This window comes from Anopheles moucheti, chromosome 3, assembly GCF_943734755.1.
Source record: "Anopheles moucheti chromosome 3, idAnoMoucSN_F20_07, whole genome shotgun sequence".
NCBI lineage: Eukaryota > Metazoa > Arthropoda > Insecta > Diptera > Culicidae > Anopheles > Anopheles moucheti.
Window position 1 is genome coordinate 44,043,757 of NC_069141.1, and position 144,179 is coordinate 44,187,935.

General features: G+C 42.7%; 1 protein-coding gene across 1 annotated transcript; it reads right to left on the reverse strand.

The window, feature by feature from the left end:
• Positions 1–16,478: 16,478 nt before the first annotated feature.
• On the reverse strand, positions 16,479–86,459 carry LOC128301463 (hemicentin-2-like). Its single transcript, XM_053037963.1, has 9 exons — positions 86,237–86,459; positions 36,735–36,924; positions 36,399–36,659; positions 36,097–36,293; positions 20,607–22,751; positions 20,154–20,522; positions 19,648–20,019; positions 18,935–19,518; positions 16,479–18,842 (listed from the first exon to the last, which is right to left on the reverse strand). Exons 1-8 carry the CDS (start codon positions 86,298–86,300, stop codon positions 19,328–19,330), a joined length of 3,789 nt encoding a protein of 1,262 aa, XP_052893923.1. The 5' UTR covers positions 86,301–86,459; the 3' UTR covers positions 16,479–18,842; positions 18,935–19,327.
• Positions 86,460–144,179: the final 57,720 nt, after the last annotated feature.

Here is a 144,179-nt window from a genome sequence, read left to right on the forward strand (position 1 = left end):
ATCTACAGCAATCACTTTCCTGGACGTAGAAAAAGCGTTTGATAATGTTTGGCATCACGGCCTTCTTTACAAACTTAAAAAACAGCTTTTTCCTATGTATATTATAAAAATGATTCAAAGTTATCTAAGCAGCAGAACTTCTGCGGTATACCTAGGTTCGACACACTCTGAACCTTATGAAAATAAAGCAGGTGTACCACAGGGCAGCGTCTTAGGACCGCTGTTGTATAATTGTTACACAACGGACGTCCCCGCACTAAATGACAATACTCAGTTATCTCTTTATGCCGATGATACAGCCATCTTACATCAACAGAAATATCTGGCATGTCTACATGGTGGACTGCAAAGAGCATTAACAAAATATGTAAAATACCTCCACGACTGGAAAATTGTGGTTAACTGTGCCAAAACGCAAGGTATTGTATTACCTTGTAGAACAAATTTGTGGCTTTCCACCATCAGGCGTAGAGTAAAGTGTATTAAACTAGAAGGCCATGCGATCACATGGGACTCCCATGTCCGCTATCTTGGCGTAGTTATAGATCGCAAATTATCTTTTAAACAGCACATCAACCATATAAAAACAAAAGTCCTTGGGACGCTGATGTGCCTTTATCCTCTAATCAAAAGGAATGGAGGACTAACAACGGAGAACAAGATCATTCTCTACAAACAAGTAATATTGCCTGCAATACTGTATGGATCAAATGCATGGGGAACATGCTCCCCTGCCAATATGCTTATTCTACAACGAATACAAAATAAGATCTTAAAAATGATCCTGAACTTACCTCTTAGATACAGCACCCACGACCTCCACAAATTAACAGAAATACCACTAATAGACGAGAGGATACGTACTGATTTGGATCGCCTTAAAAATACCAGCTCACGATCCAACTCCGAGCTCATAAGAGATCTTTTCTTGTAAATATTTTTATTATTTTCTTCGGTAACAGGGTAGGTTAATTAGGTTAATGATATATTATTAAGTAGATGTAAGCTAGCTCTAGTACTAATGTTTAAGGTTTAGTTTCATGACATAGGTCCAATATGAAAGTTGATCCTTTTCACTTTCCACTCTATAATTGTCCTTCCAATTCCGGAATCGTTAGTATATTCTAACCTATATTTTCCAATCTCCACAGAATGAATTTCTTTCCATAGCGTAAATATTTAGTAATAGAAAACCTATTCAGTACAAAGCACCTGCGACAGTACACCCCTTTTATGTAAATATGGTTTATCATGAATAAATTCAACAATAATTGTTCTTTAAAAAAAAAAAAAAAAAACAGAACGTTTATATGTTCTAATTTCTGGATAATTCTAAATAAACTAATTTTTTTTGATACGGTTTTTATAATTTTAAAGGACAGTCATTTTATAACTTGGAATTATTCAATTCAGGATTCAGAGTAGGCAGGATTCGGAAACTCAGTATATCGAAAGTGAATTGATCCTATACATGAATTGTTCAGTAATGAAGCCTGTTTATCGGTAGCATTGAGAAACGGAATTTTAAATGTTTTTTTTTAATGATTATTAAACAACTATTATACAAAATGCCATTCCGTCTCTATTCCAACCTTCCGCATGCCTGTTTTCTTAATACCTCTTTAATAATCCTCATTTATCACTACACTTCAACTACCTTTCGATCTTCAATTCTTAAACGCGTTTCATCAACCAGAGCGCTTGTTTGCGATGGATGGCCTGCTCAGCTGCAACAGCAATCCCTCTTTTCACTGAGCGTCGTTTTCCGTTATAGTAGTAAGCAGCCATCCATGGCCAGTTCGCCATGTCACACCCAACGAAAAAGAAATATCGTTTTTAAAGTCACTCCACACTGCGTATCGCTTGGGCAATGTTTGAACCTGTTCCCGTTATCAATCAAAGCCAATATTGAATGAAAAACACCTCCTCAGTGACACGTGCATGGCACACGTTCGTATCTGCGGCTGGTGATAGTGTCATTGGGCAATCTGTGTGCCATTACCCGGTGCCGGAAAGATCCCTCGGGCGAACGAACGACGCACCATCGAAGCTGGTTGGGATTGTGTTGTGCGACCGAAAAAGGAACCGGTATGTTTGTCTGTTTGTTTTCGGTGGCCACCCCTACGTCAAACGCGTTCGGTCAGCGATAAATCAGTGAGCGATCTGTTGCCTTCTTGGATAGCCAGAAAGAAGCCAGCTTGGTTTTCGCCTGCAGCACCACACTGCCACCGCACAGGCTTTTCGGCTACAAACAGCGGATCAACAAAGTCACACTTCTCCAAGTCAGTGGACGCAGTCACGTCGACGCTTGATGACATTAGGCATTGGCTTTTAGGCTGCGTTTGCTCAATTTCGCGGATTAGCATGCTGTCCCGGACCCGGTCCCGGCCGTGGTGTGCGACACATCCGCACCACACGCTGGGCAGGGATTTATCGAATAAATTACCATTATTGACGGCGTTCGCAAACAGAGGCGGAACTAAAGTGCGCCCGGTGGCCGTACAAACAGTGCACAAGCGCACAATAAAAATATTGATACCAAACATTACTCACCTTAATTAGCTTGCTTTTCATGCGAAGGGAACCCGGTGTCGAATTCGACTGTGGAAGGGAGAAAAAACTGCTTTAACTAAGTCGTGGACACGTGCACGGAGATAATGCATTCGCATTATGGTTTGCCAACTAATATCAACATAAGAATCGTCCGCACTACTGTTTTCTTAACCTCGATTCCAAGGCATTAGGGATAACGAAACATGGCCAACCCTCCTGTGCTTTACGGCCTTGTTGTTACACTTGATCAAAACCGAAGCTTTAAACAAAATGATTTTCTATGAAACAATCCTAACCCGGGGCGATGAGCAGCCAAACATTGGGCCGAAACCTCTTTTCTTATTTTTGGGATCACGAGGGCGTACCACTTGCCTGTAGCCGGACAATCGTATAATTTTATTTATGCTGCCAAACTGCGTCAACAATCCGTTCAATTCGCGATTATGAACGGATGAAAAAATATTTGCACAACGCTCCAGTGCAATGCAGGCACTCGTTTGGGAACATGAACATGTTGGTTTTTTTTGTTTTTCGTTTTATATTCTCGACCTATTCCTTTCATCGGGGCATCATCGGAACGACCGTAAAAAGGGTTGCATCCGATTGGCTCGAGGGCTGGTTACATACGTCCCTTGCATATTGACTCAGCTTTTAGCAGTAACAAAAATCATTCGTTATGAACATTACTTTACTAGTCTCGTATGCACAACCTTCGAACCGATCTGTACTTCGAATGGAATACTTGTGTAAAAATGTGCCTCGATTATCGACCTGTATCGAAGAATAAATAAGAAAAGAATATTGTAACATATTAGAAAACAAACACATACGACGATTGAACTATTTGTTACCAAATCATGATCTATTTTTTCGAATAAATACGAAATATTCGAATAAAATAAATAGGTAAAATAAATTAAGGTAAATATATTTCAACGAATAATCTTTTTCGACCGCTGAAATGACACCTTATTCCGTGTGTACACGATTAATACATCAACGGTTAATAATATGACAAGATAATTATATTCGACCTTAGAAATAGATTGCAATGTATTTAAATTAATAAGTGTATGATTGAATGTACTTATGAGCAGTTATATCATTTTCGAACAATGTCTTATTTTTATCTATTTATTTATTCCATGATGACGGCTTTCGCCGTATTATCGACACCGTAGTGTCGAGTGGTGTACAATTTCACAAGGCATTTCCTCCTTGCAGTTTGCAATAAGTGCATAAACAATTACAAAACAAATAGTGATGCGCTAGTGGAAGTACTTATTTTTCATCACTAATCTCAGCCTCGATCTTATCTCGCCACGTCTAGACCCTTGACATTTCCTAGAGAAACGATCTCTTATTCTCTCATTCATTGAGTTTGAATCGTGCAAAGGCATTTTCAGCTACAATTTCAGTGCAAATCATTTACAATACAGTTCAGTTCCTCGTTGTACTACACAGACAAGCTTTATCAAGGGATCTTGGGGATATCATGATTCTAAAGAGGTCCCTCCAGAACTCTCGAAGAGAGAGGTTTATATTTCTATCTCTTGAAATCAAAATAAAGACGCAAAGGAAGCAAGCTCACAGACTCAGAACTGATCTAAGGTAGAAGAAACAAGTAATCATGGAAAAGAAGGAAGAATTTCACGTGATTATAGTATTGCTTTTTGAAGGGGAAAAATACAGTCGAAGCCAAATATTTGCTTGATGAAGAATTTTTGGACACTATTCCACCAAAATCAACCATAAAATATTGGTATGCTAAATTTAAACGTGGTAAAATGAGCACTGAGGACGGTGAACACAGTGGACGCCCAAAAGAGGTGGTTACAGAAGAAAACATAAAAAAAAAATCACAAAATTATTAAGAGCACCCATAATGTGAAGTTGATCGAGATAGCTGACACCCTAAAGATGCCTAAGGAACATGTTGGACATATCGTTCACGAGTATATGGATATGAGATCGCTCTGTGCAAAATGGCTGCCGCGCGAGTTCATATTTAACCAAAAACAACAACGAATTGATGATTCGGAGCAGTGTTTGGGGCTGTTTAAGCGAAATAAAACCAAGTTTTTGCGTCAATATGATACTATGGATGAGTCTTGGCCTCTCCACTTCACTCCAAAGTCCAATAGACAGTCATCCGAGTGAACTGGACGCAATGAACCTGCTCCAAAGCGGGGAAAACGCAACAATCAGTTGGCAAGGTTATGGCGTCAGTTTTTTGGGATTCGCAAGGAATAATCTTCATCGACTATCGACTATCTTGAGAAAAGAAAGACCATTAATTGCGACTGCTATATCAAGATATTGGAGCGTTTAAAGGACGAAATCGCCAAAAAGCGGCAACATTTGAAGAAAAAAAAGTTTTGTTTCGTCAAGACAACGCACCGTGCCACAAATCAGTAAAAACAATGGCAAAAATTCATGAATTAGACTACGAATTGTTTCCCCACCGATAGTATTCCCCAGATATGGCTCCCAGTGACTATCTCCATTCCTCAAATTGCAAAGGATGCTCGCTGGGAAAAAAGTGAATACACCCACTGATACACCCTTGAAGGGATGTATGTTGCATAAAAAATAATAATTTGGCCATAAAAAAGTGTTTTACTGTCATAGGCCAAACAATTATCAGCCCACCTGTTATCTTGCTCTGACGTATTTTCGTTGCTTATCGGTTTATGGATTGGATTTTTGCCATATATTTCAGCAACCTCACGCTTCGAGGAAATGCTACGAATTTTCATTCTTGAATGAGAAAACGTATTTTTTCTATTCTACTGTATATCTCTTCTTACATCAATATCCAAACTACAATAATTATACTTGGTAGATGATAAATACAAAACAGAAAATCTATCGGTAGGATATTAAAAATGAACGCCTCTTTATACTTCTCATCTCACCTGATTCTTCATCCTTTTCGATTTGCTTAATGGAAAATAGATTTTTGTGATTGGTGAAACGAAAGTCAATCAGCCTTAATGGGAAATATTAGCTAGTAAAAAAAAGACATATTGTTATATATAATATTTCCTACCATTCCATACAATGGGAAAATCGTGTAGGTTTTCCATTTTCCTGTAGCTCACAGTGCTCTCTTATAATGGTTTAGTTTAGCTGATCTCCATTGTTTTCATAACGATTAAGAGTATCTCTAACCAAAATAACCTGCAAATTTTGGAGCACAAATTATTACCGCTCATGTCAGATGCAAAGAATCAGCACATTTGTACAATTTCATTCATCCAGTCACTGCTTCTCCGCAAGACGAACACACCAAAAAAGACAGTCGTACGTAACATTTTAAATTCCTCTCAATTGCCGACTCACTTGTAACAAAGCACTCATCCACGACACGACTCTACTTCTAATTGAGTAATGAATAATGCATAGTATGAACTACATCCTGCCCTGGCCGCTTTAATGAATTGCTGCTCCACTCCACACGTACACAGTTGCCAACACAGAATTTACTTTTTCCTTCCTTCCGTTTAAATCCTTTTCCAACCCCATTTTCCTCCCCGCGCCCATCGGACGGTTACCTACGGGTAATCCCAATGATCACGAAAAGATTTTCCCGGATAATACTATCCACCTTGCATTATCCGTTTCATCGTTTGGCAAACGTGATCCGTGGCTAGTAAACCACCAACCCGTTGAAATAATGAAACACCGCCGGCACTCGAAAGCTCGACCGGCTTCGGAGGCTTACGGGTCAACCGTTTGAAATGGTTCTGCAACCGGCCGGCGGCTCGTCCGGAGGCAAGGATAATCATTAGAACCATCCACCCCTAGCTGCAGGAGCACCAGTCGGCGAACAGTGAAAGGAGTAAAATCAACTCGAAACCAATGGCAAATGCTACAATTTTTATTTCAACTCGGAAAATAGACGCCAACCCTGGGCTTTATCTCCGATTTGCCCTTTTTCCGCACTGCATTGTCCTAGCATCTTTCGTTGGAGCTTGTTTTTTTTTTAAATTGCGTACCCTCGGCGTTCTCACTCTTGCCCGGACAAGAGGTACAAGCTAAGAGTAATCAAATTGAATTTGTACCAAGGAAGAATATGCTCCATGTTCCTCCTCCTGGTCATTCGTGTTCCTTGCGCGCACTGTCCCACCACCACACCATTCGCCTTAAACCTTAAACACAACCGTTCCATTTGACCAATCTTTTCTGCAACGGTACGAACTTGTTGAAGATATTTAATTAGTTTCCATCCAGCAAGCAAAAAGGAAACAATGGAAAATGTGCTGACCAAAAGCCAAAAGCGGGCGCCGAACAGCAGTGCCAGGGAAGAGCACAAAAAAAAAATCATTAATTATTGGTTTGCAGCAAATCTCGCTGTTTCTCTAGCATCCCATTTCTCATCTACGTCTGAACTAATTTGCCTTCTTTTATTCAATCTGTGACCAACCGAGCGATGGTTTAACAGAGCGAAGAAAAAAAAAACGTGTCCATAAGCGTTCTGCGAATATACACGCCTATTATACATTCGGTCGGTAGATGGTCAAGTGAGCAGTTTTTATGCCTTCATGCACACCAAACCAACCCAGTGCTCAAGCATTTCTCTTATTAAAATCAATAAATGTAAAACGACCAATTGTTACTCTTGTTTGGAAAATAGTTTCTATTAAATAAAATGTCACTGGCTCTCGTTTTGCATATATTTGAACGATTATAAATGTGCATTGCCGCTGTGGAACGTACACACAAAATATACCAAGCTTATTTCAAAAGAGAATTGTTCAACTATTACCTTTTGTCATACGCGATGACATGTAGCAATTATAGTCCAGCTAGGTTTAATTAAAATACCGCCAACAATCTTCTATTCCGAGCATGTTAGGTCAACACAAACAAGATACACCATTTACATCGAGAGTTCACTTCAGGGCTGTTCCGACACTCTAAACAAAAGGATATTTTTATTTGCGATCACATTTAATTACGACATCCAGAAGTGGTAGGTTTTACTTCTCTTTTGAAATGACATTTTTTGAATATACCTTACCGGTAGTTAAATTTACACTGCATTAGATAGTATGTTGCACAATATCCCTTTATATACAGTTTAGATTACCATAGCGACACAAACCTTCCATTAGCTATTCATTAGAATGCAGCACTGCACCACCATTGCAATGGAAATGACAGGTTCTCTCTCTCTCTGTGGGTCTATGTCCAAGTACATCCCCCGATTGTGAATGTGGGAGTGTTTTCCGATGACAATCAATTTTACTGCCTCCACACGTCAGCGCCTTAACTCGATTGACGCTAATGATAAGCTCGCTATCACCGACGTCACTCGTTTCCATTTTAACCCCTATTGCCACTCAATCAAACGTACCAACCCCTTGCCCGAATTGACCGGCGGACCATTAGCTCCGGAAAGATGTAATGGGATACAGTTTCCTGTTTCATTTCTTTTTTCTTTTCTATTTTTTGGCCTAGACCACGTCGAACGGACGATGGACATCAACGCAACGAAAATCTGTAGCTAACTTTTTTTTTGCTTGCTTGCTCCTGCCTAACCTGCCTGTGACCTTAGTAACGACAATGAAGAGCTTGTGCACGAGAGTTGTGCCTTTTACTGTCCCACTGCAATCTTTACCCTGCGCTATGGTTCATGCTAAGTGTTCAACGAGCGACATACCTAACTGCCCTGGTTGGCCGATAGATTAATAGCGCACGATAAGGATGAGTCCCTTACGAGCGACAGCCCGATTTCGGTAGGATTAAGTAATTTTCCCCCGGAACACCCAGAGCAACACACGGCCCATCGATACGGACAGGACAATGTGCCCAATGGGTCATTGTTCAGCTCAGCCACAAGTTAACTTCCATCGTTCGGTGTGTCTTTCACGCAAGGGTGTGTTGGTAAGAAAAATCTGTCCCATTTCACCCCGGGATCGTAGCGAAACGTCAATCCATTTTTGGTACGATTATCCGATAACATTATCGAGAGCAACGTGAGGAATTATTGACGCATTAATTTCCCTGCTGGAAATGATACGTACCGCTTGATGCATTAGGCGGTGAAGTTTTTATCACGAGGCAAGAAGCTGATAATGTTTTTTTTTTGTTTTGTTGCGTCTTTTAAATACATTTTATGAAGGTTTCGGATTACCGCTTGTCAGTAATATTCAGTCTGTGGACTGTTTAGTCTGTGGACTGTTTAGTTTAGTGCACAAATTAACTGATGCCTTGTGACGGACACTATTATTCGATCTTTTGAATCTGATCATTTGTTGTTGGGTTATCTGGTGGTAATCTAATGATGCTGAAGAGTTACACAAAATCGAGGTCAATATATCTGTTGCAAAGTTTCGGATTTCGTCAGTAAATTTTTAACAACCTCGTTTATATGAGAGACGTTCAAAATTTATTACCGGTCATTTACTCGTTTGCAACAGGAAAAGGGCTCGATCCTCGAAATGCAACACTTTTTATTTGCATTGATGGTGGCGCCCTCTCCCGTCATTCGTTCTAAGCTCCGATTTTCTAGATGGGCAGGTTGTGTCAAAACTTTGAGAATAAATATCACTGTAGCGGATAGCACTCTTATTGAGTCCATAAAATGAGACAATTATCCATTTTCATCCACTGACAGCTCGACAGTTTTTCTATAGATACTGTAAAACCAGTTCTTTTCATTATCTTAGGACTATTGGAGTACTGTCAGGCCGGTTCAACTACTTACTGGTGAATTTATTTACTTGTCAGGAGCTACACTGGTTTCGCGATCATCACCTGTTACAGGAACTTTTCAAATCGTAATTGATTGATTGTAGTTTGGATTGACTCCTGACATGAACGTCTTTGCCTTCGTCCGGTATGACCAATTCTGAGAAATTAGATAAAAAAAAATATTTTGCACTATAAATAGTTCTTCATATAAATCATAGTTCCGGGGCGGCTCGGTGGCATGATGGTAGCGGAGCCGGTCTTCACACGAACGGACCGGACCAAAATCCCATCCGGACCAATCCCCCGTAGCAAGGACTGACTATCCTGCTACGTGGTAAAATAAGTCGATACGGCCAGGCCGTTCTAACGAAACAAAAAAAAATCATAGTTCTCTTCTTTGTTACAATTCCTCCTATTAATTACAATTTTTTTCATGATTGTCCTTTCGTACGCAGCAAAGAAAAGTTAAAACGAAATATATAAGTTTAGTTATCTTATTTTCGAGTTATCTTATCATCTTATTGCGATATGTGCTTGCAATGGGCCATTTTCCTAAGTTGTAAAACGACCAATAGGCACCCTAGCGTCATGTTATTGTAGGCTCTGACTTTTGAAAAAAGTATAATCATGTTCTCGAAGACTTCTGAGATACCAGTCTCTAATATATATTCCGCTCCTCAGGTAAGAATTTTAAAGTATTTTCAAGGTCATCAAAGGTGTCAGACTTGTTTTGATTCTTGATTCGTTCATTTACAGAAGATAAATTAATGCAATGTCTGACACGAGTATCAGGCCAGGTACCAACAACAAAGATATTGGAATCATTGAAAGCCTTAGTGCCGTTAGCATGTCATACCACCAAAAACGACAATCCATAACAGATCCGTAGAACATGAACGTCAAATGTATCTCCCGCGGCATAAGCAAACGGTTTATGTTCCTACCGCATCCAACTGGTACATCCGTTGGAAGTCATCGATCAAGGCGAAGAACTTAATGGCGAACATTCTAAATAATTCCATTTCCCGTAGAGTCGAAGTGTCGCAACTCTAACGATGAACTCAAAACTTCAAACATTTAGTCCAACATAAGTAATGTTCCTGAACACCGCAAATATGCAATCAGCACTACAGTGTCGCACTTACTCCACCTAACACCGGGAAAGGTTTGATACAGTTCCACCATGTTGTTTGTCTTCATTGGCAATGGTTTTAGGCTCGTACGCATTGAAACGTAGTTAGAATAGCCTCATCGTCAGTAATCCGTATACTTCACTGTTAGTGACATTCCTCAATGACTCAATTTTATTGCAACGAACTATTCCACTTCCATCGATCGCCCGTTCCCCTTCGGAAAGTTGGATGCCATTCGAGTGTGCGAGCCATTTATTATAGTCCTGCTTTCTAGCCGACGCGTAACAGGGCATCTAGTTACACCTTAAAAATGTGGCTCCCTGTCGTGAATGGTCAACGGTAGCAAACTTCCCAGGACTCAACTCAAGATGCGTTCCGGCGAATGGCGAATGGCTGACCCTTCGCAGACCAGTGCAGAGGAAATTGCTTTAATGGCAATTTTATTGACGCACAAGAGCATCCCTCCTCTAAATGGTACCGTCCGCGGCATGATTTGTTACCACCGACCGTAAGAGCGGTTGGCTGTTTGGCCGCCATGAATTCTCGGTGTTGTTTTCAGCCAAATTTCACCATATCCATGAATCATTTGTTTAGTCAACCACTTTAGGCCGGGTGCACTTATTTCGGCAAAGCTGGGCAAGAAGGTTGCTTCGGTCGGTGCGCCACCGCGTTCTGCTGCGCCCTCGCGTCCTGGACGTGAATGTTGTAAATGTGCATGAATTGAGATTAATAGCAGCATAACGTGTCCCTTCAGGCGCCGAAATTCCACACGCATACGAAATGAAGATGAGATCTGTTAACGCTCACCCGCTCGGCCCGGCAAACAAACGGATCACGATGCCATTATTTCCGTCAAGATGCTCCTGCTCACCCTCATGCATTAGCAAACTGCCTAAAGTTACTTATCAATTAAATTACATCCCCCTTCTCGCGGGGATGCCGAATACCACGGTGCCCTCATCCCAGCACCTACCCCGTAGATGGTCGAAACCGAGCGAAATCTTTCCAATACCATGGGAAACTTCTAGTGCGGTTTGTTGTATGTTTGCTATGCTTTTCAGCAGTCCGTACCTTACGTGCGGACAACACTCTTAGCCACTCTACACATCATCAACAACGGTGAAACTCCAGCTAGTCGCTGTGCGCGATCTGCATTAATGCAGTGGGAGATGCCTGGAAAGCCCTCAGTTAGCGTTAATTAAACCAAAACCATCCATCAGGCCCTGTTCCGGCCTTTTACATGTGAGGTAAATTCGTCGTTGGTATCCTGCGTGCCACCGGAGCGCCCGAAATGCAATTAAACTTTCCCAATCCGCAACTCCGATGTTGAATACCAAAAAGCAAACGAGTTGTTTGCTCTACAACCTGAAGAATCGATCGTTGTGTTTTGGAATCTTTTCCATCCTTTCTAATGGAACATTTTATATTCTACATTACTTAAGCGTATATTCAACATGGTTGAAACAACTAGCAGTTATCAAATGCTTTTTCAATTCAATCCAAATGTGAATTCGCTTGATTATGATTCGAACTTGAAGATTTTTGATAACAAATTATGAAAGTAATGTTTACGTATAGAAAAGCACAACCCCTTTCAAAAGATTCCCAATATTCGTAGTCCAACATTCAACATCGATCCTATCATGCTGCAGTACACTGTACTGCAAAACTTTTGAACTTTGTTGTTTTTTTTTCTTTTTACCTGGAAACAAAATTTTCCAGGTCGGTAAATGCTTCCCCACATCCTTACATCCACCTCACAGTCAGTACAACTCACTGCCTTCAATCACCACTCCCAAATTGGATAGATAGTACACGGCGAAAGGCCAAATTCTTTCGTTGGTTATGTTTTCAATTCAATGCAGAATATTCACTCAAGACCCGATCCCCGAGGCAATCCGGCAAATGTATCAAGCAAAGGAAGGCAACATATTTATCTGTCTGTCGTTTGGTCCTGTGCAGACACACGCCCGCCCGCCGAACGATGCACGATGCCAAACTCATACGGCTCAAGCTGAAAAGGAATATATAAAATATGTTCCCCCTGCGGCGATGCAACGAGTCAGTTTTCCATACTGTCGAGAAAAATGCGACCACTTCTCCTTCATCATCACCGGGGTCTGATGGTAGCGTGGATGAAGATTTACTGCAAGCTATCCGAACGGGAAAGCTACCGGCTGACGTGTCCTCGCGGAACGGTTCCCCCCTCGGGCTATTAAGGAAAAGGAGCAGAAAACCGTTGACTGATTCGTTGCCTTTAACATTATAATAACAGAATTAGATTTCCCTTAGCATACGCGACCAAAACCTTTTCCGTGGTGCTGCAACATTCATCCGACTATGAAAAATGAACCACAACACATGGCCACCGGGGCTGGCATGCGCACGGTATGGTACCACCTTCAACAGGGAACGGAAAACTGTGGGGTCTTCTTGTGCACAGAGATAGTGTGTTGATGGCTATTTATCAATTTCATGCCAGTTTACGGTTCAAGTTGAAGTTGTTGTCTTACTTCGTTGCTTGCGAGGTTAAGAGCATAAGATACTGATACTTTATTACGTCTTAAAGATTTCCAGTAAAAAATGCCAAAACATTTCCAAAACGACTAAAGGCTTCTTGATTCCCATTCGTTCAATGTGATTAATCTTCTGATTGCCAATTTTTATGATTCATTCATTTTGATTTTTTTCATTATGTTACATCAGTGTATGGTGGTAATGGTTAACAATTGTTGGATGGTTAAATATACGTTAAATGGATGGACGCATTGAATAAGGGCAAAATACAAAAACACTAACTAACTAAACTCAAAAGAATACAACAATAATTAGAGGAAGGATTATATGAAAAACGATCTAGTGTTAACTAGTATTAATTACATGATTTTTTATGATTTGGTTATCACTATTAGTACATTTGGCACGATATATAGATAGAGTCGTAACTCCCATCAATTGTTGCTGTTCTGTACATAATGTTCGGGCTGTATAAAGGCGGAAGTTTTGAACTTCTTTTAAACAGTTTCTTCTGAATAATATTTTATCCTTTCCGGTGTGTATTTTTACACTATTAGTTCATTTTGGAGAGGAATAAGTAAAGAGAAGTCCGATTAGTGATTTGTACATTAACAGTTTGTTGTTTTAACTTCAAGTTGCCATTAATAGATGGGTGGAGGACTCAAATGGCACTTGTGTGCATATTTTCATGCTTGGAATTGGGCAAAGTGCTTACAGGGAAAGTTTTTATTCTTATTCTCAGCATATTGACTGCTGTATTCAAGCGAAGACATTTTAGAAAATTGAAGAAAGTTTAGCTAAGTTTAGCTAAGTTTAGCTAGTTTAGCTGCCAGGGTACTTCATTAATCCTCTCTGAATCTTGTACAGTTTTGATCTTAGAACCCATTAGATATACGACCATGCCGATCTATCGATCATTAAAAAAAAGCACTCAACTCATATATTCGGTGAGCAGTACAACAACATACACAAACGCATATTCCAATTTAGGATATTAGATGAGTGCACAGTGGTAAATTCCTACATACGCACTGCCAAACATGTTTGATCCATAGTGAAAGCAGTTGCCATTTCTAATCTTCCATGGAGGAACCAAAGTACAGATTGTAGATCTGCCGTCTGAATGCAACTGCCACCATGCCTTACACATAGATGCTGGAATAATATTCTGTTGAAGCCCGTATATCACCAGATAAGTGCCACTCACAGGTGACATTCGATGGTCACCTTTGTTGACGTGTGGAAGGTTCCCATGAGTGACGCACTCCATCCTCGACCGTAAGCTAGGGCAGTATTGTCTTTGTAAACGCTCATTATTCGCATAGTACATAGTAGTAACAATAACCATGTTACAAATTCGCTCACATATCACGTCGAGCCCAACATTGCATTGCATTTTAAAATATGTGTCAATTGAATGAAGCCATGAAGCCACAAAACAAAATTTTCACGAGCACTTTTAACCGCTAATTCAAGTCGACAGTCTGCTGTTCGTATGGGTTTTTTTGTAAAAATGTCCATCTTATCCAGGTATTTGTGCACTATTTTGACAATTGCTCAAACCACCAGGAGGAACGGTAACTTTACCCTCGATATTGTTGTTCAAGTTTTGATACAAGTTATATTCACCTTTACTGTGAGAGTCTCTAAACTAGTCATAACCTAGCTGTTCTCGTGCAGGATGTAACTGATATGATTAATTATTTTTTCTCTAAAACACATGATGCTATTATCAATTCACGGCTAGTAAGGAGTCCTAAGGACAAATCGTTAAAAACAGTCCATTTATTTGTATTGAAAGCGATCTAACTCTTCGGCTATCAATAAATCAATTCACTGATAAATACCTAATTTAGACATAACAGGTCAAAACATTCCAATGTAGATGAGAAGAATATAAACTTCACTATATCAAATTCAAACCTTGCCATATCTATAAAATTTTTCCAACATATTAGATCCGGAAAAAAATCTCTATCAAACGGCAATCCATTAAACCTTCAAAAGTGGCACGTTTCAAATTCTCCTGCAATTAACAAATTTCAGCAAAATGGTATGTTCTATTACGAGCCTATCTGATTATGCTATTTTCGTTCCTTTAAACCCGTAATCATCCACAGTTGTAACATGACCGCAGGCTATACAAGTACCTCGCCAACAGGCAAAAATCGACTAACCATGACCACCGGAATCGACAACAGTCCTTGGGGCAGGAGAGTCGTCTGTTCATTTTTTCTTTCACACTGCAGTCTGGATAGGCAAAATCGGAGATCTCACTCAACGATTTCATCTTTTTGCCCTTACCGAGAATAAATTATCAAAATTTATTTTTACATTTCGCCAACGGCTAAAACATATACCGTATTACAGCAACACTAGCCGGGCCAGCTAACCCCGACGGCTATCGGGATGATTCCTTACCCCGGATGTTTGTTGCGCACCGGAAAAAGGAAAATTCCCTTCCGGAAAGTGACGCACCGAAAGTTGAAGATCGTTGGAATGCAAATATTTTCCAATCGTGTTTCTCCTCCACCGTTTGCAAAACGTACGGTAACCGGACTCAAACTGGTACGGGCGCTGGTGTGCAACCATACGGAAACGACACTCGTGGCTCACTTGTGCCATAGTATCGCACCCCAAAACCATTTCCTGCACCTCTCAATTCCACATGGCTACGAAACTGCTTTCCGTTCGTGAAGGCGATACAAAAATGGTTCACCACTGCTGTCTGTGTTTGATCGGCACACAGTGTTGGATGATAGGCAATTTGCCCAAAATGGAGGCACGTTGCTCTCGCAGCGTGGGTCTAATTTGAATTATTAATTAAATTTATAGAAGTAGATAAACGCTCTGCGGCAGCCGGCAAGGCACAACCATCGCCCCGCCTCGTTAAAATCGATTGCGATTTGCGTTCAAAGTCGGTTGAACCGGCCTCTTTTTTCAGGACACTTGACTTAGCGTCCACCCATTCGATGCTAATGGATTGAAAAACCGTTTTAATACCATGGGTTTGCCCTTGGCGGTGCAACGGGGAAACCGGCGAGACAGCCGAAAGACACAGGAATTAGGCATCGAAATTACTTCCGAAACAGATTTTCATTTTATTTGAAATCTCTTCCATTCGGCCATAAATTTCAATAAGCGAAGCAATTTGATTTCCACGACTAACAAACGTTACCGACACACAACAGGCAAGGTAAGCAATAAAGGACGATCTGCTTGTTTCTGTGTGTGTGTTTTTGTTGCGAATAGTGACACGATCCGTACCCAATCGTTTAGAGTTCGTGCCTACATTAGGCATGATTAAACGACTGCTTGGAACAGATGAATAACATAATCGATTGTCGACGATGCCGCTTACATCTTGGAAAATTTATTAAACGACCTAGAGCCGACTAATTCCCTGCCATAAACGCACAAAAAACACATGAACGATTGTTCTCACCTAGCTCGCCATCTACTTTAAGTATTCACCAAACTATCCATTTAATGTGATATTCATCAATTGGTTTCGACATTTGCTACGCTTCAAATGGTTTAAAATATAAAATAAAATATTTATTTTTCCTCGTGAAAGAACCTTATACGATAGCTAACCTGCAACAAAACTACTAAGAATTGCTTAAACATAGAAAAGTCCTTCAATCGTGTAAATACGTCTACAATTTCTCAGTCAATATTTACAACAATTTGAAACTCTCGGTGGACGGAACAAGTATGCAAAATACGCTAGCGACTGCTACTTGCCATGGTGAATCTGCCAAAAGGATGAAGGAAGGGCCCGGATCAAAATATACCGGACACTTGCAATGGACGAAACAGAACATTTCTCCTTCACACTTTTGCTCTATTTCTTATCTTCATTACTAGCTGCCACCAACAGCACTATCAGGGGCAGATGCCGGTTGAGAGCCACGCTCAGCTTACGATATCTCCTCGCCCTATCCTGTGCGCATTGTTCGTAACTGCTGTTGCAACACGAAAACAAATTTCCTCGTCACTTAACACTAATGTCGCAGCGCTTCAACACGGCAGTCAAACTTGTAAACACCAAACTGTTGCCGCGGACAGAAAAAAAGTGTGGAAAAGCGGAAAAGCATATTTATCGTCAATCACTGCTTCGAATGCGATTTTTTATCCTAATCGCAAGACGCTGGTCGACGGTACTACTCGTTGTGTGTTGTCCTACTCGTTCGTACCGTGCAATAAGCTGTACACTAGCAGGCACGTACTTTGTCACTTTCGGGAAGCAGTTTGATTTTTTTTCTTTTCTCGTTTCTGCAATGTGCTATAATGTTTCTGTTTCTGGGAGCTTATGCTTTTGCCGATAAATTCAGTCTCTTTTTCTTCATCCGTTATCATCTGCCTCATACAAATGCGACCACCTCACTATGTCAAGCAAAAGGATACTCTCTCCCTCTTCTGCAATATGAGCCAGCGATCGGTGAAAGCTCCGTTGGGGCGTTTTATTCAAAGAACAGCAAGCGTAAATTAAGAAACTTCATCCATTTTGAGTCAGCTTTCCCTATGTTGTCTAACTACTTTTTGTTTGCGTTTAAGTTGTCGGTGTGATTTATCCTCCCGTTTTACTCACTCTTCTGCCGAGGACTATACCAGGGGTAAATAAAAACGATCTGGTGCTTATTAAATCCGTTCGCCTGCAGGTTGTTCCTTTTCTTTACAATAATAAGCACAATCTCAAACGACTTACTCTCGCATACACTTTTTAATCCTTAATGTTCGCTTACGTACGATTACTACATTTTCTTTTGCTTAAACAACCGAAACAGGACTTTTAAATTCTTTGCATTTAAACAATGTCCGCTTCTCGCTTCTACTCACGCTTACTATGTACACTGATGAGGAGCAGGGTCGGTACGATTAGTATCGTACTGTTCCGTTGTTTCAATGCTCACTGTCCATTTGTATTTCATGTTGATCAATGTAATCCTCAACTTTTGTGCCGAAACAAACCGAACAACAAATCGATTAACCGAGTCCTTCGTCCAATCAGACTCCCTAAAAAGTATAACGGACGATCGACGCTCGGTACAAGTCGGTTTTTGTGAATAATTACACTTTAAACCCTATTCCCAAAACTTCACCGCTCTACCATCAACGAACGTTGAAAACCTCGTCTATACGGCGTGGTCTTTCCTCGATTCGTAGGTCTATGAGTGCAGCTTTATTATTGGCATTAGTACGTTTAAAACACCTCATGGAATGCATTATTTTCTTCCTGCTTCTGCTACTCTAGAAGGAAGACTTGGCACGAAACGATCTAACAATGGCACCGCCAGACGGACACACTAAGAGATATATAGTTCCGTGATGAGATGATGAAGTCACTCGAACTCCCTTGAAGGATCCTACTTCCATGTTTCGAGCCAGACCAAAACCTTATGAAACTAAAGCACAACGCACGAGGAGTTATTGTTGCCGCCCATCCTATCAAATTGTGGCGACCCTATTCAAGGGGGATGGGTGCATTGCTGACACAGCGTCACGTCGAATCGGACTTGTTGGAAAAGAACTATTGGCAGGGATACCTACTACAAGCTAATGGCACATTCGGTTCTTAACCTCCGATTCAGTGACGCGGTTGCATAGGTGCCATTCATTACGGAATGGGCATGTTTCATGTTTCGCTTAACCCAAACACTTACTATTATAACCGTTGCTTAATTGCTATTGCCACTGTGCTTATACAGATCGGCAATGTTTGATAAGAACATGACGTTGCCTGCTATAAGTTCAGTTTCGATGATGGATCTCGAAATGCAAAACTCGTTTGTTCGATATACACAATACCAATATGCTTGTCGACAATTACGCGCATTAGACATAAAACTATTTCGCTCAACGTAGTACAGTTATCTATATATACAATCACAGTTTTAAGTTGCATCATCATCATCCAACGGAAACGATTCTCGTCTGCAAATAAGAAAAGAGGAAAATAATGTCAAAGCGATGTTATTTTATAATGTTTTTGTGAATTATGAACTCATCCACGTGAATTTACTTACCAATACATCAAGGAGCTATATTCTGAGATCACCATATTTCTCCCCTTGCAGATATGACACAGCGTTACATTTCGTTCATAGACCCGCTGTCGTCGATGGTGTTTTGCAACAATTTAAATGTTTCGATTAAAACAAATAATTTAGAAGAAAAGGTAAATTAATTTGAACTACGGTTTGACCAGCGCATCTAGCAGTGCAACATTCGTTAGATTCTCTGCGATTGTCGTCTGTTTTATGTATGCTCCTGCGGAGATGGCTGTGTGCCCGTGGTTTTGATTCGTTCGATTCCGTCTGTTTTGAGCTTTTTTTTCCATCATGTTGATTCGTTGTCGTTGTTCTAAACTCGTTGTTTCATTGCACCAAAGGCAAAAAAGGCTAGCGTGCCTTAGCTGCCTACACCACAATCTCGTGAATGACACGACGATTGCGGGAGTTTGGTGTCGAGTAACCGCTTTCCATGGCTAGCGCATCATCGTAGCTCATCGAGAGATGCTGATTCTGCACGGGGGACTTTGCATCCTCCTGCTCCATGTACGGGTCCGGAAGCCCGCTCACATCGTGGTACGGTGATTCGGCGACAAAGTCTACGCGACACGGGTTGTTTGAAGAGAGAAAATCGGATTAAAATCGGAACTAGCATCACCAACCAAACTAGCCTTGCGGATAGAATGTGACGGTGACGGAGCCACTGCCATTCGGTTACAGCTACTCACCCATATGCTGATCCATGCGTTTCTTGGGCTTGTGAACGGACGCGTACGGATCACTGCAATAGTCCTGGCGCGATGGATTCTGGCTGTTGCGCATGTTGTGGTGATAGTCATCGCCACCGTGCTGGCTAGCAGTAGTCATCAGATGCGGGTAGGGAGCGTAATCGTCAACGGCACCGTATCCCCCGTGGGTCATTGGGTCATAGCCGTAGTTTTGTTGCATCTGCTGCTCCATGTAGTTGTGCTGCGGGATCATGTTGGCCGAGTTCGAAGCCGCGGCTGACATTTTCAGCTGCCAGATAGAGTCCTGTGAGTTGACGCTTCCTCCATTGTTCGAGTTCGAGTACGAATTCTCTACGTAACCCATGTTTGACCCTAATTCGTGGGAAGGTAATAAAATGATACATACCAAACATTTTCGTTTAGAAACCAAATTCAAAACGTTAGCTAAGTAAATGCAAACCCATCATACAATTACGTACAACGGAAGCATACTTTCAGATACTTACAATCATTTTGCGGTACTTGTGGAATCATTGCATTCTGCTGGTGGTAATCGTATGTTGGCTGCTGGCTTGCATACAGAGCCGTATTGTGATCCATTGCCAAATCCATCGAATGCTCGAGCGCCTTGTTTTCTAAGCTACTGGCAGAATAGTATGGTGGAGGAGCCTGATTTTGTTGAGCCACAATTGAAGGGTGAATCGAATCGATATCATACTCCTTTGACTTCACCGACTCTTTCATTTGATTTCGCTTACAGCGACAGAACATTATCACCAGCACGGCGAACAGACCAGCAACGACACACGACACCACAATCGCTATCAGTGTCGGTAACTCAACAAAGGAGGCCTCCTGTATAAGAGATTGTCCAACTGAAAAGTGAAACAGTAAAACAATTAAATCACATACAATAATTTCAAACAGTTTTCATAAAAACGTTCAACTACGATACTTACTGTCAGCCTCAAGATATTCTCCGCAATACTCGTGATTGATTTTTAGACATAACTTTACGCGCACTCGTGGATTCAATTCGTCCTCGATCGGGATGGGAATGTCGTCCAGTGTGTTGCCCAGCGAGCGACCATTGTGGCGACGATTCGCTACAAAGTGCTTAATTTCATGCTCGCGGTACGTGGGATCGTGACCGTTCACCTGCAAATCTACCTTTTCGATAATGTGCCAGGCTGCCATCGGAGTATCACCGTACATGACCGATTCGACGATCGCCACCATCGATAAACAGGTTGCACCGATGTTTAAGCCCAATATTTTGGTTTCCGGGTCAAAATTAGCTAGCAGCGGAATTGGAATCTTCTCCACCTTAGTCGTTGCCGTGATTTCATTCGAATGTTCCGAAACGCCCTTCGTGTTTAGTGCCTTTACCTTAAACACGTAACTCTGATGATGGTCCAGTGGGCTAATGGTGCAAGGAACTTCACGCTGGCAGTCAAACTCCATCCACTCAGCACCGCTAGCAGCGACAGCAGCACACTCTTCCGTCATTAGACTCTCGTTCGGGATCACTATTTTACGGTACGATACGAAATACTTCGTGTTGGCAAGACCTCCATCAAATCCGGGATTCCACGAAAGAATCACATAGTTCGAACCAAGCTCAACCGCCTTCAGTTTGTTCGGTTTCTCTGGCGGACCCTTCGGTTGCAATCGAATCGGCACCTGAATGTGATTCAACGAATTCGATACTCGGCAATGATATTCACCGTAATCCTGGTGACGCACGTTGCTGATCTTCAGGATGCTTGTGTATACGTCATTGCCATCCGAGTTAGTGATGATTTCGTAATGCCCACCCGTATTCAACAGCGTCGTTCCAAAGTGCCACAGGAACTCTGGCTTCGGGTAAGACTGTACTTTGCACAACACCTCCGCTGTTTCCTTTATATCGTTTGCCACCTTGTTGTACTGGTGCAGTACGATCGGCTCGTGTTCGATCTTCAGATGCATCGTTGAATTTGCCTTGTTTACCTCATTTTCGTACAAACATGTGTACTGGCCGCGATCGGTGGAGATCAGATCATTTCCGTTCGGTCGCGCTTTTCCCGTGAACTTGAGCATACTCTGCACCGTCACCATACCGTTAGGTCCTTTGTCCACGTTCGTCTTCACCTCATACCGATGCAGTTCCGGAGTAATTTCCACATCGTCCTTCAACCAGGTGATCGATGGTTCCGGTTTGCCTTTCGCGCTACAGGTTACAAAAAAGTCTACCTCGCCCGCGCGCTTGATCATGTTCGACTGCAGTTTGGCCAAAAATTGTGGGGGCTGATGGATTTCTAGCGTGGCGCTTGCCATACCGCCATTGCCGAGTTCGTTGCTTGCATGGCAGTGATATTTTCCCTCACTCGAAAGCCCCGCCTTCGGTATCAGATATTGTGCACCTTGGGCAATCACCGTGGTCGAGATCTCGCCGCCTACATCCCGGTACCAACGGTACTGTGGATCCGGATAGCCCGGAGGATCGGCTTTGCACATCAAGCTGACACTATTACCAACGTGTACGACCGGTTTTTCCGGCGTAATTACAGCCTGCCCAGGGCGGTGTCGCACCAACAACGCTACCGAGGCGTTACCTTCACGCTCCAGCGTCTTACCACCGTACGGCTTCATCATATTAATGCCCCGGCAAATGTACGTACCGGCATCTTCTGCACGCACGTCCCGCAACACTAGCGTGTCGCCATTACGCCGGAAATCAATATCACCTTCCTTCAACCACTCGATGGTAACTGGCGGTGGGTTGGCTGTAACGTTGCACTTAATATGCACCATTTCCTTCTCTTCTGCCGTCTTGGCCTTGCTTTCGATTTGCACAATCGGTGGGTAGAGGACGTTCAGTGTGATTTCCTGCTCGCCAATCTTTCCCAACCCGTTATCAGCCGAGCAGGTGTAACGGCCGGCATCCTGCAGTGACACACGATGGATTGTGTGCGTTGGGTGCGACGAAATGAACCGTCCATTGCGGGTCCACTTCACCTGTTCGGGTTTCGGTTTGGCATCGATGTTGCACTCCAGCTTTGCTGTCTGATCTCGCTCCACACTCAGTGGGTTTTCTGGTCCAATTTCCACCCGGGGATAATCTGTAATAAAGGAAAGACAATTTTTTTGTTAAAATTTATAACACACTTTATGATGAAAAATCTACAGCTTATATCATACCAACAGTTGGTAGATGGAGCACACTAGAGAAATTTAAATATTCGTACAATCGAAATTAGATACATTCCATTGCATCATATGGCATGCGGCGATTCTTCTTGGATGGCCATAAAAATCTTAAAATGATCCAAATCTGAAACTGTTTTCCCATGTTTTCCATGTTCATAGTTCAACTCAACCGTTTGGTTTTGTGTTTCCCAATTGTATAAAAACACAATCGAGAACACACAGTTTGAAACGTTCCATCCAACCCAGATGGTTATTAAAGATTGTTACTTAATTCTAGACCTTATCTGGTAGCAAAAAAAAAGGATCAGATGAAACTTTATAGCAGCTCATTTGCCAACCAGTTTCCATCCTCGACCGGTTGCTAATATTTTTTTTCCCCGTACCAAACACGCAAAAGCTTAAACACGATACTTTCCCGAAACTTGATCAGGAAATCTAATCTAAGCTACCATTTTTTTTATCGTTCCACTACCGTTCCAAGCCTTTATCCAAAGCTGCAACAATCATACGGCAACACCGCCATCGATAATGGTGGTGTTGAATATTATCATTTACTTCATCTTTTACCATCATTATAAACTGCGCAGATGATGCCATGGAGTGTTTATTTTCTTTCCAACTGTCATAAGCATCCAATCGCTCCTGACACGTCGCCAAAGATGTTACAACACGGGCAGACGCAGATACTTTTTAAAAGGACAAATCTGTCTTTTACATGGCCCTTTTCGCATCGCAGAAAAAGGATTGTACATCAGATTGAAGCGAACGTGCAGCAGCAGCAGCGCAATCGCTCCACCACGGTACCTCTACCACCGCTAGAGTAGGTGCAAGAATGAAAGAAAATACCACCGTCCGCACTCACCATACCGACTGACACGATGGAACCGTCCGCACCTTGGGCCACACAAACTACAACCTAAAAAGGGGGAATACGAACGAGTCTGACACACCTGTAGCCTTGGTTCGCTGATGGCAGCAAGCTGCAGGCTTTTTGTCCGCGTGTTACTTTTCGTAACGTGTTTTTTTTTGTCTGTTTGTGTATCTGTCTGAGATCGTTTGCTTTCGTCCCTATTCGTCGCCTCGAACGAATAAGTTGTGACCGGGTCCGGTGGTCGGGGAGATGACTACGTTTCAAAATGATAATGAACATCTGCCGCGAGAGAGTGTGCACCGTCGTCGGGCGATCCCGGGACAGGTTTTTCAAGTTCGAAACAACATGGAAAATAATAAGCACAAAAAAGCACCACCATAGAGAAACAAAATAACAACCTGCTGCTGCTACTGCTGGTGCTGGCAAGGAGAAAAGCGATCTGCCTAAGATTCAAGAAGGTACACCCGCCGGAGAGACAAACCAGCTTCTCAAGTACTGAAAAATTCGTTGGTCCATCGTCATCGTCGCCAACGTGGCGCACAGCGGTCAATCGAACCGTCATCATCATCTTCTTGACTTCAACAGCAGCATGAATTTTAAATCACCCTGTTCGTTTTTCGGACCAAAACAACCACCAACGAAAGAGCTAACGATGGTTGATGCTGACGTCGTATCTTATGAATGTAGCAAAATTCATGTTGATGATAGCACTCGAACGAAAGCGGGTCAGGGATTGCTCCTATTCATTCCATTTCACTTCGCCGTAGGCAAAAAGGTACTAGGGCGCCGGATGCTGGAAACACATCCTCACCTTTCGATAGTTCGATCAGCTCCACACACACAATCGTAATTTCGAATAATCTATCCCTGTATAATTAATTGAAATCAATGAAGATCGGATTTCCTCATTAAATTGAAAAGAAGGGGTTCTTAGGTAAATGAAACGTATCTCATAATCCGATGCTGAGCACCAGACGTTCTCCTTTGGCGCACTTGTGATAGCGACGTGTTGGGGAGAAGGCAAGAACGAGAAACCCAAAAATAGGGATCGAGTTGCAGTCTTCAACGTTTGGATTTCTATTTCACAAAAACAAAATCTTCGATATTTCTACCTACCTAGAACTTTACCTTTTCTTTTCTTTGTTCTGCTCTGAATCTCCAAAAATGTTATTAGGATCTTTCCCGATAGCTTTGGACACAAAAAAAATGCCCCAAGAGCATCATCATTTAAAATGCATTCGAGTGGCATTCGTGCCGTGACTAAATTGATGCTGAATATTTCATAATGCGTTCGACACTGAATAATCATACAGCAATCGGCCAATTGACTTAACGATGATAAGCCATTGCTTATGAAGCTGAACACGCTTGCAGCATTTATCGATTGGACACCGTGGTCAACACGGTCAAGTTCAGCTGTCAGTACCTATAATTTCAAAGGACACATTTTTTCCCTTTCCCTTCGAGGTGCAATGTGTATTGTTTCGAAGGTAGAAGCACGAGTAAAAAAAAACATTACATTTAACTTTTCCATTTCACTAATGGGACACACAGCCAATCCCTTTCGGCAGGTCCCCCAGTGCACGGACAGATGAATGTGTACAACGCAACTCCGCGCGCTCGTCACCGCTGCACCTGCCATCGTAATGATGTTGCATTTTCCACCGGTTTTTTGCCGATGCCCGGAGTATTGCCACAGTTTCGTTGACTCATTGTTTCTCTATTTTCCTTATTTCATAAACGAAAGGTAAAAAAAATACATAATGCTCGTGTCAATACGGTTGCCGGTCATGTTCCATGTTCTGTATGCACACACGGGCAAAGCAGCCAGGAGTGCCATAATGCAACGTTGTCACCGTCGGACATCAATTGGAAAATAACACATGCTCCCATCATGTTTTTATGCTCCATTCATTGTTAACCGATAACGACCATCTCCATCCCATCCGTCCCTAGCGACAATCGAGTCCGGTCGTTAAACTGCGTAATGAAATGGCAACACTTACGATCGGCAGCAGCCAACCGTTAGAGTACATGTGAAAATTAATAAAGGTAAACATGATCTGCAAACGAATCTGGAGCGCAAACCTGCCAAATTTCATCGTGAGATAAGTGTTTTTGTATATATTTTGTTAATGGTTGTGTTCGTGTTTAGCAATCACAGCAGTAGCCGAACCACTTAGAGGGGTATAAAATCATCCGGGCAATGTTCCGCGAGCAACATGCACACTCCCGGACACAGCGTTCGGTAAGAAAGCTTTTCTGAAACCCCGTAGAAAGAAAAGTTTTTAGATCAATTTCAACACATTCGTTACATTTTTGCCGCATTATCTCAGAACTATGCTTTCGGGAAAGAATTGCTTTTCGATCGAACTCAAAATAAGCCTTCAACTCAAGTCAATACTACTTTCGCAACGGCGAAAGCTTCAGACAAGGGAGGAACTTTTCTCACCTTAGCATCTTCCCGTTGCACACGTTTCTTCATCACACTTCCACCGCGTTATTTCCGGTACGCAAGGAGAGAGTACGAATAAAAGGAGTGTATTATGCTTGGACGGTTAGCATGAATTTTATAACTTCTGCAAAAATAACTTTCTTCATCGCCAGCGATGAAAACACTAAGGATTCACGGCGTTTAGCCACATCTGCGCCATTCGATGAGGCGCACAAGGAGGCCAACAAGTTTGGGACAAAAAAACACGAGCGGCACGAGCGGCACGAGCAAATACAAGGACGCAAGATTGCGCGATAGATTTGAGGTATAAAAAAAACCACCCCAAAGATTCTTCGCTGCACGGGTCCGGAAAGAAACAGCGGCAGTACCGAGTGTTTTTCTTTCTTCCCAGTCCCGCCACCCGGAATCGCCATCTCAAGTTTCTCTGGTAGTACGGACGCGGTACGGTCCTGACTGCATTCTTCCTGCAAACCGCAAATGTGCACGATAAAAACTCGCGGATAAAAACTTTCCTCCACACCACATCAAGCGTACCCAGGCACAACAACTCGCAGGGTCTTGCAGTCTACTTGCTAGCAGAACTCTCTTTCCTGTAAGCATCCGTGTACCGCTGCATGTCTGCGTGCATTGTACGCGCACCGGGTGTGTGTGTGTGTGCTTTATTTTTTCCACTTTCTTAAATTTGCCTCAACCGTCTGCAAACGAGGGGCAAAAAATGTTTAAAACTAACGAGGAAGAGCAGGAATTTCCCTACAGCCATTTGTGAGCGACAACGGTTCCTTGTCCATCGACTAGGGCGAAGAGCCGGCAGCAGCATATTGGGAGCGACCCGGATGAAAAAGAAAAAAAAAATACAACTAAGATAGAAACGTACTTTTATTTCACCAGTTGTTCCGCAAAAACTTGGTGCGACGACTCACCACTATCCGGGGGGTGTGGTGGAGGGTAAGGACGAAAAAATGGAATTTTTCCTACTCTAGCCCCTCGGGAGAATCCAGGCCATCAATTTTTCTCCTCAGAGTCTTTCCCCGGTGTGCTGTCACCATCACTATCTTCCACCCTACCCCCCGGTTTCAAGGCCCCGTCCCACGATCTTACTACTTCCGATGCCGTAGCAGCACTACGGTTTGGAACGGTTGTCAAAAATCTTGAACAGGCCATTCATTTTTACTTCCTCCAAACTAAAGTGATCCAGAAAAACGAACGAATCCTTTTTCTTACCACTGCTATCACTTGTTTTCCTTTCCTTATAGATTGGTATCGCCTTTCTCGCGCATACACGCTGACCAGACGATGAAACCGAGTCGACGTAAAAGGGGTGCAGTAGTAAACGGTCACAACAGCGAGGAAGATACGCCAATTCCGACCCAACCAAGGTCCAAACTTCCGGCCCAGCGTCGTACGGCGCTGACCGGGACGAAGCAACCATAAACAAAACACTACCGCCTACAAACGAACTTGCCTGGCGCAAAACACCATGAACCACCATCGGCAAGCACAATCACACCACGACGACATGGCTAGTAGTGTGTCGTCCGGCGGTCCTGGAATGTTGACCAATAAATTTCCATCGAACCACTAACGAGGTAAACATTTTATTGTGTGTCCCAAAAAAGGGCTTTTTCTGTTTGTAACTTTGCTGCCACCCGCGCCTTTGAGACGTGGTTGAGTTTTACCACTTTAAACCAACAAACCCAACATCAGCATGCTCAACGAGATTGTTGGTTCGATTTGTTCTCTCAACCGAAATAAGTTGATATAATTAAAATCTATTAATTTGCTTGCTGTTTTCATATAAGGCGATATTTTCGTCCAAGTCGGAACCCTTCGGCACCACTTAGACGAGACCTCCTGATTAACTTTCTTAACGCAAATAAAATATGAACCGAAAATTGATACAAAATTGATATATTCTTACTTACTTCACATAACATAATTAATACATTATGTCCTTTGTTTATTGTTTACTAGGAAATTAACTTATTTTGATGAAATATTGTCTTATCTCGTGTCTAAGATGAGCATTTCACAATGTCTGAGCCAAGAAAAGTTAGAAAGAACAGACATCCTCAAGTTGTAGTGCCAAAAAGAGGAAGATGACACGTGTTCTGATTAAAATAGAAGCTCCACCACTTTGGCAAGATCATAAACATTTCGTATCACCTTATCTAAAGATTAACACAAAGCACTAGAAATGGAACACTCTAAGCGATTGTATTATCAAAGCGAACAGATCTCAAACTGCTCGCACCTTGATGTGCTCGTTGCGATAAGACTTGGACATCTACTTGCGTTGGGTTAACTTATTATTCTTCGTCCATTCCAAATTCTGCATACCCCTCGTGGTTTATTTATAGATTGAATTGGACAAACAGAGCAACCGACAATCGTACCAAACCTGGTTCCTGAGGTGGTCTCGACCATCGAATGGAACTGTAAACGCCAAGAAAGCGTCTGAAATGTACGCATTCTCAAGTCACCCACAGCACGAGCCGGATACAGTGTAACGTGGCAACCGAAGTTACCAAAGAGAGAAAAAACTCCTAGATCAAGATTTGTTCGTTAAGCCACCTGCTAAAGGCAAAGTTGCTGGTCGGCGGAACACTGTGCCCAAAGCAAAAGCGCAAATAAAAAGAAATGCACCACACCTGCATTCTGCTGCACCTATCGCAGTCCATTGCAACAATTTACATCGCTCTACATAAGAACCCGCAGACTTTCTTGCAATATACGGTGCGAGTATCAATGTGGCGAGTTCTGCGATTGCCCCATCATGCACAGTGCACTAGCTCCAAGCCATGGTACGAGCTAAGATATACATAAATTAGAGCTCAGACCCCCGGACTCGTAACAACGGCTAGTTTTTCACCTGACGATTTTCAACCTCGAAACAAAATGGGCAACGAAATTCAATAAATTATCTTTATCTTTACCATCGGAGGAAAGACCGGTTGTAACGCCGTTACTGTTAGCATTTCTCTGCGGTTGAGTTTTAGGACAATTAATTTAGCTTCATGCAAGTAATCTTACGATAGCGGGGAGACAGGTAACTGCTCCAACAGCTCTGAACCCCGAACAAGTCTATCCGTTTGATCGTTTCCCGCGAAATTGTGACGCTAATGTGTACCCGCTAGTGGTACAGCGAATCGGATTGGGTTCTGATTTCAACGCTATTACAGTTTTATGTGTTCCAGTTTATTTTTCATCCACCTTCCAAGCGGATTCATAACATCAAACTGTGGGTTCTATTTCAACGCAACGTCTAACGCAACAACAAAAAAAACCACACCCGGCCATCCTTCAGGCGACCTTCTCCGCTTTAATGCTAAATTAATTGCCATCCTGGCGGAAAAGGCAGTCGAAAGCAAGCAATTCTACCACACAGGCCCCAACTGTAACTATCCAGAACACCCGTGGCAAACACTGCCAGCATAATTTATGCCAATGCGGGCAAATTTTTCACTGTCTTTAAACTATTTTTCTATCCCCTCGCCAATCTTGTATCGTCGGTTCATTCGTTCGCCGGAAACATGATCCTTAAGATACTTCGACGTACGAACTAGCACTGTCCTGTGCCCGTTCCCGCAGGTCGGAAACACTGCCCAACCCCTGTTTTCCCCCAACGGTTCGCACTTTCTTCCTTGCCCTGCGTTAGGATTTCTGCACCGTACAGGACGCCCACATCTCCACGAGGCACCCGCGTAAAGGTAAATTAAATGAGCAACATATTTTACGACACTGACGCAACGTTCACCAGACATCACCTCGCTTTCTTTATCACGATAGTAAACGTTTAGCTGATGACCAACAGCGACCAACAGGGAATAAATCTTGTTCAATGGGAAAGCACAAAAAACACCACCTTACATAACAACGGATCGTAGAAAATGTCACCTTTTATCACTGACTTATCACACGCTAAATGTGTCTCCATAAGTCACTCAAACGCGCTGGAAAAAAAAACGTGGAACCATTTCAACCTCTTCAAATACATTTTCAAATACAGGCCAGCGAACATGGGGATGGTATTTTTATGTAATGTTTCATGTTCTTTGGTCATGTAATGCATTGCACATTGTCGTGTACTCTGTCTTAACATGTTTGTTCTTAATTATCTGAATAAAGTGTTTCCCAACGTCAGTTGCGCTACAATTTCAACTTTTTACAATTTCCTTTTTTTCTTAAACGCTACCTCGACTGTGTGTTAAAGGACACTTTAATGCCATTTTGTCGGTAATAGTTTCACCTTGACTAAACTGTAGCACTAGTTGTTAAGTGGTACTGCTCAATAATCACCCCAAAAAAGTCTTTACGAAAAGCTACAAATCCAATCATAGCATTATATTAGTTTTAACAGCACAAAATGCTACACATTCAGAGTAGTAATTCGTCAAATGGCTACCGAACAAAAACCTGTCCAGAGGAAATACGCGCCAGTTACCAGCCATCAGTTGCAATGCCATGAGTGAGACACCTTGTACGATCATTTAAAGCATCATTTTTCATTCGTAATGACAGCAAATTGCCCCTTCAAAATTGTAACATTCGAAAGGAAAATCCGACAAGAAAGAATCGCTCAGTCAAATTCCTGTTGTCATTCACGTGGCACTACCAACCAAATATTACAATATAACACTTTTTCAGCCCATTTGCCCCATCCGACTGCACAATGAAGAATGTTGTCAAATCTCGTTGTCCCTCTCACCCCTGCAACCATGGTCGTTAATGTAAAATCCATTTACAAATTCCTCATCCCAGCATCCGGAGGACATAATTTCATCGACTGGTGGTGATTATTTTACCTCCACGCCGTGCTGATGATGACACTTAGTGAGCGTAATGTAGTGCTCGAAGCTGCGTAAGATCTTGCCAACCCGAGCTGAAAAGAACCCTGCGGATTGCTACTTCCAAACGGAGATTAAATGACTCACGGAAATGCTCCAACATTCGGGCCAACGAACAAACAACTAAACCCGTGGTGCGTAACGTTTAAGACCCTGAAAAGAACCTCCCCGCATGCTCTACATAGCTTCGTTCGTATGCTTCTGGAAACCCTCCACAATTCATTAATCTCTAACGCCCTCGTCTGCACGCAGCAACGAAATTCTCAAACGCAACCGGTACCGGCAGCGAAAGAGAAACAGTAGGTATGAGATCACATTGGGAGTGAAAGAGAAACAAACCCGTCACTGGCAGCTGCCAAATTCCGATGGAATGATTTTTCATCTTCGGGGCATTCGGAGCAGAACCCAGCTACTGAAAGGGCATTCCGTCAATCAACCCGCGGCAATTTTTCCTCAACGCTCGAACTGCGGAAGGTTATCAACCCATGAAACGTAGTTGGGATACGTTTTCTAAACCGTTACGGTTAACTTTGCTCATGCACGGATTTTCCTCTTTCTCGCGTGCAACCGCCGAGGGTTAAAAACTACACTCCACAATTAGGACTCGAGTTATGGCTGGCACCAGAGCCGTACTGCTTCCTAAGCTGTTGACTTCATTTTTAACCAACAGCTAAGGTTGGTCTACTGTCGCGTAATGCTCATTTCATTCCTACATTCTTATCACTGATTTCGTCTCCTGGCGAGCAGCTCTTAAGATAGTAACGTTGTTTCGAGCGATGCTCACTAAGTGGGATTGCCTTATACGAATGTTTTCCACTAAACCACTAGCTATAAACAAAAACCTTTCCCTTGACACACACGCACGTACCATCGCGAGGGAAAGGAAAAAGAGTAGCCCTAATTAAGCAAGCTTAACTAATCAATTTTATGAGCACTAATTGTCCCACCAAAAATGTGCGTACATATTGCCAGCGATGTGCGGAATCCAAAGAGGACGCTCCACCGGCACTCCTACAACGCGTCGGGTGAAAGTGAAAAAATGAAACCCATTTATCATTACGGTACTGCTAATGATAGACCAAGTTTTGTCAGGGAGGTGAGAAGTTTAGTCGGTCGGGCTTACGATCCTTCAAAAGTTATAGCGATTCGAACAATAACGAGCAACCCGATTACTTGCTCTACGGCAAAGCAGACCAGCTTTGTCGCAATGTTATGGACAGAAAACTATTCTGTCCACTGTAGCGAAACATCACCCGCAAGACCGTCCGTAAAACCAATCCAGACAATGTTTTAAGGATAGGATTTGCTCTCTCTCTCTCTCTCTCTCTCTCTCTCTCTCTCTCTCTCTCTATCTCTCTCTCTCTCTCTCTCTCTCTCTATCACTTTCTTTCTATCTCTCTCTCTCTCTCTCTCTCTTTTTTCTACACGTTTTATAAAGTGCACCCAACTTCTAATAACCGCCTTGTTCTTTCTAGACTTGGTGGTAAATTTTCATGTATCGAACTTCTCACTCGAGATGAAAAATTCCAGTCTACACAGGAAAACGCTATACTGTTTCTAGCCCGGCATAAATCGTTTCACTATAGTGCTTTGTGAAACTAACGCTGAGGCTGCTTCCGCGACATCATAAGACTTCTGTCCATCCTTGACTTGCTTTGGCATTTCTTATCAATGAGTTTGGCTGCATTCAGGAAGGAAACCCAAAGAAGCACTAGTCGTTTCGAAACAATCACTACAATGTTTGCCATCTATTTTGGAGCAACTGATACGGCTGCATCCCGATGGCAACGCATACCATAACCAGACAACGGAGCCAACGACGACAACGACTACGTACAAAATTGACAAACTTTCTAAATTACGAAAATTCCGGCATTCATGGCTGGGTAATTTATTTAAATACATTAAACATTCGTTCCAAGGCGAGTCGCATCTTCGAGGCATGCATGCGCCTCTTGCGCCTCTAAGCCCGCATTAGTAAAAGAGGATCCTTCCCGTATGAGGAATAACGCTCAGCCACCAATAGCAACTTTTTAATATATTGTGCCATTCTGTAAACTAGAAAACTATTTACGTTCCTGTCAGCAACAGTGGCAACAGCTTGATGATAGTACCCAAGTTCCACTTTAATACTATCCATTTGTTTGCACGGAGTTTGAACCTAAATAGTTTACGATTGTTTTGACTAAAGCTACACACGTACGTACGTCGTATACGTCTCATTGAAAAACTTGCATTGAAATATTGCATTCACTTTTAAACCATGGAAAAGGAAATCCTTACCGCGATACAAATTGGAAACAAAATGACTCGAAACAGTTTTTCCCCCCGCGAATTGGCTTCTACGTTAAACCGAAAAATGTCAACCATGCAACCATTGGCTCTAATTAATCAAACGAAAACAATCTGCCCTGGTGATCATCTCAAGTGTAATCAAATAAAAAAATAATCTGAACGACCCCATGATAAGGGTTGACATTTCTGCCCACTTCGATACAAATAACGACGAAGATGACGATAAAATCAGATTTCACAATTACCCACCGTAACAAGGCCGTACCACAAACAAGCATTAAATCAGATGAAAAATAATTAGCATACCCTTCCAAGAGCGGACAAAAGAGAGAACAGCAAAACCCAACCATGAAACAGGCACGAAACGAAACTGCAGGACAGTTATACTCGCTCGGTGTTGCACTACGCGCCAAAGAAAACATCTGTGCTCTTCTGCCTTCACCTCCGTAGGCTCTTTTCCTTCGAGTCCGATGTCCAATTTCACCAGTCCTTGAACAAATCCAAACAACGCACAAATCGTAATTTCAATTTTCGCAACGAAACACCAAGAACGTTCCGCTAGAAGTGCTCACGGAAAAACAAAGTACAGTAAATGAGCGCTCAAGCTACATTGTAGACCAAAAAAACTAAAATAAGAGAAAACATACAGCAGAATGGCAAGTAAAACAACAACAGACCACTCCCCCGGTTCGGTGCTCGCCTGACCCACGACCCGCGAGGGTGCAAATGAAGAACTTGGAGGCTAATTAACGGAAAACAAAATTTCACCGCCACCAACACCGGCAGCAGCTATGACGGGGCTTCGTCGTTGTTCTTGCAATGCCAAACCATCCGCCACATCGTCGCCCTCTCTAACCGAAACCTTACTTATCAACGACTTTCTAAAGGTTCTGCCTCCCACTGTGAAGCACACCGAGCGCTATGGCGCTAATGATGCCCATTAACTTTTTTTTCTTCCCCCACGATTTGATTCGGTTATTAAGAGCGGTCAGTGAGCCTGGTTGTCCGGTCGAGAAGAACCTAAGCGTACGCCTCGGGGACAAAACGGCCAACAGAGTAACAATGATACAACGCACAACGCCGCAGCGTAATTCTACCATCAACTTCCCGCTGATTTGAAAATGACACAAAATGACATAAACCAAGAATTTCGCTTAAAACGGTCAGTTCATCCCAAAAAGTAGTAACAGAAATACAACGAAAAGTAGGAAATATAAAAATATATTAATGAAGAAGTACAATGTGCAATAAAACTGTAGCAACGGGTTATGCTTGAAATTATATCTCTCCTTCTGCAGTGGTAGCAGAAAAAAAGATATATCTGGATTATGTGTTAACATATTGTATAATTTTTCTGCGAAGATTTGAAAATTCCAACAGCCGAACAAGAATTACTCGAGTCTGAAGTGACACATTTTTCCACCAAATGAATAAAATCAAAGCATTGTGCTCAATCATTCCAATCACTTCAAAACCAGTCGTTCCGACAACTGACAACAGAAAACTCACTTCCAGCTCAATATGACAACGTTACTCTCGTTGTTGTTGGCATTTCGACCGGAACTCATAAAAAATGCATTGAAAATCTTGTACAACCAACGGATAATATCTCACTACCCATGGAAACGAGAAAAGCGGCGTTGGCTTTAACAGAAGCAAATCAAAATAATAATCAAAACATGAAACCTTTAACAGAAGCACAAGGAAGGCGTAAAAGTGTACGCAATGTGCTGCTCTCCTGACATAAATCTAAGCGCCACACGAAAATGTTTTCTTCGAAAGATGCAACAGTGTGTACTTCGATCAACATCCACCTTGAATTTTCTTATTCGCCCAGTATCGCATCACCGTTTGTCAGTGTTGGAGGCGAATGAAGCTGCCCAGCTCAAAGTCTCTATAAAAATAACAAACAACAACAATTGTCAGTGTTAGCATTTTTTGGAAGGCGGATTGGCAGAGAGTTTTGAATAACTCTGGGCGCCATATTCAAATCATTTCCTGGAACACAATCCAATGGATCTTGCCTGAAGAGAGCTGCCGTAGCGTAAAGCAATGCCTGGATGTTGAAGGTCGAAATGGAACAGGGGTAGGAGATAAAAAAGAAAGTAGAATCCAACGGACCATCAAACGGCACACGGAATGGAACGGAAGCGAAATAAAACAAAAAAGGAAAGTTTGCCACTCAGCCGGAAAGAGCCTTGACTGTGCCCAAACACACGTGCAGAGTGGCACGCGAATTTCTCTGATTAATATTTTACGTGTCGCACTTCCAGTAAAAAGGAGAACGATGAGCTACACGCATTTTTTAACATAACCCTATTCTTCATTTTTTGCATCCAAAGGCAAACGACTGCCATGGACAACTAGCTTGGTTCCGGATGAAGAATGAATCATCTCAGCAACCACAAAAAATGAGGTCAACCAGATACACCGATGTCTGATGTGATGCTGATTTGCGTACGCTTATTCGTCGAGAGACTCGTCCATTGCGAGATCGAGGGGTTTTCCCCACAAATACCCATCTCGGAAGGTGTAACTGAATCATCTCGTGCACGACTGAGACAAAATGAAGCGAACTAGTGAATGTGTGACTGACTAATGTCCCATTTCCTGGAAGTGTTCGATTAGCTATCCCAAACGCAACTCGTCGATCATCTTCACTGATCGCGGATGTGGTGTGTGCAATATTTAAGTTTAATTGCAGGAAGACGAACAAAACGCAACAAACGGAACGATTGAGAAAAATACATTCCATATACAACCACTTCAGGGAACTTTGATCGTGTACTTACAGTTCACCGACAGCGTCGTAACCGTTTCGAGTCGCTGGCTCTCCGGCATAGCCCGGTTCCAGACTACGCAAGTAAACTTTGCTCCGTCATCTTCTCGGCGTGGGATAATGGTCAGGGTGCTGGTCGTCTGCATGTCACGCGATCCGCCGTAGATCAGATTGGCCGCCAGAGGTGTTGTACTGCCCTCGCGATACCAGCTACAATTCGAACGCGTATCGACACCATTGGGAAAGAGAGCAGGCATTGTGTTATCATCATTAGTGACGCGCGCAGTTAAATTTACTTTTGCTTCGGGTACTTACGAAATCGTTGGATCTGGAGAGCCACCCACACTGCTACAGGTGAGCTCCTGCTTTTTATCTTCAGTGGCAGTTGTTTCGCTTCCAGGGAAAATCAACGGTGGCTGCGGTGGCGTCAGAACAGTAAGATTGTAGTAATCTTCGTAGATCGCATTATCGCTACCGATCTGCTTGATGCGACACTCGAACCGTCCATTATCGCGAGCATACGATACGTTATATATTTGCAAATCGTATATGCCTTGGTTGGGTCGGTAGTCAATCCTTGAAAAAAGTAATAAACGGCCACATTTTTAACCAGCTCAACGATACTCACGCGTAAAACGGATGAATACTCACTTGTAGTTAGGGTTGAAGGTATCACCCTTGATCGCAACATTGTCGTACTTGTTTGGTGACTGCTGGGCCCAATAGTAGGAGTACTCGCGGTCGGAATAGTGCTCATTGAAGCGGCACTTCAGTATCACGTCTTCACCTTCCCGTGTGTCCATCGTTTTGTTCGCCATCGCCAAACTGATCAGCAGCAAAACTGTAGAATAGAAAAGTAAACATTACATTAGCATGCGAATAGGGAAAAAAAGGCAATGGCGACCCAAAACAGCAACAGACGGGGTAAACATTTTAAGCAACTCGCTAAATATTGATCATAAGCTTGTTTGGTTTTCGGGTACTCTTCAAAAGGATTTACATCTACGGCGCACAGTACGGGATCTTCGCGTAAGATTGCATTGCTCAGTCCCGTATATCCAATCTTCACCCACAAGAAGAGAACGTCACCCTAACGCGAAACCTTCACACAGAGAAGCAAACAGTTGTGAAAGGTAAATATTTTCACTCCAATAAATGGTCTGTTTGTGAAATGTGTGCATAAAGGTAACGTACGTTGGTTTAATAAATTTCTCCGCGAGTTGTATAGCAAACAAATGCACGAAGACACATTTCAATAAAGCGTTCTACAAATTGGTATTTATATCTTAGGTTGCAAATATTGATGATATTTCCGACCAAAAATATTGTCTGACTAACCGACAACTAAATCAATATTGGAAATTTAATTAAACTAACTGTTGTGAACGCCGAACATGTGAAAACATTAGACACAACATTCTCATCGTGCTCTGTTCCACTTGTTTCATCCTGCTAGGCCTGTGCATGGTGACTGCTGACTTCTCATCACATCCGATCACGTGGATTACTGCTCCCACAGCTCCCAGTGCTTTGTTTGCAATAAAACAATTACATTTCCACACAGCCACGACACGCTGCAAGATCTATTCTCAGACAGTGTTTTCTGCTCGACCGATCTGGCCTGTCCCAAAACTCAGGTGCACGACACCTTGCGGAGGATGCTCTATTGTCTACACGCTCTTAAGACGACGATCAAAACATGGTGTTGTGGTGCCGTTGCTACTGCTATTGCTGCTATTGTTATCAACCCATATATCGGCCAACACTCGGTCGGTGACTTTTCACCCACGATTTTTCCACCATATGTCTCACGCACGACATCACACACGCGTGATGTGAAGCACAGTGTCCACGGAATCGAAATCATGCTCGGTGTATGGGTGTATGCGGTATTCATTTTCTTTGCCAGTTGTTCTTTGCCCCAGTGCAGGCGACTTCCCTCCCATCCATTGTTAGAAGGCCACAACCCACAGTTAGTTTACTTGGCCATGTTTGCTTTATTGTCCGGATTTTTTTTTCTTCATCACTCTCCCACCTCACCACCTTTCATTTCGTCTACACACTGTATGGTCTCAATTCCTTGTAGGCGCACAGCTCGGCACATTCATAAAGTATGAAACAGTTAAGAATCGTGTGATCATTATCAAACATAATTACATTATGCTGCATTGTTTATAAGACTCTTTCATGCCAGTCTTTGGCAACGGTTTCCTGTTTCTCAACACACACACACACGAGCGCGCGGTGGGTAACGGAAACCAGAGCAACACGGTAGAAGACTGGTGGCGAGGTTCAATCTGAACGATGAACAGTCCCACGGGCGTCGTCAGCGAACGAACCAATCAGTCAACCGTACACAAGGCACAAGTCACAAGTCAACATGGCCCAACTCCTGCAACTCCTTACAAATCAAACCTAATTCGCTAATGACGGTGCAGAAAAATATCTGCAAAACGCCATCCGCAAATTTGTGACTTCCGATGAAAGCTTTTCTCACCACTCATCATCAACATCATCCTCATCCACCTGGTTGCTGAGTTTTCGCAGTAACACCAGCTGGGGAAAAAGCATTCCGTATCATCAAAACATTCCTACACTTCATAATAGCCGGCGGGTATTGATACAAGACACTGATTGCTATTGGTTTAACCATTTCGAAATTGCCACGCCATGTGTGAGTGTAGCGCGCATGTGATGCAAAACAATTTGCTTTAAATAACGTAATTATATGAACATTACTTCACTACTGCATGAACCATTTCGTCGCGCACATTTAGCCATCTGCATACGGACTTACTGCGCACTTACTACGGAATTCATTTCATTTGCCTTTAGCATTCGGTCTTTCACAGTAATTTACTCCACTTTACTAGAAGGAGCACCAGGCAGCATCTTCGCATGCCAGCAAAACATGCGTAGCTAAGACTTTCCTTTTCTTCAAGACTGCCTGTCGATGCCACTCTTGTGGAATGGGATTTTACAGCAATTAATATTCTCCGCAACCAAACATACAGCTCAACCTCAGCATCGTCCAATGTGAGATTCTTGAAAATCAATCAGCTAATCGGAAAAAGAGCACTGTTCGTGTGCATTAGTAATGCTCTTCCTTTAACACCTTTGCCTCGTCCAAGCTGTTGGGCGCAAAAAAAGAAGATATCAGCAGCAACAAAAAGCATGATAAGCTGATCAACTGAAAACTCGTGGCGCGTGTATTTCTATCAAATTTGCTTGGTTTTACTTTTTACTTACACACCTTCCATCGAAGAGCATCGAAAATCGTACATTGATTCCCAGCCGCTGGGAAGGCATCCATCGCACCGGCACATGCGAGCTTCGTATGAATCAGCAGTAGTAGCTAGCAATTCGCTTCAGTTCCACTTACAACGTCATACCCACCACCTTCCCATCATTGAGCTATTCAGATTCAGAGGTTTTTTTTAGTGCTTGCGCTTATGATGCTTTAATTTCCACGACCAAACGCTTCGAATTCGTTTCGGTTTCGCTCCCACCGCTGGGTCTCATCTCACCAGCTATTTTGCTCGCAGGCTGCAGTCTCTGCAGTAAAGTATTGCATGAAGATGCGCGTTCGGTATGGTTATGAATTTCAGATCACTTTTAACACAGGGGTGCATAACTAATTCACGCCTAAAAGTGAAAATCATGAATTGAACAGCGTTGCGATTCGAACAATATATTGTGCACCTGATTTAAAGCTTGCATGGATTTTATCCAACAAAAGTTCAATCTCTATTGTTTGTTAGTTACAACAAACAATGTTGAATATGGCGAACAATTTATAATTGTTCCATCAATGCTGTAAACGAACAGATTTAAACGGAACTAATAGTTTCAAGCAAAGCTAAAAACTCCAATCGCTTGAATGGTATCGAATTTCGGAAAAAATGCATCGCTTTAGGAACGGAGAAGTTTTACCGATCCATCACAGCCGCAAGTAGCAGGAGGAAACTGAGGATGGAAAATAAATTTTCCAGCTATATTTCGATCCCAATCATTCACCGTACAAACTCTCCAGTCTATTTCCACACGGATTCCTTTCCTTTTTTATCAAACATAAATAGCGATTTCCTCTGCACCCTTCTTCACACACTGCCGGGATTGAACGCCGGGAACCCTGGAATCCATCGCCTGAAGTGTCATTAAGCGGCGATCGAAAACATATCTTCCGTTTCGTCTATTATCACTCACTCGCCAACGTCTTCCATTAATTTCACTGAAAGCTCGCCGTTGGGAAATATCTATGAACACACATTTCCAACATTTTGCAGCGATATATAGTGAATTCTAGGGAATCTCCTCAAGCATTCATGTCTATTTTTATTAGTGGCATGATTTGTTGTTCTCTTCGGCAGGAAATTTGATTGGATGGTTTTGCATTTCTAACTTAATCAAAGCTTGACCAACGCTACTACAGTATGACTTCAATATAAAAAAGCACATGAATAAGAGCAAGAACATGTCTAGGATTCTAGCCATCGCCCTCTGCCATTGCTTGTGTGCTCTGTTGTGCGCTGAACACATTTTCTCGGTTCTTCCCACTACAGCGTCGTTCCTGTTTCGTCGGATCGAAGTTTTTCCAGGGATGGTTTCCTCTAGCTCGAGGATAAAATTAATTAAATCGTCTCGAAGTTGAAAATTAATCTACGAAATCGGAAACTTTCCTGCAGACCAGTCGAACATGCCAAACAGTGCGAGGAGACCGGTCACCCGGGCCGTTAGCCGAGATGAACGATCGTCAGCATATTGAAATGATAGCCACGATTAAACGGCGCTAAGCGTGAGGTGAGTTGAGGTGAAGGTAAGAAGCCTCTTTTCGCCCGAAATGTTCCTGCTAATCGTGATCGGAATATTCGCCGACGCCACTGGCAAATGCGTACTTTTGCGCCAAAACTCCGAAACGGGAAGGCAGAAACGGGAATAGAGCCGCGATGTAATTGATTGTGTAATTAGTTGAACGTTTCTTTCCACCAAAAACTTCAAAGCCCACGGACATGTGTGCGCCGAACGGAAGACGGAAGACCTGTGTTGTCTGAGCTGCTATCGATATCGTCGTAACAAAATATTCAACACTAGGATTTCCGATTCACCTGACCCCTTCTCTGCCTGGGCCAACCGCGGGTACCCAAGGGACGCGGGCGGTACATACGCGCTTTCTCCATTCCGCTTTAAGCGCACTATTGTTAAACCAATCAATCAAACACCCCGCTCCCGGCTGACCGACATTAAAGTGGTACTAAATTTAAAATCGGCAAACCCAAGAAACTGGCCCTTCCTTTGGCCGGAAATTATGACGACCAACGTTGCATGGGACAACTCGCCCAGACTCGGTGAGTTCGCTTAGGGTGCAATTTTTCAAATTCCGCCTTGGCATGTCCTCACGCCAACCTATACTCAAACAATAAGATAAATGATGCTTATGTCAAGAGTACTGCAAGTGCGCCCATCGGTTCGCTCTTTCACTCCCATTGTTCGCGATTGGTTCGTTTCAGTTTTGAAAGTGGCAAGTGTTGCGTTCATGAAAACCACCAGTTGAACAACTTCTCGCCATTCATCATAAAACGTAAATGACTCCGAAACTATCCCCAGCGGATCTCGTTTGGCTGTGGGTGGAGTAGTTGTATGTAACAAAAAATTGGGTTATCATGTATTTGGTCAGCGTTTATGTGCAGTACTACATACAGTCATACATTATGAGTAATATGAACAATGTCTTTTATTAAATCATGGAATTTATTTTTCATTGCAAAGAAAAGGTATTTTATTCTTATACTCATACGTTCTTCTTTGCTCAAGGACAAAAGAACCACATACATCTTTGCTTGTCCGCATGCATCGCTCTGAGTTTGGTCAACTTTATGATTCTGTTTGCACCGCTTTTATCCGCTTGATCGCGCTCAGAATTTGGATTGAATGAACTGCTAATTAATTACCTTCCAATTTCACGGTTGTGATTGAGAAATTTTACGCAGGTACAAAAGGATTAGCTCAAAAGCGCTAGTTTCAAGCAACGCAACAAAAGGGTCAGAGAAGACGTTTGTGCACATATATCCACCGGCCACTAAACAAACACAACATCAACCATTGGACCGGGGTGAAGAAAAATAGCCATGCTTTCAAGATCCGGTGTCTGATTGGATAGAGTGGTTTTCCACTATTGTGGTACCAGCCATAAACACACAGCGCCGTGCACGAAGAGAACGTCAGAGAACACACCACGGCAACTGCCACCATCAACCACGCTCCAGCAAGGACAAGTAAGCCATCAATTATCCTCACACGAAAAATAACCGCTAATAATCGTAATGGGTTTGACCACTCAAAGCACTTCTTCCTGCATCCCGAAAGCGAACCGCAGGGTTCGTGCGGATCCGACAAGACGCGGTACACCATTTGCCTGACGGCATCAAACGGTACCATATCGGTTGGGCTGAGAGCTGAAGTGCTCAGGTTCGCTTGATATTGATTATGCTAATCAACTTTGATTAATCAGCTGTCGATAGAGCTAGCCGTGAGCCACGGCCACCAAATGGACCACGCACACTATTTTCATTCCGAAAAAGGGTGTTTCACAAACACGCAACTGGGAGCGCACGTTGGTTCCTCTAAATTCGTCAAAAAAAGGAAAAATTTGTCCCATCGCAGTCGGATGGAAAGCGGGAAAGCGATGTTTTTTTCTGGTTTTCGCTGCCAACAGAGAAAGTATTTATGATCACCATTCTTTCCAGTCGTCAGAGCACCCGTGGCGGCGTGCTGCTGATGCGTGCACTTTTGCGAACGAGTTTGTGCAGCGTATCATTAGTGTTTGTGGTTTGTGGCAATGAAATCAGAACATTATTCATGGCGCATCGTTGTACAGCACTGGAATAAAAAACAATAATTAAGCATCCTACTAATGTTTTTGCCCCATGTATTGATTACAAATACATATTCTAGACACGTTTTAGATTGTTTAAAACCAAATGCATTTTCAGGGATTTTTTCTTGCCAATAATAATACTACTGACATAACCCTATCTTCAATGCCATGATCACATCGCAAACTGTGATTCAGCAATCATAAAACATTGTTGCATTACAGCCGTTTCATTGGAAGAAAAAAGCAAACATTTAATTAAATCACTCCCAACGCTTTTTGAAAGTTCACAAGTGTTAATCAAACACGTTTCACCCGTTAATTTAATTGTACTTTTCAAACCCGAAACAGTAATTCCATTCCACCAACAGGCCATTCATTATCGATTCGATCCAGTGTCGCCTCGCTCGTGGGTCACTGCCCAAAATGTGTCACTTGATCTTTTAAACACACAAAACAAACCCCCAGCGAGTTAGCAGCAGCGCAACAATGACAACATGCAACAGTGACGAATGAATTGCGCTTTGTCTCAAGCATTGCGTGAAGCTGTTGGCCATTAAATATACTCAGCGGCCCAGACTGCGCCAATGCAATAATATGCCTAGTGCTGGTTGAAAGGGCTTTTCTCGACTCCACTATAACCGCGCCTCCCCTTTGTCATGTCGCTTAACAGCGTTGCAATGATTTTGAGCGAAACAAATCTCTTAACTAAGCGTATTTATGAAGTGTACCCGCCCAAGGGTTGAAACATCTGAAAGGAGTTGCCCAACCGGCATTTCAGTTCATTTTCCGTCAATAGACCGGGGAAAGAAAGCGAGAAAGAGCGCGAGATTGAGGCAAAAAATGCCCTACGCTACGCGACGTAAATGTGCGTCTCTCGTTCATGCCGCGTGTGCCGTGCGCGCAATCCAATCCGATCCAATTTTCTTCGCTCCAGGCCACCCATTTTTGTTTCACGACTATGATTTTTTTTTTCTCTTCTCCCGCATACATTCGATCCGAGCACGATCGCTCGAGCCGGCGGACACGTCCGTCCACGTTCTCCATTCCAAATGGGCCATTTGTGGTGCGGTGTGCTTGGCGATCGTGTGCATCGGCAGCAAATAGAGTAACCGCAACATAACACGATTTAATCACCGAGCCACACCTCAAAATACGTCCTTGGAATTGGAACCGTTTTCTAGTGCGCGCCGCGTAAGGAGGACAAGCATAAGAAGACAAAAAAAAGCAACCCGCTGTCCAACTAATCTCCATTGGCGGGCAACCATTCTAGAGCACACGTCTAACGAGAGGCTCCAGCCGGGTGTCGGATGTGTGTACGGTTGTCTGCTAAAGGGGACTCAACCGGGATACAGCTAGATGCCCTTCATGCTGCACCCACGTTATGTGTTCTTCCCATCCCGCGAGCGCTAATTTGGGTGGAAAAGTTGCGAACTTGGGGGAGAAGCAAAAGAAAAACCCGCATGAGTCACCGAAACATAGGGAACTTCGGACCACTTCGGTTCGTAGATTCGTTATACTTATTCAAAAACGTGCATTCACTATGCATCAGAAATGAAAACCACCGCACTGAACATGGATGCAGCAAAAAGAAAGCACGACGAACTAAACAGGCAGCAGAGCGAGAGAAAGAAACACACGAACCAAATCGGTCTAGAGAGTGATCGTGACGTCGCATTTCGTGAAGAATGGTGACACGCGGAACAGGAAATAAACTGATGAAGTAGAGGAAAAAAATGTGCCAACCATTCAGTTCGAAGGGCAGATGAAACGAACGACACGGTAGTCGGACGAAAGGGGAGATTAAACCCGCAAACCCAAGGTCCGGTGTGCAGCACTGGCACATCTCACTATTTCCACATCCACCATCCAACGTATTTCCCTCATTTCTACAACAGTTAAAACACGAAAAAAATGCGAAGGCCACAAAAAAAGGGAAATAGACATGAAACCGAACCAAATACACCACCGCTTTAGCTATCACGAAAAAAAAACACACAAAATCCACTCTCGCGTGGTCGCGCGATTCCTCTGCCATAGAGCATTGGAGAAAACAAGTCACGCGCAAGCAGCCACCGTCGGCTGACACCGGCGCAGCTGCCCGAGTACCAAACCGCGAGCAGGAGAAAGTATGAAATCGAAATTAATTTTGAACGGAAGCTTCAAATCCGATTCAAATCCAGCTCCAGAGCTTAAACCATGCACTGCTGCACAGCTCAGAGCGCTTCCGTCGAGTCTTCGAACAAGGGATAAGATCCAGCGAGGTCGCAGAGTGTGACAAAAGGGTTGTTCGTCCGGCGTCTCGCACATGCACACGCCAGTGTATCGAACGTCTTTCCCCTTTGCTCGGGGTCACGCGCCCGGACGATCCGCTGTTGGAGTTCCAATTATCCGAAAGGTTGTACGGAATAATCAGATTTATTCGTCTCTCGCTCCGTACATGGTTGTCCTAGCTGCCAGCCAGCTGCACTCAGCTTAAAGTGGCACGAGTGGCCGAAACCGAAGCGAGAACGAAACTGTAACTCCAGCAGGATGCTGCCCGATTGCACGAGACGGCCAAGGTACATTGAGCATGGGACCATGATTGACATGAGCACGCGGATGCCAAATCCGTTCCCAGCAATCTGTCACCGGTTATGAACCGGGGACATTCCGATGAAATCGTGCCATTTGTTCCATTTTCTCACTCTCTCTCTCTTTCACTGCCTTGGACATTACCCAGCGCAACGCTATCCATGTCCACCGTGTACGCCTTCGAGCCGAACAGAAAAGAGCTGGATTTTCTTTAAGTATTATCGATGATTTAAATCACCATGCGGGAAGCTGTCCTACTAAGACGCATCGCAGGCGAGTGCTGCTTACTGTGCAACATCCTCATCATGCTGGCGCCGCACAACATGCAGTTGACAAATATGGAGCGTATTCCATCGATAAGGAACGCAGCGAACGATGGGTGCCCGGGAGTGATTTGTGGAATGTCTATTCGCACGGAGCACATACAAACGACAATGACAAACATTCCCGACATCACGGTTTGTTCAAATTCTGCCTTCACAGGCTTCGGCATCCCTGATTGAGCCATAATTTATGCATTGCCTCGACGAGCCTCGCAAAATAAGGACTCTCCAAACGCAACGGCACACACAACCCAGTGTGATGGGGGGAGCCGGATGAGCAAGACATTGATCTTTCAGGCGCCCTCTATCGTCGTCGTGATGGATAGCCTGATCTGCTGACGATGTTTAATTGTTCCCATTTCCCCCGGAAGTAGCCAAAGGCACTAGAGGAAAACAAATTTCACTATCCGAAAATTCTAACTAATCCCCGTTGTGTTCTCCTCTGCCGCACGCTGTCCGATTCTGGGCAAGAATTTTCTACACCAACAAAAACACCCATTTTACTGAACAGCCTAGGTGAGAGATTGGATTAACACGATAACATGCATCCTCTATCAAGTGTGTCGAATTGTTGGAAAAAAAAACATAACGAACAAACAAATCTCCAGAATCAACCAGTAGCATTTATTAGGACTGCAGCATCATTCGGTTTGCCGTTCGGTGTATTTGGTTTTGGTCCAGAAAACTACACGGCACCGCACCAAGAATTTTCATGCCGAAACATCCCAAAAGTTCATTAACTAATCCACCAGAGCATGAAGTAACTGGTAACGAAAAGTGTGCAGTTATCTGTTAGTTTGCTTGCTCCACTACATTCTATTCCAGTCTTATAAAACAAAACAGGACTCCACTTGCCGCAGCCCTCAGCACCTTCACCGAGCAATGCTGTTTAAAATGGACCAGCTACAAGTAATCTCTCATGCCAGAACAAACAGGTGATCAACTGTGCCCAGAGTCCGTCAGATAGCATCGCACCACACTGTCACAATCCTTTACTCCGGCAGCGTCGAAACCGAATTCTCGTTGGCACATGCCAAAACACGAAACACAAGAGACCCACCACCACCATCGAAGCTCGGAAAAAACACGCTCCTGCGCTACGGAAGAAGCAAATTGATTGCTTAAGATTATAATCAATCTATCTCGGGAGCTCTCATCTCGGGGCTGCACTCGATGCCACCGATGGGGCCTCCTGTGTAGCCAGCTTTTGATGATCACCCTGCCGTAGTTGCTTTCGGCCCTGCGGCCGCGCCTAGAATGCCTTCTAGGTTTTCTCGACCCGAGTACACAAAACTACTCGTGCGCCGGTATTTGCATGCCTGCTTGTTATGGCACGGATCGAACCCCACCCCCCGAAACTGTTCGTGGTTGCTTCGAGATAAAATCCAAAAAAGCGTAAGCAGATTGAAAGTTCCACCCTTTTTACGGGCAGCCCCAACGGTAGTCCTTCAAACGCAAAACCCAAAAGACGAATTTCGGTTCGGGGAATGCCATGCTGCAGAGAGTATTTATGTCGATACTTTTCACTTCCACTTCAACGCGGCTAAACTCATGCTCGTGCTCAAGCTCAGTGGTTCGTTGTTTTTTTCCCCTTCTTTTTGGCTGCTCATAGCACAGAGCAAATACACCGAGGGACCCATATGTGTGAGCTCTTTCCCGCTCGAAAGCAAGCAATGGAAACCAATATGTTCCGTAAAAGACATAAATGTACTCTTGGGATTTAATACCAAACCAACGGCGGCGGCAGCAGCGTCGACAACGATGACGACGACGGCGGCGGCTGCATCGATGTACCATGACCCGGAAAAACGATTTTCGCTGATGCCGGGCTTGAACGCCCTCGAGAAGGCGGTAACGACACATCTGTAATTAATCATGATTTGAATGCTACTACTTCAACTCAATTCCCGAGCGTGCACGATGCTTACTCCTACACTGGGAAGGACTCCTCCGTTTGAAGGACGCTTCAGATTTTGAGAGGTGAAATTCTTTCTTTCTTCTCGTACCTTTTTTCACCTCGGTTTTCTTCCGCGGCTCCTCGACGATTAGCAAAAGAAAGAAAAACCACATGACAGTAGCTGTTCACGAAACCGCTTAACAGATATGTAAAAAAGAAACACATATACGAAACACAACACTCCGGTGCTTACAGAGATGATACCTTCGCAGCCCGTTACTCGACACATCGGAATTTATGTGCTGCTATCTTCGCATTCTTCCCTCCTGGGCGGGCTCATCCATATCAAGTGAGGGGGCTGTAGAATTAAACGCTAACTTGTTGAGGAGCGGCAGATAAAAGCTGGCAGCAGTCACACCACAAACACCACAAGATATTATGATACCATGTTATTTGTTTCCAAATAGTCCAACACCTGCCATCCACACCGCTGCGCAGCCCACTGAGATCAAAAACCGTTTTCGCCACACCGCTAGCCGCCGATAAGAGTTTGGCATTGAAGAAAACCCTGCGTAAGGTAAGATCATCCGATGGATTTAATTATTAGCCTGGAGGAAAATTCCACGACAAGACAATTCACAAAAAGGTCCCAAGCGCGTTGTTCGACCATCGTCTTTCACCATCATCACACCATTGCGTTTCCCGCGTGGTGGCGGCGATCACCATGATTGATTGTCTCTGCGACCCTTCTGCGGCACCGGTTCGACCAAAAACGCGCTCATCATTAGAGCGCGAGGCAATGCCGCGCGGTTCGACCGACGGAAAATTCGATCCCGTAGCCCGTGGCCTTTGCTACGCTTCCCAATCCCTTTGGCACCGTACTGACGCGATAAACTCCAGCCATTAAGAGTGTCTATTTATCTGAGCTGCAAAATAAACCTGTGATGGATTTTCTAATCAATCCCACCACCCTCCCCAATCTTCAGTCGTCCCGTTCATTGCGCATCTGCCAAACATTTCCATACGCGGGCGAAGATCCGGTTCAACGGGTTCCCGTCGTCGTCGTCCTCTTCCTGACGACCCTCAGGGTGCATGCAGCGAAAGGGCACAGCCGAAGACGGCCGGCGCGAATTTTGAAACTTTCCATCTACCTTCGATCCCTTCTGTCATCTCCCACCGCCCAGCCCAAACCCCACCAAACCCAGCAGCTACGTGGGAATGGAAGGGATGGCCCAGCACATGTTGTGAGCTGTTGAGCGGTTTTGATCAGTCAACTGCAAAAATAGCTTATTCAAGAAACGAAACATTAATTAGAATTCGCACGAACTACGCAGCATTAGGCAGCGGTGGTCGGGGATGAGCGAAAGGCTGGCGATTCGTCGTCGCTCAGGCGCTGGTGTAGTCGGGAAAGAATAATCTTTCGTTCGCAGGCATCAGCGTCGTTAAGCCGATACAATCCTACTTCAGCGAAGAGAAAAGGACTTTCGTTTGGTTCGCTGGTTCGTTGACTGCTGGAAGGATTTGGGGCCGGGCAGACGATAAGATGTGCCCGATCGAATAATCTCCCACCGGTTGGTGTTGTCGATTATTACGCCACGATTCACCCACTTACCGATTTTGTTCATTCAGGTCCTGCTTCAACAAAATGACATTATTGCTACTACCGGTTACTTGGCCATTGGAAAATGATGGAATTACACAAAGCTGCCTTTACGTTGAACGGTGCTTCAAAAAATTGCCACCGATTGCCCCAAGCAGCATCCAGAGCTCTAAATATGATCCCTTCCAACCCCCGTGGCTGCACGCTCCGCGCCTTACTCGTCCACATCTTTCCACCCAAACTCTGGGGCTATTTTGATTGTGGGTTACTTTACCCCAGAAGTGCAACTGCAAGAAAATGGCCAAGAAACTACGATTCACGCGATCCACAATACATTCCCCGTTTGCCGAATTGAGGCGTATGTATGTGGGTTTCCGGTTCGCAACGGAAAGCATGCAAGTAGTTGCAAGTACGAAACTGTAACAAATTTTCTCGAGCGTCAAGTGCTTCTCGAACAATTGAAAACTTGTTTGTGTTCGTATGTGGAGGAAGCACTTGAGCTATCTTTTGCTCCCGCGCTGCTGGCTCCGTTCGATGTGCGACGAGTCGGAAGCACGGAAGGACCAAATTCGATCACACACTATGGTCGCCTCCGGGCCAGAACACAAGACGCCACCATTTTCGTTTCGCAAGCGATGGGAGTGTGCCGGCGGAACCAAACCGTTGTCAGTGTGACCCAAGGAACACCAAAACCGACGAGATACACCTTCGGCATGACGGAATCGGTTCCACAACACGTCGGTTCCATGCCAGCGAATCACATAAGTGCAAATAGATGGATAAATAGATATGGTTCGGCGTCGGTACGAGACCATCGTCCACCTGCATCGCTGGTAGGACAAATGCTTTTCCACACCTACCCAACCCCAGGCACGTGGACCGCCACACCGTCACACTATCAGCACGTTATTTTTGCTTTACTTTAATTTAATTTTGTACCCTTCATTCCCCTTTCCATTCATCTCGCTTCCGTGCTTACACCACGCAGAATGCGCATACGAGACAATTTTCCCACAAGTGTTACACACTACGCCGTACGCCGTGCTGTTGCGAATCAAATATCTGTATCTTGAGATGCTTCAGTGGAACCACAACCAGCGCAACAAGAGCTCCGGCGCACAGATACCGCCTCATTGACGATAACGGTGATGATAATGGTGCAGAAGTAGTTATGGAATAGAGAGTAACTTACTGATTCAAGCCAAAAGGTACAATGAAAATGCTCGCTGAAAGCAATTCAACTCAATCTTTTTATACTAAGTCCACACTTAAGTAACGTCCGTTATTAAACAATTTAATTGGTAAAAATTGGAACTTGAGTTTTACTTCTCTAAAACAGCAAAAGTTAATGGCAAATGATATATTTGCTTAAACTTTAAACTCGACATCTTACATCATATGTCTCAACGTGAATGATTTCCTATATCTAAATCGACATTTGTGTGAATTCTTTTTTTATGTGTACTAAATGTGTTATGTTTCTCTCATAAAAACATAGTGTCAAGAGTGGTTCTGGCAAGTTAAACTAGTCGATTTGGACGATGTCGACAGTCTCAATGTAGGAAGGACGAGAGAGGCATAATCTATTCTGAACCCTTGAAATCAGATGAAACCTGCTCTGAATAATGCTGATGAATGGGTTTAAATCGAACAGAGCGCAAAAAAAGACAGTTTAATTCTCAATAGGAATAGACAATATTTGAAAATATTCAATATTTCCATAAAAGTTATCACAAGTTTAATAAATCTTTCACAACAAAATTTAATCAAAGGACAATGAATAATATACTGATTGTGAAAATTAATTTCGTTAAAGTTTAAAATATCTTTTTAAATTCCAGTTTAGCTTACTTTACTGATACATTATTATACTAACCAAAAGAAACATTGAAACTGATACATTAATTAATTCCACATCCAACGCATCCATGCATCCTTTGCCCTTTAATTCGTCCTGTGTGTAGGTGCCTGTGTATCTTTTGCGAACTTTCACGCTTCTGTGCCCTTGTTCTGCCCTGCCATTGTATGAGTGTGTGTATGTGTGCATGCGCTTGTGTGCAGCACTCCGGAAGGGCAACTTTATCGATGAGTTGGTTCACCACCAGCCCGGGCTGTGTCTGCTGGTATACACACCAGCAAATTCATTTGGGGACCAGAGTGCGTAAACATAAAAGCGGAAATTGAATGCAAACAGGTAGTCACGGTTGAGAAGTGAAGAAAATGCTGACGTCACCTGGAAAAGGAAGAAACGGCCGAAATCGCTCAACCGTAGGACCGTTAAAGACGAAGACAAAGGCAAACATGTGCATGCGGCCTGCATACTCCCCCCCCCCCCCCCCCCCCTTCCCACACACACACACACACATACACGCACCAACACGACGACTCTGGTCGGAAAGCTTTAACGCCAACGCCACCCGCAATCATCCAGAACGAACGAACGAGATCTTGCGCCCAGTGGAAAAGTGTAAGGGAAAATAAAATTAAAATGTTAATTTTTATTTTAACACAAACGAGGTGTTTGCTGAGCGTGAGAATTTTCTTCGCCCGTTTCCCAGCATTCTCGGGTCGGGTCGAGGAGCTTTTCCAGGCGATGGATTCGTTGTTTTTTTTTTTTCGTGTGTGCTTTGAACCTCTGCAACGAGAACAGATCAGCGGAGGTGGTGAGGGTGAAACTTCCGTCCTCGCGTTCGGGGTGTCTTTTTTGTGTCCTTCGAGTTTTATTTCGACTTTAGTATCCCCCGCTCGACGCCAGGTTAGCCTTTTGTCTTAGGTGGGTAATTTTTCACCGATTTTTTTTTTTGTTATTTTAATGTTTTGTTTTTGCTTCCCTTCGGTGAGAAAAAGGCATCGCCATAAAAACTGCACCTTCAAAGAGTTTCCACCAGCCCAGGCGGGGGGTCAAAAGCGAGAGGGAAAAAAATACTATCAAATCTACCAACGTCTATGGTCCGGTTCAGGATAGGGTAACCTGTCTGAATCAGGGGGTACCGCGCGTAGAAACCGCGAAACAATGGACCCTTTTGCGTCTAGATTGAATGACGCAGATTAGCTCTCACTGCCACCCTTAGCCACCCCGGTGGTGTGTGGGTAGGATGCCAGGTGATAGCACGCGGTGGTTTTGCCTTTGGGGAGAGATAAAATTAATTCACTTTTATTGTTCTAACTGTCTTCCGCCAGCGGGTGGATTTCTTGCCTTCGGGTTTTGTGTCTTTGCCCGGTCGCGTTTGTTAGTAATTTGGCAGCTCACAATTCTTTTTCCCCGGTTCGTGTTTCCGGATATATCGATGTGGGTGCGGAAAGGCTAGTGCGACGATGGGGATGCTTATTATGCGCTGGGAGAAGTTTGCTGAACCCACTCGCGCGCACTGGTCTCATACAAATAATGATTGAATAATTTATTTGTTTCAATTAACCAAACGGAGGTTGGCGGTGAGTGATGAATCTTACGGAACGGGAAGACAAACCCATCTGAGGAGAAGTTTGTCATAAAAAAAAAACACAAACACACTTAAGTGGCACATGAACCAGCAAGATTGATTGTGGAGCCGTAAAGTAAGCAACAAGCAATAAGTATGACATTAGAATGTATTCTACGTATCTTACAGTTTGCGTAAGACAGATTTATCGCTGTTCTTTTGAATATTCATTCCAACTTTGTGTGGAATTAAGTTCTCGCCCTCAAGATGGTACCATTGTTACAAAGGAACAACGAAAAGATGTTACACTGTGGCTTGAACGGTTTGGCTTAATTAAGCAACAGTACTCCCTTCACAGACACACAACTGAAACTGTCAATCAAAGTGATCTTTGTATCTCTTTGGACGACTTAAATTAAATTATACTATTTTCCTTCACAAAAATGCATGAAAAATGTATGCCGATAAGCTTTGCCCGAAACAGGCATTCGACAGCTAACATTTTCCAATGCTAAGATATCTTATTACTTTGATATTGTTCCTATCGCCGTCAAGCTCTTCACGACGGTGACAACCGCACGGTAGCTGCTAATCCTTTCCAACAATTTCCTATCGTCAATAACCGTTGAGAGAGAACCAGAAGAAAGTTAAACACCGGCAAATTATCTGAAGCTTGACCTACACCAGTGTTAGTTCGTGTTCACTATAAGTCCATCGCATCCGAAAATCTTCAATGTTGGAAAAATAATCGAAAAAATCGACCCGACCGAAACGTCGGGAATCGATGCCTATGAGGGGGAACGGTGGTCTAAGCCGCTTACATCTCGTTTTTATCTAATCTTCCAGTAGAACTAATAAATTTGTTGCGCTGTTGCTGCTGCAGCGGCTGATCGGCTTCCTTTCCTGCTTCACTAATCTTCTGGCCGAGAAAAGACCCCAGAGAATGCCAGCAGGGAAGGCAGTGGATCACGTCGCGAAGGAGTGGAGATATATTAACATTCTCTAAATGACCGAACAGTCTTCTCCCGTTCGTGCGATCGCTGAGAGCTTCGACTTCGACGATTGAGAAAAGCGTGTCTAGCGTGCCTGAGCAACAAACCTTCCAATTTTCGGTGATTACAGCCTAAACCCACGTATGCCTCTGTGTGTCTAAAGCGGCTTAATTACACGCAGTTCAAGCTCCAAACTCCCCAAGTACATGCTGCTATTGCTGCTGCATTTTTGTCTTGCCAGATTTCGGCTAAAACATTCGAAACGAATTTTTGATGAAATTCAATTTGTCCTCTGCACGACCGCCTGCAGATATGAAATTGTTCTTCGGTTTAAACTGCTGGAACAATTCTTGACCAAGCTTTAGCCACACTGGCACCCAAAAATTGTCCCGCTATAGCTTGGGTATTTCTCACTCTCTCATACATGTGTGTGTGTCTGACTGTGACCTCGTTCGTGCAATTTCTCACCCTGGCGTGCAAACCCCGTGGAAACCCGTCGACGAAGGAAACACCATCATGCCCGGCGAATTGTCGACAAATTATCGCACACGCATCAAAACATTATTAAAGCTTTAATAACGTTCCATTGGCACCACGGCACCGAGTACTTGCGATGCTGCGCCCAACGAGCATATCCAAAGCAATACGGTTGCTGTTGCGATCAACGGTTGACCGTAATCGTTTCTTTCCGAAAGTGTTCACCACAAACGCGCACTGAAACTGCTCAAGACAAAAGGTACCCTTTAAAGCCCTGCCAGCAATATGTCACCACCAACTGCACATAGCATTCAAGCGCAGGCATTTGCTTTGCTTGTCCAGCGCAGTTCCAACCCCGCATGAGTAGTTGTCGTTTCCTTCGCGTTCCGAAGCGGACAAACATTTCGCATACAGACTTTTCGAGCAATGTTACACAAACATGCATGGGTACCGTGCGCCATCGAGGGAAAATTGTTCAACCTGACTGACTGCACACAATTATGATTATTATTTTCATTTATTATTGTCATTGCAAACGCATTGTGGTGTGCTGCCGACTATCACTGCCACCCTGGTGGAACATTTTCCCACAGGCTACTTGGGCGCCCTCCCGTGTGCGGTGCGTTCGAAAATTCAACCCCCATCGGCGCACCCGGCCATTGCTGACGCAGTTCCCACCGGTGGCGGTGAACTTGAAGAGACATTCATCCATTCTTCAAATCCACCACGTTTGGCATACCGAACTGACCAGGTATTCTAGGATTGCGAGAAGAGTACACTTCTCCAGGCTACGATGACAAACTGAAGGAAAGTTAATATATCCCCTTTCGTTTGCCAGAGACAAACGTTGGAATATTTCGCATATTTTGCACAAATCCCTTCACACAGAGGCGAACATAGAAAATATTCCCCATTCCAAGGATGGAGTTTTTAATGGCTCACGAAGGAATAAAGCCAAAGGAAGATTACTCCCATGCATTGCATTCTTTTCATATTCTCAAGGATTGATTCTGATCGCAAACATCAAGCGTTCCACTGCCTTTACTTATTGTAGATTCTACGACATTTACGCCATGATTGTACTCCACCTCATCGCAGTTTCTACCATAATAATTACTCTTTGATGGACAACTTGCCCGATCGGAGGAAAGATGAAAGCGGATTTACCCATTTTCCACATTAGTGCAACCTAAATAACATCACAGCATTCATGTCGCACTCATGCAACATACGGGCACATGTTGACTGTACGATGCCCTACATAAGCTGCACTGCACCGTAGCAAATCTTTAAATGGGGAGAGGACATCAATAATGGCAATAATTGCAGCAATTAAAACCAAACAACAACCCGGACGCGAGGGAACGCCAAAAAGACCCCACGGAGCGTAATTTGATTTTCCTTGATTTGTTTTGATTTAATTATGAGTGAACATTTTGCTCACCCTAATTCACTCATTATCGATGTCTTATTATTTTAAAGACTGCATAAACACACCACCACCTACCACGCAAACACGGCCACGGGTCGGTGCGCAATTAGCATCAAGCTCATCTCAGGCACATGGATTGGGGTGGAGGTTCGGAAGCAAAACAGGAAAAAAAACATATCCTATCTTGAGGCATCGTTTAGGACGCGATTTAATTCATGCTCCATTTTCAATCGAACGTAACAGATTGTCCACACACCAATGGTCATTTGTCGCGGACCTGCTCGCGGCCACGCCAACTTCAGCATACCGAAACCACACGAAGGGTTGGTCATTTCTTCATCCGCTTGCAAATAGCCGCAAGCCATACCTTTGATAATGAACCGTTACTTTCGCTGCCTTTCTCTGCTACATCCCGCACGATCACGCATACGAACACTGGGAGACTGGGCGACACGACCCACACACACACACACACACACACGCACAAACACACGCATGACTGATAAAGGGAGAGAAAGAAAATCCCCACTTGTTTCGTTCAAATACGGGGGAAGAAGGAAAAAAACACATCTCATACCCGCGTGATGGGAGAAAATTAAAAAGTGTCAGCTCAACTTCATCAACACTAACACACTCGCAGCGTACGCACATATATTGGTGTCACGTTGAGCCCTCGTTCATCGCGTGATAACGTCGCTGCGGGAAATCACAGCAGCCTCCGGGAGTAAGAAAACTTTCTTTTTGCAACCGAACGACGACAACATCAATACGTCGCATGGGGAACCTAAACCGTCCGGAGATCCGTCAAATTGAACAGCATCATCACGTTGGGGCGATCACAAGTGAAAAAAAATCCCCGGGAAGAAATAGACGGAGCCCGAAGCAACCTGGACATTGGACGAATTATAGGATTTTTAAACAAAAACATATCTACATAGTTCCGCCACTATGCATACACACATAAATAGTATCGATAATTATGGTCGACAAGGGGAGCGGGAGGGAAGCTCCAGTCCGGACGCGAGTTGGAGGATACCGGAATGGACGAATGAATGATCGGAGAAAGGTCCCAAATTTAAAGGGTTAAAGATTTATTCAAAACTCTGCACACTGTGTCTCGGTTCGGCCGCCCGCCCCGGGCCAAACATGGCCACCGGGCAAATTGGATGGAAGCAGCGCTTTGTCCGTTGCACGAGGACTTCATTTCCTCCCAAACGGGAAGAGCCCAGGCAGCCTCATTCCACAAAAAAAGGGGACACCGGACCGCAACAACCCGTGGAGAAGAACGCCATGGTTGTCGATAAATTATGATCGTGAGGCTCGTGCTATCCGCTTGCATTTATTTTCCTTCTTGTGACATGTTCTCTTGCTTTCTCCGATCGTTTTTCTCCTTCGCGTTTGCTATCGATTGATTCGCTGTTGAATGTCTGGTCTTTGGGTCCAAACGAGCGTGAAGCTCCAACTCCATGTGTTGCCACGACATCGCGCAGCAACGTCACCATTTCGAGGGTGACTATATTTCTCCTGTTTTTTTTTTCTTCACTTTTGTTTCCTCGTTTCTTGCTGCTTCGTCTCTACGACGGCTGCTGACACTTTTTTCTCGCTCTTCTCTTCTTGTCGTCCATGTTCCAAAGACTTTTTTGTATCTACGTGTACATAATGGCCTACATGATGACCAACCATTGCCAACATCATTAGCGTCCTCAAACACGGAACTCGAAGCGAGTGAAGCGGACAAGACAAGAACAACCTCTACAGAACCGTACGAGGAAGAAAAGGGGTTGCCGCCGTACACTTCATATCTCGATCCTCGTCCACCATCATCGATGGTTATTTTTACGGTCTTGACCGGGAATATGTATGTCAACCGCTTCCCGCTCGCCGTTCGCCGGGGACCAGTTTCACTCGCGGCAACACACAAGAATCGACGGCAAGAAGCCATGGAATGGGGGTTCCTTTTTTATGGAGCTTTTATCCAAATGAAAAGTCGCAGAAGTGCCTACGGCAGAAAACGGAATGATCGACGAACTCCGATGACCGCAAGGGCTACGGACACACACCTGGGTGCTGCGAGTTCCTTTCTTCCCTGTACACACACATGGGATTTGATGACTTCTTGCTTCTTCGATGCGTCTTCCTTGTCAATCTCATCAATGCGGGATAATAAAATTCGATTAGCTCGAGACGAATGCGTTTTTCTACTAGACCCCCGGTACCATTATTCCAGGAAGGGCTGCCATTGGAGAGTTGACTTGGAGGGCAGATCATTTTCATCGCGTTTCTTTTGAAAGACTCCAACCACCAGAGCATCCACCAGCATTGTGTTAATCGAACAAGTGACAAAAAAGAGTGTTGGTAGGAAGCACAATCGACCTTGATTTTGCGTTGACTGACTTGCCCGCCAACCGATCCTGCCGAATGGAGGAAATTGTGAAAGTCCTACCATGCGCTACGACGACGACGACGGCTAAAGTAGCTCACACTTCCAACGCCTAACCGATGCGAAGGCGAGACACGCCTTAGATTACGCGTACGGAACAACCCCGTCCCTCCGATCGAGTATCTCGAGCCTCGCGTGAACTCCCGCAAAACTGACTGAAACACTCCTAATGCCGCGCTGCTATGATCGATTGATGGGTCACACCTTGTTGGAATCGGCTAGAGAGAAACTTAGGGGCGCACCCAACTTGACGGGTTCAAAAGGGCAAACCCCAAAGAAAGCAATTAACGCACTTATTTTCAAAACCAACCTCAACCAAACATTCCGCATCCGCTGAGCATAAGAGACGCACCTTCTTATCTGCTCGTGCCACAGCCACAGCTCGTCCACAGGGAGATGGAGCACGCGAGCCTTAAACATTCTTCCAGCCAGAACTCAATCACGGATCAAAGAGGATCATTAATTTTGATCATCGCCGGTGCGACGAGTGTTTGCGTATCTCTTTCTCTTAGCTATCGTTCGCCCGTCATCATCATCCAGCCTAACCTCTGGTTTGCGTTGTAAAGCGATAGGGTATGCAACAAAAAATAATGATCTCTTTTCTTCATCTTCCGTTCTTCCCGAGTGACGTCTTAGCGTGAAGTGCGAAAGAACACCGAGGAAAAACACAACTTTTTTCTTGACAACGTGGCTCAAATAAAAATAATGAGGTAATAAAGGAATCACGAGCCAGGTGAAACCCCAAATTTATATTCTAGTCGGCTGTCTTAAGGGTAGCTGTGTAGTTTGTATAATTGCTATCCTGTTGGATGATGAGCTTTATTTGGAGGTACAGAAAACCTTTCGATTGGTTTTGCTTTATATTTGCTCATATGCTTCACTTGCACGTTACCACTAACGCTACAAGCGCTTAACTTGTACTCGATAATAGAAAATCAAACAATACTTCGGACGGTGGGATCAAAGCTGCATGATCGTTCAAATCTTTGTTCGCTTGCCAGCCTGAAAGCATACCCTTAAAGCAGCCACCAATTAGCAGCTTAAACTAGCAAGCTTCTTGAAACTGACTCCTCTGTCTAGTGCAAGAATATTTGAATATTTCTCAAACATTAGCTACAAACAATACACTTCTGTGATTTTAATGATTTTCAAACAGTGTCCAGCAAGTGCCGAAGGGTTTATTAATACTAATTCAAACAAAACAGCAAATTTCCTTGCTTTTGATGCATATTATGTGATCACCGTATTTCCAGTAACAATGGCAGAAACACACGAAATATTAATGGTTTCAGTTTAGGAATTTTTAAAACATCTTGACCATGCAATATACATGTTCGAAATCAATTTTACAGATCATTTGATTGGTCGGTCGATCATTAATTGTATTAATTGTGTTCTTCGTCGTATTAAAGATTTATAGTTCAATTCTTTATGTCTTAAGATGAGAGATGAAGTTTGAAATCTTATACTCAACATGACTAATCCGATGATCCTATTGTAAACGAATTTACTGAAATGTTTGCATATATCAGAAAGTTTACGAGAACCATCTTTAGGAACGTATAAAAAAGATCCAATGCAACATTCTTCCTCAAGCTGTTCTTGAACACATTTACCTCATAACTTACAAACCTGGTCGTGTACTAAATCAACTCAATTTTAAACTTCACCACTGGTTGCGCGTGAAGCAGACCACATATGGTTGGTATACCGATAGACAGAAGTTTTTCCATCACTCCTTACCTGGAAGTATAAAAAGAAGGAAACGAGATTAGAAAATACAAGCATAAATCATTCCTCTAGGTAATTATGAACAACCGAACAGAACAAACGATCCCATCTTTCCAGCAACACATTGTTCATCTTTTGATTTTTTCAAGAATATATGATAAGAAAACCCATATAACACAAGAACCCTTGTAAACATGTTTGATCACTCGATCGGTCGGTGTAGATAGTGCGCTTTGGTTTTTTTTCATCTTCAAATTTTCTGGTATAAACTTCATCTTGAGATAACCGTGCAAGGGATTGTGCCGATATAAAAGAGTACCATACACTGCTATCTCATGGACGAATACAACTAAAAGTTTCACCCAAAAAAAAAAATGGCTTTGAAATAAGTTCAGCTACGCCTTTAAATAAAACTACCCAGCATTTTGTAACACCTACCATTCAAAGTCAGAATACGCGTGAGTTCTGGATTACATTTTGATTCTTTCTTTTCTTTTGAAAATAGGCCAGCATTTAAAACCTTACACGGTTTGGAAAATTGTCACCGAACAAAGTACATTATTCAGAAGATTTATTATTCATTCAAAAATATTACGTGACAATTCGACACATAGCATTCCCAAACCCTGGAACCTCTCAAGCAGAGCAAAGATCATACTGTGAAAAGATCTAAAAACGCAACGTGCAAGATACACAGGATACAGTTCAGGTAGAAAATATTTCTCTTTGTTACCGTACCGTAGAAAGCACTCGCACAAACATAACACGCTTTAAGTATTTTACGAATGGAATGCTTCGGAACATATGCGTCTAGGGGGAAAAAGTTTATTTCAACAGTCTTAGCGTAAATAAAAGGACGCACGCCATAGAAAAAATATATCCTTTTTTCACTATCTTTTCAACCAACTTCCTGGAATCGATGTAGGTAGCTCCAAAAACGATAGCAAATAACGATTCGAAGGCAAAGGAAACACACCGAACTATCGAAACACATTTTTACCTCCAGCTGACCTTAGTCGCATCGGTGAGAACCAAACCATCAATCGTCCCCGCAGGGATCATTCCGTGCTATAAGGAACTTGTGTTCCAACCTACCTGCAGGGGTTAAAACAAATGACTCCCTGCATTGGTTTGCTCGTGGTTTCCTACCCAGGTTAAGAAGGTGTTTCCAGAGCGAAGTGAAAGAAACCCAATGTTACGGTTCGTCCCAGGCAAAGTTCACCATACCATTTCCGTCCGTGCATCCTTCAAGCTGCACCGTTTTACTTCATAGAACATAGAACCGCATCTACGTGTACGGTGAGAACAGAGATGTCCACCGGAAGATGCCATTTATGCCGTAAGTTTCCTTCTCTCATTGGAATGGTAACATCCGATTCAAGTTTCGCATAAATGTTATGACCGCTACTTCGCTGCCCCAAGCATGTAATACAGGGCGTGCGTGGTTTTGTGCGATTCCCATACTAGCCTGGTAGGTTGGAACTTGTAACTATCCATGACACCCCTCACCAAAACCCAACACGCCCGGCACAAGCAAGGGGCTTCTATCAAGCACACCCAAAAGGATAAGTATTCGATTACATGCAGAAATGTGATCCTACCCTCGATCGATCGGATCAATTTGCCCTGAACCGAAAACCACTCACACCCTTTCCGGTTTTGGTGAAACTAAATGTACAATCTATGGGAAAGTTCTTCAAACGACGTGATTCGCACACATCCCACATATTCCCCTTAGCTTTGCAGCACCGTAGTCCTTGGATTATCCTTTTACAGTTAAAACTACAAGCTTTCGCACAAGGTTGTGCTTCAACATAACAACTCTTTCATCAATCATTGAGCTGTAAACGGAACCAACAACCATTAATGGTACTGGACCTTGCTTGAAAGCCACACAACCGTTGATAACAAATTTACGATTGACACGGAAAGGAAATGTCTGTGCAGTATCGTATGCACAAAAGGTCGATTGCATCATCTCTTCGACCAGCAGCAGCGAGCCGAAACCCCCACTGTCATTGATAGCAAAGGGATCCCACCACCACCAACAGCACCATTCATGTAAAAATGTAATTACCCCTTACGGTAACCCATGACGGAATTACCCGCGAAGCAGGAAAGCAAAACCTTTGCGCAACATTCCACATTCCTCAGCGTTCTGCGAGCGGAGCAAATGAGGCGAACAGAGCGCTGCTGATTTAAGTCATGAATAACCATAAAATCGAATGACACATCCAAAGGTTGCTCCCTACAATCGACCGACCGAGTAACCAACGCAGTCACACGAGTTGCACTGGCTAAGTGTATTTGAGTGGTTGTGGTGATTTCTTTAAAAAGGGAATATTACCAGGGAAAAGGAATTAATACCAGCCATACTTCATCGTAATCACCATTTTGTAAGTGATTTATAGCAACCTTTAAACGTATTTCCATATAATATTGCTCTGCCAGTTACACGCAAGGCATTTTCCTTACTGTTCAGTAAGACAATTATAGTTTATCAAGCAGACAATGTTACATGAAATTCTTACTGCTAAACGATACCTTTATTGGTCAGTTTGGAAAAAAATATACAGTAATAATCTTTAAAGGAACAAAGATACCCTACTGAAATCACGTATATCCCACAAAGTTTCTGCTAAATAAGAAAATCTTAAAGCATCGCTTTCAATTCTTCCCAGTGGTTAGTAGTGTAAGTTATTCTCGAACTACGATGGTGTCTGAACTTTTCTCACCGACGGTCTGTCCTCACCGCAGTTACATAAAAGTGGTAACAATTTGCATCTTCTTGAGATAACAAGCAACAAACCGGGAAACAGATGCTGTTGCCATCGTTGCACACTCGCAGACACACACACACACAGGATGAATCAACTTGAAAAGATAAATCCAACGTTCAACCACAGACCTGTCCAGTTGGGGGGCGGAGATGAGCTCTGCCGCGGGGATAATAAAGCGAATCTGTATGAAATACACGCTTTACACAACTGCAAAGATAAAAGTGATTAGCAAACTACAGTAAAGCTCCACCGCACAACAGTGTCCCGTCGACTGACCAGTACAGGTGCTGACCGATGCTGGCGATTGTGCACCACAGTGGCGGCTGCCCACCTCGACCACCCCGGGAGCCATTTCACCGCTGGCTGGCTGGCTGGCCGGCTGTTCAAGATTCCGACCAAAACATGGACAGTCGGTTGCCAGCAGCAGTAGCAGCCACACAACTTCGATGCCAGTGGCTGGGCTTGGGTTTGGCGCTTGTCGGCCCTGACCAAAGTTTATACGGTTGGCTAAGAAAGCGTTCTGCAATACACGCACCGAATATAATTTATAGAACACACCGTTGAACAAGTGCAGTCAAACATTCAGAAAACACGAATCGATGGAAGGAGCCGGCACACACACCGAGCCGGTGTACAACTTTGCTTCTGCATGCGATATGATCCTGGGTATGATTACAAAAACGCCGAATAACTGGCTGACAGTTTAGCACAAGCATCCGGTTGCCAGCAAGCAAACATGCAAAACTGCCTGGCACAACAACGACCAGCAGATACGTGCCGTTTTATATCTCATCTCTAGCTGCTATCTTTTTCATTACTATTTTACGGAAAACCTAAGCATGCAACATTCTCGGCAGGCTGTTGTGAATAATATATGGGAATTGCTTTTTTGTTCATCTAACTAACTAACCCAAACCCAATGATAACACTTTATCAGTAATATTAACAATTTAAAAACTTCGATAACTTCGATAAAACTATATCGATAACTAAAAATCGACTTTAATAAGTGTCTAATAAGTCTTATAGCCATTCGTTGCTAAATCACAGTTATTACACTTTCGTCAGCAAATTCAACACCACCTTCAACTTTTCGAAATGTTTCGCATTGACAATCTTTCAACGCACAAGGCACAATTTCAAACCGTAACTGGAACCCTGCATTACCCTTTTCAGGAAACACCCAGAACTCTGTCCGTCTCGGCTGTCGGTATACCGATTGTTCTTCATGCACAGGTCTCAGTTTCCGACACCGCAAAGAGACTAAATGGCGTGCTCGGCAGCAAACCATTGATAAAAGACAAACATGCACGAGCAATAATATTTATGTATTTATCTTTCCATTTCGATAGTCACCCCAAAACCCCCTACAACTGACACTTCTTCATGTCACCCAGTGCATTATGGGCATGTCTAACCCACGCAAGGGAACCTGAACGTGTCGTTGGACGGAGTGTGCCACTCTGTATTTGACACCTCGTCTTCGTTCTGTAGCCTCTATCGACGCCACACACTAAGTCGGTAGCAGATGAAAATGAAACCAACCAAGCCTGGCAGCAATTCAAACGCATGGAGATGCTACACCTCCGTCCACAAGCAGCACACAACGCCACAACGTCGCCGAGCAGCGATTTGATTTCGAGCCTGAAGTGTAAGACATCGATAATGGTTATATAATTGTGTTGCACCAAGAAACTTCATCATTCAAGATCGTCTGGCATGAGCATGGATGCACAGTTCATCCTTCCATCGTGCCATCTGAATACAATGCTCGATATGGTATGGCTCCATGCCACCTTCACTAGACCTCCCAGCATGACTAGTGAGTGCTAGTGAGCTCTCGAATATTTTGTATTATTGTTTCCTGGCGATAGAAAAATGTAAATAATTTCTCCAACCAACACTGCAGCCGGTCGGGTGTTGAAGAAAACATAATGAAAAGACCTCTCGTCCAATTCCATTCCTCGATGCAAATGTTTTACACAGACCGCCAACACATACAATGACCCTCAGCACTATTGGGCCCAGTTCTTGACCAGTACCAACGCTTAGACTTTGAATTTTGCTTGTATGGGCCCGTTACACACCCACCCACTTCACTTTCTCGGGCGATATTTCTTTTGCTTTGGAATGAAAATTATTGTGTAGTACCTCTTCTAGTTCCTCCCAGCCCCATAGCTAGCAAACGGCGTTGGTAGGAACCTGTGCGAAGCAAACGACTTCACGCACAGTTGATCAGAGGAATTCACAAGACCGCGCACACACGTATGACCCATGGTCGAACGAGTAACCGTCGAACGCTTGTCTTGTCTAACCTCCTTCTCTGTGGCCGCTAAAATGAACTCGAAAGCGAAATAAAGGAAAATTATAAATTTATAGACCTTCTTCGCGTGTATGGCGAAATTAGAAATGAAACAGCTATCCCCGTTATATGCTGGCACCTCTCGCTCTCTTTCTCTGCTTCCTAGTCCCCTTTTGCTAAAACTATGCGCGTCTTTTATTGCGCTAGGCAACAGAAATGGAAAAACAAATCAATGGCCACTCTGAAGCCGCGTAAGATAAGAAACTGGCCGAGTAACACCAAACTGAACCATTAAATCGAATGACACGCTGAAGCCAACGCAGAACCGCTCCTAAGAAGCAATCCATTCACAACCTGGACCGATTGGACTGATTAAGAAGTTATGCTGTTTTTCGAACTCGATAATAGTTTGCATGATTCCAAAAGATTTGAATTTATTCGTTTGAGGCGGGAAAACCCAACTCTGCATCGTTTCCAAATTGAACAAAAATATATAACACATGCAAAGTTTCGACATCGTTCGCTATCGGAGTTATTCAACGAAATATAATATTATCCCCAGCAACGGCAGCTTGTACTACTGTCGTCAGGCAAATAGTTAACATACACACACACACACTGCACAACAAGTTGCTTTGACGTGGGACAGCAAAAAGGGCAAACCGATTCCCTTCTTATCGCCATCAGAAACGGGCAGCCAAAGGGTTCGCTCCTTAAGATGGTGCTCATAAAAATATGCACCATCGTACGACACACAAAACAAAAGAAGCTCGCAAAATGGCCAACTTGCGGCCCCCCCAATGCGTCGTGTGGACTCGTTTGCTTTCTCCACATATGATCCTTCGTCCATTCCAACGTCCGTACGTTCTTTTTCCTGCCCTTTACATTCGAACTACCACAAGATAGCTTGCGCAGCCATCCATCGACCAGTGGAGCGTCCATAATAGCAATGATGATTACACCAACGATAATAATACCTTTTGCTAACCTCCACCTCCGATTGTTCAACGGGCAGGGGGGGAAGACAGAGAGCGTAAACGAAACTGGCCCAAAAACCAGAATCATTTTTGTTTTGTGTGTGTTTTTTTTTCTTCTGCTATCCCCCTTTTTCCCGCTTTCAAGGTGGTTCAAGTTCTGGCCGCTCAGCTTGGAGAGGATGGCTTCCAATTACGCCTTCATCCTCATCGAAAACCTTCTGCAGCATAAAAACGCGATTCATCAGACGAAGCGACGAGGTTCTACAACAAACTGCTGCCCCTTCTACTTTCTTGCAATGATGATCGCTTATCGTTCCACCGCTTCTTTCCTGGGCCCCCTCGTCTGTTCGCATTTCGCAGATAAGTATGGGCAAGAAGCCGTTTACCTTTTGTCTTTGGTCCTTGCGTGGCGAAAGCTCGGCGGGAAGCGATGTGAGTGCGATGCTCGGGAGTGAACGACTCACAATATTCATCAAACTGCATACTGGACTGACGGAGCGCTGCATACGGTGAACATGACAACTCTTTTGCACACGCCAAGAAAGCAGTTCTAAACATGGTGCACAAGAAGAACTTTTCAGTGGCAGCACCGATAGCTTCTTACGATACTCAATTCTGCTCTTACGCCTCTACTACTCTCACTCCAAACCCGGCAAAACCTCCTCAGCATCGTCGTACGCTTCAGGCTTGGGTTGGCCAAACGCGCCAAAACTATGCTGCTATCCGGGCGAAAGAGCGGGTCTGCGCACCGGGCAACTTGGATCCCCGTTATCGGGGCTATAGTTGTAGTTCGCTCCTTTCCCGATCTCTCTGGTTGCCTTCCTGCAAACCAGTTTGACCTGTCGAACACCCTTTCCCGATATGCTCAATACCCCCTCAGCACAATACCCCCCCATTTGGAAGCAACAAAACCTCGGAGAAACCGGTTTTTAACTGTCGTCTATCCCGCTCTACCGACCGGCCGGATTTCGAACGAGGCTGTTTCGTTGTTCTGACACGGCCAACACCAACATGGCCGCCACGATGCAGCCTCCGGCCTCCGGTTGTTGTGCTGGCGTTTGAACAGGCGAAACATGACGATGAACCTCCACCTGGACTCCCCCTTTCCACCCCTCCTCCCCTCTACTACACTAAACCTCTGCCATGATGTTTTGTCTTGTTGTCCTGAATTTACGGCTTCGAAGGCAAAATAAGAAAATGGAATGGTAACGACCGTTCGGTTAGTCCGAGCAGCCAACGATCCAACGTGAAAGAAATGAATAAAAATTAACTTTTGTGCACCTTTCAGCCGTAAATTTTACATCACAAGCACTTCAAAACACACCTGCACACACACACACACACACGGCTGAATACGTTTCGGGAGTAGTGGTCCGCTGCATCGCTGCATGCATTCGATCATATTCAGGAGAGCAGCAGTCAAGTCTGACCATTCTGGAACGCACACATACGGCCGTTGCCGTTCTTGCATTTAAACTATCCTTCAATATACATTCAACGTACAGCATTTCAACCTTCAAATTCCGCCTCTGTCCTTAACCCTTCCATAAATGATACAATCTACCACCACTTGCAGACCAGTGCGCAGCAATTGCAGCTTGACAACCGAGACCCGAAAATATGATGATATGTGTGGGGAGATAATTTATGAGCGCAGAGTGTGTAGTGTGTGCCGTCGCCATCATTCTACCACACACCCTACCGCACCGTTCCTTCACGATCGCAATCGGTGTATCAATCTACGCGCCATGGCACATAGGGATAACGAAATGAACAGCTGCAGCTCGAGAGGTGTACACGCGTGTGCCACACCAAAGGCTGCATATTTGTGCCTCCCATCCTTTTCAAAACCTCGATTTGTCCAACAGTTTCAATGGGTACCCGTTTTCCCTTCTCTACACCTCAAACCGAAGTATAGGGGTTGCAAAGTAAAAACACCTTTTGTCACGAGTGTTGATTCCTGCCACTGTCACAGCATAAACGGGAGGCGCGAGCTAGGCTCACGATTTGAGGTCACGATGAATGGGCAAACACCTTCGAAGAACACCTACGGAATAACTTTATACTCCCATATCACTGTTAAATCTTGGAAGAGTATTGCGGTTGTCGATGTGTCATTGTTTTAGGGACATCTATATTTCCTAGTTTGACCAAGGTTTTGTTGCGTTTACCGGGTGTGTCTTATATAGAGATTTCATAATAATTAAACAGTACGCCAAAGGAATACAATCAGAAGAGCGATCATTCGCTATTTGATCAATCTCTGTTTATCTTCCGATACAGCTAATGTTTTAAACAACCGCCATCAAATCTTACTGGTTTATCTGTTTTTTTTTTTTACATCGCTAGCCTCAGTCGTTGGAAATCTACACTCCCGATAAGCTTACATTACCATCAAACTTTGAATGAATTTGCTTTATCTCATGACGAATCTAACGAGTTCCTAAAACCGATTTTCAACACCACCCAGCCAAGAAGAAAACCTTTTATCGTCACATTTAACCCCCCGAGGGTCTTGAACCCTAACTTTAGGACATATTCTTTATACATTCCGCCGTTAAAAGAAAGGTGATAACCAAATCAAACCAATAAAAAACCAATCAATCCTAAATCGATCCATCAACGCCACTTCTAGGCAGGCTTTGGACGCTGAAGTTCTTTAAAAACTTCAATAACTGCCGCAGTACTTAAAGCAAGCACTTCTCCGCTCTACCGATAAGGTTTAATTGGTTGGCGTATTTCCAGGGAATCATCCATCCTTCTGATCACCGGCCGAACCCCACGAGACAAATTGATGCCGCCTTTGTAACGCTGCAATTGTAGATTCTGTTAAAACTACTTCGCCACGCATGGCTATCAGCAAAATGTGTGTCTTCAAGGGGGACTCCAGTTTAGCGCACAACAAAAACTTTATCCCTCTCCACGTCCCACTCTGTAATCGGCCGGTCCTCGGGAAAGGAGCCGAGTCTCGGGCCACGGAATCGAAAGGAAGCTGCGAACGAAAAACCGGCTTTCGATTGCCAATCTTTCCGCTTTCTTTATTGCTTTCTCCGGGAATTCGTTCTGCGCTATACCTTTCCCTTGCAGTCAAACAGTGATTTTCGCTTCACGCGTTTTCTGTGACATTCACACACACACTCATAAACGTCGTAAAAAATGTTTCTTTCTTTCCCTGGAAAACGAGGACATCAGCATACAAACACTGCGCCACAGGACAGATCTCCAACGCCACTCTGTTGCCAGATTACAGTAGTGTCACCATGTCACCCAAAAGGAAGAAAAAAAAACTTCTTCCTCTTGCTGCCGTTCGTGGGCATCGAAGCTGACTATCTGCTTACGGTCATCTCACGGAAGGCACCCATACGGGCAGCGGTCCCCAGTTGTGGGATGACTCTCGAGCCAAACCTCCTCCCCTCAGCAAACTGAAGAATACCTCTAAAATCAAGTTGTCGGACATATGTGGCGATTCCAGTTCTTCCAATCCTACGTAGATCGCGCGGAGCTCGTTATCCGGCAACCATTATAGTCAGCGGGTGGGTTCCGATAGAAGCGTTCGGATGTTGGACTCCGCAGCCCCGAAAGGGATCATTTTGTAATATTTTTCATGCGTCCATCCCGCTTTACTTCGTTAGTCTGCGTTGTATCGAATCTAGCAGCCTTTGCTTCAAATTTTCGATGCTCCGGTCGCTCGTTAGCCGAACCGAAAGTCTGTTCCTGATAATCAATTTTATTGTTATTTTAGGCAAATTAGTTAGCTTTACGGCTTTGTCTCGACATTTCGGAGATCGAAAACAACGAACTTTGGAATCGAATAAATAGACGAGGGAATGGCTATGGCCCTTGGAATATCTCACAGTAGCATTACTAGAGAGGAGCTACGTTCGTGATTATTCAAAACGCACCACCGCAAAGTCTTTCTTCTGAAAGAACTCCAAAAATGTCACGCATTACTCAAGAGCCACAGATTACAGCCATACAAGGTATAGAACAAACGTATTCAAAATTCAACACGAAGTCAATAGCATTCAAGATTCTACAATAAAGGGTATTCTATTTAAACAGTCATCTGCACAAAAGGGCTACGAACAATAAAATGCACGATCACGAACATACGTTTCACTTTTCTTCCAAATTGCCTTTTAATAGTAGCGTCTTGAAGATTACCACAAAGAAGCAACCATCATCGGCATTTTCCCCCAAAAACTCTCTGCCGCACAGCACAATTCAACCAATAATTGCTCCACAACCCTTCATTATTGGAGCTTCTTTTCTCGTGCGCTGAAACTTTACGCGGTAGCGCGCATCTGCACTTTCTGTTTCGGGCTCCCTCCCAAACACGAAACGATCTTCCCTTGAAATACAGGAAAAAAAACATCACCTGACAGGCGCTCGGGATTGTACCTTTTGCCACCAAGCCTCTGTATAATTAAGAGCACGGTGTGTGGTGAAATGGAAGGAAACGCTCGACATGCTTTTGTACCGCACCGTCCACCGAACAGGTCAACCCCGAGAAGAAGGTTCTTCTCTGTGGCTTGCTAACATAAAATGGCCAACGCTTCGAGCGAAGCTTCGGACAACAGGTGTGATTTGAAATCCGTGTATGACTCGTTCGTACTGCGATTGGCGATCGAGAGGAAAAAAGCCCCAAAACGGCCACCATTTAAATTAAAAAGCTACCAGCCGAACACCACAAAACCGCAAAAAAAAACTTCTTTTCAGCGAGCGATACCCATCACCATATGGCGATCGACGCCAAACGGACTGATTCTTATCAAGGACCCGAAACGAAAACAAAACAAAATTAACGAGCAACAACTTCTGAGAATCGTTTCATCCCTGCAGTGTGCCGTCATTTGGGGATCTCCATTAGGATGCTACAGGGTGGATTTTGCACGGTTCCAATACCAACCGACAGCAATAAGAAGACCGATCGGCGCGAAAAAAAACTCCAAGGATAGACACTTCCTGCCGTCAGCTGCCATACACGTTCAAATTTTGTACTCCCTAAACTGCTTCCTATATTGCTACACAAATCTGGCACAAAAAGGGATCATTCTGCCAAAGTTATACTCCCCTTTGCAAACCTCGTATGCTCAGGCGATTGTTTTCGAAACCATCATTATTCGACAGCGTAAAATACAGAAAAACTTCGCTGATGATGATAGACGTGCCAAACACTATTCACCACTGATGTTGTGCAACACGATCATATCTTTTGCAAAGTATACACTGTGCAAACATAATTCCTTGTAGCCTTGGTCGCGCGTATATTCTGTTTCGGCAGTTCTGTTTCATCGACAGAAGGGGAGTTTCCTGGGGCATATAATTTTCATTCCTATTCTTCCGTGTTTGGTTAGTTTGGGTCATTTTTTATATTCTGTCAGCCCGTAAATGCATTGCGGTCGGTAGCAACACATTGCGTTTCTTACAAGTGTTACACAAATGCAATTCACGGACCTATCTGGTTGTACTGAATGTAGCAAAATAAAACAACGCCACCAGACGATTGCCAGGACGCAAAAAAGGAAAAATATTCAATATAAATGCTTTGAGAACAGCACAGTAGCTTTAACAATAATCTCCTGGTGACAAGTTCTTTCTGAAACGATTGTCATATAAACAACCAATGGTGGCACAAAATACTATGGCACATAAAAAATGAATGAGCCTAATTTTGGTTACAATTTTCGAGTCGAAAAACATACGTAGCCACTATGCTGACAACGAAGTTTGAAACGCAAACATAAATATTTTTTTACACGTCCATAAGCTAACTAAAACGATTCCCACGACCTTTTGTTATGGCCCTTCTTCACTAATAACCCATTCACCGGGCGGTTGAGTTCAATTTTGAATAAAAATTGGAGTATGTTGTTCGTTAAGTATTTCAATAGAACTACTACAGGCTAAGTTGTTTACTTAGTTGTATCTAAATGCTTCAATTCAAAAAGTTATTTTAAAAGAAAATAAACACGCTTCCTGTATGAACCTGACCAGTATGACAGCTCATAACGCAATCGTTTAACCCATGAATCACAAAATGGAAAAAAGGAAACTCTATCCTTCAGTTCCACAAATATGAGATTATTAGATCTTTTTTATTTCATTCGTCGCGTTCCAATTCATCCACACGAAATTGTCGCTAAAGCCAACCTCAAACTTCGTTCCAGCCATGTACTACTAATTTAAGGCCTTACATGACTACCGGTTGACTAATTCGTTTAATAGCTTCATCATACGACGCTAAAAAGGAAAGCTAGTTCTTCTCACAGCCTTCTCAACGCTGCCGCTTTCCCTTGAAATTTTCCACAGCAGTACAGCAGCGAGCAAAAAAACACCAAACTCATGTGTACCCACATGTAGCTACCGGTATCATATAAAAGACACTTTCACCACACAAAGTACCGTCCCGTCCCGCGTATAGCTCTGTGTGCGACCGTGAATAAAAACTTCTGGAACGGAAAAACTTTTTCCAACCAAAACCAAACCACACATCCGACCAGTTATAGACAGACGGGGCAAACCGTGATTGATCAGTTATGACGCTGTTGATGATGATGATGATCGCGCGATGTGACGAGTTGTGCCGGTGGAGACACATTTTTTGGATGCTCTCCGAGTTCCTCTTCCGTTTCGAGTATATGCTCGCTTGCGAACCAGTCCCCGATGGGCGACTGCTGTGTTGAGGAAAGGTTCATAAATCTACACCCAACCGTCGATTATTGGTGTTTCAACTTTCACCCAGCCATTATGGAGGGTTTTTTTTCTTTAAGTTTTGTTCGTCACACCTAGTAAGACCCAACCGACCAGGCTTTCATCAGCTTGCGATCAACTATAGGACAAGGTAAGGTTGCGTTTATGAACAATCATAATTAAACGTCCACAACGAACTTCCCAGTACCGATAAGCTGGAAGGGGGGCCGCTGCTGGTTTGGGTACTATCGCCAAAACACGCAGCGCGATGGCGAAATATCATTTTCCAGCTATCATTAAGCACTTGAAAAAGCGTGGGACCGGGAAGATAGAATTTATCCATTCATTATTTATAAGAGTGCCCGGCCAAATTAATGCGCCTTGACAAAGCCATTTTAAATCATCTTCACCAATCTCATCCTTTTGATCCTTCCTCCATATTCACCCGGACAAGGAGAAGACAGTTCACTTATAAGAACTTTGCGACTTCCACATCATAACTTCCATCCCTTCAAAGGAGCTTGAGGACAAACAAACTCGAGAAGCACTCAAACGTATAAATGAAATTCATCCCCAAAAATGTCACCCCACTCTGCATTTGACCCAGTCACCTTCCAACGATTTTCCATGGGTGCCAACCGAGAGTTTGGAGGAAGCAAAGAGCCACAAATCCTTGCTGGTACGTAACCCTTGAAGCTAAATTTCTCACAACCCGTGTCGTGGAACACCGTCGCCTTCCGCCATCATTTCGATTTGGCGGCTGCTGGATGCACGCTACACGCCGCTCCTACGACTTTACTCATAAAACGTCGAGAAATATGTTTCCAGCAGAAAGGATTGGCTAACCGGTAAAATGTACTTATAAGCCGCTTTCAATATCCAGCTTAGGATGCAGCCGTGCACTCACCCAAATGAACGAGAACACGAGATATGCGCGCAAGCAATGCCAACCGTTCGGGCCAAGACGACATTCGCTAAATGACACTTCAAAACCTTCCGCACCTCGTACCACATTCCGGTGCGTCGCGAAAACCCAACCCGAATGGTTGGCAAATCCGATTCTCTTCCCTTCCCGCAATTGCACCGGGACAAAGCGCAGTCGCCATGCAAAAACCACACCGCCGAAGGTTTGGCTGGGATGTGTCGGGGAGTCCGGAGTCTGTGCGAGCTGAAACCGGTTGTTCCCCAGTGCCGGCACATTCGAATGCAAGACCGTCATATTTAATACTGCTGTGGTGCAACTGTGTGTGAGTGTAGTCGCGCGTGCAAGTGTGCACCACACCAATGAATGTCTCGTGTCTTGGACGAGAAGAAAATCGGTCCCAGAGGGAAAATCAGTCTCCCGCACACCCCTAATCTCTTCCCCAATGAAAGAACCGGCGAGAAAGAGGAATCCGGCTTACGAGATGAATGCGACAAGACAGCTCACCATCAGCTACATTTGCATTAGTATTAAAATCCGTTTATTAATAAATTTGCAATATGCAAATGGTTGCTCCCCTATCCACCATTGAACAAGCCCAAGCCCGCCGGAGCCGCTGAAGCGAAGGTATAGAAAAGCCCAATCAGGGCTTTTACAAATATGAAAATTTATTGATCACCGTATCACTTCCAATCCTTGCCATACGATGCGCGCCCGTCCACACACTATCAGGAGCACACTTCGAAATGAATCATATTGTAGATGGTGTTGTGGGTGCTTCCCAGTGCCCGCGCAATCATACATTGCTGGCTTCGCTGGCACTGCGAACCCAAACTGAGCTAATAATAATGCTGAAAGCAAGCACACTGCTAGGGATTGATTGTTCACTTGCCGTGGTCCACAGATGGGGTCCCCCACCTCAACCGAGAACCAGTCCGTTCTCCTTCGATTGATTTAGTCGAACACTGCTCGAGGGAGATCACGTTGCAGCAGACCACTATTCTGCACGGTGGTTTTTGAAAGTGCGCATTGTGATGGCATTGATCTAAAAATTCAATAGCGAATTGACGCGATGCCTCGAAAACAAGAGCCGCACACGGAGATGGAGCTCATTATTAATGCTGTGCAGCGTCGCCAGGGAGGCAAAACATGCAGCCGAAGGGAGGTGTTTAATTAGGAACGATGACAATCATTTCTTCCATTCTTAAGTGCTTATTTTTCAAGAGCACTATTATGCTAGTCTTTCCACTTTAATTTAAATCAATACAATTATTTCACTTTACATATGGCGGAATGCGAGATAGGCGAATTAACATATCGCCAGAAATTTGATCGTTTTGTTACGTTTATCTCGCACGCAACGATGATGGGCATTAATGGAAGGTAGCAAATAGTTCCTACGTGATTGCTCATCGGTTTCGCTGTTTAACCGAAGCACACTTACCAAAACAAACACACACACACACATCGATGCACACGCAGACATAACCCGTCCACCAACCACGTTCATTATTCCAATGATGGTGTTGCAATTCCCGAAGCCACAAACAGCTGCGCATTCAAGCAGACGAAAGGCGCAGCAGTAAATGTCTATCGTTTCGGTGGTAGCAATACAAACAAGCCCATCGATTGGCATGATCATCAACGTAAACCACGAAGCACGGACACACACACATACAGCACATTATTGACAATCAGGCAACTGATCGCGATTCGAACGCAACATCGTTTGCTAATTGTCTGGGCAAATGAAACTGTTCTCGCGAAGCACAGGAATCGTGTGTAAGTTTGCCTTCCATCAGCCCATCCATCATCGGAGCCGTTCGTCGATATGTCACCCCAAATGCGGTACGCCATTTGACCCGAAGTCGAAGGTAAAGGCTCATGAGTCATGTGATAGCAATGCCATCACGACTAGAGATGTGCACGCTGAGTAAGAGTGAGTGAGTGATTTGAAACCTTCGAGGGAGTGAAAGAGTATAAATCAGCACGAAGAGTTTTTATGACTCCTTAAACCACTCTTTTGTGCCTATACTCACTCTCACTCTCTGTGCCGACTAGAAACTCACACAGGAGTGAGTAAAACTGTTTTATCACTCTTCGGATTATAATCACTCTGCAAGAGTGAGTAAAAGAGTATTATCACTCTTTTGAGATTGTAAACGCTGATGATGAGAGAGCAAACGTGGTTTGTCACTCTCTTTGGATTTTAGGACAATAAACAATATGGTAAAACAATAGGATGCAATCGGCCATTTATGGGCACCGAGAGATAGCAAGATTTTTTTTTCATGCACCTTGATACCGAAAACCGGAAATAATAGTCGTATTCCAAATCGTTATGAATTTAACCAGGAATTCATACTTGTAAAATTAAATCATATTTCATTAATTTTAACAGTCCTTGGTAAAAAATAGTTTGAATGAAATTATATTTTTGCTGTGATTTACAATAAACAATCTTGATGGATTTATTAGCAAAGCTAGCGGAAAATACATGCACAAAAAATATGCTGATATTAACAAAATTATGTATTAAAAATTTATAAAGAATAATTAATCACACCTACAGAATTATTTGAATCCAAAAGGAGTGATAAAACACTTTTACTTACTCTTATTCATCGATTTCATTCCAAACCGAATAATAAAACACTGTCACTCTCTTTTACACTCTTCCTATTTTACTCAATGTTTACAATCCAACAAGAGAAACAACACATTTTACTCACTCTCACTAATCCGAAATCCCCTGGCGGGCATTAAAATCCAAAGAGAGTGACAAACCACGTTTGCTCTCTCATCATCAGTGTTTACAATCTCAAAAGAGTGATAATACTCTTTTACTCACTCTTGCAGAGTGATTATAATCCGAAGAGTGATAAAACAGTTATACTCACTCCTGTGTGAGTTTCTAGTCGGCACAGAGAGTGAGAGTGAGTATAGGCACAAAAGAGTGGTAAAAACATTAATGCAGTGTAATACTTTTAATGAATCTTAAAAGAGTGAGTAAAGGTTTCAAATCTTTAAACCCACTCTTTGACTCTGTTTCAAATCTTTGAAAAGAGTGATTATTCTCATCTCTAATCACGACGCGTACATACGCGCGAAGGAGTTCTCGGCGATTTCTCGGCGGTTCGACACGCAAACAGTTCCACATTCAATGCCAGCGCTGGACTGGAACACAAATCAACCGCAAAGTTGCTCCGCGCGTGTCTGCTCCCCACGCCGCAGACTGCAAGTTTAAAGACGATTTGTATTTACACGAGTTGTGACGATGTGCTCTCGACGCTATTGAGGTAGCGGCAGCATCCTTGCATGCGCCTAGCTTTTCAGGGGACTAACATGAAACCACCAGCTAAGTGCACTCGAACTAGTTTACTCCAAAGGATGCCAATTAAAATTATGTCTAAATGGAACCGTCTACCAGATTCCTTTCAAAACACTTGCCCGTTTCTGCTTTAAGCAACTACTACTTTAAGCTTTTATTGTTCAAGGTGATATTCAGAGATCATAAAAACGCAATTGTTTTGTTGTTGTACACAAGTGTCAGCACAAGTTGACTCATTGCTTATCATTGTCGTCAACCAATGACTACTCATCAATTTCTTTGTTTCGCACAATCCATATGATGTTCTTCAACTGAACACAAAGATCTCTAAACGATGCACATACAAAGGGCCGGAGGGAACTTAAAGATAGCAAACAGTAGGCGATGATGGTGATCCACCTCCAAGCCGATGCCGTTGAGATGAGATTTTTTAAAGTTGTAATATTTAAAACCAAAAAGAGAAGATATTGGACTTCTGAAATCCCTACAGAGACCAGTTGCCAACTGTCGGAAGAAAAACTTTTTCCAATTCAGAATTCTCATATTAGTCTGCTATCACCAAGAAAGTGTCTTAGCGCTAAGTAGCCTAAATCTTATAAAACTGATTTTGAGAATACCTAATACGGTGAGCCAACTCATCATCAAGTAACAGTTGATAATTACCAAACGTTCGAATTATTGGCCATCATTGCCTGATACGCTACTCTCTGCTGAATGGACATCCATTGAATGATTAAATACACGTTGAATGCCCATCATCAAGTTGTGTCCAGCAACACCTAATGGTATTAAAGCTACTTTAAGCAATCAACTGCTATAGCTCGCGCGTTCAAAGCTAAGCGTTGTATTTCGTGTTGCGTGTTATTGTTTTCCCAAAAGTATAAATCGCCGACTGAACCAATTCTACTCCATTATTATATGTTATTATGGGTTCTTTTCCTCTCTCTCTCTCTGCGTAGCTACCTAGCATCTACTATTGCCTCACCAGCCTCTATTATGCCCTTCGTGCCTTTGACAACCTGCAGCCTCACATCAAAGATGTTTCATGTTGGCAATGTTTGTCTGCATTATTTCGTGCATTATCATTCCGTTCGCTCGGATCGCAAGACCAGAAACAACAAAACAAAGCACAGGTACGGCAGAAATGATAATTACCTTCAGCAGCCAGCAACCAAGAATCGTTTCTCGAAGATCGAACCAAGGCGCACCAAAAACCATTTCAAACACCGGGTCCGGGTCAGGTCAGTGCGGGCATCGTTCCTCTCCATTTTTACCTGAATGATTTTGTGTCTTTCCAACTCAGCCGCATACATACATTCCATCAATCTCTTCCGAGACCGAACGGTGCTGTTGGGTGAGCGTGTTTGATTCATCGCATCTTCAAAAACGTGCATTTTTTCTCGTTTTCTGATGCACCAGCGCACAAGCATCGTTGTGTTATGAACTTGCTGCTGCTTTTTTCCACATTCACTGCCTACATGCTGCGTATTCGAAACACCGAGGAAAATCCCATTTTTGCACCTTTTCCGGTAGGATCCGGAGCCTGGAACGAATATCGACAGCCATAATCGTTGTGTGTGTGTGTATGAAGGGAACGCATTACAAAAAAAACACGAAACAAGCATACAAACCTCCGAAACCGAAAACAACAGTTGTTGGATGCGCTTTTGTTCCATGTTCGTGCACACACAGCCGTCTGGGAAGAAGGTGCATGTTTCGAATCATTCCAATTCCGATACAGTGCAGTGATGGCTGGGAAGAACATCATCCCGTTAGAGGCAAAAAACACACACACACAGCCAGCTCTAGCCCAACAAACAATTTGACGAAATTTTTAAGCGTTGTCCGAGCCTTTTTGGTCGAATCAAGCGTCGTTTGGTTCTGCGCGCAGCTAAATCAGCAAGATTGGTTCCGAATCTTGGCTAAATGTGCGTCAAATGTTTGCGTCTTTGATTTCCTCCCGCACGAAAAGATCGAAGTGGTGCGATCTATTGTTCTTCTTCATCTTTTTCCATGGCTTGTTTGCATTTTGTCTGCGGTGATTACCGCTTTGACAGATTGAATGAAATAGAAATGTAAACAAAGCCTGTCCTGTGATTAAAGAGCATCTCCTCTGCTTAAAGTAATCCTTTTAGTTAAATCTGTGCAACAATCTTTCATCGGTGTAAATATATTTAATCTGTGGTGTTTCTGAATACTCTGGTAAGTAAATAACGTGTGCATGTCGTACAATACTTGTGCCAATGTTGTTTCTTTGAGAACAGTGTTCTGTTTGGATCTTCCGCTAATAGGTGCAACATGGAAACCAAAAGAAGCCGTGCGACTGGTTCGGTGTACAAGATCCGTAATATTAGATTCATCTTCATCGTAACAATTATATGACGAATGTATTGGAAGGACATTGCTACGCGGCCAGAAACAAGATACGGTGGGTGATATCAACATTTGTTACAACTTGCCCATTAATTAAGGACATATTTTTCCAGACAACGCGCAACGATGGTTTTGTTGTTTTCTTCAGCTGTGCGCCATTATGGTTCAAGTGCATTATGGTTCAAAGAAGGGTGACCGGATAGCGGATTCAAAAGATACAATACCACATATATCTACAGCGGAGATTAATACCACAATATATGGAGCAGCGAATAATTTAATAATAGCAGACCAAATGCTAAAGATACTTTTATGTTGTAGGTAGCATCATATAATAAAATAAATATTATTTTTACAAATATTGTGCATCTATTAATCTTGTCCTAAATATTGTTTACTGCAATGCACAATAGATGGCGCTTTCGTAAAACGTTCCGCTCGATTTTCATCGAAAATGCTCGAACGCGTCCCAACAAACAATTCGATCTGGTTCGAGGCTCGAACAGGTCCGGTTCGAGCGTCGTTCGAGCCATTGTTCGAGCTCGCAAGGAAGACGCGTTCGAGCATTTTCGATGAAAATCGTGCGGGACGTTTTACGAAAGCGCCATCTATTGTGCATTGCAGTAAACAATATTTAGGACTAGATTGATAGATGCAAAATATTTGTAAAAATAATATTTATTTTATTATATGATGCTACCTACAACATAAAAGTATCTTTAGCATTTGGTCTGCTATTATTAAATTATTCGCTGCTCCACATATTGTGGTATTAATCTCCGCTGTAGATATATGTGGTATTGTATCTTTTGAATCCGCTATCCGGTCACCCTTCTTTGAACCATAATGCACTTGAACCATAATGGCGCACAGCTGAAGAAAACAACAAAACCATCGTTGCGCGTTGTCTGGAAAAATATGTCCTTAATTAATGGGCAAGTTGTAACGAATGTTGATATCACTCACCGTATCCTGTGTTTGGCCGCGTCGCAATGTGCTTCCAACACATTCGTCATATAATTGTTAAGATGAAGATGAAGTTATAAGATGAAGAGCAGGTCGAATATTGAGGATCTTGTACACCAAACCAGTCGCACGGCTTCTTTTGGATTCCATTTTGCACCTAGCATGGGAAGATCCAAACAGAGCGCTGTTTTCAAAACAACAATGTTGGCACGAATATTGTACGACATGCACACGTTATTTACTTACCAGAGTATTCAGAAACACCACAGATTGAAAATATTAACACCAATGAAAGATTGTTGCACAGATTTAACTAAAAGGGCAACTTTAAGCAGAGTAGATGTTGTTTGATCACAGGTCAGGCTTTGTTTACATTTCTATTTCATTCAATCTGTCAAAGCGGTAATCACCGCAGACAAAATGCAAACAAGCCATGGAAAAAGATGAAGAAGAGCAATAGATCGCACCAATTCGATTTTTTCGTGCGGGAGGAAATCAAAGACCCAAACCTTTGACGCAAATTTAGCCAAGATTCGGAACCAATCTTGCTGATTTAGCCGCGCGCAGAACCAAACGACGCTTGATTCGACCAAAAAGGCTCGGACAACGCTTAAAAAATCGTCGAATTGTTTGTTGGGGTCTTCCTTGCGAGCTCGAACAATGGCTCGAACGACGCTCGAACCGGACCTGTTCGAGCCTCGAACCAGTTCGAATTGTTTGTTGGGAGCACACGTTAGACTTTAGACTGCGCGATGCAGCGGATGCGCATTACAATTCCTTCGGTTGCAGTACGAAAGGAAACTGAACGCCAAAGCGTTTAATTTTCCAATCTCCAATCTGGGAGAGTAAAGCTTGCAGCAGCCCGGCTACATCAATTACACCGAAGCCATTTACAGAGCGAACACCGTAGGACACACCGTTCTGCAAGTGCTTCCTTCGGTACGCGATTATACTACCCGCGCAACAAAGGATACTTTAAAATTTAATTACAAACATTTTGTTTCATTTCATTCCGTGCTAACCGGCTGTCATCGTAAACTGTAGCTGCATCAGCAGTCTCATAAATCACAACACAAGAAGTGTGCTCTCGAGTGCACCTTTTTGAGCAGTTTGTATAGCGATTCTGTTCAATCCAAAAAGATGTGCACTTTATTCCATATTACGAGCAAAAAGGGATATCGCAAAAGTGGGCAGAATGGTTCTTCTCAAACGTTGCTTCAACTGTACTTCAACCTCCATACCTCTCGCTTCCACAGTTTGCTCGTTTCCGTCATTCGGCCATCCTTGGGCCTCTCCATTACACATCCTTTACTTTTAAATTTAATTAAATGAAGAACGAAACTTCACACGATCTTCTCTACCTTAGTGCCGTGCAGCCGTGTGTGCATGTATGCCAATTTAATTGCTCTCAAGAGGACACACCGAGATGCAGCAAAAAGCGCTGAAAGCGAACTCAAATTTATGAACTCGCTGCTTTACGAACGTGCACACTATTGTGATGAGCCCTTCTGACCCCCGGAGCGGCAGGACAAAAGGTGAACCGACGAGTGGGAAGGTAAGCGCTGTTTCTCTAGTATCGAATTTCTTGCCAGCATCGAATGTTTGAATAAATATGTAAGGGAAAAAAACTCCCCGTCCCTGCTATTGTGCTATCAAGAGTTAGCAACAAGCATTGCTTGGTTTATTTGAACAGCTTTTTTTCTTTGTTCGCAATGGTATGTTTTTTTTTTGTTGTGTCTACCTCTCTACAGTCAGTCCGACAGACACACCGGTTATTATCACAAAGAAGCATGATAGCATAAAAATGTGCGTCGTTCTAAGTGGGTTTAAAGGAAACCTTCAAGAAGATTGTTGCGGGTTTGCCAATTTTGTCTACTTTTTAAGATATTTTCAAGAGCCAACTTCTCCGCCCCGAAAATCTTTTCAATTCTTCTTTCTCCAGAGCAATAAACGGCTTCGGAGGATCAAGCATACGAACGATCACCTTCACGGATCGCCTTCATCCACGCCGATATATCTTCACTGCCGTAAAACCCGCGAAATATCGCACCAATCCGCGGTTCCAAAGCGGAGATGAGCGGGTTGATTTCAAAAATGCGTGAACAACTCGATCAATTGACCGATCACCAGAGTTAGAGTGTAGAGGGTTTATATTTCAGAACTTTCAAACCTCCACAACATCCTACTACTGGTATAACCATCGCCATCTTTAATTTCCATTCCTGGCTTTAGCATTCACCGCTGCCTCAAGATTCTGCTCATTAGAGTGCGCCTCAATGGCAACCCTATGTTCCAGTCGTCCAACGGTGGTAAAGCCGATCAAACCGGTTACGCGACCCAAGGAATGCGTAAAATTAATGTCTTGTCTCGATAGGATCATGGAACCGGTCTCCTCTCTTTCTCACTCTCTCTCTCGTTCTCCCTTCCTCTCTAAGTTTGCGAAGATCAAGTTCCATCGACTGCCTACTCATTCTTCTTCATTTAACCCTAGACATTACTACGCAGGCTATGACAAGGCCTAGCGGCTAGCAAAAATTAACATACTAATGACCGGACAATATTTTGGAGCTTAAACGATCCACCAGGCAAACGGACTTAAGGCAAAGGAATTCGAATGTGTTCAGCTAATTATACGCCTCTTTTTCGACGATCATCCCCCAACGCCTAGGTCAGGATGTTGGAGATTTTCTAATTTCAGCACCCAATCGTCAATGATCGACGCCACGTAAACACGTAGCACTAGAGTCCAAAATAATCAATGGTTTCGAATGCAAGGAAGGTAGGGCTGAATTTTATGTAGGCTATAATGGCTGGTAAGCTGATTCTTATGGGGATTTACTTTGCGTAGAACAGGGAAATGTACGAAATAAACGTAAAACGTACACAGCCAACCGAAAGATGACATCGTAAATAGTCAGCTTAGCATATTGCTATCTATACATTAGCAAGACATTTCGTATTATACACGTATCGTCTTCTAGAGTCCATATTTCGATGTTTTCCACCACGGTCACCATTGCATGCCACGTTATAAGACCATCAACATGAATCGCAGAAATTCTAAATTTGGCTTATATACAGAAGTATTACAACTTTTGGTTAAATTAAATATGTTTCAACGTCATCGCTGGTAAAGCTCGAAAATGTTGTCTGCTTTCCTCCAAACTTTTTGTCAGTGCCAGTGAAACGGATATTATACCCGTACCACACCAAGGTAGCATAAACTTTCCCCACATCAAACAACGCAAGGTTCCGTGTTACGACCTTCACCAACCACCCCGGCCCTGGCTTGATGTTGTACGGTGCACAAGAAACTTTTCTACCATCAGGTAAACGAACATTAGTGCAACACCGTGCACACCTGTGCTCGAAAGGAAACCCACAGATGTCACATACCCCCGCACGGTACATCATCTACCAAACCTGCAGAAGCGCACCACGTCTTACATAAACATATCTTGTGCTAATCATTCGCCATGCATTTATTTATAAGTTATTGACAATTTCCCTTTTGCCGTGGGTGGGTTTTGCCGCTTACCGCACCGTGGAACGCATTATCGAACAGACCCAAAGCCAACTCCGCCGTGGGTTGAAGATTCGTTTACAATTTACGCTTTGATGGTCCGCCCCGTCCCGTCCGCCTAATGTTTTCGGCCCACAGAAATCGAGCGACCCCGCGCGCAGTCCATTAAATAAAAGCTTGATAACTGGCGGGCACTAGCACAAATTTTTATACGTTACCAGTTACATTTATCCATCACGATGGACTGTGGGTTTTAATATTTATAAGGTAGCCGCCCGCCCGAGGAACTTGTTGCAACGGACGAAACTGCGCTCTCGCAACAAACACAGCAACGGCCAACCCTTCTGTGGTACACAGAGATTGTACAACCGTGTCGAACAGTTCTGCTTGTGTCGATGATTTTTATCTAGGTTTTGTGGTCAGCCAGCGGGTTTTTTCCTTACTCATGTTCTATGTTGCAGTATGTCCAGTGCTTTGCTTCGTTGATACATTTAGCCGTTGGGTTGGGTTTTATTCAACGTGAATTTTCGCCGTTTTTGCCAAACTTCTACAGCAATAACATGTCTTATGATGATTCTTTAGCGTTTTATTAAGATAAAAATCACTTTTATAACAAAAGATGTACATCAGTGAGAATGTTGTTACCGATCATAATTACCTTTTATACGTGTCGTCCTCGCTCTTCATGAGCGACGGAAACAAAAATTGGTGTTTTACTTACAAAAACAAATTTGCTATACAGAGCTGTCCAACTCCTTCGTCATGCGTCTTTGCAACTGGATTTCATCATAAAATAGACTCATTAGGCATCAGTTAAAATTGAGCTACCAAAATGGATCCGTACGGAAGCAATCACCGCACTTAAGTCGACGTAACAAGCTTTACCGAGCAAAAAAAAATAAAATAAAACTCCTACCCTTTTGGAATTCTCTCCTTCAGCTTAACTACGATTGAAAGGCACTTTAGGCACAATAAAAATAGCCATTGCCACTCTTGACCACCCTAACTAGCTCAACAAGTTTCGCTATGTGAGCAAGTTTCCATACCGCAACCAGCACCGAACCAACCATCTTTTAAACGAAACATAAAAAGCTACCCAAACCAACGCTGCCGCTTACCGACCGACTGCACACACCAGCCAGTCAGTATTTTTCACCCCCTTGTCGGTTTTGCATTGCCAGCACACGACTTGCGTTTAAAAGTGGACATCTGGAAGGAAGATATGCCGGGGGACTGGAGGAACTACATCGTAAGGAATATGGAGTAACGCGATCACCCCAAGATCTTGGATCGTGCCACCACGCAAAGAGCCACGCGAAGGAAGGCGCACGGTAACGAAACAAAGGCTACTATAGTCGTACCATGTGCTCGTGTTTGTGTTTGTGCGTCGGTATATTTTTCAGTCGGCAAACAAAATTAACCGTTTGGCGGAATCAGCTGTTGGTGGGGTGTTTTCGTTTTGCGCGATTCATATTCAACCCCCCTTACCAACAAAGCATTTTTACTTCTGACCGTTAAAACTCGTGACCATGGGCCATTGTCGCGGGCGCAAAATACCTCCAATGGTGCCCATTTTTGTCCCTTTCTAAGCAATAGTTTCTTTACAGGTTCATTAGATTAAGCAATAGGTTTTTTCGTGTCACGAGCATCAATCATGTGTTTTATCAAATGTTTACTGCTTTGTTTGCATTGCAACATAGTCAAACCTCGCATAACGAGTTTAAACCGTTGCAGTGTGTTGCACACAACACGTTATGCGGGATTGATACTCTTTCAAGGTTCATATAATTTGTTTATCACAAGTTGCCAAAATGAAGAATTAATTGTTGCTAACGTTTAAGGAAATATATCCTATGTTTTCAATAGCTTTAGAATGTCTTCAGGAGAACGAGGACTAGTTCTATCTACTGGTACTGACACTTTTTTCTCAAACTCAAACTCAAATGTTCCTAATGCGAGATTTTCGCCGAATACATCATATTCATGAGTTCAATAACGAGAAAAAGAAAGAAAGTAATATTTGGTCTCGATTTTTAAGGAAGTCAGAATAACGTATTGTATTTCTGCATGACCTTGTTGGTTGATCATGTCACAAAAATGCTACCAGACAACCAAGCGTTAAAACCGTATATATGGCAAATGTTTTATCCATAATATTATTATTATTATTAATATTTTAGAGGTTATAGTATTGATAGCGACGCCGGTCTTCACATGACAGGACCGCTCCATAATCCCATCCGGACCAAAACCCCGTACTATCGGGTACATAAAATCAAAGAAAACCATAAACCCCTAGGCCTAGACCACTTGAGGTTGAGGATATACCGATAAAAAAGAAGATAGTTTATAGGTCTCTTTTGCCTTTTGGTGAAATTGGGAAAAATATAATAAGGAGAAATTGGAGAAATAGATGTGGAGTTGGTAAGTGATAGTAAGATTTTAAGGTACTTCGCGCCTTCAAACCTTGGATGTAGGACTTGGACTACACCACTATCTCTAAAAGAATACGTGGCAAGGTTTTACATACCTGTAAGCGTTCTGCAGACATTCATCGCTCGCTTTGTTCCTGAAAAATCCATTCTCGGAGCCATTTCTCAATAACGGCTCTACACTCGAGCCTTCGTGCCAATCAGCCAACGAGGTTCTCTTTAAACAAACTGGTTATTGGATATTAAATGAACGTTTTCTGAGTCACAGCTGCTTATATCACACGGTGCCGTAAACACCTTCAGCGCTGACGTAGTAATATGGTCATGATTACACACACACACACCGTTCAAACCACAGTGAGCCTTTTCTGTCTCGGTATCGTTTTGCACTAAAAGCTGCGCTCAGCAGCAACTCGATCTTCGGCCGGCAGCAGCAGCAGTGTCGTTGCACAATATCATCACCACATCACAATAAACGGCTAAACTTGAGAACCACCACCTGTTTTGGGGAATGCTGTTGGGAGTAGTAATTGAACACTTTTAACCACGAAAGAGCAACATTACAAACCGTTACCTCACACACAGTGACGCATTGGATCAATCGATCGCGCGTTCGCCACACGGATTTTACTTTTCAATTGAACAAACAAAACACTTTGTATGTTTGTTTCTTCTTTGCCTCTCTCCTCGTGTTGTTTATGTTTCGATTCACACATTTATCATACTTTGATGGACTGAAGATTTGTTTTGTTTTTGCTGTTGCTTTAACAAACGAACGATCATGATCGTCACACTCACACAAAATCGTCGATCTACGACGGGATCTTGGATAATCTTTTTCTACCACCTTACGAATGCCTCATCTTTTCGGGAGCCACTATGATACGATCGGAGAGGCTGCTCCATTCGAGCTTAACCATTTTGCATCAATTTTCACTCACTGCCACCAAAAAGATGTGATCACCTCTTTCCTTCTCCGCTCTGCTCACATCATCCGGTGCGCGATCGAAATTGTTGCCCGCGTGTGCCGATGTAGTTTGTTGTGTTTTCCACTGATTAATTACCACCGGTGCAGATAATTAAATAACCGTGCTTCGACCAATTAGCATACACATCTCTTTCCTTTCCCGCTACCGACGGGTAAAGTGACTGATTGTGCAGTTGATTTTATCTTCGCTTTATATTTCTTTTCTGCTTGCTTTTTCGATACACTTTATTCGTTGTTTTCACTGCTCCAGTAACCCGGAAAGTAATCAAAATTGCTTCACTCTGTTCCACCGGTCGGCACAGCACCACATCGCGGTACACATTCGCAACAACGTGATAACGGATCACCAATCTAATCCCGATCCCCAAGCGATGGATATTCGCTTTTTTTCGATCAAAAAATGGCTAATCCAAGTAGCTGCAGAGCGCAAACGTTTGCGAGTCACACAAAATTCTGCTTGATCATACACACACCTCTATTCCACCCTAGGTTGCTAGGGAAACACACGTCTATGGCAAAAACCACTTCGAACAGCAGCGACACACAGGCGACGTCGTTTCTCCGAAACACACTCTTTCAAACAACACGCGCGTTCCAGCAAACCCAACGCATCTGCCACCATCGTAAGTCGCTTGCCGTTGATTCGCTCACGCACACGCTTGCACCGCGATGGTTTCCCCTTTTGGTGTAACAGAGGCAGAGAGAGAAAAATACGAATCTCTTCCACCCCGCTCACGCATTAGCGACGGTGTGTTCAATATATCCAGGGGAGATCAAATGCACACACACACACACCCCAACAACATGGTGCGATGTAAATGCGGCAATAGCGCAACCGGTGCGCTGCATGATCCCGACACGATTTATCTAAAAACGCACACCACCATGGCACGGGAACGCGCACCTTAAAGGTGCGCATCGATTAGGCAAAGGTGCAGCATGCTGCAGCAGCCGCCAACTGAACACCGTTCACGCACACTGCCAAACGTAAACCGACGCTCTGCTGAACCGGCCAAATCCATCTAAATCTTTAGTTTGATCACGAATTACGATCGGTAAAATAAGGAAAACGTATCGCAATCCTTGCTCGAAACTGTGGGATACTGTGTTGAGGGTTTTAATTTATTATTTTTTGACTTTATTGGACATCGTTTAAACAACAGTCATGTTTTAAGTTGTTTATAAATTTTAATATTTAATATAATTAGTATTTAATGTTTATAAATATAATATTAATATAGCGTAATGACTAAATGAAAAAAATGTTGATAAAAATATCACATGACGAATTCATCAGAACATAAATAATAATACTATTGTTAAAATTAATATTGTAAATATACTATTCTTACGAACCGCATGAGCTAGTTTACTTTTCATTCAATAATGTTCCATTCAAGGGATTTTATTTTTTACTTATTATTATTTAGTATTCTTGATTCCATGAAATATTTGTTTACGATTATATGTTGAGAAATGCCAGCATTATCCTGTAGTAACCCATTTAGTATGAAATAACTTGTCCGTTTAACTATAATATCTTGATTCTTGGTCCATTTTCTATATCGATCCTTTCGATATGTCATAACAGATATTCTAAAGTTGAATAGCAATGCGTAATTTCCGATTCAATCCTAGAGATTAATTTTTAAAAACATAAAACAATGCATTTATAAAATATCCATTGCTTCCGTTCCTACGTGATCAAACAAAAACTTGTAAATCAAGTAAAGTATGGGTACATGTTGGTTGTACTCTTGAGCCAGCCTCAGTTAACTTCAACAACTTCGACCAAACTTTTCTGTATACAGCGACTCCCCTCGTGCCAATAACAATCGACACACGGTTAAATGCGCATACGCCGTAGAGTGCAAAAGTAGCACAGGATCTTTCGCAAAACGGGATTTTTATTTCAACGTCAAGGGGAGAGATAGTTGCAAAACTCGAATTGGACACGCTGCAGAAAATCCTGTTCTTTCGATGCGTATGCATACACCAACGCCACCGACGGTGATCGATCGAGAGTGTGCATGTGTGAGCGTCAAGCACCAGGAATGACCGCGAGAGCAATGAACGGGAAAATGCAATCACCTTCCTGTCCACGAGCACTACCATTAGCGTGGTTCGCAGCGTACGTGCAGATTTTGCAGTCGCCAAAGTTAAGTTGCATGCGCATGTGTGACATTCCCCGCACTTATTCCTACTTCTACCGAAGACCCTCGAAGACAGAAGTCAGAAGTTTCTTTTCTCCTCAATTCGCGAAATATCGCAAAGAGGCTTCCCCAAGAAAGCTTTCTTAATGCAACGATTGCAGCTCAGGACGGTTTAAACCGGTCTAAGAATGGTTGGTTGGTCGGTCAAACTGAATTGGCATGGAGCAAGAATAGCTACCTTAAGAGTAGCGTAAGATCGGACCTGATTACCGTTTTCTGACCACCCCAGCCAGTGCTGCCGTAGTACGGGAAAGTGAAGAACCCGTTTCCAGAAGCGTTCGCGTTCTTCCCCCATTTCGGTCGTCATCATTTCATCCGGTTACCTCAGCCAAAGCATATCTGTCTAGCTGTCGCGTTGCACCACGGATGTTCGGAAAGGATGGGGCGCGCTGATGTTCGAACCGTCATTCTTCCTGCCAACCCAATTTCCACGGCATTCTTTGCACAATGCGGCCACCAACCCGATGCAACCACATGAGCGTACCGTAATTAGAATGTTCATCGCACATGCTATTAGCATGAAATTAAGACAAGTCTCGGTTGTCGGTTCAGGTTCAGGTAGCGGTAAGCGTGCATTGGCCCAGCAAAGATTACCTTCACGACATTAGCCACGACCCGGGTGCGCTTGACTGATGCGCAAATGATAGCAACTTACACGCGTTCGTGCAACATTCTTCGACCGTCCCGATGCAAATTCTCATACCCATCAACGGCTTCTTGTATTCGGTTTCTCGTTGCTACTACATTGACGAACAGCATTAATCAACCCTGGTCATTGATTGCACCGGTACGTGCTGCGGCAGCGGAAGTGCAACTGAGCGGAAACTAGGACTACGACTGTGTGCGAAATGCATACGCAGCATAACCCTCCGCTAAACATCATCGGTCTGATATGCAAAGCTAATCTAGGTGATGCAATTATCTCTGGTTATGCCTTGGCTTAGATCAAACGGGAACTTCCATGGAAAATATTTAAACATTATTGTGTGTGCTGTGTGTTCTCTCAAATGCTATGATTTCGCGGAATATCTTAACTTATATAGCAGTAATCCTCGAGATATATATACGGGGATTCGTAGTCAGTAATTATTTATCTTAAAAATCAAACTAACCTGATCTTATTTTTAGATGGTTGATACACAAAAAACAAATGAAGCTATATGGGGCGGCCCGGTGGCATGATGGTAGGCAACGTGGTAAAATAAGTCGATACGGCCAGGCCGTTCTTACGAAAGAAAATGAAGCTATAAGTTTCATATATCAGGAGATACACGATCTCCTTGGCCTATATTAACAACGTTGCTCGGGGTCTACCTGTTGTAGATATTATTTTATATTTCATATTAGCACACGCATCACACGTGAATTTATCATAACTCACAGCAAACTTGATAGACGATAGAAAGATAGACAACGATAGACTCATGACTAAGATAATCCCTTCTTGGATTGTCTTCGTTGATTGTCTCAAAGTTTCACAGGCTTCCAGCACGAGCAACAGATTAACGACCACCTGGGTGATCGAAGCTAGGTAAAAGTTATGTATCGGAGAATCAAGCCATTGCTATATTATCACCGCCATCGATATCATAATTGAGAGTGCGTTAGTTATAGCAATAGAATATTACGTAGTGACAAGATGAAATATTATATGAAATGTCAAATATTGTTATACGTTACCTGCAATAACACTGCAATCTAGTGTTGTGTTTATTGAATCTATTGAGAAGAATCGTTCAATTCAATCTTCAGCGAGGAGTCATTCAAGCCAGGAATTGACTCTCTGGCAATGGCGAATCAATCACTTTGGAGGTCCTAAGAGAAATGGTATTTTGTCAGCCAAAGACTTGTAGAAGGGGAAAAGGGAAGGGGAGGAATGAGGGAGTGAGGGAGCAAGCTCCATTGAAGATTAATTATATTGGATGATTCATGAATCTAAGAGAATTCATGAATCTTTGGATAACAGAATCAGAATAATTCATTCACTTCAAAGATTCATGAATATGAAGCAGATGTATGTAACACTACTGCAATCCTTCAATTAATGAACTGTCAATACTTGTGAGCTATTAAGTTATTAGTTAAGATTAATGTATGTCGTATGAATAAAAAATGGTATAGCTTTTCGACAAAATATTTTAAAACAACCTTTCTATCTGTAAATTACATAACATCGAACAGTTTTTTTTCTTAATACCAATTCTCTTCTTATAAACTTAGATAATTAACCATAATCGAAAATCGCATTTCGAGAGCTTGTAGTTGCAATACTCATGCAAGGATTTTGAAAACCAACCAAGAACTTTTAATTCTGGAATTCGATTTTTTTCGTTTGGTCAACTGTGTGTTTCATCTCTAAGACGACTTTTTTTTAAATCTCCGATCCGATTTTATTTAACCTCGTTCGTTAACAAAACAGATCGATGAGCCGTGTTGAGAATCGAGTCTGAACTTTTTAAGCCGACAGTTGGGTCATATTTTTTCTGACAACTTTGACAAGCTGTGAACGGATCTCTATCAGTCAACTCCAAATTAAACAGTTGATAAACTAATTATCGATAGTGCGCGCCACAGTCTTTCGTTCATTTTGGAAGGTTCAGCTCAACGCACGCAAAACCCACTGGGGCCAAGTGAGAATGCTGGAATGGAGAAATGAAAAAGAAACAAAAAACACCACCAACCGTAAATGGGAGCAACATTAACACCAGCTGATAAACGTACCATCGCGCTTCGTTTGTTCTAGCGATAGTTGTTTTTCTTTCCGTGCCTTGCTACCCACTTCACTTGTGCTCCGCTTATTTTGGCTATGTTGTACAGCAACCTCCTGTTTCAAGACAAATTGGAGGTCGTATGCTGCAGTGCGTCGTTTTCACGTTAGCTATGATCCAGTCCACACACCCACAAGCACCCTGGGATGCCCGTGTTTCCCGCGCCATGTAGAAAAAGTATCATTTTTCTAGCTGACATCGTTTTGAAGTCGTCCATACGCGCGCTACGGGATCCGGTCCCGATCGGAAGTATCGCTCGCACGCAACGTAACGATTCTTCTGCTCACCATGGTGTATTTTTTCTCCTGTTGGTATTGTTTTGTTTTTGGGACCTATGATTAACGATGCGCCGAACTCGCCGAACAGACCCTAGTGGTATGCGGCTGTGGCAAACAGGGGACACGGATGCGGCATTGGAACGGACATATTAATTCTACCGATAAAAATAGCTGTAAATTATGATACTGGCTGCCCAATATTGAATTTCCTCCGAAATCGTACAAAATTTATTCGAGTATCGCCGCTAATCGCTTCGGTAAAGGGATGGGATTAATGAAAAGGCGCACCATTTGGGGATTTGGAGGATGCGCTGGCAGCAGGATGATGGCTACGGCAGCGGATGGCAAGCGTGTAGATAAACAGCCGGGCCAGATTGCAGAACAGGTAGAAATGGGACCCTTATACCCTTCCTTCATTACTCATATGGACGTGATCAGCCGAAGATTATAGCCGGTCGTTTCGAAGAAAGTGGCCGATATGCTACGAACGCCCTTTACCCAGCATTCGAAGGGAAAGCGTGAACGAGGCGTTGAATAAATGGCTTCATTTGGGACGATAACGTAGCCATCGGGAACAGGGTTGCGTGGTTTTAGAAACAACTACTGCAGGACCGTGTTGGACAACTATTTGACCTATAATTTTTGGGTTTTATTGGTCTCATCATTTTTGTGCGTTAATCCACATCCGCATGGACTGCATTTTTTAGTGAATGATCTAAAAGCTACACAAAAAGAAATGAAAATATTCTATCAGGTATGCAAAGTCCAAAAGTTATCAAAAACATTTTCAAAGTGTCGTTTTCAGAATTGCATATTCGAATGGAAACGATTAACTTGAATACAAGAAAAACTTCCAGTAAAATCACATTCAATCGTCAAATAATACTCCACTAAGTACTCGTGTATTCATTCTGCCGCCCCCATTTAAGTCAATCGAATACAAGCACTCGATCATTGGCGCAAAAAGACACCGGGCCTAAGAACACAGCTCAAGAAACGACAACGAATGTTACTGAAACGGGTTGTTGTTTTCTACGATACTCGATCGTAAAGCGCAGAAGTATGATCATTTGCTAGAGGGTGTCGAGGAGAACCAAAACCCGCAATGCAGCCAAGCCCGTATTTGCTTTTAAAAACATAAAACGAAGCCTAATGGAACGGTGCTCCGCAGAAGGGAACGAAGCGTGGTAAGGGAGAGGGCAGGAAAATAATAAGACACTTCCAAAGACACCGTGACGCGAAGGAGACGGATTGACGGAAGACAAAAGCCAACGAGACAAACACAACACGAAAGATAGAAAATGAAAAGCTCACAAACGATCAACAAGCTTCTTGTGTCGTGCAGGAACAAGGGAAAGAAAAGGTACGAACAGGCCGCAGCATAAACGCGCTACACACAACAGTCTTTCATCAACACCACCGAAACGGAGACCGGCAATCGTTTGTGTGTGCGCGTACGCACACAGCTTCGTCGTGTTATAGCAGCACCAGGTATAGGGGTGGCAAGTCACCAGGTGAGCGGAAAGTCCACGATCGTGCGCCAACTGCCTAAGTGATCAAGATGGCTGCCGGTTCTTGGCAGTCGGGCTTTTAAATTTTTACATAAATGAATATTTATCGGGCTCTCCCTGTTGCGCGCTGTTGCCAAGTTCAGTGGTCCAGCATCTCCGCGATCTGCTCCAAAGGGGAGAAGATGAATTGAGCGAAGAACGAAGCGGGACAGAAAAGCAAAAACAAAAAAGATCTGAGCTTAAGTTTGGTTCAAGAGACCCAAAACTGAGAAAAAGCGCGCGATCGCGGAGAAAGCGATGGGGATGGGATGTCAGGGGATGCGGGTGGTAAAGTGGCTTCTGGAAATCGTTCTGAGGCTTTTTCCCTCTTCTTTGAAGAACTTCCAACGTGATGGTAAAGACGCGGATGATGATGTGCCAAAACGCGATGACGAGCATGATCGTAACGGTTGGAACATTGACGGAAACGCTCCGGGAGATGGGTTTCACCTCTTTTGCCAAGCTCATTATCACCCATTCCGACACGGGGCCCTTAGTTTGGCCGCGTGCGCGAGCTTCTCTACACCCTTCGAATGGGCTTTCGTACCGGGACCAGGCACGGGACAGCAAAGTCTCCGGAGATGGTCGGTTTCCGACAAATTACTAGCACCATTGCTCTTTCACCATAAAACTTTTGTTCGATTCGTTCTAAATCAGACTGTCGCTGCCGGTGATGGTTTGAGCAAATTGCTTGCATTTGTACGTTTAATTTCTTTTTTCCGGATCCCGGTTCAGATACATCCGAGCTGACATGCGCCCGTTGTGAAGCAGGGGACCGCTGGACGGAAGTGTCATTGTAAAATCGAACAGATCACAGCGAGCAGTCTGTCGCGTAAGGTTGATAATATAGATTCTGTTCTAACGCGATCTCAATAAAACTCATTTCCTCAAGTGGATTAACAACGCGAGCGTTTCGAACACGAATCAATTCGGAAGCGTCGTGAAGAGGTAGCTAGCCACAGTAATTATACACATTATAGCTCGCATAAAAGTGATTCTCTACAGCAACATAGCATTTCAAAACAAAAATCCATAAACAGATGCTCATCATCTTTAACAACTGCATGAAGTTCGAGATGATTGATTATCGTTAAGATCGGCCAAGGAAAGCACAATTTCTTCATACTTAGCAATACTGTCCTGTAGAATCACATTCAATCAATGCAACGTTATCTATCAATCACATCATTTATCGAGTCATTAAAAATAGACGTAGTAATAATAGACTGTACTTACATTGTATTGAGATAAACGTGGTTTTGTCAGAAGATTTACTTTCGAGAGTAGCCAATCAGGAAGACTCTTATTAAAAGGAGGGAATGCTATCTCTATGTCAAATATTAGGTTGAACATCTATTCATTAAATTTATTTTTTGTTTATATATTGCCGACAGATAATTCAAGCAAATCAATCCAGTAGAAGGGTTTTTGGTGAAGAGTTCAATAGAAATCAACGTTTAGTTTTGAAACTTGACGGATAGAGGGCGCTACTGTTGACCATCAGTACGATGTTTGGCTGGAGTTCCTGGGGCATGCTGATCTTCACGTTCTTGTAGAATAAAATCTGTGGAATTGATTTCGTTTGTCTACTGGTTGGTATAAAATTGAAGCAAATAAGTTCTTAGTTATTTTGTTTTGCTGAACATAATACAGCATTTTGCTCCCTTATTCAACTACATGCGCATTCTATGAAATCCCGGCTCAAGGTGCTTTCGTTCGCTCGCTACAGTACGCATAAAGCTTATGGTGTTCCTCAAAACGAATAGCCATCAAACGAAAACGGAAAGACCACTTGCCTAATAAAGCACATGTCAACCGGGTTTGAGCTTTTGGACAAAATCAATTACTCGGCCACAGATTTTTATCGCGCAAACAATGAATGCTTACTCCAAAGAAGCAATTTTACATAATGTACGTGCTGTCATGTCTCTGGTTTTACAGGAACAAAAAGCACCACATTCGTTTAAGAACTCTTGAGCTATGCATCGCGCCCGGCAAATGCGTTTTCGCTTTTCTTCGCGATTTATTAGCAAATATTCCATCATTCCGATCGCAATGTCTATTCGGCAGACAGACACTGAACTGAACATCCGTCATAACAGAAACTAAAAGCTACTAGCTAAAGCACTTCCGTAATAAGACGATGCAGTCAGGTCAAGAAGTTTTACTCGTCATTTTCCTCTCGAGCGCACCGAGGAGTCGTCTTGGCGAAAAATTGAAAGCCAAATTATGCGACTCTAAAGAGCGGGCCCCAACCCGCAAGCCAGGCGGGAAAGCGGAAATGGAAGTGATAGAAAAACTGCATCCAACTACTTTTCGAAGAAGTTAGGGTTCACCGTGGTTCGTTGATTGGTTCATACGCCAACCATCCGTGACCCCGGGGGACAGCGCGGCGGTGCAATCGGTTCGGAATGCTGCGATTATGGCCATTCTTCAGCGCGGGATGCTCATGTACCAATGGCATGCAATCGCCCAAAGTCAACCCTCTCGGATCACGCTGATGATGGCAGCTTGTCCTTCCCGGTGGTAACGACTTGAGCTGGAACTTTTTGGGCGAAAACTTTCGACCAGATAACGGTTTAGCTGTTTTGCTCCTATTTTATGAAGTTTACTCACGAAACTTACCGGTCAACCGGCCCCAAAACCTGCTCTGGCCATCATCAATTTCCACGTCTTCTTTATGTGCAACGCCCTTTACCACATGTACATGGGTACGCGAGCCCATCTGCCCACCCCGTCACTCAGCATTCCTGTCTCCGGTTGGTTCGGGTTGTGCTGGGATCTTTCGCGACAACCCCTTGTGCGCTTTGTGACAATTCCGTCGTCCCGCAAAACATGATTGTGGATGATTATTTTAGTGCTTCTCTAATTAAGATGTAATTATGTTGATAAAAACAAGTTTTTCAGCCAAATTTTCGAAGGGGCTGTTTTGAGTGCATTGGGGTACCGCCGTTCCGTCCGAAAAGGACGGAGTGGGTATGGTAAAAGTTGGCAAAATGGCAAAACAATTATGGCGCGCATTTTCGATCATCTGAAAAGAGTGTGTACCTAAAATCACAGAAATTCCACAATCTCATAGATGTGTTTAAGATGTGTTTTAGAACATCGTATAAAATCCTTCCTTGCTTAAAAGAACCTTTTCAAACAGTGCTGCACAACTGTGTTTTGGCTTTCCGGTTATACTTTGTTCAGTTTTCAAGACTTCTCCCAATGACCATGTACCTGGATTTCTTTCGTTTTATTTTCTTTTTAAACGTGTTTCAAAATAAATGCCTCTTTCACTTCCTCCTCACGTGTGCACATCATCACCGTGGTCACTAGTCGAAAGTGGTTCTGAAATTGATCGGACAAGTTCTTGCTCTAATTTTTTTCCACACGTATCAATGGCACCCAGACGAATTACTGTGCCATCGCACGATACTGTTTGTGGTAAAGGCACGACCCAAAAAATCTCCATCAGGCCAATTATTGATATCGACCGACTTCGTCCACGAGGATAGCGTAGGAGCAAGTTTTCAACACGCTTTCGAGCAACAGCCACCTAAAGCATAAACCCATGCAACACATTCGGTTGCTCGGAGCTGCCTTTTCTCAACGCAACAAACCGTACCGGAACGGATCGAGGTCGGAAAACTTCATGCACAGTCACACTTTTGGGGTTTTAAGGCGGGTGCTGAAGAATTTGCCGAAGTAGGAAATGGATAAAGTTTTCTTCCGCACACCGTACCCCAGTGTCGCCTACGGTGGCTGATCAATATTCAGAAATTGTCCCGTTTAACGTAAAGTGTGCACATAATGGGAACACTTTCAATCACTTTTGCCGAAAAAGAAAAGCACCAACTTTAAAAATAATAATCTTGCCGAAACAGAATCTCCAAGTTGGGTCCAGCCAATGGGGAAAGGTTTATTTATTTCTGTGAAGCTTACGTTAAACGTGTGGGACTGATGTTCGCCTTGTTTTATGATTCGGTTATAGATTTAACATAAATTGAAAAACACAACATTCAACCTTGTGTCAGTTTTTATTTAAACGCTCCATATCCATAACTACAGAACATCGTGATCTTATCAGTTTTAACCCCATTTTATTGTGGAAAACTAATTGTCATTCACGCTAGGAAATAGATTCTTTTATCAACCCAGAAAAAACGGGACAAAGTGATGCTAAAAATAAAATACCGGCTGACAGGGTGCCACCTGTTTAAGTAAGCCACCTAACAGTATCATGAATCATGATTCCTCACCACGTAAGAAGTTTTCCATTTCGGATGCCCCTCACTTAACAATGGCAAAATGAACATTTATTTTTTCCTTTTTTGGCCTTCGGTTCACCAACAGCACTGCACACACACACACAGCGCCGCGCGCGCGAAGAAAACTCCAAAAAATCAAGTCCCATGTTGCCGTGACACCACAATGGCCATTATGAGGCGCATATTAATTCTCATAATCTGGAGCTGGCGGTTGCGCTAAATGGAAAAATAATTAAGCACTAAAACAACTGACACTAGGCGTTTCTCTCTGTATTATTCATTTCATACCAAACAATCCGGGCAATCCGGTGTTACTCGGGTGTCACGAATGTGCCCTAGTTGACTGAACCACCACCAATGAACTATTAATGCAACCTTTTACCTGTCTAACACGCAAATCGGAACGCAAACCACCAGATTGTGTAATAAAACTACAAATTATACACTAATCTTACTTTAATAACTCTATTCCAGCTTGGCACTGCTAACGAGCGATTCATTCAACATTGGAACGGAATCGTTGGGATGCAATGCAAAAAAAAAGTATGTTGAAAGTAGCATTGGAATCAATTAGCAATTTATGTGATTCGCAATTTAAAAAAAAATAAAGAAAAAGATTAAACCTTCCCAATGTGCAACCGTTAACTCAGTTATGGGAAGTAGATTAAACCGGTGAGACGAATCATGAAATATTCAGCACGAGAAAAACGAGACATATTTTTGTCTAATTGAATTAAAGAACAATTATTATTTATATTGTGTTTTTACATATTAATTTACATATCTCCAACAATTACAATGGGCTCAAGTATACGAAGCATTAGAAGCGTTTTCCATCGCATGTTGGCCCATTGTTCTCTGTGTTTGTGGTATTGGGCGATGTGCCTGTGTATTCTTAGCGAATTTCATGGATTTTAGGGTTATTTAACATTATCTCTTTACGGTTATAGTGCAAGTTGTACGATGGAAATACATAATAATAAACGAACATGCGTCAACCAAACATAAATTACAATTTTCTATGCACATTGCAATTTTGCGAGCTTACCTTGTAATGTCATTTGTTTCCCAACTATGATTTTTATTTTTCATTAAATAGGGCCGTGCTGGGTAAACACCGTTGTTTATTCCATTTTTGTAATTCATATACTCCTCAAGTTACGCTATTTTAGTGTCAAATCCGAGAGCAATATGGTTTATTCTTGAAAATTATAAAATAGACCTTTTATCATGTTTGTTATATATTCATCAGATCAAGCCACTTTTCAGACAAGTGAAAAAAGGTCTTTGAATCCGTGTATAATAATCTGTCTACTGCCTGTTTAGAGATTGCCCATGATAATAAGAAAGTAGAAAATAATCTGCTAAAACATTTAGATTTTTTTCCTTCGACAATCCAACAGATCAACGATATTACTCCACTTCAATCTGAATCAACGATGCCAAAATTCTTCTAAATATCTTCCTATCAATTAATTGCTTGAAGGCATGTTACTTGCATGTGAGTACTGGGGAAATATATAGTCTTAGTCTGATTCGTTGCAATATGTATAATTTGTTTAGCAACATAATTTGTACAAGGACTTATTCTAGTCCAGCACTGTAATGTATATCTCAACATCAATTTTAATGTCGCTGCAGACAAAGATAGGTGAAATAATGTACGATTTTAAAAGCGCAATCTGTACATCACCTCTGGGAAGATAAAAAATTGTTCGCAGAGCTGTGAATGGTGCCCCCATTATTCGATTTTTGCTTGGTGATTAACCGAAGTTTTGCTCTACAACCTGGCCGATCATCTGTTTCCATGGTGCAGGATTGAATATTCTTACTTCACCTTTGCGATGCGACTTTTATGCAGGACTTCCAAAATACACGAGAAAAATAATTCTCCTCGTTCTCTGATTACTATTGCAGTTTTGATGAGTTCTACGTGCAAAACCCGACGACGCTCCCCAACAAAATGTAAAATGTCCATTTTATTGCGACCATTATCAATCAACCTGTCTGATTCAATGAATGTTAGTTACCACTGCTTGCATCCACAGAATGCCTTTCGTAAGAGCTAGGAAACAAGTCAAATTCGTAACCAACCGTTACGGCACATGATTCGAACGCGCTTCGGTACCTGACGCACCCTAATTCTGAGTTCCTGCTTGGCGCACACATAAATAAAACCATTCGTTATTTCCAACCGCCATCAAGTGGTGCTTGGCGTGAAGCACGATTCCCCTCACTAGCTGCCATGTGGATGGTTGAAGCTCCTGCACGTGCGTTTTTATTTGAATGTTTTCGTTGTTTTCGATTTCCTCATTCCGTAGCATGCGCTTCCTTCAGGTACATGCGGCAATTGGGTAGGGAGCGTCCGGGGGAAGTTTTGCTTTCGTTTATTAAATGATTTCGGTTACACTTTACGCATCGACTAGCGCACACTACAAACGGATGTGCAGTGGACCACCATCATCAACGGTCGGCAAGAAATGGCCGTTGGTCGTACGAAATGCACTTGTCAGTGAAGGGCGTGGGTTCAAATGGCGCACGACTGCAATTGGGTTCTAGCATAGTTACGAGGGTGCTTCACAGTTTTATAGACTAGGGGATGTAGTATCGCTGATAAGCAGTCCTACACACCAGCCTCACGGACAGTTGGCAGAAGACCCCGGATGACAATTTAAGTGTCACGATCGTTATCTAAACCATCGTTGCCCAATGCGGTTAATGATTTCATTCCATTGTTTTCCATTTCTCCCATTCCTGATCGACGACGCCAAGACTTTCTTTTCCCGCACTCTCCCAAACATCGCAAACCACCAGCGGGAGTCATATTCATTGCGTCCCATTACTGTCACCGTTGAGTGCGGAAAAACAATATCCTGCGTATGTTTGGTTGCGTGTTTCGATTGTTCACCTTTTCTGCTTCGGAACTTTACACTATATTACGCTCGATCATAGCAGTCGAAGAAAGGCGAGTTCAAAAATCTACTTAAATTGACTGTTTTAGTGTCGAATTGGTCGCTTGATTTCGAAAATGAGCTGCTTATGTTAAACCAAAGACGCCTACGCACGGAACCCAGCACGCTTTTTCCATAAATGAAAGCTGAATAACTGATTATTATCCACTGGGACGTTTCAAATGCGCTCGAAGAAGCGCCTAGGAAGCTTGTTGTATTCCGTTTAACTGTTCCAACTTGATATGGGTGCTCCGTCTTGCCTATTTCGGTGACTTTATTAACCTAATTTAGTTTAATCTAAACATTCGATGATCGCCCTAATAATCCTGAAGATTTATGGAATTTTAAATGGATTGTAAGATTGCTTCCTATAAGTTTATATGTTAATGAGTTACATGTAATATGATGTTACGACTTTGACTGATCGATTCGCCCAAATAACCAATATCCTACTATTTTATCTTTTAAAGTGCCTACGGTTTAAATTTTTAATTTTAGGCTCTTGCATGAACCCACACACCTACTTAGAACGATTAAAAACAGTCGAGTATTAATGACGTCAGAGGAGAATTTGCCCTTTTACCTCAAGCGGTAGTACCTAATCGAGCAATTACCCGTCTACCAAAATAAATGGTAATAATTTTTAATTATATTGAATATTAAAAAATAATTTTGTAATTTTATAAATAATAAAATAAAAATAACAATAATATACTTCCGTATGATGGAAAGACTATCCGGCTACGGGTAAGTAAAGTAAAAAATATATAAATGTTAGGCCTAGACCTCCTGAGAATGTCGTACCAATAAAGAAGAATAAGTTTGAGTACACTGCATAGTTCTCTTGCGTAACCGTGTTACCGAAGTTTCGAAAAACAAAATTGAAATGGAATGTATTCAGGAAGCAAGTCTTGCAGCTACAATTCCGGGGTACGGTCGGCTTATAGGAAGATCCACCTTTGAATGACGAATTCATGAATCAAAATCTATGGATGGCTCAGTACGATATTAGTGTTTTATCAAACACCCAACCAGATAATCATTTGTCATTGTTGTGTTCTGCACACCTGAAGCCGAGCGCAGGGCACTCACCGATAACCCGCCGTTATCGGTAAATGAGTACCCTCGGTTTGGCGATCATTCGGATGGCCACGGAAGGACACTCTCGATCGGACCGCTCGCACACGACGGACGCTATTTTAATTTGTGTTGTTTTATATCGTACCTGTGTATCCTGTTTGTTAATAAATACGGCTACGGCCCTTTTAAATCGTTAACCCTTTGCGAACATAACAGTCATGTTAACTAATCTAGTACAGCGGTGGTTAAACTTATATGAGCAAAGATCCAGAAATCATAAAAATACAAATGGAATGAGTTGAAATGAGAAGAAATTTCATTAAATTGCATTATTATTGAAGATTTCCAACAAATCAACACTTTTAAAGTATATTTAAACACTTCAACATTCATTTATGAACAATGAACAATGACATGAGAACATGAGAGAACATGAGACATGAGAATTGAGAAATTTGGTGTTTCCAACCGATTAAGATATGGAAATTTGTACAGTACTATCCGTATAGTAGGCTTTGATCCTGTACAGTACATGAGTTATCAGATCTTGCAATGTTCGTAACTGAATATTACAAATTATAATTGTCTATAAGCAGTAGCGGGTCCTTTGAGAACATAATTGGAATGGTAGTCGCGAGATATTAAGGCTTAGTAGTTAGGGTAGGTTCTTAAAGTATTATCGGTTCTCGAGATGCCTTGCTGCTCGATATCGCCACCTCATGCCCTACTATAAAACTTAAAGTGTGTAGTTTTAGTCTTAGCCATTGTTTGATTAATACTCTAGAGAGAAAATATTAAACAATCTTCGGTGAATATCCTGGTACGTTCGGTTCTCCTAAAATAATAATAAATCTTTAAATACCTTTAGTTCTAGCCTGCCGGCCAAATCATAGGCAAGTGTTAAATCAAATTGAATCCTCAAGCGGTAAATATGCATAATTTTAATACCCTCTACTTTGGTCCCCGTATAGCATCACCGTTTTTCTGTTTGTTTGAAATAAAATCGATCGGCTAGCCACATTTAAAACTCCACCATCGGGTGTGTGTGTGCGTACGTTGGGATTGCAACGGTGGGTAAAACTAACCAATAATGTTTTGACAGCGACACACTAATCCAAAGCAAAGTAAACACCGCCGGCAATAATCGGAATGACTTCGATCCGTGTGCAAATAGGTTGTCACCGAATTTCAAACCCCCTCTGACGTGCACTGACGTTTGCTAACCACCGGTCCCGGTTCCATACAATGCCGCTCGTATGGCCGCCAGTCACCGGTCAGTGGGTAAAATTGCGTTTCAACACTTCGAGCCCGATCCCGAACAATTTTCATTTCATCACGGAAGCTAGGGAGCAGTCGAATTTCCGCATTCCGTTTTCGTGCCCGGTGCACACTCATCGATGTATCGCGCATTGGACGGTTGGGCACACATTATGCGCCACATTGATTGGTACCGATTATTGCCGATTGGCGGTGTCGATCGGAGCGAATTTTCCGAAACACGGTAATTAAATTAGCCCTCAAGTTGATATCATGTCAACCGATTTACACGTTCATTCCGTACCTGGGTAATACCGACCGGATTGGTTTGGATTGTCGCTTGATTTGGATCGACCATGCCATGGTATTTGTACGTAAGGCTTGAAGCGGAGGGCGTACGGTTGACATTTTATAATTGAGATTTTGGTTCTTGCTGTTTCAAATTCATTCTAAATATACATAAACCTTGGGATGGTTTAAACCATACCTCGTATAAGAACAACGATTCATAAATGAAACGGAGGACAATTTCATAAAGAGATATTAAACGAAACCAACCTTGTTGTTATACCACACGACATTCAGTGCTAGCGACATGAAGTGTCCCTAATGGACATATTCGACACCTTCCGTACACTTGAATTTTTCATGTGGGTTTCAATCGTTTTGGGGCAAATCCGACCATGGTGTAGAGAAAATTGACAGTAAATATCTGTTCAATGGTACGATCGCCCAGAGGCTCACCACGATACGTTGTCGACAAATAATCATCCCGTGCCGATCTGGTACGGGGGGTCTTCAATCACCGCTGATTAGACATTCATTATCGAAAAGGGGAGCACTGCACCAGCGCCTGGCCAACGAGCGCAGCTCTCTAATCGATTGTTAATTTATTATAATTTCCAACGTTCAATCAGTCGGACAGGTCGCGAATCACGTTCGGTGATTTGGTGCATTACAAATCCACTCGAACCAGCTGCGTCTGTTGCGGATGCATTACGGCAGTGCCATCAAATCGACACGAGCCGATCACACGAGGAGGCCAAATCAAATCGATCCGCTTCTTCAGCCTCTTCTATTTGCGCAGGGAGCATTTTTCCATCCGTCCGTCTTCTCCGGTGCCTGGTGAAGGTGGAAAAGTTCAAACCGATGGCTGAATGGTTAAAACCGTTCGAGTGTTAAGTGGCCTGTAAATCGGCGTTCCACAATCGTTGATTCATCCGAAAGCACGGCACAAAACACGGAACCGTCCAGTCGGCAAAAGTGTCGTCACGCGTTACGGCCTTTCCGTGCTGGCCATCGACCCAGTCACATCTCCGAGACATTCCCGTACGTTCGAAGCATTCTAGCCACGGTTTCTTCGCGCTTCATAAAACGAACAACCGGAACACGGCGGGATGCTTAGGCATTAGAACCAGCGCCACAACGTTTGGCTAGGCTTCGGACACGGATGACTGATGTGTGGTTGGTTTGCGGGAATTGACCAGCCAAAAACGAACTCGCAATCACGTTGATCGATGCGGGGCGCTTAGGAAAGGTTGGGACACGGACGAGGCAAATACAACGGGGGCAGGCGATAAACGAGCGAAACGAAATTTCAATTGGAAAATCGTGATTCTCATTTGAATTTAAGGTACATTTATTCGGCTGCTGACCACCGGTGCTCTGCTTGTACGCCTAAAGCACCGATTTAGTGTTTTTTAACGGTGGACTACATGAAATACGGTAGCATGTACGTGCGTTAAATTAATATGGAATTACATCACTGACCTGCTGGACAACGGTCTACTGTTGGGATGGGACAGTGGACGGTGCTGATCGATTAGCGCACCAGAGCGAACGGAACACATATTTGGTATGCGTTTGCGACTGTTTTAGCTAACAAACTTCGTGTGCACCATTGTTTCAGACACGATTATTGTTTATTTTAAAAACGATCATCTAATGGGCACCTACATTTAGGATACGATTGGCCCATACGTGGTTGAAGTTAACTTATAGGAAACTTTTACCACTTTATTACAGAGTTTTGGAAAGATTTCGTTGTAAAGCTTCGTGTTTAGTACCGCATGGTCACTACTCACGCGTTGCATATGTTTATCATTACTAACTATAATTCAACTGCACATGCCAACTAAAAAAACGTAAAGCTTAACTTAACAACATACAACAGTCCATAACAGTCATATTCTACCTTCCCTCGAACTTTAACAGTAATTAAAAAATCAACAAAAAATATAAGCATTTAGCATCTTAGATACGTACGCCCTCGATAATAGACAAAACTAAGCTTATACCTAATTTAAGTATACAAGGGTCAAGGTCCATGTTCGTACCAGACCCATTAATTGTTAGTGAAAATAAATAAATAAATAAATAAATAATAAATAAACAACATACCGTATTTTAGCGTGAATAACGTTCCCCGTGTATTACGACCCCCTAGATGAATTATCCAAGATTTTTGGAAAAAAAGATTTTATTTATTTTTTTAAAACAATTGGAAGAATTTTATTATTACATTCAATTTTGAACATTTTGAAAAATTCATAATACTCTTTCATATCATCCTCACTGATGTTTTCAAACACATTTTAAATTGTCATCATCCCCGTCATCGCTATCTTCATAAATTTCATGATCCTCAGTCCCATCATGATTGTTACTGATTTTGCATTTTTGAAAGGATTTGACGACAATCGCTTTGCTGACTCCTGACTATGCAGTAATGACCCTTTCGCTGGAATGGTGGGTTTTTCTTATTCTTCCTGATGGAGTCAGATTCGAATCAGCCCCTTTTATCCACATACTCCATTCTTCTCTTATCATACCCTAAAACGGTTGTGGTTGCAGCTGACTGGTTAGACCTCCAGGTATGACTTCAAGAAACGTTTTGCTTGATCAACAATTTGTTTAACTTCTGCTGGTAGATGACCTCTAAATGCATCCAGTACTAGCATTGCTGATTTTTCATAAGAGCTCCAAGCCTCTTGTTCCAAACAGTTTTTAAACCGAATATTCATCCTTGTCTTATCCATCCATCCTTTTATTTCAACAAAACGACCTTTAATCCATAAAGCTAGAAAGGAAAAGTTACAACCCTTGTATAACTATCCCCTTAATTGGACTTAGGTTATTTTTGACCTAAAGGGGGATCTTTATACACGCTAAAATACGATAGGTAAAATAACACTAAGTACCTATCTAAGATGGGAACCAAATTTGTGTAGAGATCAATAACAAAAATATGACCTCGAAAATTTAGGCTAGAATTTAGCAAATTGTTAGAACTAATTGTTATTCACAGAAAATGTCAATACAACGAGACAAAACGAAACAAAATAGCGAAAATACTGGTGAAAAGCACAGGTTTTCTGGTAGTTTTTTGGTTTTTAAACAGGAATTTTAATATTCCGCTGTTTAAAGACCTCGAATGAATAATTTCTCTAATACTGCTCATCGATGTGAATGTTACTCATTCCTTAAGTTCATTAGACATCATTTCCAAATAGGGGTTTGAAATTGGAAAGCTTTTCCTTGTCCATCCGAGTAACACAACCGGCAATTGCAATTGCGGACGTGTGTATAATGACCAACCACCTTTAAGGTGCCGAAACATAATAACAAAGTTTCTCCCGGATTGCACAAACCCGAAAGAATGTGCCGGAAAAGCTTCTAAGCTCGGCCGTAAGCCAGCGGACGGTTAAGCGATAGCTACGACAATGACCGAGAGCGAAACTCAGAAACAATAGTGAAAACTCACTCGACACATCAATCAACCGGTTGCCTTTGGAACTGAAATTTCCTAATGAGGACCGGGTGAAGTCGAAAAGCGAGCTGTTCGCCCCCAAAGAACGGTAGCAGCTATAGAATCGTCCATAATTGGAGATAATTTGTGCGTAATCTAGTTCTTACTGTTGCTTTTGTTCGGCCAAGCTACCCGAACCTCTTGTCTTTGCATTCGATGGCCGATTCGTACGGCATCAGCATTAGCTGATGGGCGAAAGTTCACCTGAGGAGTGCTACAATTAGACCGTAGTGGAGGGTTCACAGGTCAAACGATTGGAGTCAGTGCGGGACGCGTCTTGGCACTCGGTTGTTGGACATTCGTCTTCAGTGTGATTACTCGCCGCGTAAAGAAGCATTGTGCGGAGGCAGTCCTCCAGTGGAGTTTCTCTCGAGTCTCGAGGAGAGTACGGCCAGCAACGGCCAGGTGGTGGAATTGAACTTTTCAATCCGTTGGCTTCCGGTACCGGTGGCTAGTTGGTTGCGGTGCACTATCGTCCTACCAACGACCTTAGTGAAAGATTCTTTTCATCGCCAACTTTTTCCGCCGGCCTGCAAGCTCGACCAGCTATGCCAGTGCTATGACTGTCAACAGTCAGTCTATGGTACCGGACTTCGAAGTGCTCCTCCCATACGCTGACGTCTGCACGACCCTAAGGGCTTCGGATCGAGAGCCCGAATGGCTGCAAACAAATTCATTTCGTACGTGATTTTTTTCCGGCACACAACTTTGCATACAGAATCGAGCCGAGTGGGACGCTGCGAGCTAGGGTGTGTACGAACAGTCGTCCCCAAGTTCATGCCGCATCCAGCCGGTCTGATCCTGGACGGCGAAACCCAACACCCAACCTTCCGACCTCCCTTCCTCCCTCACCACCGCCGCCACCCCGCCTGTGCCTGGTTGGGACAATCGGGACGGGAATGCTTCATTAGCATTCAACAGCACTTCAAATCCGCAGCCAAAGAGCCATAAAATAACAACGAAAGTTGACTGCTGAAGATGGCAACACGAACAGAACAAGGAAAATGGGCACTCGAAGGGGTCGAAGGGTCTGCTTCAACCGAGGGCACACCAACAAACAAGATAAAGAAGCACGATTCTTTGGAAAATTACTTATGTTTCGCATCGAAAAGTTTTGCGCCGCGTCGCTGCTGTTTTAATTTCGGATCTACCGGTGCCACTGTCGAGGGCTAATGCGAGGGCTTTAGCATATTGGGCTGGGCGCGGGATGTGATGGTGGTGGCCCCTTGTGGTCTGCCAGGGTCAGTTGTGGCCTTTATTTTTTTGTCGATGTTTGTTCCTTCCCTTTGTTTTTTTTTTCTTTTCTTCCACCTACAAGTGGGAGGCATTGTGCCGAGAAGATCATAAAGCAATGGAAAAGTGGTGCATGTCCCATGACCAAAACACAAAAACTCTCCCCCCAAGAGCCGGAATCACTGGGTCGATTATGACAGCGCGATTGTGTGGGTGGTTGAAAGTGTGCGGAGATGACGATTTATCTCTGCAACGAGCTACTAAAACGCTTGAGTGCATCCGTAGTCGCACAGCATAAAGCAAACACGTTGAATGATAACCTTTTTCCAAGAGATCTTGTGATAGATTTGTAACATTGTAGTAGGCATGGGAAACAATTACAAATCTGTGGTAATGAAAAAATGAGGCGCTATCCTTTTACGAAACAGCAATAGATCGGTTCAATAGCTGTGCTGCTGTTCAATACATATTTCCTCACAGTTTGGGATGTACAAAAATGAATAATTTTTCATAAAAAAAATATTTAAAATGAAAGCAAAGAGTCGTTCCAGGTATGTCCAGGACGAACTGACGAGCTTTAAAAAGTCACTATACTTGTCATACCTGTTACATCGAAGTAAAACGTTTTCAATTCATTCCCCGAGGGCAAAAAAATGAAATTCAAAATCGCAAAAGCTTCTAAATTTTAAATAAGTTACAATCCGCCAGATGATTTCGCTGTCCCAAAGTAGAGCTATTCTAATATAATGAGATCAAAACAGCACTATCATCTTATCTAAATGACCAGCATTCATAAAACTTTGCCGGAATAACCTGGCATGAAAATGCTATTTCAATAAATCTCTCATGCTTGCCGTGCCAGTCTCGATGTCTTTACTCGCGGTCATTATGCTACTCTATCGGGTAGTACCGTTTAGTATCGCAAGACGAGCACCGTAATAGGATGTGCTTTAAAAGTTGAGCGTAAGATGAATGTCCATGTTACGTTAGGCAAAGGAAGCCTCCGTGAGCTTCTGCACCGGAATACGAGTTTTACGATGCCAATCTTTGACATTCGGTAATGATGCTGTACATATTTGCGTCACACCTGATGTAGTTTTACATTGTATCAGCCGGTTTCTGCCGTGCCCGTAATTTTGATAACGCAAATGACAAAAGCCACATACCGTGCACCGCTGCAGGATGACCCAGAGACACCACATGATGCTGTGTACGGCAGCGTCAGCGGCGTACGGATCACAATATTCACGTGGTTCGCCGCGGTTTAAGTGAAATGACTGGCTGCCGTCGGCAATCGTCCCGCCCATACTACCTGCCGGCGAAACGCGTTTCAGTGAGATCTTTTACCATGGAGTTCAGCTGAGCTTTGGTGCGCATGGTGGTGCACATAACGCGCTGACACTTTACGATCGTCGATGCCAGTCTTACGCGATGGTGCCGCTGCAGTTAGCCAAAACTGCGACGGTACCAGAAACGACACGAGAGTATATGCTACAAATTTCGCCCAAGCGAAGCTGCCGTACCATTTTGGCTGGAAGTCTAGTACCGTGTTCATGGTGATAATAATATTTCCGCTAAAATTCTACCTGTAACATCCGAGCTGCTTCCGATCTCACTTTTGGGCGAAGACCTTTGCGGCGTAAAACCGTGCCGTGAACCGTTCGCCGTTGGCCTACGGTTGAAGGTTTCTTTTATGTTGCTGCTTAATTTCCTCCGTACTTCACGCGGAATATGTTTATTTATGATGGAGGATAAGCGTTAAGCATTAAAAAGTCGTAAATCTTTCAGTCACTGCTCTTTGGAGAAAAATTTTAAATTTAAATCGTACAAAAAGCTTCACCGAAAGATTTTTATGCCAGAATGCATTTTTTTTTTTGCAAAGGTTGAGCAGCACCGGAAAATATGCTAAAATCTATACAATATTTCTCACTTGCTTCTTCTTCTTTTTAGGCATTGCTCACTAGCGGTGTTGAAAAAGGGTGCCGAAAGGGTTACTGCTCGGAGTCGTAAGTGCCATCTGGTACTTCTGGGAATTTTAACGATTATTTCAACCAAAAGACAAGAAAAAGATGACAAATACAAATAAAATAGTTCTATTTTATTGTCAAGACGGTTCAATGCAAATTAAGCAAAGTAATAGAAATTTAGGATAAAGAACATGTTTAAGATTTATGTGAACAAATCCAGATCAGTTCCTACCTTTGTCTTATGACACAAATCATCGATTGCGAAGAGAAAATAATTCATTCATATCCCCCGAGCAATAAGGTTCTTGCAATATAGTTTTTCAGGTCAACTCCGCGTCCATGCGTTGCATGTAGTCCAGAATTGCTATGCTAAAGAACTTCGAAACTTCTGTAAAAATGGGCAATAAAACAATAGCAGACCCGGCAAGAAACATAAAGGCGCTCCGTTTCAGACGAACCACCAACAAAGGCCGCGGAAAAATAAAACCAAACGCATACGTCTCAAATACATCCAATAGAACCCATCTGAAACCGTGCAGCAGTAAACAATACTGATAGCAAACGTTTATACGAGCGAATCGTGACTTTGGGCAACGATTTCAGCTAATCGTCGCCCCGAGCACTGTCACGTGGGGCAGATACGTGTGTACAAGTGTGCGAAAAGTTGTCACCATAAGTTGACAGACATCTGACTGCGGACTAGGAGCGGGACCGTTCTTCGGATTTAGCGTATCCAGTCCGCCAGTGACTGACTGACTGACTGGCACACACACACACACACACAACCACGCTCGGTGTAATGAAGCGTTTACGAGGTCGGAAAAGTGGAAAACCATCGGAAAAAGCTTTCCATCGTCGCACGTCCGCTTGTGCCGGGGTTCGGCGTTCGTTGGAGTGCAGGGCCGCAGGGAAAGTTGCGGTTTGCGGATCGATAGACAATGAACCCCGAAAAGTCATTATTATTCGCCTAGCACACGCTGAGAATGGCTCGTAAAACATACGTTACGGAGCTGTTTATTTCTCACAAGTAATATGCATCTTCTTTGGAACGTTACTGCCGGGTCCGATGAGCTTTCTGGACCCGGTTCCCAACCGGTGCGGGCACGTCGGTTCAGGTGAATCATTTTACGACCCGTCCGAGCGTCCCATTCCAACAGCAGCAGCAGCATGCCACTGTAATCCGTCGCGAAGTACAAAAAGCGTATCGGAAAATTCGCAAAAGCATGTTGCACATCTGCCCTGCCTCCGGTAGGGCGCCTGCCTTCTGCTTGCTGCCCTTCCACACCCCAAACACACACACACATTTCTTTGCGCCGGCATAAACCGAACCGTCGTAAAGCATATTTTTCAATGACACTATCAAAATTTCATAAACGAAATTACCAGCATCCGAAAGCATTGAAACCGATAAAACGAGGCTAACCTTGTCCTTGGTGACAAGATTTGGGAGGTTATTTGTCGTGTAGAGCGCTGGCGACAAGCACTTTATTTGGCTTTCTTCTTTCATACATCAACACATCGCGCCATCGTGCTGGAGGAATAGAAGGGGCCCGAGACCCAACCATCCATCCCAATCCTCCCAAAACCTCTTCCAATGTGGCCCAACGTATGGCCCACTGCTCGATGGTTCTACTGCTCGGCACGTAATAAACCATTCATGAGCTCCGAGGACATCTCGCATCGTTCGGACTATAAATGGAGAAATTTGACACATCCTACAGTTCAAGAACATCCAGCAAAACGTGTGTTCGGAGGGAAATAGGTAACAGTGTTACGGAGCAGCGTTATCCGACACGAAGGGAACTGGGTCAAATGGCGTATAAAAGTGCATGTCCGACGGCATCCTAAATCCAAACCATCCATTATTTGCCCATCCCGGGGAGCTGATGTCATTATCCGTAGCAAGAATCAGATTTATGCAAGTCATAAAACTTACATCATGTGTAGTGTTGACCAATAAACTTTCATTTGGTCTTTCGCTGCAATCCGCCTACAGGAAAATGTCAAACAAGTAATTGTTATGAATCTTAATTGTAAGAACTTTCTTTCATCATCACGCTACTCTATATTAACGTCAATTCAATTTCATGTCTTTGGCAATATTTTGTTTCCAGTGGTATTGAGCGCACGTAAATTAGTAATTTGTTGAATAAGCTTGTATCAATGGAGGCACAAACATTACGGACATCTTAAACATCAAACATCTTAAATTGTCGATTCAAACTATTCAACGATATTTTAAGAAAAGAATTAAGGGTGGATAGTTTTCGTAAATTGAGTCTATTCGAAACCGAAACCTAATCATAGAGGCACCAACATACAAAGAAATATTGTGAACTGTTTAATAAAATGAAGAAATAAATACAAGTTTAGATAGTTCAGCACAGGTGTACTTTTCCACGAAATCCATCATTTTCCTTGGTTTTTCATATTTCAATTTGCAATTCAGCTGTGTTTGTAGGCCTTTTGCTCAAACTACGCTAGGTTGTTTTTGCTCAATTATAGCAACAACCACAAAAGTTCGTGTAAAGCGGATTGCCTAACGAAAGGCGTAAACAGGCGTGAATTTCACATTATAAAACTATCCCATTATACACCTCACCAACCAGTTCCAAATTTGTTATGAATGTTTTCTTAAGTAAATTATACTAGATAATACGTTGAGAATATAAATTTAATGTGTTAAGAAACCTTAAAACCTTTTTTTAACAAAATATCTTTATGGCATTCATTTCTGCCATGTTCTGTTTTATTATAGATTTTGTTTTAGGTATTCTTTGAACTCTTTATTTACTTTACAGTTAATTTACATTTACAGTTAATTTACCAATTCTATTTTAATTGATTTTATTTGTTCACAATTTTACAATCTTTTTAATTGGATTAATCTGTGTTGTCAATCCTGTACACGTTGTATGTTTTATGTTCTCATTTCCCTCGAACTCCAGGCATTGTGTTGGACAAATTGAATGCTATATTCCGGTTAAATAGAAACGTACGTGTGCATGAAAATAGATATTTGAACTTTTAATTTCTATGTTAATCGTTTAGCAATTCAAATAATAGTACAGTTCTTCATCAGGTATCTGCCAACGGCGGGATCATGAATTATATTTCGTTCATAGAAGAATTTATTTCCCCTTCTTTATTGAGCTATAAGATTATACAATAAATATCGTTTTAAATTTCCAAAACATGTTCTCTTCAAGCAAAGCTACGTTTTCTGGTTTCCATGTAGTTTTATATCTTATCAAATGCTGCTCCGTAATGCACCCGCATATCCTTATAATTGGCCAAGCTCTCACTCCAATTCCGGTTCCGGATAGATTATTTTTTAACATTTCGATTCACTTTGTTCACCCTTTCTCGTGGGTATAATATTCTCCTGCTTCCGAAGCATTTGTTTTGCTACGTAGAGCGTTGTATGGCCCTGTATCCGTGATATCATCTTAATAATATTAGTATCATTTCAGCGATCAGCTGAACACGCCAGCAGCTTATGTTGCAACACCGAGTGCCGTGAGTAAAAAGTTAATTACTTAAAAAGCTTTCACGTTTGTTTTATGTGTCTCAGTTTCCGAGCATTTGCTGCTGCTCTGCAAAACGGGGAGTTTTTTTTCCCCCCAGGATCTTCCGCGTCGGCCAGCTAGCGCCCTCCACCAATGCCCAAATGGCTAATTCCGGTCACTCGAGGGAGCGACACTGTCATTTCCATCGTCTGGAAAAGTTCTAGTACTTTGCTGTACACCAAGTGCGCAGCCCGGGCCCGCGTCCCGTCGGAAAAGCCCTTGCACACACTGCTGCTCCTGCTGCGTGAGAAAACGCAAGGCGATGAAATATGCTCAAGTGGACAAACAAACACAGAAAAAAGGGCCAAGCAATGCAAACACAAACGGATCTGCACGATAATTGCATCCGGTCGGCCCTTGCTGCTGCTGCTGCTGCTGCTGCATTTTGCACTAATTTGGTAAACATTTTAACTTAATTTACGCCTGTCGAGCATTTGTCCGCTGTCTGCTACTATGTTACGCAAGGCGGTTGATAGTCCACTTTAAAATCATTTATTTTTACTTTGTTGCGCGTTTGCCCTAAGAATGATGTTTGTTGTACTGCTCTTACAGCGTCACTCAATAAAAAAAACAGGACTGAGAGGATGATTTATAGAACGAAATTCAACCATCAATTGGCCTACACTAAGACCTTGTCTGAAAAGGTAATGTTTTAAGCTTTCCTTTTACTAACATTTCCCACATTGAATGATACAGTGTTGAATTGCTTTTAATGCCACGCAATGAATGGCAATGAATCGCAATGAAATTACGCAATGTTTAACTTTGAAATAAGGATTAGTTTAATTGCCATCGTTTGACGATCCAAGCGACACCGCATCTGACCAACCAGCGGCCAATCGATGTCGTGTATTACCAACCGCTAGCACAGCAACAAAAGTCACGGTGGTGCAGGTAGATAACGCAAGCAACTTTATTGTCAACTGAATTTATGATTTTAATTAAACCTCAACACCGATTTCAACCGACTAATACTGGCGGTGCTCTACGGCGTTGCAGGACATCCAGGTATTCACTATAATCATGGTCAAATATCCTTCCTGCCGACAGAACCGCCGAATCAGGAACGAAAAACAAAACGATCGATGCTTCCCACAACTTGAGAGAGCAGGTTGTCGTTACCGGTTGGATTTGATTTTAAGAATGAATTAAACCACCGAATGAAATACAAGCACACCACAGCACGTCGCAGCCCGTTTTGTGGGAAGGTGCTAGTCCAATCCCTAGAAATATATTGCCACCGGCTTTCGATTTTCCTTCACGTTCGATGACGGGTTCGAAAAGCGGGTCAGTGAAATTATATATTATAATTTCCCCACAAGCCCTTTCCCGGAGCGGAGAGCATTGTCCGCATTGTCGCGCATATTGATATTGGCTGGCTCCCCTTGCTGGAACACGGGCACATCCTTTGCACATCTGATTAACCTTCCGCAAACAATGCGCACCAGCAGGGTCTGGCCGCGGGCGTGCAGTATACGAACCTAGACCTAGTGCGCTGGCGTTTAGTAGTGTGTGCCCAGTTAGTGGTGCAGCCTCATTCAGCCAACCGGCCGGCCGGTGTCTACGACGACTTCCCTCATGATGCTGATGACGTGACGATGTTCGACGCTGCGCCAAGTGAAGTCGCATTATGCACACACCATAAAACCTTCAATAAAGTTGACAATATTTGATATTCTTCGTCGCCTTTTTTATTGCGGGGGAAATGCATTTCATTGTTCTAGGAAAAACGGCTCCAAAATCAGTCCCCAAATGCACCAGCGACACATTCCGTCGGTAGACGCACGGTGGAAAGAATGGATGGGAACGGAATGGGAACACTGCTTTCCGGTGACAGCTTTTGGTCAGGGTGGGCTGGGCTGTTGATTTGGCGTTGACTATGCGGAACTGCCGCGCCACTGCCGAGTTGTTGGAGAGGTGCTTGGGAACATCATGATGGCGTCGAATTCGGGAATGGATTTCACACGCGTGTGCAATTTCATCGCATCTTACTGGAGCTTTTTAGGTGACAAATTCATGTCACATTAAGTTATTGGACTTCGATATTAAGTAAATTTTCCCCTCGTTTTCAAATACCACAAAATAACAAAATAAACATGGATAATTACTTTAGCTCGTGAAAGATCTGCACGAATCATCAAGCCTTTGCATAACCGTGCTGCTACCAATGTGACCCCGAGTGTACTGCAGCTCACCATAAAACGGTTCACCATTCCCGCACTATACGCTCGATGAAGGTGTCAAACGATGCTGGGAGCACATAATAATTTTGCTATTGAATGCAATTTCCTATGATTGTGGTGTACAAATTTCTCTGTCTGAAAACTGCAAACACCAGCGTCGGCTAGATGACTCGCACGCTCGAGCAATGACTGTCACATTGGAGGCTTTTAATGGAACCAAGATAGCGAAATGACACTTTGGCCATTTGGGAAGGCTGGATGGCCCGCCACCCGCCGTCGCTGAGAGCACAGGGTGTTGTTTGCTGCGAGTCAGATGTTGCAAATGAATGAAAACAAAATGCAAAACTTGGCGAGCGTCAATGTTTTACACAAAAAAAGAAATGGGTGATAGGGAATGCGCGAGAGCGCAAAAAGGGCACGGACGAAAAACCGTATAGGTTTCGCATAATGAAAACTTATTGTTATGCAGCTCTGATTTTGCTGAAGCACTTTATATAGCACCGAGCTATGCATAGCGCTCTTATCCAGGCCGGTGTGAAAAGCGTTTTCAGAAAGCTTTCGCACCTCGTCGGTGTGTGGCTGAACGATAACAACAAGCAAGAGTTTTCGATTCATGACAAATCCCACCGATGCCAAAAAAGAAAGCAAAACAAACAAAAAATGACAAACCCCGCAATCTACCTGTATCACACGCGTTTTGCGTGTGGGTGTGTTGTGGTTGTGTGCTATAAACAGGAAAATTGTATCTCGTAACAACAACCAAAATGCGCATTTGATAACCGAAAAGGGAAATGCAACCCAGTGCTCGTTGTTCACGGAGAAGAAGAGACACTATTCCCTCGCCTCGTCGTGCGCATCTGGAGGATAAAGAAAGGAAAACTCAAGCCATAGTGCATGCACAATATAACCGAATCATAAATAAAGTTTTGATTTGACATTATTCTCATCCTGACCCGTACGGGCTGCGCGACCTGCACTTGGCTGGAACGGAATGGTAGAAGCAGTCAGCACAACAGCTCAAGACACGCGATAGACGCGATTGGGTGGGATGGGAGGTGCAATGCAGTTGTTGAGACGACGCATTGTTGATATGGCCTTTTTAAAATACTAGTGACTCATACTCATTGCTACCGCATGCACGTTCTTAGTGAAACTTCCACTTGGTAGTACAAATTAGCTACAAATGCTGGAATGCATCTTCTTGCCTGATTCTATATGAAACAATAGTTCTTCATCACTCACTGGACTGGTTTTCTTCAACCGTTATGAAAAAAATGAACACTGGACATTTTTTTTATAAAGGCAGATCATAACCAGTCAATCATCTAATATATGATGTGATCTTTGTTTTTATTATGATGTGATCTGTTATCTATCTAATCTAATTAGATCTAATTCTAATTAGATTAATCTAATTAACATGATCCAAATTATTATGAAATATAGCTTATTGGCAATAATAACAGGTGGGCTGATCATTGTTTGGCCTAACACATATATTGCGCTAGAAGATTTATATCCATATCATATTTCGTTTGTACCAACCTTCAAACGAATTCTGTCCAAATTTGACAGCACTTGGACAATAATCTAGTAGGCTAGAGCATTTTGTGTGACGCAACTTTTGTGTTTTGAGTAATCATGGAAAAGAAGGAATTTCGCTTGATGATATAGTATCGATTTTTGAAAGGTAAAAATACAGTAGAAGCCAAAAATTGGCATGATAAAAAATTTTAACGTGGTTTTTTTTTAATTTAAACGTGGTGAAATGAGCACTGAGGACGGTGAACACAATGGAAGCCCAAAAGAGGTGGTTACAGGCGAAAACATTAAAAGAAATCACAAAATTATTGAGAGCATCCATAATGAGAAGTTGATCGAGATAGCTGACACCCTAAAGATGTCTAAGGAACGTGTTGGACATATCGTTCACGGGTATTTGGATATAAGATAGCTCTGACTGCCACGCGAGCTCACATTGAACAAAAACAACAACAAGTTGATGATTCGGAGCAATGTTTGGAGCTGTTTGAGCAAAATAAATCCGAATTTTTGCATCAATATGATACTATGGATGAGTCTTGGCCTCTCCACTTCACTCCAAAGTCCAATAGAGAGTCATCCGAGTGAACTGGACGCAATGAACCTGCTCCAAAGCGGGGAAAACGCAACAATCAGCTGCCAAGGTTATGGCGTCAGGTTTTTGGGATTCGCAAGGAATATTCTTCATCGGCTATCTCGAGAAAGGAAAAACCATTAACAGCGACTATTACATCAAATTTTTGGAGCGTTTGAAGGACGAAATCGCCAAAAAACGCCCACATTTGAAGAAAAAAAAAGTTTTGTTTCGTCAAGACAACGCACCGTGCCACAAATCAGTGAAAACAATGGCAAAAATTCATGAATTAGACTAAGAATTGCTTCCCCACCCATCATATTCCCCAGATATGACTCCCAGTGACTATTTCCATTTCTCAGATTGCAAAAGGATGCTCGCTGGAAAAAAAAAATTTCGTCGGATGAAGAGGTGATCGCCGAAACAAAAGACTTTTTTGAGGCAAGGGGCAAATCTTGACTACTACAAGAAAGGTATCGAAAAATTGAAAGACCGCTATAATTGGTGTATCACCCTTGAATGGATGTATGTTATGTTAAAAAAAATTAACTTGGCCAAAAAAAAAGTGTTTTACTGTCATAGGCCAAACTATTATCAGCCCACCTGTTAAATACAGCAAATCGAGTGGAAAACCAGAAGAATATGTATTCCTAGCCATGAGGGACGCGTCTAACATTCAATAGGATTGATGCGAAACAACTTGTATTCCTTACGCAGTAAATAAATTCTATACCGATAACTAGAACTCGCCTTCCGCGTTTTCACTGTGCGGGGACTCGCTATAGCGCTTTTTTCCCTCTATTCTTCTGTCAACTTTTTTTTTACTTGCTGAACATTTCGCTTGTTGCGTTTACATATATGGTATGAACATATTGTTCGAGTTTAACCGCTACAGAATAACACAGTGGTTTGATGAGTTAAGAGCTTAATTCATTCTCTCTCAAGAAATTTGATTGTCCGACGAGGTTTGTTTCTTTCCTTTGGAATTTCCCTGAGCATAAAGCGGAATTGATTTAGGCAAGTTTCGTTCAACTTTTATGTGTCACGATCAGTTCCCAAATTTATGGGTTGATTTTGATCTTCACAACTTTCACGCAGATTCTCAAAAACTCTTTTAAACCTCGAGAGCAAAGTAACCTCATGCAACTCTTTTCTCTGGTCATCTCTGAATCTGGTCTCCTCTTCAAAACGATTTGCTGCTGCTGTTAATATAGGCCGTGAAACTCCTCAGTTGCCTGCTCCTGAGATTGTTCCTCGAAGAGTTCGATCTGTCTCATCAACTTCCAGATTCCCAAATAAACAATCTCCCCTATCACAGGAAATACGCTTTCCAATCCCTCCAGGGTTTTTACAGCTACAGTATCAGGCCACAAAAAGGCCTCAAAACAAAATATCGTTTCATACATTACTCGTACCTCAGGACATTCGTTTAACGAGGCACCACTGCATTCTGAATCGTAGAATACAACTACAATACAATATACTATATGCATCTAATTATTGGAATGATGCAGATTCCAATATGTGGACAGATTTCCTGTGTACTACTAAGTAGCAGCAAGTAAAAAACCTTTTTTAATCCGCGAGACAGCCGAATCTGACAGCTCTATTATAAAGAAGTGGACTGATCATCGTGTATCTTGACGTACATGATGAACGACTCAACGCCATCTCAATTTCTACTGCTGCTCCATTTATAGATTTATTTTATAAATTGCGTAGTACTGTGTCATCAAAACGACATTACTATTTGGTCGGCGTGTAACAATATTAATTCGTTTAACGTTCTATCTAATTCTCGCTATTATTGTTCCTGATGAACTATTGGTTGCTGATTGCTTTCTTTTTATTTACAATTTAGTAATGAAAACGTCAAAAAATGGAAATGGAAATAATATGTTGCGTATTTCGATGACACCCCTTGATCGTAGAACATAATATTATTTTCAGATACTTCCTTTTAGCTCAAGGTTGTTTTTAGGGTAGAAGGTGGCATCATCATAAGCATCATCATCATCAATTTGATATGTTTTTCTTTTTTCTAGTTATTCTAGTTACTTCCGACTTGCAAGTCCTCACTGTACCAACATTAATACACACTAGAACGTTAAGAAAGAAGCTCATGCAGGGCATAATTGTATTGTGTAGCCGCTGTTCATGCTGTAGCCATCGATCTTTCCCGGAACTGCCGTGTTTAGTATCCGTGTGTTAGCCTACATGACCAATTAGGTTAAAAGTGCAATAAGAAGATGAGGCTGCTGACACAGGATCTCTGTAGTAGTAGTAGTAGTAGTAGTAGTTTTCTTTATTGAATAGAGATTTCAGTATACATTGAAATTAGTTGATAAGTTTACAATGGGTTCGCCAACGCTTTCCTCATTATATTGGAATTTTGTATTCTACTAAGTTTTGCTGAACAGATTTTATGTTTTCCTTTAGAGGAGACTGGAATTCGGGTGGGAAAATATTGCAAAACCCACCTCAGGACAAGAAAAAAAAATTATATATATTATTATTTTTAGAAAGACAATAGCTTACAAAGAAAGAAGAGAAATAAAAAAGATTGAAACCTAGACCTAATCTTAATAATCTATACAGTGATAAAGGTGGGCTTTGGGATATGATAGAAGTTTGTGGGTAGGGTGGGAGAATGTTGGAGAATTAGTAATATCAGAAGAACATATGGGTTGAGGATGTCAAAAATGTGGTTTTTGGGTTGTTATTAGTTTTTGAAATGTATTTGGAGTTCAATTTCAATATAAATGTTTCAAGGACTTCAATATTACAAATTTTATGTATCTGAGTAGTTCTACTCCAGGGTGGGTGGTTTAAAAATGCTTTTAAGAATTTATTTTGGATTCTTTGCACTTTTATTTTGTGAGATTTAGCACACGAGCTCCAAACTGGTGATCCATAGGTTATTACGGGTCGGATTAGGGAAGTATATAAAAGAAGTTTATTTTTTAGGTTTAATTTTGAATTTCTATTTAAAAAACAGTAGAGGCTTCGGTATAGTTTTTCGCATCTTATTATAAGGTTTTCAATATGTGGCTTGAAGGTGAGTCTTTTGTCTATGGTCATACCTAAGTACTTGACTTCGGTGCGCCAGGGTATGTTTATTCCATTTAATTGAAGATTTTTATTGGGTAATTTACGATTACTAGTACAACGAGTGAAAAATATTGCTTCAGACTTGTTTGGGTTGATTTTTAATTTCCATTTGTTGCAATATTTCTGGTAGATAAGTAAGGAATTATTTAATGAGTTAACTATTGTTTTCGATATTTTGCTACAAGTGCCGATTGCTAAGTCATCTGCATACTGATATTGTGTACATTTTGTCATTTTGGGTATGTCAGATGTGAAAATGTTGAATAGTAAGGGAGAAAGTACACTCCCCTGTGGTACACCAGCCATAGGTGTGTAATTATTGGATATGGAGTTAGTGATGTGTACGGCATTAGTTCTATTTGTTAGGAAACTTTTAATTAAATGGACTATATAGTTTGGATATCCGTGTTTAATTAATTTGTAGGTTAAAGCGTCGTGCCAAATGGTGTCAAAGGCTTTTTCCATGTCTAGTAGTATTAACCCAGTTGATTTTTTGGAATCTCGATTGTGTGTTATATCGTTTTTGAGTCGGTGTAGTTGGTGTGTTGTGGAGAGACCGGGTTGGAAACCAAACTGTGAATTTGGAATGATTTTATGCATTTCTGAGTGTGTTCTTAGTCTCAACGCAATTATTTTTTCAAATATTTTGCTGAGGCAATTTAGCAGGCTAATAGGTCTATAGTTGCAAGCTTGACTCAAATCTTTACCAGATTTTGGAATGGGTACAACCTTAGCGTGTTTCCAGTTTTTTGGAAAATATCCTAGTTTCAAACATGCGTTGAAAATTATGGAGATGTAGACAATAACGGTTCGTGGAAGCTGCTTTATGGTTCTGTAATTTATATTATCTGGTCCTGAAGAGGATTTGTTTTTAGTTGACTTTATAATTTTTATTATGTCTTTAGGTTTAATTAAATCGGTGGGAATTATTCTCGGAGTGAGGTTAGATTGGAAAAACTTTAAAACAGTTGAGTTTATTTTATTTTCTATAGGACTTGTACTATTTGATGTGGTGTTGTGCGCTTCTTGAAAATGTGTTTTAATTGCTTCGCTTTTTTCTTTAGGGGTCAAAAGCATGTTGTTATTATGTTTCAGAACTGGAATACTTTTGGGTTGTTTTTTTATTATTTTCACGAACTTCCATAACTTACTGTTGTTGTTGTGTTGAGGGTTAATAGACTCAAGATTTTTAGACCATGCGGAATTTCTCAGTAAACACAGTCTGGCTTCAATTTCTCGCTTCAGGGAATAGTAGGTGTTTTTATAATTGTTATTTAGTCTGTGCCTTTGCCATTTTTTCCTGTATATATGTGGGAAAGAGGTTTGACAGCCCTGGAAACAGCGCTATATAAGCCAGCGCAGGAAGAATATGACGCAGTAGCAAACAGAGAGGTGAACAGAACAGAGCGTTTAATTTCAATAAACACATATCCCATCAAACCTTTTTACATGGGGGCTCGTCCGGGAATGTGTTAAACGGGAAGTTAAACGTATACGACGAACGTGTGGTCTAAAAAAAAGTGCGCATGACGGCATGCTTTTGGAAGGACAAACGTGAAAAAGAAGCAATTGTGAAAAGTGCGCGAGGCGGTGCGCTTTGCACAAGTTATCGAGTACATAAGACGACGTGCTTCGATAAGGACGACGTGCTTCGATAAGGGCGACGGAACTGTGAAAAGTGCGCGAGGTGGTGCGCTTTGCACAAACGATCGAATAGGCGCAAGACGGTGCGCTGTGTAACATAATTTAGTGTGAGTGTGAACAAAGGCGTACACACAACATGGAAGAAAAAGTGCTGACCCTCATACAGGATTTCACGCGCACTGGACTCCAGAAGCAGTGTGAAAATAGAGGATTGGCCGCGACTGGAACCAAGGAGGAAATGGCGAAACAGCTTGTGGAGTACGAAAGTCAGCATCCTGTCTTGGACGCATCGACGATGGATGAGTACCACGATGTCGAAGTGATGTCCAATAGGGCAGTGACAGTTGAGACTGTGGACGTAGATCAGCATACGCATGTTAAGCAACATCCTTATTCGTTTAAGGACGTAGACGAAAGTATTTCGACGTACGGATCAGATGACACGATCGATTTTACGGTATGGCTGGATGAATTTGAAGCGGTCGCGAAGATGGCAAGATGGTCTGACGACCAAAAATTCATCATGTGTCGTAAGAAATTGGCAGGCACTGCTCGGAACTTTTTATCAACGATAACCAACGTGACGTCGTTTCCAACGTTGAAGAAGTCATTGTTAGCAGAATTCGGAAAAAAGGCGCGTCCATCCGATGTGCATCGCCAGTTAGCCACGCGTCGACGAGCGAAAGATGAGAAGGCGCTTGATTTCGTTTACAACATGCAGCGCCTTGGAAAGCAAATCGATTTAGATGAAGAAACGATTTGTGAGTACATTGTAGACGGCCTAACAGATGACGAAGTGCAGAGAGCGGCACTGTACGAAGCGCGTACAATTAGAGATCTAAAAATCAAAATCGAACTTAAGGAGCGTGCGAAGGAGAAGGACGTTCGAAAAAAGTCCGGTGTTTCTCAGAATGAGAACACAAAACAGAAGGTAGGAAGCACGAAGGTTCGATGTTACAATTGCGGAGAAAACGGTCACCGTAGTTTGGATTGTGCTCATAAAAACAATGGAAAAAAATGTTTCAAGTGTGGTAAGTTTGGTCATGTGTCGTCCGAATGCAAAAAGGAAGAACAAAAGGTATTGTTGGTGCACACCCTTCCAAATGTTCCGGTAAAGATTGCGGACCAGTCGCACAATGCGATTGTGGACACTGGGAGCGAAGTGACGCTATTGCGAGCAGACGTGCACAAAACAATTCCGAGAAGTTTGCAGAAGTGGAGCGCAACGACACAGCGGCTCAGTGGTATGGGTGGAAAGGTAACAAACACTTCGGGGCAATCTATTTTGTTTGCTATCATTGGTGAAGAGAAATTTGAAATCAAATTTGACATTGTTCCTGAGACGGCACTCGAGGTTCCCGTGTTATTGGGAATGAACTTTTTAAGAAATGTGGATTTTGCGATCACGAATATGGGCGTGAAGATACAGTGTAAGACAGGAAATAACGGACAAAGGAGTGCGACAAATAACGACGAAAAGACAATCGAGGATCCAGCATGGATTTATCGAATTTCGTATGAAAATGACGAAGTAAATGTTCCATGTGAGTGGCGGCAAAAGGTAACCGAAATAGTAAACAACTATTCACCTAAGGAAAGATGTGCCTCCAATTGTGAGTTGAACATTACAATGCATGACAAAAGTGTGGTTCGAGCAAATCCGCGTAGATTGGCTCCTTTAGAAAGAAAGGTGGTTCGTGAACAGATCGAACAATGGCTTCGAGACGATATTATTCGGCTTTCTGATAGTCCATACGCGAGTGCTCTAGTAGTGGTACCCAAAAAGGACGGATCTCACCGGGTATGCGTCGACTATCGTGAAATCAATAAAAGAATGGTCCGTGATCCCTACCCTATGCCGAACGTAGAGGACCAGATTGATCAGCTTGCCGATGCCAGAGTTTACACCACGTTAGATCTAAAGAACTCATACTTTCATGTGCCGGTGAAAGAAGAGTCCAGGATGTACACAGCCTTCGTAACACCAGATGGGCAGTACGAGTTCATGCGTGCACCTTTTGGGCTTTGTACGAGTGGAAGTGCGTTCGGTCGATTTATCAGTTCGGTGTTCCGGAATTTGATAAGCGAAGGAGTGATGTTGGCGTTTGTTGATGATATTATCATCCCATCGCAAGACGAGGAACGTGGATTAGCGGCGTTGAAATGTGTGCTGGATGTAGCGCAGAGCGCGGGCCTGGAATTCAATTGGAAGAAATGTGTGTTTCTTCAACGACGTGTCGAGTATTTGGGCTACCAGATCTACGAAGGGCGCATTGAACCAGCATCACAGAAGGTGGAAAAAGTGAGAAGTTTTCCTGTTCCGGCGAATATGAAGCAGCTTCAGCGGTTTTATGGTTTAGCCAACTATTTCCGCAAGTTTATCCCAGATTTTGCGAAAATGATGAAGCCGTTGTCCGTGCTGTTAAAGAAAGGAGTAGAGTTTAACTTCAACTCCGATGCAATGGAAGCGTTTGAAAAAGTGAAGAGGATGCTAACAGAGTATCCAGTGTTGCGCATTTTTAAGATAGGTCATAGAACCGAAGTGCATACGGATGCCAGTAAAGACGCGTTAGCAGGAATCTTGATGCAGTATGACGATGACGGGAAGATTCATCCGTGTTACTATTATAGTCGGTTAACTAATGCGGCAGAAAGGAATTATCATTCTTTTGAGTTAGAGGGATTGGCTGTTGTTGAATCATTGAAGAAATTCAGATGCTATATACTAGGTGAAAAGTTTACCGTTATAACCGATTGCGTAGCGTTTAAACAAGCACTTAATAAGACCATTATTAATGCAAGAGTAAGCAGATGGCTTGTATCATTAGCTGAATTTGATTTCAATGTAGAACACCGTTCCGCTGAGAGAATGCAACATGTAGATGCATTGTCGAGAGCAAATGTGCTGAAGGTTTCGATTGTGATTTGCAAAAGGATGATTAAGGCTCAAAAGGAAGATGAAAAGTGTTCAGAGATTGTGAACAAGATTGAGCGAGAAGGACATTGCGATAATTTCAGATTTGTTAATGGAATGTTGTATAAAGAAGTCGATGGACGCAAAAAGATTTATGTACCACGATCCATGGAAATTGAAATAATTAAGAGGGCGCATGAACAAGGGCATTTTGGAGTTAAGAAAACAATAGAGCGTTTGACAGACGAATACTTTATTCCAAGTGCTGAGGAAAAGATAAGAGAATGCATTAGTACTTGTATCGAGTGCATACTGAGTGAAAAGAAGCGAGGCAAGGCAGAGGGCCACTTGCAACCAATTCCTAAAGGCGATGTTCCATTAGATACGTTTCATTTAGACCATTTAGGGCCCATGCCTTCTACTCGAAAGTCGTATAACTACATTTTGACAATTATTGATGCATTTACCAAGTTTGTTTGGATGTTTCCGACAAAAACTACATCGGCTCAGGAGACAATTAAGAAGTTGGAAGTAGTGGCAGGTGTATTTGGAGATCCTAGACGTATTATTTCTGATCGAGGAGCAGCTTTCACATCAGGAGCGTTTCAGAAGTACTGTGAAGATCGTGGAGTAGAGACACATCGGATTGCCACAGGGGTTCCAAGGGGTAATGGCCAGATTGAGCGTATTCATCGTGTAATAATACCCATACTTACGAAGCTTTCGATAAAAAATCCCGAGGATTGGTTCAAGTTTGTGACGGATGTGCAAATAGTTATCAACAATAGTTGGCAAAGGGCGATACAAACGACGCCTTTCGAACTGATGGTAGGAGTAAAGATGCGCACCAAGCAGGATATAGGTTTGACTACGTTGATAAACGAAGAATTGCAAAAAGACTTTGAGGAAACACGGAATGATTGGCGAAAATGCGCAAGAAATAATATTGAAAGGATGCAGGAAGAAAATAGGAAATATTATAACCTGCGTAGGCAACCCACACGCATTTATCGTATAGGGGATATAGTTGCTGTACCGGTTACGCAATTTGTCACAGGTAAAAAGTTCAAGCCCAAATTCTATGGCCCTTATGAGGTAGCGAAGGTCATGCCACATGGAAGATACGAGGTGCGAAAATTATGTGACGAAGATGAAGGTCCACGACAAACTATTAGTGCGGCCGATATGTTGAAACCATGGAACATCCGGGGCGGATGACTGTCAGGAAAGGCCGTGTGGGAAAGAGGTTTGACAGCCCTGGAAACAGCGCTATATAAGCCAGCGCAGGAAGAATATGACGCAGTAGCAAACAGAGAGGTGAACAGAACAGAGCGTTTAATTTCAATAAACACATATCCCATCAAACCTTTTTACATATATTTCTTTGTTTAATTAAGGAAATAATTGATTGCGGTATGAAAATATTATAATCACCCGGAGTGGAACGAGGAACGGCTATATCATGAGCTTGTGTTAAATTAGCTGTTAGTGTGTTTATCATGGTATCAATTGTAGATGGATGTATGATCAGATTAAAGTCAATTCCATTGTGATTTATACTGTTTTTAAGTTGAGATCTGAACAGAGGCCAGTTTGCATTTTTGTAGTCAAAGATTTGTTTTTTCGGAATTTTAGTCAAGTGCGTGTCGTTGATGGTAAACAAGACTGGTAGATGATCTGAGGTTAGATCGGTCTTAGTCTTTGGTTGGGAGAAGTCTTGGTTATTTGTAAGGATCAGATCTAATGTGGAGGGATTATTGTTGGGATTAGATGGAATATAGGTTGGTGAATCAGGATGGTTTATAGAAAATTGACCTATTTGCAATTGATCAAATAGGATTTTTCCTGCTTGGTTATTAGAAGCGCAATTCCACAGTCTATGACGAGCATTAAAGTCTCCACATATGAAGAATTTGTGCTTAAGGTTGGTTAAGGTTTTTATATCGGCTCTGAATTTAGACATATTTTTATTTGCACCTGGATGATACGCTGCCACAAATGAAATTGGGGACCGACTGGTGTGAATTTTGATTCCAATAGCCTCTACGGTTTTGAGGTTAAATGATGGTAGTAATGAATGTTTGAGATTTTTTTTAATTAGTATTAAAATACCACCTTTCGGACCAGATGTTCTGTCAAGACGGTATGAGAAATAGTTTGCAATATTGAAGCTTTGATCACTTTTGAGGAAAGTTTCTGTCACTGCGGCAACGTCAATAGAATGAAGGTTTAGAAATCTGGCTAATTCTATTTTTTTATTGGTAATGCTATTTGCATTCCAGTAGGCGACTTTGATATTATTTAATTGCACCATTTACGTGTAGCAATATTTTTGAACAATTGTAAAGACTACCTTGATTTGGTCCTCTTTACTTTTACATCCACGAAGACTGTGGAATGTGTCAGATATGATTTGCACTAGTTCTTCCGTGTTAAAAAGTTCATTAGTATTAGTAACGTCTGCAAATGATCGGTTTGACTGACCGTTCACTCGGGATGGAATAGTGGGCGCATTTGGGAAGGAGTTTTGGTAACGGGGGGGAAGTGGGGGGAAATCACTGCTAGATAAATGTACCTGGCTTTGCTGTGCTGAGAACATTTGTCCGTTTTGACTTTTTGGTTTTGTCTTCACTAATCGTTTAGGACAACCGCTATAGTTGGCCGTATGATTTCCGTCTCAGTTTGCACATTTCAATTTGTGCGTCGGGATCTTTTCCTCACCTGCCGATGCAGTTAATGGGCACGCTGAAGACTCGTGCCCCAAGGAACATTTTATACAAACTGGTGCTCTAAAACAATTTTCTGCACCGTGTCCAAACCGTTGGCAATTTTTGCATTGCATTGGGCCAGGCTGCCCGGAGAAATAGCGCCATGTGACCATTTGATGGTTAAGGTCTTTGATTGTTTTAAGTACATTTATGTCGATTGTACCTTTGGTGAAGTGTAGTAGGTACACCGCCTGCTGATCAAACCGTTTCTGTTTGATAGGCAATTTTTTTATTGCCACTGGATTGATTTTCTCCTGTTGTAGAAGTTCTTGTAGTTCAGCCGTGGGCATATCGGTTAATCCATTTAAAACGATTTTGGTCGTTTTATCCTCGTGCAATTGGTAGGAGTGGAACTCTGTGTTCGTAGATTTCAGCTGCTGACAAACAGCCTTAAAATCTGCTGTGGTTGTAGTGCGGACTACAATGCCTTTGAACGTAGCTGCTGTCGTGTAACGCATGACTCCAGATGCCATAACCTTTTTGTGGATGTCCAGAACGTTAGAACTGGCGACCGTTATTGGTGGTGGTGCGTGCTCCGGCTTAACATTGCCGGACGGTTTGGGAGCTGTATGCGTGATATCGATCTCGTTGTCCGCTATCGATAGCAAAGGTGCGAATGGGTTAGCTGCACACGCTTGCACTAGGTTAGGCACAATTCTGCGTTTTGGTTTGCTTCCCGTTGCCATGGGGAACGGCCGCTTCGTGGTCTTTTTGGAGCGTTGACCCATCTTGGGTACGCTCGATGTTGTATGTATTCACTATCTGTGTACGCACTTACTAAGCTTCGATTTTTACGTCTGTACTCTATGGAGGTCAGATAGTGACTGACAGGATCTCTGTGATTCTTTAACATTGCATATAATCGATCGACCCAGCAATTAGGATTTACATCTTTAAGAATTTAATATTAACAACTTCCAACATTCTACGCACCAATCGGGAGTGACTATATTACGTAAAAGAAATATACAGCGAGAATATAATCTATAATCACTAACGAAAGTCCATCCGCAAACACAAACAATCAATTCATCGCCCTCACCTCATAAATCTTACGAAAAGCTTGCACAACCACATACCAATCAAGCTATGCAAACAAACACAATCGTTTCTATTTAGTAAGCGAAAGCGGGCTTTGATTAGGGCGTCAATATGCGCGCCCGTCACTATTTGCACTTACCCGGGCAAATGCATTAATTTCAATTTCCACCAGCGTCGTGTGCACCGGAATGCGTACACTCGCGCCCGAAGAGTGTCCGCTAGTAAAAGGATAAACTTTCGGTAACGAATGAGCTGCACTGAACGACTGTGCAACAGTACCCCGGCGGGACCTCAGAGAAAAAAAAACCCATATACCAGGAAATATGTTACTATTTTGCACCCGTTAAATCTGTTTACACTCGCTCGGCTCGCGCGCACACCGACTATGCACCGTTGGGTGCCATCATCGCCAATGAATCGTACGATCGTTCATGCGAAAATGAAATAAACTTCTGACAGTATGACACGCCAGAAAAAGTGCACGTTTTGGTGGAGAAAAACGGCCCGATGGCGCTCCGTACCTTCGTTGGAAAATGATATAAAAACATTGCACCGGGCTGCCAAATCACCCGTTTAATTGGTACAAATTTAATCTGAACAAATTGAAAATCTATCTGATTGAAAATCGGCTGCAAATGATGGCAATGACAAAAAGCGATACAACATGTTCGTGTTTTTTTTTTGGTTCGCTTCTACCGGTCTACAAAACCTTATAGTTTGGTGCGTCATTTGGAGTATGCGTAAACAAAAAAATTGGTACGTTTCTGATAACAAATGACGGACATAAATTTGTTCAATTTATCCCTCAAGCGATGCGCAATCGTTCAGATTATTCGTACGGAAATAATTGAGAAACATTTGAAAAATAACGATAAAACGAAACACTGTAATATTCTGGGATCTTTTCGCCGAATACGCATCATTCTTTTAATTATTCTTTTGTGTTTTGTTTATATTTATTACATCCTTTTTGTTTAGCTTATTTTTGGACAATCGATGAAAAAAAAACATAGAAAAATCGCAAGCACTTGTTCACCAATTTCAAACTATGATTTTAATTTAAGACACGATAGTATAGTAGCACTATCGATTTGCGGCCATCAATTATGCAACACTATAAACGTTCATCTGCAATGTTGAACCTTACACTTTCAACGTGTTTCGTGCATTAATTGGCCTGGCTTGATTTTTGCTAGTTGTTGCCTTGACTTATTGAACCTTTCATCGGACTGCCAGTCAGATCAATCGGTCGTCCTCCAAATGCAGATACAGACGCACTGACCGTGAACTTTTGATCCCGCACAAGGAACCATGCCGTTTGCACACACACACACACACACTCCGTTGGGACAAGAGGTGGACATAATTAAACCCTACGGGCACTATTAGCTACGGAATCGTTGAACTTCCCCCAAAAACGGCCATCGGCCATCCACCACAGCTTGGGCGAGATGTGATAATCCGTCTTTTCAGCAGTTCAATTCCGTCCCAATACACCGTTCTCGTGTGGTGGTTTGCGTATCGTACCATGGCCGGTTTATAATTTCCCGTCGAATGCAGTGTCTTCCTACGTTTGGCGAGCAGCAAAAGCAATCGGAATCAGTTTGGATCATATTATATTTTCAATTATTTCTAGCGGCTTTTGTTCCTTTAATGAAGTTAATTGTTTCGAGATTAGCTCTCGTACAATTTGTCTTGTCTCGGGTAGACCCGGCCCCGGCCAAGAAGCCGGGATCCAATGCCGCAAACCACCATCGCCGCCGCCGCCGCGTCACTATCATCACCAGCCAAATGGTTCAACTTTTGTATCACGTAGGTTCGTTTAATTGAATCGCATACGATCAACTTGGCAGCATATGCGGTGCCACTGCCTCCAGCTGCATTCGAACGCAATGCCATATGGCCAAAAGTTGCCAGCGATCACTGCAAAGGACACAATCTGCTTCCAATCCCGGCCGTGTGCAAGAATCGCTCCCGGTGCCATTTTGGACAAAGACACAAAATGCCGCTCTCCCGGTGGAATGCTTGCTTGTGATGTTTCCGCGAAACTGGGCCCCCATCAGCCCCCAACCGAGAGCTCCCCGACATGGCGAGCGAAACATTAAAAAGCTATCCTACCACGGATAATGTCCCCCGGGGGCATGGGGGGAGGTGGTGCGAAGAAGGTGGAATGCCTGGTGCTGGCACTGTGAATTGTTTGATTAGAGATTTCGCCAGTTGATAATGTTTAAGGTTTGCGCCACCGTTTCCGACCGCAACAATAATGATGCGGTTTTGTGGTTCTGATTCAATGCTTCCCTCAAAACATCGGTGTATCGAGCGTTCCGTGACCGTGCTGTGCTTAACCGTTTCCGAACCAGATTAAGACACGGATTTGGAGATTCTTCAAGAATCTCATTCCACACATTTCATCCGCTCCGGTACCACAGACCGGAAGTTTCCCCGCAGTGGGTAAGCCGGCCTGGGCTACCACGCGTGTTATTGCATTGGGTTGTTTCGGGGGGAAATGGAAAACTAAACTACGCTTATCGATAAGCTTTAACTAATCTTGTGCCAAACAAACACAGAACGTGCTAATTTTATGTAGGAAAGCATGTTTTAACAGATCATTGTACTCGTGAGCATGTGTGTGGCAAATGGAAATCATATAACAATGATTGTCAGCATAATACAACCTTAAGTGATGTTTTTCTCTTTTTTGTGCAATACGCAAACAATTGTTTTACATTTTATAATTCTGTCAAAAGTGCAGTAGCCTGCTGCTGAGTTACTGCTGTACTTAAAATTTCCACATGAAGCTCTATTTTGTGCGCACTTAACATCCCGGTGTCGCTTTAGCTGGAACGATGCTGCATGACAATTATTCTCGTCTTACCTTAGCAACACGTACACTGTAACATTAACTCGCTTTTTAACCCGACCGCGTACGGGGGTATACATGGCGACCGGTATGAGTCCGCATGTTGTTATCATCCAACAACGAACTTCTTGCTCGATGCCACACTAAACAACATCGCTCCAACGATGCCAAACTCTAGCAAATTTGGGACATTTTAGCATCATTATTATTTTACACGACTACATTACAGCAGCAGCGAAAGAGAGCACGAACGAGCCGCACGCGACATGTAACACTTTTGCTTATCTGCCAGGCACCTATCTTTCTCCTGTTGCCCGGTCGTGTTTCATACCGGCGAAAGCGATCCCCGTAAAATTATACTCCACAGGGATGCGCATATTACTATCACGCTACTGGCGCGGTGTTAATATACATATCGTGGCTCCGGTTCGGTTGATTCCGAACACGGTGCCCCACCCGGCATGTAAGATCTTCAATTTCACTTCACTTTTGTCAAGCATTATCTGCTAACAGCATAATAAACATATAGACAATATAATATCACTTATGCTACCCTGCGGGGAACTGTTGTTTTTTGCACCACGACAAGCTGGTTCGTTGACGTTTTACCCAACGCGGGAGTGTATAGTCTCACTGCTACGATCGTGTCATAATGTCTGCGTTTAGAATTCTGCCCAGCACTTTCCTAACCGCGGTAGAGCAAGCAGTCCTCAATGTCCTCCTTTTGCGATACAGGGATGGGAAGCGAGTAAAATACAAAAAAAAACAACAACATTCCCTACAGCTCGGGTGTCTTTCATCCAGCAGGTCGCACGGATTCGGGGTGTCGGGGTGCCCGTCGCGAGCTGCAACCTTTTCCTTGTTTTGAGCGAGTGTCATCACCAGCAGGACGAGCATAAGCATGCAATACACGACACATGAAGCAACGAAATGTCCCACTGCATTTGCCACCTCAACACAATATACTCGGAAACGGTTTCATTATGCTTCGTGCGAGTTTTGATGCGTCCTAGCTTTGCATAGTTCAGCGGGGTTTGATTTGTACGAGAAAATAGAAGTGTCCGTATATAAAAGGAGAAAGAGCAAACCAATTACAAATAGGGAATGTCCATCAATTATATTTTCCGTAATACATCATGCATCAATACCTGTCTGATGAGAAGAACGAAAATATATTTAAGATATTTATGCTTTATTACAGCGATCGGTAAAGGTCTTGGAGCAAAGAGTGTTTGATTTAAAAAATGATTACAATTCAAAGTATATTGTACATTGCAATCGTACACGTCTATCAAATTAACAATTAATGCGCAAATTAAAAACATTATCTTAATTAATTAACAAACAAACAAAACTTAGCAAATAAACATTTATTATTTATTTTTGTGACTAATTTACTCAAATCTTTTCAAAAGTGCATTCTTACTTAAAAAATTCTTACTTTACAAGAAACGGTAATAAATATTTAATTACGGGTTAATATATTTTAAAAAAGCTCCTAAATATGTACAAAAGGGAATATTTTCAGCAACCGATAAAAATACGGCTTTAGAAACTTTCACACTATCCTATTGTCAAATAGATTTCGATTTTTTTTTGTGTTCTTATAGTATATCTTATAGTATAGTATCAATCTAGCAGTATTGCACAAGTTTGAAGTAATCTGGACAAACGAACTCAATGGATTTAGAACAATTTCAAGTTATCACTGCCTGCAAGGAAAATTTCAACATTTTCTAGACCTATATTATTCAAATATTCTCTTGACCCAGCATGAGAATTTCTCGCTCTTACATCAGCTATTTCCATATATTGTTTCTGAATTCTACCAAAACACACGAATATTATCAAAACATAAATACTACTAATGAATTCCAACACCGAACGAAGCGAAAATCTTAACATCTTTTAGCTGTTCTAAGAATTCTCAAAAACTCCTTGATTTACTTGCAAGTTCATTCTAAATTGCTAACCGTTACGAAACCCTGCACTACATTCCTTATAGCTAGTGTGATTTTAGTTGCACCAGTTCCCGTCAACATCGCGGTCGGTCCTAAATGTGGGTAAGCGTTCTCAGCTTCCCCGTGAGCGGTACATAGAATGTTAAAATATTGTTGTTCTTTTCGTTCAACACGAGCACGATGTTGCTGGTGCCTGCAGGACACAACCCACGCCGCCGCCTCCTTGCCGACTGACAACGGCGGGCACGGGACCGAAAAATGTGTAATTTTGTTGTGCTAGCACCGTCAGCTAGCAACCAAATCCACCCGAGGCTTATCCCGGGTTCCACCAACACTTCGGTCTGTTAGTGAACCGTTGGCCGGAAGGGAGTACATCTGCATCTTGCCGCGTTGTTTTCGGTGTGTTGCATCTGATACGCCGCTGCCAACCATCTCCTGCGCCACGCACACCGGGTGAGGGCTCTGTGCTCCCGGTACGGTAGCCGCCGGTATAATCCTTGAAATGGAAATCCCCTCCTCGTACGCTACACACTGGGACCAGAGCTTGACGATCCACGTACAACAAAAGCGGTCTCAGCGGCGATGTTAATGAAGAACTGCTTATTAGTGCATCATGCTGAGCTGCTACTGTTGCTAACCGGATCCTTCCCTGGGCCGGAAAGAAACAAATTAACGCACCGCGAAGCGCAGAAAAGTCGTCTTGTGCCAAGACGCCCTAGCAAAGCGAAACAAAACTTTCCAGCCAACTAATTATTAAGCTATGCACAACTGTTTGATTGTTGTAAGTTGCTTTTCAAGAAAAATGTTTTGTACGTTAAACGGGCGAGTCAGCGTTATATTACATTATTTACATGTTGCATGCACCATTGCGCAATTTGTAAAGCTAATGCAGAAAAGAAAGAAAAGATAATCCAGTTTGGTACGGAAACTTAAAATAAAACATATTTTTTTATGCAGAGGGCCAAAATTTTTGTTTTCCACACCTAAAGCTTGACTAGAAGCAACTCGTCCCTAGCTACCTTCTCGAACTGGATCAAAAATCCAACTGAATCACACACCGCTCTTATCGAAACGCAATCCAAGTAATTGAATCACATGCTTCTATCGTTTCATCATACTACTTTTTCGTTATGTTCATTATGCTTATTTACTCAAGAGAAGTCGGAACACGTCCTGTCCTGAAACACGTGGTGGTGAGCTGCAGAACTACTTGACACAGACGATCGGGCGAAACCGTTGTGATCTAGTTTTAAATCTTCTGATCGTAAGATCTCTGTTGGGTCGCTTTGCCCCGATGGGTATAGCAGATTTTTTCCTCTTGCAAAATTTAAAACGTGCCTCTCCGACGTGGACGTCCATCCTCAAACGACTAAACACTCTTTCACTCATGAACACTTATGAGCATTTAAAAGAAAATTGGATGCAATGGAAATGCATAAAGTACTTGTTTGTTTGTATCATATTTATAAAACTTGAACTGTTTGTAAAAAAATTTAAATTGTGTAAATTGAAATGTATGTACCCTTTTGTGTGTATAGTTCTTTAAAAAACAAAATTGCAACTACAGGGAGGGATTGCATAGATCAGTAAGGTGGTCAAATCCAAACATTTATCCATACAGTTTTTCCTGAAAACTGCAAACAAATAGTATTCAAGAAATAGAACAACATTCTCTAGCAATCATGCCGTTCATGCATATGATGAAAACCAAATATTCATGCACATCCGGAAAACGCAAAAGAGTAAATGTATTCTCCCACTGCAATGCTCAGTGCTTTCAAACAGTGACCGGCCGTATCTGCAGCATCAATGACCATAAATAACTATGACCTCGCTGCATTGTGCGTGCAATCGCTGGTGTGTGGGAAAGGGGCCGTTTTTCAAACCTATCGACGGTGTGGCGACTATGTAGCGCACTGATTATTAATAGGACCAATTTTATGCCATCCTGCTGGTGTGCTATTCTAAAACAATCCCAATAAGCAACCACCACCCTCCGCATAGCTTATTGATGGTGTTATTATTATTTGAAAGTTCGATCCAGTTTTGTTTCCCAAACACTATAAATATTATTTTGTCGCCGATTGTTTCGGTGACTGAGTGCGCAACGGTATTGGGGGAGTGGCGGTAGACAAACAAGGCAAAATGTTGGTGTTTTTTTGTCCCGTATTTTCGTCCTATAATGCAACGGCCGCACACTAATCCGAAGAATTCATCCTTTTTTAGGCCACGCAGCAATCTATACCGAGAGCGAAATGGGAGGAAATTTATATGTGGAGCTGCATCAAGGGCACAATCGTAGCTACTAACCGTCCTTTTGAAAATGAATTGAGCCGGTAAGTCGAATGTATCAATAAGCTCCGTACTCCGTTTACTCTCTTTCATCCTTAATTAAAACGTTGCAAAATTTTGCGTAAATTTATTACTCTTCATGAGCACGATACGTGATTTGTCAATCAGTGCAAACCGTTATAAAAATAATTGAAACACAATTATTAACCACTCGAACCAATAGTGCAAATGCCAAGTCCCTGAAACTGATTCTCTAAACATAAACTATCGTTGTGCAAGTAGAACCATTAGAAGAAGGTTGGTAGATATTAAAGAAAACGAAAAAAACCCTTACTTGTAAATATCATGATTGGTAGCTGCTGCATGTTCAACATTGGGGACTGCAGTACAGGGGATGCACCCCAGCTAACTATTCCAGCGGTTCTGAACGTATGTGTATCTGTGGATGCGAACATGAGCTACAAAAAAGGATAGTGGAATGAAATTAATTTATTTCAACTCACCATTGCCACCCATATGACTGCTCTTGTACTGCACCGCACAATCCTCCAATGCATCATGGGACACAGATATCGTAGAACGCAAATATACCGAAAGCCAGTTCGTGGTATGCAGTCTCCTCCGCTCAGTCACTTCCTCTCAGTCGAACGCGATGTGTGATTTGTGTGCCGGTGTAGGTGTAATTTAACGCCCGGCTTCAGCTGAAGTTTGATTAAAATTAAAGCCCCAAGTAGCTTCGTACCCGCCTTCAAACACCCGTTACCATCGTGCAGAGCCCGCCCGGTCCGGCGGTCCGCTGGTGCGTATAAAATTCTATTATCTACACAACTACTACAAACATATTCGCTTTAATTATGTCCTAATGTGCTTCCGGCAAGCGAGCATCAACCCAGCACCACACCAGTTCCAGTTGTATTGGAATGGGTCATCATTGGAGCAAACTATTCCCGCAAAGGTCCTTTTGAGGCAAAACGCAACCTTCCTACAATCTCCCGGTGGCCCCTCATTAACGATGGTGAAAATACTTAATTGAATACACCGTGAACCGTTATTAATAAAGTTAAGGGTGGTTTGGTGGCGCGTGTACGAGTATGGAGATTTATACTTATGGACACTCTCAATCGTCATTCGGTCGGGATTAGGTTAATCACCGCCATGAACTCTCCTAATCATTCGCTTCAACCACGCTGATTTAGTTTATGTCTTTGCAAGCATATGAACGAGGTTTCGACCAAACTGTCCTGGGCAATGATCCCTAACTTTGTTTATGTTTGTGTGATATTTGAACGCATGTTAATCGCGAATTAGTTGCGTGCAGTGAGACGAGCGGAAAGGTGTACTAATTAATTCAACTCTTTGATTTCGTAAGTAACCGGAACAAAAATCTTTAAGCAATAATGTTTTTTTTATTAAACCTCTCCGGACTGGTTTTCCGTTTCAAAGGCCTGCTATCTGGCTAAGTGGTAAAAGTTTCAACAAAAAACAGGATTATACTTTTTGTTTCCTAATTGCTTCCTATTCCCATGCTTCCGCTGTTCTATGCTGACGTTAACACAACCAACGGTTGATTGTTTTTTTTTCTAGGGTCCGACTCCATAGCTACAGTGTTCAATCTTTAGGACAGTTCGATATTCCTCCTGATGTACCTATAAGACCACTGCATTTCGTCACTCCCACTGTACTATTACCGACACTTATGTACTTGTGGTTACACGAGGTGTAGACGCGATAGCAGCATCACGCAGAACTCACGATCGCACAACTCACGATTGCAGAACTCACGCGAACATTAAGAGAAATAAAATTAATGTTATCTTGACCAGCTTGCCGTACGCTTCGTTCCTCATCAGTGTACTCATCATATACTCAATGGCGTTTGTGTTCATCGTGTTTCCATGATTTAATTACTTTATTGTTTCGAAAGATTCTTACCTAACATTCTCGCATCATATCGACACCAAAAAGAACCGCCAGTTCCGCTCGGAACCGTTTGGAATCGTTCGGAACCGTTCGGAACTGTCCGGAACCGTCGGAATCATCTGGAATCGTCGCAATCGTCTGGAACCGTCGGAATCGTCTGGAATCGTCGGAGTCGTCTGGAACCGTCTGAATCGTTTGGAAATGTCTGGAATCGTCCAGAACCGTACAAATCTTCCGAAACCATTGGATACGTATGGAATCGTTGAAAATGCCTCCAAAATCCACAAGGTCATACAAAAATGTTAAAACAATATTCTAGCGTGGACTGACGGCACAGTACTAATTTGTACAGACCCATAGATTTTTATAGACTATATCATACTGACTTATCGAACGAGTGAGTTGAACTGACTGATTAACCCTCCACCCTGCTTCCTTCGCCTCCTATGTCCTCCCCTCTCCATCCCACCATCACCCGATTCCGACAGTTTCGAATGATTCCGACGGTTGCAGGTGAATCCGACGGTTACGGTAACTTTCGTTTCTTTAATGATGGCAAGGAAGTGGCGAGCAGAAGAAAACGCTGTTAGAAAACAAACCTTTAATGAATTGTCTTGGTGACATATATTGGCATAATCATCACGTTTATGATAGGTGATTATTGCTTCAAATGAACCATAACATCGCTGCCAAATTGACATTAGTACGTTACTAAATGAATACTCACTATTCTTTCAATTTGTTTCGACATTACTGTAACTGTTGAAACAACTATGGTTATATACGAGAGGAAAATGATATCGGTTCACGGATTGTTGTAATTAATTACTTTCTGTAGCTATCATCCTTGCATTAGGAATCTTTGAAGAATAGCTCATCTAGAACATTATAGTTAACTCCTAGGTTATGAAAATACAAATAAACTTGGCAAATTAATGAACATTTACAAACCGAACAGCGGGAAGAGTAGACGCTTACTTCAAGAGAATATCATATCACAACCAGTTTCGATAATATTTCACAACCTTATTTACAGTGTAATTATAGGTACCTATTTACAGTGTAATTATCCTTATTTACAGTGAAATTATAAGTACAGCGAAATAGCAGCCAAGGAAACATACTTATAATAATAAAACATTCGTATAATTAAATTTATTTTTACTTAATTAACAGTTCCTAATAATCCTATTTCCTAACTTCTTTCACTAAAAAAACCATTGTACAAATCAAATCTGTTTCACATTTGCTCCTATACTAACGGATAATAAATCGTTTTCATTCTGATAACACTACTAACTTCTTGCTTTGCTAGAAACTTATTCTGTTTCCTATTGTATTACGCATGTATGCTACTGTAAGTGTTATTTGTACTATTTGTGGTATATCTTTAAATTATCTCATTACTTATCCAAGGCCCCAACCACTAAGTGACTTTTACCAGCTACAATAAGATTGTGAACCACTCACGGTTGAGTTTCCGAGTGCATCATGTACACGCTTACTTATTACTGTACCTGTAACGCTTTTGCAGTACCTGTATAGATGGAGATATCTTATACAGGCCGTCTTTAGCTTCAAGTGCATGAGCAAATAAAAGATAAAGTCATAATCATCAGTATATTAAGATCATCGTACATTTAATTTAGTTCATTCCTGATTTGGTTGCCGGTAGGTAATATTTTGTCATCTGTGGATAGAGTGCATGATGATGTCCTCAACAACGTTAGATTGACTATGGATTCATCTAATACAGTGACAAGGTTTAATATGACAATGCGCAGAAAAATTCTTCTGATGAATGCGATAGAAAGACAGACAACTAGATAGACGAAACGTGTAAATAAGAAAGGTTAGGAGCTAATAAAGAAAAGAGAGAAACAGGGAGAGAGTATGTGCGAGAGGTAGAGAGATAGTGAAAGTCTGTAGGATGGATGGGGGGTTTGGGGGAAGAGAAATTGAACTGTGAATATCGAAGTGATATATCAACTTAAAGTAACAAGCAATTTTCATGTTAAAAGATGTATATAATTCGCAGTGTCTGTTACGAATAAAACGATTGGCAGCGAAAAAGGCGAGAGTAAAAGAACCAAAAAAAACTATACTGATCCCTTAATCAGATGGAAAAGAACGTTGACAATCAACATTAGTCAGTCGCAAATCATCATAAATCAGTGTTGGAACTACAACAGTTTTTTTTATGCAGAGGTTTGTGAAGAAGAATTCAATTTATATATGTAAACAGGAAAGTTTAGGACAAGTATGATTTTTGATCAAAGCAACCAAATAGCAAAAACAGAGACAGAAAAATCAGTTAATATCTACATTTCGAGAGGAACACATTTGTAACAGATTGATGGCAAGAGATTAGTGAAATTAAAACACAAAAAGAAATCAACGGAAGGAGTTTGGATTTTTATTACAAAAAAGAACACAACGTAGGGTAATACACGCCAACAATCAGGGAATCGAATGAAAACATCGAGAAAACAAACCAACGAAACTAAATAATAACGCAAGTCGTTAAGTAAATCGTATTATTAAAACAAATCGTATTAAACCAACACTCTCAGAGTTAGAAATCATTTTCAGTTTCATTGAAACTAATATTCACCATAACACTCTCGAATCGAAACAATTTCCATAATGTATATATTTATAACACTAGGCATAGTCCTGTGGTGTATTGATAGCGGCACTGATCTTCGTTACTTTACCCATACGGTGAAATTGGGTTAACGTATGGAATAAGCAATTCACCTGCGCGGAACACCACAAGATCGGTACGAAATTAACAGAATCAGAGCAGTAGTTATGATGACCCGCAAGAATATCGCTCATCACAACGAAATCATTCATTGCTCCATTATGCTGGACGATTTATGCAACAGTATTGCGTGGATCAGTACTGTAAAATGGAAGCTCACAGGTTGAAATTATATCACAAACATCAAGCACAGCTGCATGCTAATGCCTACGCTAACATTATGGATCTTGCCAGCGTTGATAATGTTGACTGTTAAAGATTCGAATTTGTAAATATAGTAGCGCCATTTATGCGTCAGCATCGGCACCATTAAAAAACATTTATAAGAGATAAAAGCAAAGAATTGGAGTCAGAGTTTTTGAATTACATATCCTTTAAGCGTCTAGTGTGTGAATCTGTAAGGATTCTGAGATTGATGAAAAATGTGGAAATCTGTATATGAAGCTGTATACGTTGATTGTAAATGGCACATCTAGTGAAGCTCCTGATGTCCCGACTCATGTTATTCCGCAATCACCACACCTGAAAATCCCGATGCCTAAGTTCGACGGAACATATGAACAATGGCCAATGTTTAAAGCGATGTTTATGGACATTGTCCAACGACGCGGAACTTCTGATGCTGTTAAATTGCATGATCTAAACAGGGTGTTCAGGATTCAAAAAATGTGGAAGTATAAAGCGCCATCTAGGTGTCAGCGTTGGCACCTCGGTAACATTTGTAAGTTCTAAATGTACTAGTAAGTACCTTTCAGGTAGTTTTACGGAAACCAAATTCAGTGTATCGCTATTAAAGTACCGCCATGGTCAGTGGGTAGACCATGGCGTGGAATAAAACATCAAGATAATAGAAGAGATTCGGAGATTGAATTTGTTATTAAATTCTACATCCTTCAATCGCTTAGTGTGTAAATCTGCAAGGAGTCCGTAACTGGTAGCGACTTGCAGACACTTACGCACGTTCCCTGGCGTATTGAATTCGATTCTAGTCTTTGGTTCCTCCCTCCTCCCTCCTGCGGCTTGGTCAGTTCGGCTTGTTCAACGGCCAATCCATTTTCCCTTCCCCTCCCCACGGTTTGGTTAGTTCGGCGCGTCCAACAACCACTCTCGTATCCCTTGTTCCCCTTCCCTCTTGCTGTGGTTCGGTCAGTTCGGCGTGTCCAACGGCCAACCTCAATCCCTTCTTCCCAGGACGGTCAGTTCGGCGTGTCCAACGGCCAACCTCAATCCCTTCTTCCCAGGACGGTCAGTTCGGCGTGTCCAACGACCGTTCTTCTACCTTTCCTATCCGTTTCTCCCTATCCCTCCAAAACCAAAGACATCTTCGGAGTAGGCCGTACCCTACAGTTTGGTCCTTCGAACCGGATCTAGTCCGCGCGTCTCAAGTAAACCGTGTGTAAAGCGTGCGCGTCACAGTTGTTAGTGTTCGTCGAGTAGCGAGAGGACCGTCGTGTTAACTCTCCATCATCGCAGAGCGAGGGACCGTCGCTGTAACCCTCCAGTGTGTATCGAAGAGCAAGGGGCCGTCGCTGTAACCCTTCAGTGTGCATCGCAGAGCGAGGGGCCGTCGTGTAACCCTTCATAGTACGTCGTAGAGCAAGGGGCCGTCGTGTAACCCTTCAGTGTACATCGTAGAGCAAGGGGCCGTCGTGTAACCCTTCATAGTACGTCGTAGAGCAAGGGGCCGCCGTGTAACCCTTCAGTTGTATCATCGTTTTCAAAAATCTCCAGAGTTTACCGTAGTGTGGGGAATTACCATATTCCTGATTGTTCAGTGCGTCAAACCTATTAGTGTCATCCAGAGATCATAATGCCGCTCACACGTTCACCAATGAAGGAAGAAGAATCCCGCAGTGGAGTTCTTGAAGAAATTATAGATGATTCTGCAGAAAGTGTTCCACCACGAGTGATACCTAATGCGGTAATAGTAGCACGTATTAAGCACAAAGCAGTGCAAAGAAGATTATCGAAGATGAAGTCAGACATCACTACCAAGCGGTGCATGTCGAATATATTTGAAAACGCTTGAGGAAATGAAGCATGAGCAAAAAGCAATCATGCAAGAAATAATCGAATTACTACCAGAAGGTTTAGATATTGACATCGAGGAAGGTGAAGCCTTCCAATCAGCATATTTCACCACGGCTGCACAATTGGAAGCATTTAATGAGCAACCGACTACAAGTAAAGAGGTTGCTACGATATCACATCCGCAGCTATCGATTCCCGTGCCCAAATTTGATGGCCAATATGAGCAATGGCCCAAATTCAAGGCAATATTTTGCGACCTGATGAAACGTTCCAATGTATCAGATGCAGTGAAGTTACATCATCTTAATAATGCTTTGACAGGCAGTGCTGCAGGCATTCTCAATGCAAGCATAATAAGCAATAACAACTTCCAAAGTGCTTGGGAAATCCTAGAAAATCGATTCGAAAATCCACGTGTAATCGTAGACAAGCATATAAGTGGACTACTGCAGCTGAAACCTGTTCAAAAAGAATCAGCAAAGAGCCTACGAGAACTTGTGGAGAAATGTAAATCCCAC

Excerpts from the sequence above, each read along its gene's own strand:
- LOC128301463 (XM_053037963.1), bottom strand. The coding sequence starts at position 86,300 with ATGGCTCCGAGAATGGATTTTTCAGGAACAAAGCGAGCGATGAATGTC. Across the intron at positions 36,294-36,398 it reads TCTCCAGATCCAACGATTTC|CTGGTATCGCGAGGGCAGTA; the intron begins GTAAGTACCCGA and ends TTCGAATTGTAG. Across the intron at positions 20,523-20,606 it reads AGAATATCTTGAGGCTGACA|TTGGACAATCTCTTATACAG; the intron begins GTAAGTATCGTA and ends TTCACTTTTCAG.